At 40.9% G+C, this 108219-nt stretch overlaps 2 protein-coding genes across 2 annotated transcripts; one reads left to right on the top strand and one right to left on the bottom strand.

Annotated features, from left to right (window-relative positions):
• Positions 1–10658: 10658 nt before the first annotated feature.
• Positions 10659–43448, top strand: LOC310633081 (two pore channel protein 1-like; the record flags this gene model as incomplete). The annotated part of the gene is made up of 19 exons (XM_083350694.1): positions 10659–10793; positions 17873–17955; positions 19188–19302; positions 19777–19905; positions 24189–24305; positions 27827–27945; positions 28109–28210; positions 29017–29143; positions 29784–29985; positions 31211–31355; positions 34034–34219; positions 34528–34592; positions 35895–35982; positions 36407–36476; positions 38512–38731; positions 39249–39369; positions 40621–40734; positions 42044–42168; positions 43221–43448. 19 exons carry the CDS (start codon positions 10659–10661, stop codon positions 43364–43366), a joined length of 2409 nt encoding a protein of 802 aa, XP_083206820.1. The 3' UTR covers positions 43367–43448.
• Positions 43449–46781: 3333 nt separating this feature from the next.
• On the bottom strand, positions 46782–92749 carry BUB1 (BUB1 mitotic checkpoint serine/threonine kinase; the record flags this gene model as incomplete). The annotated part of the gene is made up of 23 exons (XM_083350699.1): positions 46782–47395; positions 48273–48379; positions 48777–48954; positions 49051–49208; positions 49773–49934; positions 50459–50574; positions 54152–54289; positions 55768–55948; positions 58224–58308; positions 59111–59192; positions 61225–61323; positions 63278–63400; positions 64356–64408; positions 65513–65922; positions 67168–67325; positions 69616–69812; positions 70435–70487; positions 71517–71599; positions 74780–74823; positions 77266–77459; positions 78177–78321; positions 82472–82531; positions 92700–92749. 23 exons carry the CDS (start codon positions 92747–92749, stop codon positions 47200–47202), a joined length of 3072 nt encoding a protein of 1023 aa, XP_083206825.1. The 3' UTR covers positions 46782–47199.
• Positions 92750–108219: the final 15470 nt, after the last annotated feature.

The raw sequence follows: 108219 nt of genomic DNA, 5'->3' as shown, positions 1-108219 counted from the left end.
TAGAAAATCAGTTTGTAAGAATTTGTAGCAAATTAAGGGTGCATGATGTACTGCACAGGTGTCAAACTCACTGCATCACATGATGTGTCATGACATCATAGGGTTTCCTGCCTGAGCAGGGGGTTGGACTAGATGACCTCCAAGGTCCCTTCCAACTTATTATATCATGATTTTTCCCCGCATTGCTGGAGCTGGACTGGGCGTGATGCAACCTACCTCCTGGCCGGCAGTTTGACACCCCTGATGTACTGCATCTCAACTCCCATACATAAGTACCATTTCTAGTCCCTTGTTCCTTTATATAGTTGATTAGGCAGGTTGTTTCTTATAAAATATCACACCAAAATAAATAGTTCAGATTTAAAATCACATTCTATATAAGGTTTAGCTTATACATTGTTCTAGGTTTCAATATGATTTATTAAATAAGCCATGTGTGGCTTCACATAATACAGTAAACCCAAACCATACTATGTCTATGGAGATTCTGTCATCCAGGTCACAGCTGTCCCAAACGAGCTTTTTCAAGAGGCAACTGGACTTACTTGTTTTTCTATGAAGATGTTTGGTTCTCATCCAAGAAGCTTCAACTCTGACTGGATGGTGAGAAATGGTCCATTTTAGGCAGAGAGGACCACTGGTTTGAAATAGGGGCCAAAGAGACCATCTATGCCAAAACTGAACAGCCCTCTCTAAATAGAAAGGGAGGGATAAGAATTCATCTATCTCCATTCTACAACACAGTCTTTTCAACAGTTCCAAGAAGGCTCCACACCCATTTGCACTACTCAGGTGACCTTGAGGACACAGATAAACTTCCATGTGGCCTCAATTACTCTCTAAAAGAATGTAAATGACCAGTTGTCTGCAAGAAATATAAATCCTTCCATTCCCTACCATCCAGTCAGAATTTAAGAAGTTTCTTGGATGAGAAGTGAAACATCTTCAAAGAAAAACAAGAAAGTCCAGTTGCCTCTTGAAAAAGCACCTTTGGGGAAACCACATTATGGTTTAGCATGTTGCGTGAATCAGGCCAATAAATTTAGGACCAACCTTTAATGTTTATAAATGACATTAGGATATAAAATAAGCTTGTTTTCATTTTCACACTCAAAATAAAGAACTTTTTAAAAAACTAACAGAATATATTGTATTGCACTTGGTGTTTATTATATTTAAACTATGTTAGGAAGATCCACTTCATAAAACATCCTTAAGTTATTAGCCATCCAAGTAGGGCATGTTAAGCTGTTCATACAGATACGTTTCAACAAATAGATGACATCTTTCTGCAGATGTTAAACTTTTTTGTAAATATCAGTCCCCTGGAATAGATGGTAATTCCATAGATATCTCCAAATCAAGTTTATGCATGAGGATTTTTTTTTAAAAGTCCATTAATATCCATCAAATAAGGAAACTTTTGATTGTAGTTCTTTTTGAGGCTTCTATTTGTATTCAGCTGTTGAAAGGTAGAAAAAAATGAAAATCAGTTCCATATAATTGTTAGTTTTCTCAAAATTTAAAATATAAAACAGAAAAAGTACAAGTTAAAATAAAATATATAGCAAAGGATGCAATTTTAGTATTTGAGTGGGAACAGCATTAAGGAAATCAGGCACAGTTCCATCCACTGAGAAGTTTGTTGACTTTGGTACAACTGTCAACTGAAATGTTGCAGGAACCCTGACAAAAAGTATTTAAACTGAGCAAAAAATCCCTGAATTTAAAAATCAGCATATTTTCAATAGAAACAAAAAGTATTGTTTAATTAAAAATAGGCCTGTAATATGTTCATCTGTTCTGAAAAAACTATGTCACCCAATAAAGAAGATTGAAACTTATAACACAAAGTAATTTCAATCACTTTTGAAAACACTATGAATTTCCAAACTGCTGTTAAATTATTGCAAAATGTGAGATAACTACCTTTTTCCTTTCCCAAAGGTCTCCCAGAACACTAACATTCAGTAAGCAAAAATTCTACGGAAACCAGTCTTCTTCTCCTCCCTAAAATAAGGTGTGCTTGAATTCCTCAGGATCTACAACCAGTATTAAAACACAAAAGCCCTTCAAGGAAAAGGGTACAAAGTTAAACATTAAGGCTTTGTGCCTTTATTTTGATACAAAGAGTCATAAATGGTTAGTTGGTTGTTTTGGTGTTTTTTTTTTAAAAAAAAAGCCAAGTAAAACAGAATAAAATTTAAGCGTGCTAATTTTGTGGCCTACTTCTCATTATATCAGCTTTGAAAAACGCAGGAATCGCCGCTTGATCTTTTCACTATCCCAGTCCAGGGTTAAAAGGCCAGAGGCAAACGAGCGTTTTGTCATAAAAGAGCGCTGCCAGTCAGTACGAGCCCTCACAGTCAGCATATCCCCCTGCCGACCACCATTCTTGGGCTATTGCAGCCGCTTCCTCACCGCTTCACGCGAGTTCCAATTTATTCTGAGTTGCGGCTAGCTGGTCCTGCAGCCGTCGCTTCCGCCACTTGAGGTAATACCTCCGCGCTCTGTTCGCCTGCCATCCCACCACCACTCCCGAAGCGAAGGCTAGCAACACCGCTAGCTTTACAGAGCGATCTGACAGGGTCTCCGAGCTCAGCGCCATTCTCATTCTCCTTCAATCTGGTATGGCGCCCACTAGAGGACAATCTACTTTTATCTCGCTCTCGCCGAGTGAAAAAAGGAGCTAAGAGTGTTCTTGGCGCAGCAACTAGCGGCTATTAGGCTGCAGTGATCCTTGACGCGGACAATTCCTAGCGAAATCAGTGAGGTTTCCCTTTGAGTAAGCAAAATTACGCGCATAAATTACGCGTACTGTATACAACTCAGCAACAGACGGCTTTAAATCGGTAGTTTTCAAACTTGGCAACTTAAAAGATATGTGGACTTTTAACTCCCAGAGTTCTCCAATTAGCCTGCTGATTAGGGAATTCTGGGAGTTGAAGTCCACACATCTTAATCTTGTTGAGTTTGAAAAGCACTAATTTAAATATAGCATGATTGCTTCAGCATATTGTAGCTTGAAATGTGAATCCAAATAGTGATTTATAAACCACAATTTGATAAACTGTTGTTGGCCACCAATGCATGTGCTGTTTGGTGCCAACTGTCTGATCCCTCTTAATTTTTTTTCAAAATAAATATTACATTACATTAGAAATCAGCCAGCTGCAAAACAAAGTACCAGCCTATAGCCTACTTATGAAAATACTTTCAAACTTATAAAGATTCCTATGTGATGATAGAAAAAAATCTGGTAGCTACATGTGTTGGACTGACTGTGGCAGCTATCTTGCAAATAAACAAGTCACAATATATTATATTGCAATTATATTATGAATATGCCCACCATGTACTTTCAAAATCCCAAATGTATCCACAATTCAAAACAGTTACTGCCTGGCTCATCATTTTATGTGAATCCAGTATTTGGGAGTTGTCAACAAACCAGAATTTGTTAATTATGGCTTAGCACAATGTCTCAAAGAAGAGGAATTTGAAAAATTGATCGAATGGGCTGATTAAGTTTGTTGGAATTTATATCTGAGAAAATATGTCCAAGCTGCATCACTTCATAGCAAGAATGTATTGGTGTAAAAGTTTTCTTGATTTCAAGAACATGTTTTTGCAATTTATTTGCAATAATATAGAAGTGGTCTCTCTTTGCTTTCTTTCAGAATATCTTTTAGAGTCCCCAATGTAACCTATGACTCTATTTTTCTCTGATATTTTCCCCACCAAATCTTAACCCAAACCTACCCTGCTTAACAAGGCCAGCCTGGCGCTGCTATCTTTTGAACTATGAACCTGATTTAAACCCTGTTTGAATATGTTTAACATAACTGCAGTGAGTGTGAACTATAAAAAATGAATTTTTTTCTAAAGCAGATCTGAAAAGTTTTGAAACTGTTTCAAGCCAGTTCCAATTTACTTCCAGTGAAAAAACTCTCCAACAGCATGAGACTTTACTGAAAACTTTTTCATATACTTGCCATGTTCTAGAAGAGATGAAAGACAAATGAATAAAGCAGAACTCAGAGGCTTGCTAATTCCTCAAAGAACATGTTTATTAGTTACAAAGTACTGACAGTCAGAAGTGAAACCAAGTCTGGAGACACACTTAACAATTCCCCAATACAAAGTTTAAAAATCCCACCCCTAAAACTATGCAAGCAACTATGTTCCCCAATACATCTTCTTGGCAGGCTTTTTACACAATGCCCAGCCTGCAGTTTCTGGAGCAGCTGATAACCTTGGTTCCCACAGGACAAAAGATTATTTTGACTAGCAAAGCACCTGGGCAACCCCCCCCCCCATTCTATGTGGCAACCAAAAATGAGTAGGAAAAATGACTGCAGCCATGCTCATTTGTAGAATTGACAAAGGGATTGGAATTGTTTCTACAGTCAGAGCTGTTTTATACTGCTGACATGTGCACCCTTTTCCTACAAATTGTTATGACGATCAACTTTCCTCAGTCTGATGACATGCAGATGTTTTGTGTCAATCTAACATTTCTAAATAGACCCAAGTTGGATAAGACCAGTATACCATTCAAACTGGCCATGCTCATTATGACTATTTATTTCTTTTCCCCTAAATCTTATTTGCAGTATTATAGATAAATCTAATCCTATGCAATTTACTTTAATTTGATGAGACTTAATAGAAATCCTGAATACACAAATAGACTAAATTCAGATTGTGAGTCCTCATTGAGTTTAGAGACTAGTCAACCATATTTTGCCTAATGTGTTGTGCAAATCCAATCCATATGGTTAATTTATGGTTCAATGTGACATGCAAACTCAGAAAATTAGATTTACAATTTATTATGTAAGATGTGGGTAAATGGCCCTGTAACCACAGCTGTTCAATTTTTCTAAACATTTTGGTGCGCTGGGATACTTGGCCTCACCTTGCAATAATAGTTTTTCTCCCTACCACAATAGATAACTTAGCTAAATGCATTTAATAGTATTAATTTTTAGCCTTCAACCCTATAATTCTTAGATCAGCTGAATAAGATCAGGAATAATCTACAGTAATGGGGAGAGCGGGGTCTACTCTCCTAAAATGCAACTGAGTAACATTTTGGTATTATTCCTATGTATCTCCTGTGTTCTGGTCTCATGTGGCTAAAATGCTTCCTCAGAATTCCCAAAGTACTCCATGGAGAATTAACATTATACTCACTGCAAGTCAAACTTCCGTTTTTTGGAAAGCCAAGTCACACCAATGGCAAAGAAATAAAACAGGGAACTGCAGTCAAGTACTAACCACAGCCTCCAAAAATTGCCAACTCTGCAGCTATCTTATGTCTTTGAGAACAGCCAACCACCTATGCATGCAACCATGTGTAAGGAAGCTATAAATGTATATGGGTTTAAAAAATAAAAAAAAATAAACATCGCTGTCCTGAAATAATTTCCTGGGATAACATCCCAAAGTAGGGCTCACATGTAAGAAAACTACATATGTAAGGTTGGCAAAAGCAACCTCTAATATTTCTGCCCCTGTATACATAACACCAGTTTTGCTCACTTGCTGTTAGAGATGGCATCAGCATTAGTAGGAAAATATTAAATAGCAAGTTCTGGAAAATATAAAGGTAAATTCATAAAGATCAGTAGTAAAAACTATTACATCTTATAATGATGAAATTGTACAGTACTTGCTTATTGTTTGGCATATGAATTTAGGTTACTTTGCATTAGATCAGGGGTGTCAAACTGCTGGCCTGTGGGCTGGATGTGTCATGGTGAAACCGCACCCACCCCATTGCCGGCAATGGAAAAAAGTCACAATACGCTGCAACACGTCACATGACGTTGTGAGTTTGACAGCCCTGCATTAGATGCTCTTCACATAACCTGTTTGCTGTGAGGCATTAAGGTAAAGGTAAAGGTTCCCCCGCACATGTGTGCTAGTCGTTTCCGACTCTAGGGGCCGGTGCTCATCTCCGTTTCAAAGCCGAAGAGCCAGCGCTTGTCCTCGGACATCTCCGTGGTCATGTGGCCGGCATGACTAGACGCCAAAGGCGCACGGAACGCTGTTACCTTCCCACCTGAGTGGTCCCTATTTTTCTACTTGCATTTTTTACGTGCTTTCGAACTGCTAGGTTGGCAGAAGCTGGGACGAGTAACAGGCGCTCACTCTGTTACGCGGCACTCGGGATTTGACCCGCCAAACTGCCGACCTTCCGATCGACAAGCTCAGCGTCCTAACCCACTGAGCCACCGCGTCCCTTTTTGTGAGGCATTACATTTGCTCAAATGTTATTGTTTGCAAACAAAAAAATACTAATTGTTTTCCTACTTGTGTATGGTTAATGGGAGCAGCTATTAGACAATAAGTATTTGGAAATTGTTATTTCTATGACACTGCACATTAAAATATAGCCTAGTTGGTTAGTTTAAGAAATTTAAAGAAAAGACTGCATCTCCTACTTTCTCTTCCCTGAATGCCTAAGCTGACTCTCTAATGCAGACATGTCAAACTCACTACATCACGTGACGTCGCGCAACATATCGGGACGGTTTTGCCATTGTCGGCAATGGGGTGAGCACGGCTTCCGGATGATGCCTCGGGCCCATGGGCCGGTAGTTTGACACCCCTGCTCTAATGCACGCTCAGTGCAACATCTGAAACATGTTAGCCATATTAATGGAGCACTTAAAATGCATGGATTTGAATGTAGTAGAGAATTGCACATAATCCAAGTACCAGAATGCATGGGGAATTGAGAGGCTGAGAGAGGACAAAGTGGTTAGATATTTTTTCTACTGAACACAAACATGAGCTTACAAAAATTCAGAGACCAAGTTAGTGCCAGATATTCCTGACAAAACAATGTCCTTCAAGCAACAAAGAAGTGGAAGTAACTGAACCACAAAGAGACCATCTATAGCAGGGCTGTACATAGAGGGGTGGGGTCAAAAAAGTCAAGGTGACAGTCTCATCTCCATGATCATAGCCATACTCTTCTGCCTTTTAAAATAGGGGCAAGGGTTCAATCCAGAAACTGATTGCCCTCTTGACTTTTTAACCTCTCTGCCAGATGACCCTGCCTTACAGAATTATCTTTGCTTTTCATACTTGTACATAAACATGTTGTCAACACTGCTAACATCGGATGTTTTTGCATTGACAACAGATGGAGATGCAGCCATTTTCTTCTTTTTCCTTTTAGAGTTAGATAATGCTGGGGGGGGGATGTGCATGAGAGTCTAGCTAGACATAATAACACTGAATCTAGTGTAAGAACCAAGGTTGTTGAAATAAGAGATGATAAGAATTGGCGGGCTGGAGAACTGGAGAAGCCCACACTTCAAACCAATTGGGGAATGTGATTTATGACTGTTAACTGGAGGAGGGAATTGTACTTTGATACTATGTGCTCAGGGGAGGGGAAGTCACTTTTTCCGCTTCGATTGTGTTAGTGCCGGTGCTATGCTACTCAAGTAAAGATTCTTTAAGGTACACAATGCCTCGAAGTTCTTTGAAGAGTTTCATCTGTCGGAACCATGACACAGGTAGAATAGAGTCTGTCTCAATTAATTTTTTTTTATTTTAATTCCATTTATATCCCGCCCTTCTCCGAAGACTCAGGGCGGCTTACAAGCTTAGCAGTAGCCTTCATTCTATGTATATGCCTGCTTATTAGGGCTTTCACACACACACCCCAAGCGGCATTATTACAAAGTCAGCTTAATTGCCCCCAACAATCTGGGTCCTCATTTTACCTACCTCGGAAGGATGGAAGGCTGAGTCAACCTTGAGCCTGGTGGGATGCGAACCTGCACTAATTATCTCTTCACATACACAACATAATATACATTCAGGCTTTTTGTTCTAATGCTATCCATGCTTTTCATAGTACTGAATGCTCTTTTCATTCTTGTAGATAGATAAAAAGATGCACCTTTTTAACATGATGTTTTTCATCTCTACTTTTTATCTCTCTGCCTATTACTTCTTCAAAGAGAATATATTGGTAAATTGCTCTAAGTCTTTGCTGTAGCCTTAGAAAGAGGAATCGGGGTCATTCCCATCAGCTCTACTGAGAAGGCAGCTCTTTTACCAGAGGAATAGACTAAAGTAGAACCAGCAGCAAAGGGTTCAGCAGCTTTTGACTCTTCTCCTTTAGAGTATTCCCATCTGGTTATTACAAGGAATTTGTATAAAGCCTTAGTTACTGAATTTCTTTTATCTCTTGTTGTTCCCAATCCTTTTTCCTTTTCTGTCACTTCATTTAGATTAATTATATCAAATGACATAAAAGCAGAGAGCCTTATTACAGGATTTTGCAAGCCTTTTGAAGAACCTTTTTATCTGAAGACTGAGTTAAAAGTAAAATAACTCTGATAACATTTTCACCCAAGCGGCCCAGAGTTGCTTTTCAGTGTAAGATGGGCAGCATATATATTTAATAAATAAAATTTCTGAAGCAGGAATCTTTTCCTTTAAGTGGTAGGATGCTCAAAATAGGAAATAAATTATTCATAGCTGAATAATTAATATTCATTTTTAAAAGACCTGAGCCTATGGGGAATGGTAAGCACAATTATGTCCAGTATTACAGGGTACATAAACTGAGAATGTTGCTATAATGCAGCATCTAGCGTGTTAAAACAAATACATGCATACATTCCTAGCAGCTAGTAGTCATCCCTTTATCCTACAACCAACTTCTGTAGTTGTTCTCAGGCAGTCTTTTATGCCATTAATGGCTCCATATTAAGTAGAAATTCAACAGGTAATGCTAAATCCCTTTCACATCTATGGAAAGAGAACTTGCAAACCCTGCATTTCAATCATGCCTTGGCTCTTAGATACAAGGGAAATGTAGTCATTTGGAAAGAAATACAGAAAGCTGTGTCATTGATTAGTATAATTAATGCTAGATATTGGAATTCCTCTTTCTGGGCCCTCTTAAAATAGAAGACAACAAAAATGTAATGTGTGGCCTTCTGCCAAGTATGCCTGTGCTGTATATCTATCGCTTTTAAACAGACTATAACTTATTTGTTCATGGTTTAACTCTAATGCAAACACACTCGTGATGGTTTGTAACTATTTACGACTGCTTACTACCATATAAACATAGATTACATTAGTTTATTCAAACATTTTTTTTTAAATTGAGGTTTAATGCAATAAGCAAAACAAACTGAGGCTAAGTAGCTAAAGGGGGGGGGATATTGCCTGCAAAATGTGTCTGTTGCTTTGCCAGAAGTATGTCAGTTAGGCAGACCACTAACTATCCAGCAGAATCCACAACAATATCATGCATCTAATAACATATCACCACATGACGCAAATTGGTGTGATGGCATAACAAGTCACCATCTCTACTGAGAACACTGATGCTGATCCCACTTTTGGGATCAGGATGTTGAATGAATGGATCTCTTGAGCTGATCCATCAGAACTCTCCTTTGAAGCAGTTTTACTGTAATGCCATAAAAATAAAAAAGCAAGAGGTGATACTTGACACTTTTTTTTCATTTGCATGAAGAAGCTCATCCTTTCATATTCCAGGAAAGAATGAAAGGTACATATCTTCTGGTTAGTCCTCACTTCCTAAGTGAGTTGGGCTTAATGTAGGAAACAACGAAGGGAAATTAGGAGAGATCCATATATTTATTTATTTATTTTATTTTAATCCCATTTATATCCCGCCCTTCTCCGAAGACTCAGGGCGGCTTACAAGCTTAGCAGTAGCCTTCATTCTATGTATATGCCTGCTTATTAGGGCTTTCACACACACACACCCAAACAGCATTATTACAAAGTCAGCTTATTGCCCCCAACAATCTGGGTCCTCATATAGCTGAAAGGCTGCAGCTTGAGGAAGGCTGTCAACTGTTACACTGAAACATACAACCACATTTTTTTAAAAAAATCTGTTTAATTGCCTACAGTGATTTGACACTTCCCTTTTTCACTTCCCTTTCTCAAATTCCCTTGCAGTTCAATCCCCACAAGCCGTTCTATGTGATCGGCTCTATTATCTCAACCTCATGTTACAATTTCTGGTCCCCTCGGAGTCCTTTTGGCGAAAGGTAGGAGAAAGAGCGCTCAAGTACGGTTTACATACATGAAGTCTGGAATCAATTGTCCCCACTGTCGGGTTTCCCCCCCCCCCCGAGTAGTTGACTACCCGCCAACTTTTCCTCTGAAGAAGAGAAAACGAATCCACTATCGATGATGGCTTAGAGGAGGCAAAACAATCCTAATCCCGCGCCTCGGAGATCAAGACGATAAGAAATCCAGTCGCCTGATCTAAAGAATGTCTGGTTTGGAATAGCAATTTTTGCCTTAGGGTTTACACCAGGGGTAGGCAACCTCGGCTCTTTTATGACTCACGGACTTCAACTCCCAGAATTCCTGAGCCAGCCAAGCTGGCTCAGGAATTCTGGGAGTTGAAGTCCGTGAGTCATAAAAGAGCCGAGGTTGCCTACCCCTGGTTTACACGAACACACTCACAAGTTGCACGGAGTACAACGTTCCCTCACCCGCGCTCTCCTTTCCCCCCCCCTTCCCGCCATCCCGCCCCCCCCCCCCCAGCAACAGGCTCTGAGCTTGTTTCCGCCGTCCCGAGTCACGTGCGCCCGGGGAAATTAAAGCTCCTCGGCTCGGGCTGCTCCGCGATGGAGCCTTTGGGTCGAAGTCAAGCGGGGGCTCCTCCGACGCAGGCGACGCCGCTGCCGTCTGCTGCCTTGCCGTCGGGGAGGCCGGGCGCGGCCCCGCCTAAAGCAGCCATGGGCGACGCGGCGAAGGAGGAGGTAGCCCACCTCGGAGTGCCTGTTAACGGGGGGGAGAGGGGGCACAGCTTCGAGGGGCTCCAGCTTCTGCGTCGCTCGGCTAGCCCGACTTTACGCCGAAGGTTCTCGTCAACCCTTTCCTCCCCGCCCCGGGGCTGTGCTATTTTAGCGTCTGTAAATGCCTTGTAAGCTACTTTCCTCTCCTAGGCAGCGTCCTTTTTTTTTTTTTTTTTTTGCACAGAGCAGCTCAGGCAGGGGTCTTCAAACTTGGCCCTTTTATGACTTGTGGACTTCAACTCCCAGAATTCCTCAGCCAGGCTTGCCTGGCTGAGGAATTCTGGGAGTTGAAGTCCACAAGTCATAAAAGGGCCAAGTTTGAAGACCCCTGAAATAGTACCGTTTCTTTGGCATCCCCCGGGCCGCCTTTGAAGAGGATTCGCACTTGGGATGGGATTGTGTCGGTTGCCCGGCCGTCCTCCGCTTCGGTTGTCAGGCGAGCAAAACTTAGCTTTTGTTCGTTGGGGGATGCCGCGAAAAGTTTGCCCTTAACGGACGACGAAAAGTTTGTCCTTAAGTGGGGGTGAAGGGGGAGGCCTGTGTCGGATTGGAGGGCTCCGTTGTTGCTCTGTATTTTCGATGCTACTTTTCTGCAGCCGTAGTACTAGAGTTCCGACAAGCCGAAGGAGAGATTTGCTCCGCATTCCTTGGGTCGCGTTGTTGGCTCAAGTAGAGACACTGCCGGAGCCCTTGGTTGGGTGGGCCGAAGATTGATTGATTGATTGATTGATTGATTGATTGTATTCCATTTATATCCCGCCCTTCTCCGAAGACTCAGGGCGGCTTACAAGCTTAGCAGTAAAAGGAACGCTGAAAGCGAGGCTCCTCGCCGGGCAGCCTCCTCATATTATTCCTTACGGTCGGTTTGTTTGCCCTTTCTCAGCCAGTTTACAAAGGATGGGAACTGAGGTCTGGCATAGGTAAAGAAAGCTATCGGCCTGCCTTTGGTGCCTCTTTTGACAGTCCATTCTTCTAAGGCTTGTAATAGATCCTGCCCCATCATAGACTTCCAGGGGTGTGTGGGATCCAATCTGGGTTGCTCGCCGGGACCAGAGGTTTAGTCTTTCGAGCTTTTGGACTTGTTCTGGAGCCCATCCTCTGGGAACTTCCCTCTAGCACAGACATGTCAAACACAAGGCCCGGGGGCCAGATCCGGCCCGCGAAGTGGTTTCTTGTGGCCCGCGAAGCCATCCTGGAAACAGGGAGGGAACCGCCCCCACTGCCTTGGCCCTGGCCCAGAGACCCTCCTTCTGCCAGAGACCCTCAGATCTGTCCCACTCCTGCCCAGGCCCCCATAGGCACCCTTGATGCGAACGATGTAGAGCTGGCCATGCCCACCCAGTCGGCCATACACACTCTAGCCACGCCCCACCCATCAGGCCACGCCCACCCTGGCCCTACCCACCCGGCCCCTTGAGGGCAACCGCAATGCTTATGCGGCCCTCAATGAAATTGAGTTTGACACCCCTGCTCTAGCAGAATGCGTCTAGCACAGGGGTAGGCAACCTTGGCTCTTCCATGACTCGTGGACTTCAACTCCCAGAATTCCTGAGCCAGCATGAGCTGGCTCAGGAATTCTGGGAGTTGAAGTCCACGGGTCATGAAAGAGCCAAGGTTGCCTACCCCTGGTCTAGCAGAATGTACCTATCCCAAGATGTGAGACACATTTTGGTAGAAAGAAATTCCCTGAAGATGGGCTTCAGCATGAGTCCGAAGGCCTCGGTGACCGACCCAGATTGCGTCCTGCAGCATTATCCTAGGATATATGTATATTCACCTTCATTTCAGGGGTGTGTGCTGCAGACTGAAGATGGCCCAAAAAGGAACATCTCTAATGAATTCAGAAACACCCATAGCCTTATGCGTTTTTGACTAGTTGAAATGAGTTGCTGGCTTTTTTCTCCCCTGTAAGCCAACACAGCTATTTATTTATTTACTTACTTAAAAAATACTTTAAGATTCTTTTATTGTTTTGCTGGTTGTTTTGCAAAGGTCTTAACTGAAAGCAGAAACTGCCACAAAGGCCAAAAATGCCTTCTCCATCACAGGAATGCTTCCTTCTTACAATAAACTGGATTTTGTCAAACGTTTCTTCAGCAGTTTGATTTGTTTACACCACAGAAAATAACTTTCTTTTCCAGATTCCTTTTTTTTTTAAAAGGGTGATCTTTTTCAAACTATAAAACAGCAAATAGGCATTTGACTACCTTTAATCGCAGAAAAGACTGATGAGACCGGTGTGATTCTTTTGCCCTAGGCATTTGCCTGAGCTTGTTGAATGTGAATGGGTTGCACTGTTTCATGTTGCAGGTGGGATGCTGTTATTGGTTTAATTCATGCAGTACTGTAAGCTCTGTCTTGAGTTCTCAGATAGTTCTTTGTGATACCTCTTCAGAATGTTATATACCTTCTGGCTGCCTTATTTCAAAATCACACACAGTTCTTCTATGTCTATATCACCTTTCAGGACATGGTTTTTCAATCCCTTGCACATTCTCATTGCCTTTCTCTGAACTTAGTGTTTTTATTCATTTTTAAAGAGTGGCGTTCAGATGCAATTCTCAAAGTGGGGTTCCACCAACTCTTATAAAATGCATGTTAGATTCAGTGATTGGGAAACTACACTTCTCTTGATAAGAGTCAAAACCCAATTGCACTTGGCTTTTTTTTCTTGTCACGTTGTTATGCAGGCCATTTGAAGCCCCATATCCAGACCTGGACATTTACATCACTTTCAAGACTGTTCAATCAATTGTAACTAGTGGAGTATTATTGTTATTATAGCAAAATATAATAGTAACATTTTTTATTTTTTTTCTAGGGGTGCCTTTAAATCTGTGTTGACTCCTAGTGACTGCCTGAACAAATCCCTGCAGTTTTCTTGGCAAGGTTTTTCAGAAGTGATTTTCTATTACCTCTTTCCAAAGGCTGAGAGAGAATGACTGGCCAGCTGTCTTTTGTACCTAGGGCAGAAATAGAACTCGTGGTCTTCAGGTTTCTACCCTGATGTCTTAACCCCCATACCAAACTGACTCTAATCAGAACATAGAATGGACAAATAAATCAGATTGTTGCTGGCTCACCATTGTCTTGCTTGGTTAGGCAAGGGCCATAGGTTGAAGCATGTGTTTTGGTCCTGGGTTGAATCCTATATTGTTCCAGTGGGGAAAAAGCCACATATACATGGGCATCGTTGTGACAGCTACCTACTGAATTATTGGAAACTCACAAAGGAGGCAATATTAGTTCACTTAATAAGACAGTTGTATGTGATAAATTAATATTTCTGGGTTTTTTTCAAATTAAATAGTAACTATTGTAAAGGGGAGGGAGAAAAGACAATGCGGAATGGGACAATTCGCCACAGCCAACTTGCTGCGGGACAGTTTAACAATTCAATTTAATTATTTAAAATAAACATTTATTTTAATTTTTGTCATTCACATTTTGTTCTGTCCCTCTTTTTGCATCCTTTTTTAAAAGATTCTATCCCACCATTTCTTTGATATTAGTGTAACTTTTGTCCCACAGCAAGTTGGCCACAGTAAATTGATAGTGGCAAACTGGCCATGGTGAGATGGCCATGGCGAATTGTCATAGACCCAAGACAGTGCATAGACAGTGTTAATTGTGTTCCCTTGCTTCTGACTATAGTGAAATTTACCACCCAAATACTAATATCTGCAATTTTCTCAAACTGAAGTGCTTCCAAAGGAACAACTGAAATGGTTTGTATTCTGGCAGCTTCAATAAATGGGATATTTTAAAAAGTAAACGGATAATATGCATGATATACTATGGTACAATACATTTCCACAATACAGTAAAGTTTGAAATCTGATCAGAGCATAAAGTTTCACAGAAGCTAATATATATTCATTCTGAGGTCCATCATTGATGAAAATATAATTTGTTCTTGACAATGAGGCTGTAAATGAAAAGAGGCCAATAAAGCAAAAGTATGAGCAAATATTTTACATATACTGGATTTCCAAAAAAATGTTGCTTTAATCAAGGAGCAAGCCAACCTAGAACTAAGGAGAAATTTCCTGATAGTTAGAACAATTAATCAGTGGATTGACTTGGATACTCAAGCTGGATGTTGACAGACTTGCCTCCAGAAGTTGTAGGTGCTCCAACACTGGAAGTTTTTAAAAAGAGATTGGACAACCATTCATCTGAAATGGTATAGGGTTTCCTGCTTGAGCAGAGCAGAGGATTGGACTATTAAGACTTCCCAAGGTCTCTTCCAACTCTTTTATTCTGTTACTTTGTTCCTTATTTTAAAGGTTTTTGTCAGTTTGGTAAAAGGTAAAGGTTCCCCCGCATATGCATGCTAGTCATTTCCAACTCTAGGGGCCGGTGCTCATCTCTGTTTCAAAGCTGAAGAGCCAGCGCTTGTCCAAGGACGTCTCCGTGGTCATGTGGCCGGCATGACTAGACGCCAAAGGCGCAGGGAACGCTGTTACCTTCCCACCATAGTGGTCCCTATTTTTCTACTTGCATTTTTACGTGCTTTTGAACTGCTAGGTTGGCAAAAACTAGGACAAGTAACAGGCGCTCACTCTGTTATGCGGCACTCGGGATTCGACCCGCCAAACTGCCGACCTTCTGATCGACAAGCTCAGCATCCTAACCCACTGAGCCACTGCGTCCCTAGTTTAGTAGTGTTTAAATCAGACATACAATTTGAGATTACTTTGGAGTTTAAGATATGGGTTTTATCAATAGTTCTGAATTTCACAGGTATTACAAGCACTTGACTGCTGGTAAGACTGCTGGTCTTACACATCACATGTATGCTCTGTTCCCTGTCATCAAGCTTGAGATATAGCATGAATGTTTGCTTGTCTTAACGTAGTCTTGGGTGCTTGGGTAGCTTCAGGTACACATCCAAATGTGGGAATGATGTCTGAGCAGAAGGTCGCTACAAAGTTGGGGGAGAATTCAGTCTGATGAGTTAAGCTGCAGGCCTTTGACATTTTAAACGAGAATCAAAATAGGGTAGAAAGAGTGGATGGGAGTTTTCCAACTCTGCTCTAAAAGAAGGGTATTTTTTTTTAAAAAAAATACTTGTGCAATAATAGCTGTCTTTGTAATCTAAAGAAGCCAGATGTGGCATTCATTTGATTTTTCCTCCCGGTTCTTATTTCTGGACATCTGAAATGGGGCTTTGCTGGAATAGCTTTGGAATCTTTCTCAGAGACTGTAGCTATAGAAGAACTGGGGGTTGACCTCTACAGTATTGCATGCTCATAGAAAGATGCTACATCATTCTGCAGTGACAAGGGCTCATCTAGAAGGGAATCCATATGCTTCCATTAAGGATGCCAAGTGACTAATGAGTGTGATTAGTTAATGAACAAGATACCTTTATTCCTCTAAGACAGGAGTATCAAACTGCCGGCCTGTGGGCCAGTTGCATCATGTGGAGGCTGCGTCCACCCTAGCTCCGGCAATGTAAAAAAAGTCGCGATACATCACCTGACGTGGCGAGTTTGACACCCATGCTCTAAAATGCGTATTCCTTTGGTTGAAAAAAAAAATCAGGGTTTTTACACCCACAGTAGATGAGAACATTATCTGCAGCTCCTGTTTCAAACTTTCTTCACTGCATTCAAGAGAGACCTCTTTCTTCAGAAACTAATAAGTTAAGCTGTAATAGCAATAGCACTTAGACTTATATACTGCTTCATAGTGCTTTACCTCCCACTCTAAGCAGTTTACAGAGTCAGCATATTGCCCCCAACAATCTGGGGTCCTTGTTTTACTGACCTTGGAAGAATGGAAGGCTGAGTCAATCTTTAGCTGGTCAGGATGAAACTCCTGGTAGTGAGCAGATTCAGCCTGCAATACTCCACCACAGCTCTATAATGAACTGGATGCTGCTGAATTCTGATTCCCAGCATTCTTCACATTGGTTCATGCTGAGTGAAGCAACAGAGAGTTAAAGTACAGCCAAATTTGGAGGGTCACAGATTGTCCACTCTTCTCTGGGAGTTGCTGGTTCAAGGAGTTTCTGAGTATGACAGTGAGGCTGAAACAGCAGCTGGACTAAATTCCAATTTTTAGTTTAAAGTCCCCCAGGTTGCTAAAACCAGGTGTCTCTGGAATGGTTGCATTGTCCAATATATTTCAGATACACACACTCACACCCACCCACACATATTGCATTGATGAAAAAAGCACAAAACAAAATTATGCTCAGTTCCATCTTCTGCTTTGTACTCTCATTCTAAATAGGATGACCTCTTTGAACAGTCAGAACTTTTGTGCCAGACTTTTTTTCCCCAAGACCACTACTTAGGTAATAAAAAAGTTAATCATTACATTTTAATAACTAAACCATGCAGGTAAAGCAATCTCTACTATTATTGTCTTGCATAGTGCTTGCTGATATATAGGACTGTAAATCATCAGTAAATGTTTTGCTGTGATCCCTCTGAATTAGGACAGGATGTCAGTCTTAAATGTTCAGACTGATTTCCAAGAGACATCACAAAGGGCTCTAAATCCTGTGTATTTTTATGCTGTAAACTTTAGACGACATAGGTAAAGTTAGTTTATCATGCAGTCCTGTGAATGTTGAATTATGAATCTGATCTGTTGAATTTAATGAAGTTTACTACTCATGATGTGGACGCAGGATTAATGTCACATATTCAGCAAACTCTTTCTTATAGAAAATAAACTCTGCCATCACTCATACATAGCCACCACATTTATATTGTGAATAAATGTTTCCATCACTGAGTCATATCATTAACTATAGCAAGGCTGGGGCTGAAATATACTATGCTGTAATCGTACTACCTTCTAGTAACAAAAGAATGAAATGCTATTGTAGGATAGACGTGACGAACTTACAGCTTTACAGAAATTGCTGAATTACAACTTGCATTTCATAGAGTAGCCAGTAATAAGCAATGCTGAGTTTAGCAGGTTCTGAAGGGACAAAAAATGCATAGAAGATTGTTAAGAAGCTAATCTACCTCAAAATTCACCCACACTGAATATACTTTATTTCTTCATTTTATCGATAGAGCCTTCTCTTGGCAGCAGCATATGTCTATGACGCCCAATATAATAGGAACATCCCATTTGAGACTTCATCAAAGGCGATCAGGTAAAACCAGGGCTATAACAATGCTGAAGTGTAGTGTAAAGATATATATTATTAAGCATAAGCATCCTAAGACTCAGTCATCACTAAAGATGTTTTTAAACTGAATAAGCATTACTCATATTGAATGAAATTAACTTTTGGTGCTTGATTTGTCTCAGTCCAGTTTCCTTCACATTTGGGTTCAAATGTAGTTAAACGTAATTGCTACTCTTTTAAAGTAAAGTTAAAGTAATAATCACTCAAAGTACTTGCTCGCTTTTTTTCTGAGTCTCTCTGTGTGTTTGTATACAGTATAGTTTGATTGAGTAATGTGAAGGTCTACGATTCTGAGGTTTGAGATTCTCAAGTGTTTGAGAAAGGCCAGAAATTAAATATGCCCCATGTACTTGGTAGCATAGCTAAGTCACTGTTCAAGGCCTAACTGCACCCCTCTTTGTAAGTCAGAGGGATGAATAACTAACAGGGCTGCTGCAGCTTTAGATATCCTTCCCAAGGACACTTGCTTAATGTCTATTTTGTTGTGTTTTGCCAGAGCAAGTTCTCCATAGCTTGTCCTGTGTTTTATTGCAAGTTTAGATCTAGTGGGTTTCAGCTACAGTGGATAAGATATTAATAGGTAATTGGGCCCTGTTATTTTCAATTATTCACAATCAAGGTCTTTGTGGAGGTCTTAAGCTAAGGCTGGTGCCATATTCTACTGAAGATACTCTATACTTTGCTGTTATGTGCAGGGTCAGAGAAGACCTCCTCCATCCAGACCTTTCCAGACCTTTAAATGTGCAGTTTGATTCTTTTTTAATCATGGTTTGTGGTGGTGTTTTATTCTGAGTATTGGAATAATAGGATCTTTTCATTTCATTTCATTCATTTATTTGATTTATTTGACTTAAGAATCCTTCAGAAGTAACATGAAATCGGGGACAGAAATTACGTAATATTTCTTATAGGTATCTTTTACATATGCAATCTCAGCTTTTCTTGTAGTTTTTCTCCTAAATTTGGAAAGGACATGTTTTTATTTACCTAGAAACGACTTCAGAGTAATATCAAGGAGTCACTTTTATGACATGTTGAGAGCAATGTTTCATATTTTGTTGCAGAACAAGTTCATAGTCTTTGCAATATCTACAGTTACAGTTTTTTAATGGTTAGAACAAGCTAAGGATTCTTATTTGAACCTACTTGGGTTTTTTTTTACCAATGTTCCAATTTCCATATGTTTTTTTACTCAGGCTTTATTATCTCTATAACCATTGGGCCATGCAAGTAGGTACTTATTTCTTCATTTTTGTAGACCTGGCACTTGCACTATTTGAAGAGCCAGCTGTATACCTACTTCCTTTCTTGGTAAGTATGTGATTACATATAACAGGCAACACTTGAAAGTTAGAAGGTGTAACAGTGTGTGTAGAGATAGAGATAAACAATGTTTACACATCATTCAAAAAACAATAACAAATTTAGGAAGCAAACAAGGCTAGAGTGCCTTCCCTTTAGCAGCCAGTAGATAAGTAGAGATCAGCATCAGACAAATAATCAAAAGAAAACAATTCTCTAATCAAGGCACTAAAGAGGAAACCACACTCCACCAAAACTGGCAGAACAAGCTATTCTATGCAAACACTCACTTGCACTGATGATGTTACCAAGTGAGGTAATAAAATGTTTGCAACCAACAACAAAGCTCAAAGAGCACCAAGAACTTCAGAGAAGTGTGTGTGTTAAAGCAATCTTAAGCATGGTCATTATGATAATCAATTTTCCTCCTTTAACTTGGATTTAGTATTTGTTTATTTCTGAATTTATTTTTCTTTTCAATAGATGACATCACTGATTGAAGTCTTATGTCTTTTTGTCTTCTTTGGAAGACTCATCCATTTTGCACACGTTACACATCGTAATACATTCTGGAAAGATACAAAGAACATCTGCATCATGATGACAGTCTTGGTGGGTTTTAGCTTGTACAGCATTTGCCTTCTGCAAATAGTTGGTTGTCTCAGTTTTAGATGAAATCATTTTTTGAAATCAATAGAAATTAAGGTACTATGTTGGAATTTGGAAGCTTAGAAATAATACAAAATGAACAAATAATGTTATTGACTTAAATTTGTTTTAAACATGTCTACATTTGGATCCACTGGTTGACACTGAAAGATCTATAGCAGACATGTCAAACACAAGGCCCGGGGGCCAGATCCGGCCCGCAAAGTGGTTTCATGTGGCCCGCAAAGCCATCCTAGAAACAGTGAGGGAACGGCCCCCACTGCCTTGGCCCTGGCCCAGAGACCCTCAGATCTGTCCCACTCCTGCTCAGACCCCCATAGGCACCCTTGATGCGAACAATGTAGAGCTGGCCATGCCTGGCCAATAGTCCATATGCACTTTAGCCACGCCCACCCAGTAGGCCATGCCCACCCAGTAGGCCATGCCCACCCAGTAGGCCATGCCCACCCAGTAGGCCATGCCCACCCAGTAGGCCACACCCACCCAGGCCACACCCACCCGGCCCCCTGAGGGCAACCACAATGCTGATGCGGCCCTCAATGAAATTGAGTTTGACACCCCTGATCTATAGCATCATATAGTGGTTCTCTGCTTGGATGCTGATGGTGCTGCAGTCAGTTTTGGATGAGTTAAGTCCCCTCTTGACCCATATTTGTAATTGCTATGCGATTGAAATGAGAGAAGAACATGCCACCACCCCCTCCCATGTGCTGTTTTGAGCTCCTTAAAGAAAAATGGGATATAAATTTAATCATAACATAATAATGGAAAATGGATGAAAATTCATGCTGTTTTACGATATTTTGCATCACCGTGGAGAAATGGTGGGCAGCCTATTTTGGTTTGAGATTTTGGGAAGTTAATATATATAAGCTTGTCATTCAGTATACAATGACTCAGATCATACTGTTGAATTTTAATCACACAATTCTACCAGACGATCTGCTGTGACCCGACTAAAATTTGATTTTCAGATGGGTGGTCATATAAATGTTTTAAATAAATAAAAATAGATCTAGGACCTGCCTGTAGTAGCTGGGTTGACCACCACATCTTTTGATTGTATTGGCATGTTGCTTATACTAAAGGCATGCTGGTGTCACTAGTATTATTTATTTATTTATAATGAGACTTGTATGCCGCCCTATGTCCCGAAGGACTCAGGGCGGCTAACAACAATAAAATACAAAAGAATTAAATATTAAAAAAGAATTAAATTGTATCAAAGTCCCACTAAAACCAATAAAAACATTTAAAATCATAATTAAAAACCCCATTATCATCAGTCCAGGTCGGCCTGTTGGAAAAGATATGTCTTAAGGTCACGGCGAAAGGACCGAATGTCTGGGGCCATCCGGAGCTCCCGGGGGAGTTGATTTCACCAAGCAGGTGCCCCAACAGAGAAGGCCTTCGCCCTGGGGGTCGCCAGCTGACATTGTCTGGCCGACGGCACCCTGAGGAGGCCCTCTCTGTGTGAGCGCACAGGGTGATGGGAATACGTTCCTGGCAGCAGACGGTCCTGCAAATATCCCGGGCCTAAGTCATGTAGGGCTTTATAGGTAAGAACCAGCACCTTGAATCTCACCCGGAGGGCAACTGGTAGCCAATGCAGCTCACGCAGAAGGGGTATAATATGGGAGTATCGGGATGCTCCCATCACAACCCGCGCGGCTGCATTCTGCACCAGCTGAAGCCTCTGGGTGGTCTTCAAGGGCAGCCCCATGTAGAGAGCATTGCAGTAATCTACCCGGGAGGTGACGAGTGCATGAGTGACCGTACATAAACCATCTCGGTCCAGATAGGGTCGCAACTGGCGTACCAGGCGAACCTGTGCAAATGCCTCCCTGGCCATGACTCCAATATGATCTTCTAAACTGAGTTGTGCATCCAGGACGATGCCTAAGTTGCGCGCCCTATCAACAGGAGGCAACACCTCTCCCCCCATAACCAAAGATGGAAGATCTTGGACTACACGAGATGCCGATATGTAAAGCCACTCGGTCTTGGCTGGGTTGAGCTGGAGCCTGTTCTTCCCCATCCAGATTTGTACCACTTCCAGGCACCGGGACATCACGTCAAGGGCATCACTGGGTTGGTTCGGGGTGGAGATGAAAAGCTGGGTATCATCCGCATATTGATGATACCTCACCCCGAAACCACGGATGATCTTGCCCAGTGGCTTCATATAGATGTTGAACAGGAGGGGAGAGAGGACCGACCCCTGAGGCACCCCACAATGAAGGGGCTTTGGGGTTGACCTCTGTCCTCCTGCCAACACCGTCTGCGAACGGCCCGAGAGGTAGGAGGAGAACCACCATAAAACGGTGCCTCCCACTTCCAACCCCCGGAGATGTCACAGCAGGATACCATGGTCGATGGTATCAAAAGCCGCTGAGAGATCTAATAGGACTAGGACAGAGGAATAACCCCTATCCCGAGCCCGCCAGAGATCATCCACCAGCGCGACCAATGCCGTCTCCGTGCTGTACCTGGGCCTGAAACCCGATTGGTATGGATCCAGATACTCAGTTTCCTCCAGGACCAACGTGCCACCACACTCTCAACAACCTTTGCAAGAAAGCAAAGGTTGGAGACAGGACGAAAGTTATTCAAAATGGCCGGGTCCAGGGCAGGTTTCTTGAGGAGGGGCCTTACCACCGCCTCCTTCAAGGCGGCAGGGAAGCACCCCTCACTCAGAGAAGCATTAATCATTGCCTGGAGCCAGCCTCGTGTGACCTCCCGAGCCGCATAAACTAGCCAGGAGGGACACGGGTCCAACAAACATGTGGCGGCACTCAATCTATTATACATATATTGTGAATTGATCCATATCAGTTCCAAACATTGCCTATGGACTATGGAGGCTTAGTGATGGATAACTAGACCAACTACTTAAAATTATTGGATAACAGCCAAAAAAGAGCTATTTTGCTATAGTTTTTGATGCAATGTTTGTACACCAGTTCTTGTTTGCTTAAACTGCTGCAATTCAGCACATATAACTACTGTTTATATAGTACATGCATATAGTACGGTGCATAATACTGTGTATTGTACTAGCATGATTAGGCATGTGTAACTACTGTGCTTTGGGATAAGAGAGAAGTGTGTTAATCTAACAAACACTGTACTTGCAAATGTTACATTTCAAAAGAAGTTTCTGTTAATGGCAATGAAAGCAATAGTGATAATTTCAGTAGTGGATTGAAGCTGGATTGACCTTGGTTGCATAAAGGTGCTTACTCAAAGGTGCTTATCACTTTTCATTATCTGGAACTCAAATTTTTCTAAAATATCTAGGCTGGATTCATGCATGTGCAAGGAGACTGCTTTATAAGGTCTCAAGTGAACCTCTCATGCATTTTGTTGTAATCTTTATACAAACCCTTGTTTTAAACTGTAGACCTGGTACAATAATAGTGAAAGGTTTTTAATCTAGTCATGTAGAGAATCATTGGTGCAACCTGCTCATTCTGGATTCCAGAATCTGCATGTAAACTAAGTTACAGTCCTTATCTCATTCTATTTCTGCACATTTTTGAAAGGAGAAGACATGAAGAATGACAATACAGCTTTGAGTCTAAATAGGTAAAAAGTAAAGGTTCCCCCGCACATGCATGCTAGTCATTTCCAACTCTAGGGGCCGGTGCTCATCTCCATTTCAAAGCCGAAGAGCCAGCACTTGTCCAAGGACGTCTCTGTGGTCATGTGGCCGGCATGACTAGACGCCAAAGGCACACGGAACGCTGTTACCTTCCCACCATAGTGGTCCCTATTTTTCTACTTGCATTTTTACGTGCTTTCGAACTGCTAGGTTGGCAGAAGCTGGGACGAGTAACAGGCGCTCACTCTGTTACGTGGCACTCAGGATTCGACCCGCCAAACTGCCGATCTTCTGATCGACAAGCTCAGCGTCCTAACCCACTGAGCCACCGCATCCCTCTGAGTCTAAATACCCAGCAACTAAACATTAACGCTTTTGGCCTATACTTTGCTCCCTTTGTGGATACCAGCACAAATCTCTGGCATATAAGACCCAAATTTACCATTTTATGAGGTCAAATTCTCACTCTTACACAGTGATATCTTGTGTATGAAATCTAAATGCACAAGCATGATTTTATTTTCAGCTTATTGGAAAAGAGACTCCTACCTGTCATTAAGTGTTTGTTTAAATTTAATTGCTTAAATGTAAGTCACTTTTTCCTCTTCTTTCCAAATCTTAGGTGACATTGATTGACCTAATTATCTATGGCACTCTTAGAGCCTTGAACATTCGTGGTGTTAGGTGGTCCAGGCCATTGAGACCCATCTTCTTAATAAACTTTGCAGAGAGTCGTCAGGTAAGAAACTAGAGGGTGTATTTTCTTATTTGACAGTCTTAAATACAGTTAATATTAACTGTACAGTTAGTAAATAATGTTGCTGTTATGTGTATTGTGTGCTTTAGAGGCTATTTTCATCTTTCTTTTTGAAATTGTTTTTCTTCCTCTCTCTCTCTCTCTCTCTCCTGTGCAAATAGGCAGGCTTAACCTGGCCTACCTTTGGGAAAGCTGAAGCATTAAATAAGGTATTGTTGAGCCCCTGAAATTCAGGGAACATGCTGGAGTGACCTGTGAGGGTTTTGAGAATTTTGCATGTGGAGGTGGGAGCAGCTGGACGCTGAGCTTGTCGATCACAAGGTCGGCAGTTTGGAGGGTCGAATCCTGAGTGCTGCGTAACAGAGTGAGCACCTGTTACTTGTCCCAGCTTCTGCCAACCTAGCAGTTCAAAAGCACATAAAAATGCAAGTAGAAAAATAGGGACCACTATGGTGGGAAGGTAACAGCGTTCCGTGCGCCTTTGGCATCTAGTCATGCTGGCCACATGACCACGGAGACATCCTCGGACAAGCGCTGGCTCTTCGGCTTTGAAACGGAGATGAGCACCGGCCCCTAGAGTCGGAAACAATTAGCACGCATGTGCGGGGGGGAACCTTTACCTTTACTTTTTAGAGCATTATTGAGGTGGCAGCTGCAGAAAGTGCAGGTCCTATTCCCTATGCATCATTCTGTGTTTCTTTTACTAAAAACATAGATTTTTAAAAGTTGTACTTTTCCCAGGAAGGACAAGTGGGGAAAAAATGCATGTCAGCTATACCTGACAGATAATGAATGGAACAGGAAGTGTGATTTCTCTGTGTTGTTTGTTCCTTTTGTATTTGAAGCTGCTCTGAGCATGAAGCTTAGTTGTTGGAGCACCTGAGATGTGATGCCCAAAATGCCCATCTCCATGGCAACATCATCCTTTCTAGTTTAATGAAAAACTGAAGTCTGCCTTAAAAAGCTGCATCCATATTTTCAGTTGACATATGAGCAGGCTAGATTTCACCAAATAATCCTGCCTCCTAGTGTCTATGCAAATGCCTATAGCAGATAACTCTGTGTGTTTATAATTGCTGCATGTATGAAGGCTCTCCTCTATGGGCAGAATAATTGTAAGAGAGCAATTTTTTGTAGAAAATTTGAAAACTGAATAAGCTTCATTGTTGTGTACTACAGAACACTGAAAAGGGCACAAGGCTTGTCGTTTGCTACTTCCAAAAAAGTTCTACTTAATGCATGTATGTGTGCAATCAGGACCAAATTAATTAAGCTGCAGTTAATAACCATTACGGCTGCTTTGAGTTTCAAGTATGTAAACAAAACATGGATCCAAAATTGCTCTGTCCTCTGCCAGTAGGTACGAAGATTTGACTTGTACTGAAGAAACTTCTGTTTTGATAGATGGTAGCCTCCTTTGCATGCATAGAGTGAATGTGACCCACTAAACTAGTCTTGAAGGTGGATCAATTTTTGTGATATAGCTCTAGTAATCCTTTAGGAAAAAACATTCCCAAGGATGTAGGGAATGGTACTTCATCTCATTTGTTTCCTGGAATATAGAACCTGTCAATTATCTGGGAGGAGTTTGATTCTGTGACCCCTGATGAAGTGGACAGGATTATGGGGAAGCTGAGTTCCACCACATGCTTATTGGACCCGTGCCCTTCTTGGCTGGTTTACGCAGCTAGGGAGAGGACACGAGGCTGGCTCCAGGCGGTTATATCTGCTTCTTTGAGTGAGGGTTATTTCCCCACCGTCTTGAAGGAGGCGGTGGTGAGACCTCTCCTCAAGAAGCCTGCCTTGGACCCAGCTGTATTGAACAACTTCCGTCCAGTCTCCAACCTTCGCTTTCTTGCGAAGGTTGTTGAGAGTGTGGTGGCGCATCAGCTCCCTCTAGTCCTGGATGAAGCGGATTATCTGGACCCTTACCAATCGGGTTTCAGGCCCGGGCACAGCACGGAGACGGCATTGGTCGCTCTGGTGAATGATCTCTGGAGGGCTCGGGATAGGGGATATTCCTCTGTCCTAGTCCTATTAGACCTCTCGGCAGCTTTTGATACCATCGACCATGGTATCCTGCTGTGACATCTCCGGGGGTTGGAAGTGGGAGGCACCGTTTTTCAGTGGTTCTCCTCCTATCTCCTGGGACGCTCGCAGTCGGTGTTGGCAGGGGGGCAGAGGTCGACCCCTAGGACTCTCGCTTGTGGAGTTCCTCAGGGGTCGGTCCTCTCGCCTCTCCTGTTCAACATCTATATGAAACCGCTGGGTGAGATCATTCGTGGTTTTGGAGTTGGGTATCATCAATATGCTGATGATACCCAACTTTTTATTTCGACCCCAAACCACCCCAGTGATGCCCTCGCTGTGATGTCCCGTTGCCTGGAGGCGGTTCGGGTCTGGATGGGGAGGAACAGACTTCAACTCAACCCTGACAAGACTGAGTGGCTGTACATTCCGGCTTCCCGAGACACCTGGGATGTTCCACCTCTTTCTATGGGGGGTGAGCTTTTACCCCCTGTGGATAGGGCTCGCAACTTGGGAGTCCTCCTAGATTCACGACTCACTTTGGAGGATCACATAGTGGCCGTGACTAGGGGGGCTTTTGCCCAGGATCGCCTGGTGCGCCAGTTGCGGCCCTATCTGGACCGGGAGGCCTTGTGTACGGTCACTCATGCGCTCGTGACCTCTCGCCTAGACTACTGTAACGCTCTCTACATGGGACTTCCCTTGAAGACTACTCGGAGGCTCCAACTGGTACAGAATGCGGCCGCGAGAGTTGTCTTGGGAGTTTCCCGGTACTCCCATGTTACACCTTTGCTCCGTGAGCTGCATTGGTTGCCAGTTGTCTTCCGGGTGAGGTTCAAGGTTTTGGTTATGATCTTTAAGTCCCTACATGGCATGGGTCCACGATACCTCGAGGACCACCTGCTGCCAGCGTCGACTCCCCTCCGCCCTGTGCGCGCCCACAGAGAGGGCCTCCTCAGGGTGCCTCCTGTCAAGGAATGTCGACTGGTGGCCCCCAGGGGGAGGGCCTTCTCTGTGGGTGCTCCGGCGTTATGGAACCAACTGCCGGTCGAGCTCCGGATGGCATCAGACCTCCGATCCTTCCGTCGCGGGTTGAAGACCCATTTATTTGAACTAGCGGGTCTGGCCTGATGGGGGTACTTGGGTTTTTTATTGGTTTGTTTTATTATTCTGGTTTTAACTTGGGCATTAATTTAATTATTTTTTAATGTTTGTATTGGTGTTTATATTTATGCCCTGTGAACCGCCCTGAGTCCCTTTGGGAGAAGGGCGGTATAAAAATCTCAATAAATCTAAATCTAAATCTGAAAAATCTCAACTTTGGAGATTGGTTCCAAGATTTTTTTCCCCAGATTTTGGGGGGGGGGGATCCAGTTGCAAAATATGTGTTACTGGATATCTTGCAGCTGGATCTAATTCTTTAGGAAAAGGTAATCACACAAGTAATAGAAAAACACGGATGTTCTTTTTGGCAGATCCGGCGAGCCTTTCGAAGCATCCGGAACACTCTGCCTGAGATCACTTATGTCTTTCTGCTGTTCATGTTCAGCGTCCTCATGTTTTCTCTCATGGCTCTGAAGCTGTTTGGAGACAGGTAGGGGGGCTCAGGTTAGCATTACTGCCATTGCTTTGGGGCAGGGGTGAGTGGGTGGGAAGTAATGTCTTATAATAAATAATACTCAAACAGTTGGTTTTAATTTCTTCTGTTTGATTGCTAGCCCTCATTTTTCTAAATGCATGCTTGTTTTTGTTTGAAGGAATTTGAAGACCTTGGAAGGCTTGCCCTATTTTACAAATTATCTTGAAGTCGTATTTGATATGTACGTGCTGGTGACCACAGCAAATAGCCCAGACATCATGTAGGTAATTCTCTTTTCTTCAGACCAGAAGTAATTGTTAAGTTGAGGTGATATAATGTGCAGGAATTCATTGTCCTTCCCCTGCCATTTTCACAGTGGAACAGTCTAAAATAACCAGCCCTAATCTGAATCCTCAGCTTATATTGGAGGATGGGGAAATGAGATAAGTACGTAATAAATGTGAATTGCTGTTTCCAGGCTCCCTGTATTTCATTTGGAAATTAGATATAGAAAGATTTTGCTTTAGAAGGGGTGGCCATTGGGAAGAAGTAGTAGTTACCTAGGCAACTTTTGGAAGTGTATTGTAGGTATTTATCCGTGGAGAGCAGATACATGACTATTGCTTCAATTTTGTGCAACCGTTATGATTATAGATGGAACTCTTTTCAGATCAGAACCATGCATCAAAAACCATGGATACATGAAATTGTTCATCACAGACAACAATTTCTCAGCTATATTTATCAACTAGATACACAAAATTGTGGATAATGAAATGTGGAAAAAGACATTCACCTGTATAGAGCTATGTGACTGATTGGGTGCAAACATGGTTTACCTCTTATCTTAAATCAGCCAAAATTGCCTGGGTTCGTTTATCCCAGTAAGCAATGAATTACAACGGCTAGATGTCATGGTATAAAACTAAATAAATCCCATTAAAAAGCCTGAGATTAGGTGATTCTGTTATGGGGAAAATGTTTTCACCATTCTCATCTATTACCAAATATCTGCTTTTTTTCTCTGGAAATCACTAGGGCCTTCTCTTTAGTATATTTAATGCAAATTTTCTTTCTTCCTTATAGGATGCCGGCTTATGACTACAGCTGGTGGTACAGTTTATTTTTCATAATATATGTAATAATCAACACCTACATTTTCATGTCAGTCTTTTTAGCAGTTGTGTACAACAACTACAGGAAACACTTAAAGGTAAACTCTACATCTAGGTAGCCCCTGCCCTTAAGCCTGTTTACTGAGCTTACACCTGAACGACTCCAGTTTATACCCCTGAAATGTGGCTGTATCTGGCAATGTGACTTAGAGATGGGGCAGGGAAATAAGCCACAAAATAGGTATATGAAGGCTGTGATAAATTTAATGCCTCAATTTTACCCTCTCAAAATTCCACAAAAAGGAACTGAACAGCGTTTTCCCTACCACTGCAATTGCTATACCACAACTATGGAACTTGAAAACCATTTTTGAAAGCATTATTCCAGCCACAAAAATGTTGTCCACTTCACCTAAGCTGTGGATTTAGAATTTTGGTCTGTTTCAGAGTTTTCCCTAATTTAAAAGTAAATGGTATTTTTGCAAATCTTTGGTGCTCCAAGTCTGTTGATATTTTCCCCTTATGTATGAGAGATCTTGTTTAGGAACTGGAGTGAATATTCACGGCTTGCATATCTGAAATAGAGACAGACAGAAAACAGTCTTTGTTACAGAGACTTTGAGAGATATGGTGGATTTCCTATAGATTATTGTCCCTGAGTTTCAAAACTGTCTTCTGAGCTTCCCTATAAGCTTATATGATAACTTTTCTTCTTTAACAGCTGTTCATGTTTTCCAGAATGAGATCCGCAAGCTTGCTTACATGAAACATCACAAAATGATAGAAGCCTTCAACCTCCTGAAGGTCAAAGAAAGAGATGAATTTGTTATCCAAGAAGATCAGTGGAAAATTCTGGTAAAATTGGTGGCACCTCAAATCAGTGCATCCCATCGAGAACTCCTTTTAAGGCTATCTGATGAAGAACAGAAGGGCTACGTGGGTGAGTATCAGTTAAAGATGCTTTGCATATATTAATTGCTTCATATTCTGATGCAAGCTGATCAAATATGCCCCTTGAGTCCATGTGACTCTAAAGATTATGGAGAAAGCAAAAGAAATATCAGCATTATTGAGGATACTTACCCCAAGAATTTGGTGAATTTTTTTAAAAGGAAGAACCAGTTGTAGATTGCTTTTAATATACATCTTTAATTCTACTGAAACAAAGCCCTACTTAACCCATATATATTGAAGAAGAAAAAAGACTACCCATATTTGGACACAACTTTAGTTATCATTTGTTTATGGTTTGATGAGAATAAATGTCAAGATGTGATCAAGTTCTATCCTGAATTCTCTCTTGCACACTTGTGTCAGAAAATGATTGAATGTATAGATAAAGTCTGATCTACCTATTCTGAGATCACCTTTCCCCATTGAGTTGTTTCCCACAAAAGAAAAATGGGTGACAAGTTGAGAGTCTCTTACACAGTAAACTAGTGAAAGGTTTACATTCTGATTCTAATACTCCTTTCTGACACTGTCTTCTGGTTTAAAAGTTAAACATAGAAATAGCTAATACCAGTGCTTTTCTTGTAAAAGAAAAAGGTGCCGGAACTCACGTCATACAACCCTCCTTGCCTACCCTTCAAGGTTCCGTCCAAAAAAGGTGCCAGAACTCCATTCTGAGCGTTCTATGACAAAAAAAGCCCTGGCTAATACACATTTTTAATACAGATCAGGATTATCTTCATAGAATCTGGCTGATTCATTCCATGCACATTCTGCAAAACACATAGCTAAACTATTGCAAACTATTATTGTCTCTCATGAACATAGCAAGCATGCTCATCAATCTCTCTGTCAAACTATAATGATGTCAAACTGATGATATCATGGTGCAAATACCACAGGGGCATATTGATGTGGTGATATGAGATGCAAATGTGTAGGTTGTGGGATTGCCTGATGATGTCATCAGAAACCAGTTGTCCTTTTCCCCTTGTTCCACCTGTGGATGCATATCCTATGCTGACAGGGGAATTCTGGGAGTTGAAGTTTATGCCTCTTAAAAGCTGTCAAGGTTGAGAAACACTGCCCTATTGTGTATGAGCAATGAGCAAAGATTGTTGCTATTCTTTGTAACACATTATGATCATTTTAATAAAAAGTTTTGATTAGGGCTGCTTCTTAATTGGATTCTTTCATCCTTTTGTGTATGACAGACAAAAAATCCTTTGTACGTCTGGCTGATCTTTTGAATATAGAGGTGATCACATTGAAGGCCCACATCCACCCTTTAGACATCTGGTTTCCACAGGTATATAACTCCACTCCCAGCCTGGTTTTACGCAGTATGGTCCAGCACAGGTATGTCTATAATCAGGAAATGACTTGCAACAGTCCCAGTATATTATTTCTTTTTTTAAAAAAATATGTTTTATTAATTTTTTAACATAATCACCTTAATATTTGGTAAACAGTGTGTTGTCTGAGTTTACATTTAAGAAAGATTCGCTAACAGTTGATTTCTATAATCTATAATCCACATAACTTTACTTGATTTCCTTTTTTCCCCATAATGCTCTCTTTTACCAACCTTAAGTTAATACAATTCTTGTTATTTTAGTGAATGACGATTGAGTATAAAAATTTCCTAATATTTCTACAAATAATAATCACATCAATATAATATTCCTTTCTATCTAGTCGTTCTGGTTGTCTCATCGTAGATCCTGTTTACAGTTCTTGTTTATATTTGTTTTTCCCACAATGTTCAAAACATTCTTACTGGCTAAGATTTTCTCAAAGTTAATTACATTTAAATATTTAAGTCTGTTTTTTCTCATGTAAGCCAACCCAATACTTTTACCTTTCTTAAGGAATAAATAACACTAAAAAAGAAAAAAGAAAAAGAATAAAAAAGGATAGTATGCTATTAAAATTCCTATTTCCTATAAGCTAATACATATTTATTTTCAAAAAAATTGTTCTTTACCATAATTAAAAATATATAATCTTTAAATATTCCATTTAATAAATCTAGTCCTCTAGTCTTTTAACTCTTATTCAAAACTTTTTTTTAATCCATTGTAATTTTCTTAAAGTCAATCATCTTTAAATATCTAAAACATTTCCTTTATATAAGCCATTCCAACTCTTTTATATTACTCATATCAAGAAATAAAATAAAAAGAAAGAAGAAAAAGAAAGTACTATGTTACTTGAGGGACTAAAAAGTCCAATAAATTCCAACTTTGCAAGATCTTAATTTTTTTCCCCCTGCAAGAAGTTGAAATTGATTGATTGATTGAACCTTTTTTTTTTGGAGGCCTAAAGTGAAAAGGTTTTATAAAACCCATATGAAGGCCTAGGATTGGGGTGATGGCGCGCGTGCCCACAGAGAGGGCTCTGTGTGCCACCTGTGCCATAGGGGCTAGACTCTGAAGCTAGGCTAGACTCTGAAGCTAGGCTAGCCTTTCTCCTGTTGGTTTCTGGAAGGCTTCTCCTGAACCAGTCGGGTCGACCACCATCTCTCCGTGGTCCCCTTGACTTCCTTCCTTCTTTGTTGCCTCTTCAGGGTGGCTTCTGGCCCATTTAGGGTCCCCTAACAGGAAGAAACTCACGGAGCCCCGAACCCCTCAACTGCTGCGCTGCTGCGCAGGACCGGAAGTTCCCTCCCCAGTATATTATTTCTATTTGTCCATGTGGGTGGCACATTTAGCAGCTGCTTTAATATTCAAAATGTACCGTATTTTTCGGACCATAAGATGCACTTTTTTCCCCCCAAAAGTGGGGGGGGAACGAGGGTGTGTCTTATGGTCCGAAGGTGATCCGTATGGCCTGCCCCAACCTCCGCAAGTGGAAAGCAAGGGAGATTGCCTGGAGCACAAATCGGCACGTGCTGAGAAACGCCGATCTCACGCTCCTACAATGTCCCTCACTCGGTTTCAGCTTCCTTTGCTATAAGAGAAAGCAGGCTGAAACGGAGCAAGGGAGATTGTCAGGAACGCGAGATCGGCCGATTCGCATTCTTGGCAATTTCCCTCGCTCCACTTCAGCTTGCTTTCTGCTAGAGAAAGCCGGGTCCCAGGGCCGCCTCTGCAGGTACTGCTCTAACGTGGAGAGGGAAGGACAAAGAGGGAGGGAAGGAAGAAAGGAAGGAAGGAAAGAAGTATGGGACAATGGGAGAGGGAGGGAGAGAGAGAAAGAGAGAGAGAGAAAGAGAGGGAGAGAGAGAAGGAGAAAGAAGTAGGGAGGGAGAGAGAAGGAGAAAGAAAGGGAGAGGGAGAGGGAAAGAGAGAGGGAGAGAAAGAAAGGGAGAGAGAGAGAGAGAGAAGGAGAAAGAAAGGGAGGGAAATAGAGGGAGAGAAAGGGAGAAATAGAGGGAAAGAGAAAAATAGGGAGAGGGAGAGAGAGGAGAGAGAAAGAAAGAGGGAAGGGGAGAGAGGGAGAGAAAAAGAAGGAGAGAGAGAAATTAAATTAGTAACATGATTGTTAGGTGAATCTGGTTTCCCCACTAACTTTGCTTGTCAGAAGGTTGCAAAAGGCGATCACATGACCCTGGAACAATGTGACATTATAAATATGAATCAGTTGCCAAGTATCCAAATATAAATCACATGACCCTGGGGATGCTGCAACGGTCATAAGTGTGAAAAATGGTCATAAGTCACTTTTTTCAGTGCCATCATAACTTTGAACAGTCACTAAGTGAATCGTTGTAAGTCGAGGACTACCTGTACTTTATCATTTTTTTTCCTTTTTTTGGGGGGTGTCAAGTTTTTGACACCTTGCTGGGCGACTGGTGGTACTCGGACACTGCCTTGTCCTAAAAGTGGTACAATGGATGAAAAGGTTGAAAAGCCCTGTTTTAGTATACCGGTACTATTTGGTTCAGAATATTTTTTTTCTTGTTTTCCTGCTCTAAAAACTGGGTGCATCTTATGGTCAGGTGCGTCTTATGGTCCGAAAAATACGGTATTTTATGAAATGTAAACTCCTGGTAGACAATATACCAAATTGATCTGTATTTCATTTTTCTGCAGAGCATTCATTTGGATATATGATATTATCATACTAATTAATGCAATCTTCATTGCACTGGATGAGAAGAATCCCTATATTTCCTATGCAGAGTGGGTGTTTCTATGTTTGTATATAATTGAAATACTCCTGAAATTATATGTCTTTGAACCCAGGACTTTTTTTGCAAGAAACCAATTTTGGAACTGGTAAGTAATCCTCAGTCTTGGTCTTTTTATGATGAGCAAACCAGTTCCACCTACTTTACATCCATTCACTGGAGAACATATCACATGAAGGCTCTTAGACATATGCTAGAAAACATATGTTAAAATGCCTATTAAAAATCAACAACTGCTCTCTTATGATTAACGAAAGATCTGACTGGCACTTAATGCTTGTCTCACATTAAAGATTTCAAAATATGGACAGATTTTTTTAAAAAAATAGATCAGCATTAGGGAGGTGAAAGAGGAAGAACAGACTATTTGATAAGCCACCTTTCCATCTTTCCTAGGTTTGATACTTCTATCATTATTGCTGCTTTGATTGCAACAGTATTGAACACTGCACTTAAATCAGGTACTATATATATATATATATACTATATATATATACCTATAACTTTGTATCTCTTCTATAGAAAAATGAGAATAATACTGTCAAGCAATAACATTAGATGTTAGCAGCAGGTAAACAATGCCTCAGAGTCACTTGAAAAGCCCATACGTCGGAAACTTGACAAATACACTTTCTCCATTTTAGTAGAGAGCTGTGGGGATTTTTAATCAAATAAGAATCAGATTTGTTTTTTTAAAAAAAAACAGTGCAACTCCAAAACTGCAGAGTTTGGGGAAAACTCACATGGGTTACATTCAGTCACAGTGCAGACCAGATTCTGGTACAACAGGAACAAGTGTAATTTCTACTGTCTGTACATTAAATGCTGTCCTCTTTCTCTCTGTTCAGGCCCTTCCTAGAAGCATAATGAGGAGGAATTTGGAAAGTCCCTGTTTTGTTGCAAATTCTTCCCATTGTACTTGTTTCAAATTTTGTGGCTCAGTGGGTTAGGATGCTGAGCTTGTTGATCAGAAGGTCGGCAGTTTGGTGGGTCGAATCCTGAGTGCCGCGTAACAGAGTGAGCGCCTGTTACTCGTCCCAGCTTCTGCCAACCTAGCAGTTCGAAAGCACGTAAAAATGCAAGTAGAAAAATAGGGACCACTACGGTGGGAAGGTAACAGCGTTCCGTGAGCCTTTGGCATCTAGTCATGCCAGCCACTTGACCACGGAGACGTCCTCGGACAAGCGCTGGCTCTTCGGCTTTGAAATGGAGATGAGCACCAGCCCCTAGAGTCGAAAATGACTAGCACGCATGTGCGGGGGAACCTTTACCTTTACCTTTTTATCCTTAATTACCATTATCTAGTTTCATTGAATTAAATGAGGTTAATCACAGGTGATTAATTTCAGACCACACTGAAGCTATAGTTAAAAAAAATAGTTCAAGCTGTTCACAGCTGAAGAGCAAGAGTAGAGGCTCTCATTCTTATGATTTTCAACTGTGATATAATTATTACATCTAAACTGAGTTCAGGCCTAGTGCCTGGTTTAGTTTAACATGGTTAGATAGTTTAACATCTTAGGATGATTTTCTACTAGTTAATTTAAGCAGAGTATCCAGAAATGAATTTCACTGATACTTACCTACAGCCTAACTACAAGTAATGTCAAAATCAGTGGTTCATTCAGGAAAATACAGAAATTTTAATGGAAGATGGAGTGCTGCTGTTGTCCGTGAAGTAGATGGCTACAGCTAGTGATGAGGATCAGGGCACCATTTTTATTACTGTGTAAACTACTTGGCATATTTCTTTTTTTCCTTAGTGACTGCATATAATAGCCAGCAAATACTGGACATTGTGTTTGTCTTACGAGTTCTTAGGCTTATAAGAATTATCGACAGCATCCAAAGGTAAGTGCTTTTTAAAAGAACACATGTATTGTAGGTTTGCAGATTAGAACAGGTAGGGTGCAGTTGAGGATAAATAATCTGAATTGGCCTTCTCCATCCTGATTACTTGCAGATGTGTTGGATTGTGACTCCTAGCCATCAATTGGCATCATGGCTGGGAATAAGGGAGTTCCAGTCAAATGCAGCTATATGAGGAAAGAGAAGGATAGTTCAGTTATTGACCTGTTGATTGAACACAGCTGAATGATGAAGGGCAACAGATGGCACAAGCTGTAGTAAAGGAATGAAAGCAATTACATGGATAAAAAGTTTGAAAAAGTGATGTCCTCAACTGAGTGAGAGTTTTCACTGAATTGGTTAATAGTTGTTTTAAAAAAATCTTACCTCTTCTTCCATGGTGTTTTTATGCAGTATTTCCTTCCAGGTTCCGTGTTATTATGAATACACTAATAAATATTGTGCCTACGATGCTAACCTTTGGAGCATTAGTTCTGGTAAGCAGTACATAGTTTTGTACTTTTCCTTGTTTCTTCCATATAAGTCAGACATGTCAAACACAAGGCCCGGGGGCCAGATCCGGCCCGCAAAGTGGTTTCATGCGGCCCGCGAAGCCATCCTGGAAACAGTGAGGAAATGGCCCCCATTGCCTTGGCCCTGGCCCAGAGACCCTCCTTCTGCCAGAGACCCTCAGATCTGTCCCACTCCTGCCCAGGCACCCATAGGCACCCTTGATGCAAACGATGTAGAGCTGGCCACGCCCACCCAGTAGGCCATACGCATTCTAGCCATGCCCACCCAGTAGGCCACGCCCACCCTGGCCATACCCACCCGGCCCCCTGAGGGCAACCACAATGCTGATGCGGCCCTCAATGAAATTGAGTTTGACACCCCTGATATAAGTAAACGCATTGGGAACTGAAAAAGAACCTTGTTTTAATGGCAGAGTTCATTCAATCCATTCAGCAGGTCCTAGGTTCAATCCCCAATGTTTCCCATTTAAAGGAAGATCCACAGCAAATGATGGAGAAAGATCTTTGACTTCCTAGATAGCATTGCCAGCCAAAGTAATTGATTAGACACAAAGATATTCTCAATAATAGATAATCGCTGTGCATCATTATTGCTTGCTTGATTATGTCAGATGTTGCCAGATAAAAACTGTGACAAGTGTTGGCTTATGTATCTGCTTGAATCAACCATAGCTCCATCTGCAGTATGACTCATTTTTAATAAGACTGGCTCATGGCATATAGACTACAGGTCAAGATTTTTAAATGTTATGTATTGTCCTTATAGCTTTTCAGTATCCTTCTGGATACTGTTGCTGTTCTTGGCTCTATTTAAAGATCTGGAGATTAAACCTAATGTCTCCTGCTTGCCAGTAGTATGTTCTGCCATGATTGTGTTTGCTTTACAGGAAATTGTGATGAACAACTTTCTTTTTAGAGATAGAGATAGGGAATACAAGATGCTGCACTTTTGAGTTAAAATTGAGCAAGTATTTATAATTACCTAGGAGTGCTTGATCATGTAGAGATTGATTGCTGAGTAGATATGCATAGCATCATACTGTATCAAGAGTAGTTCCCCTTTTAAATTAAAATCAATTATTTTAATGCCATTATAATATGCCAGAAGAAAATGGTAAAGACTGTGACATCTCTTGTACTCAGGAGTAATTCATAATTATGGCTGAAAATTATACTTCATTTATCATGGATGTAAGAACTTCATCTGGAATAAATCTTCTGAGACTTATTGGTGGAAAGGAAGATGAACTATATTGAATGAGTTCATAGTCATTGTAACCATGGTTTGCTTATAGCTTGCTGAATAAAAATTGGTTGAGTTCATAAAGCATATTAAGCCATGATATAAGCCATGACTGATAAACAGGTTTGGACCACAACATACTAAGTCAAAACTAAACTCACTGTATTGTGTGATAGTGTTGTGTGAAACCAGAAACCAGTTTAATCACCATTTTAAGTGATATCCTCATGTCCCACCAAAATTGTATTTGGAGGATCCTTAAATCTACTAGAACAATGGAAGCAGAAATGCTAGAATCAGAGAGGGTGCACCCAGCATAAGATCACAGTTTTAACATACACAAATTCCTTTTCATTTTTTGAAGAAACCTATCCACAGTAAATGGAGTGAATGGCATTTTCATTAGAAAACTAAATGTGGTGTCAGGCTGTTTTGTTTGGGAATCTGCCTACTCAAGGAAAAAACAACAGCAGCAAAAATGGAGGGAGCATTCTGAATGGATAATTAGAAGGGGTGATTTAGGACATTGTAATACAGTGGTCTCTGTGACTATTTATAACCAAGTTCTGGTTGTGAATTCTTGTTTTGCAAGAGTGCCAATGGTATGCGCTCTCAAAATTCTAAATCCTGCTCTAAAATTTTAGTGATAGTTAGTGACAATAAGAACTACCTCTCCTGCTCAGTGCACTTTGCCTTTAATATAAACTTAAAAGCTAATATAAGAAACAAACAAGTAGATATCTTATTTTTTGTTAGGTAGTATATTATGTATTTTCCATTATTGGGATGGAAATCTTTCATGGGAAAATCCAATTCTTTGCTGGAAACACCACCTCACCGCAAGCCATGTACTGTGGAAATCCTGCTTTGAGTGGAACTACATTTGCACGAGCCAAATATTGCAGGAATAACTTCAACGACATTGTGTCTTCTTTTGTTGTCCTTATGGAACTAACTGTTGTCAACCAGTGGCATGATATCCTTTTCTGACCATCATTGCAAACTACAGAGATAAATATACAGCTTTGAGAAAAAGCAACATTACCATCAAGGCTTGAATTGCCAAACATAGTAGTTACATCTGTGAAAGAAGCTTCCAAAAGAAGTACTTTGATGTTTTCATCAAATCAGTTTATGCGGTCTTTATTCCCTGAACTAGAATGTTTGGCAAAAAGTGTGTGTGTGTGTGTGTGTTATATATCTGTACATGTAGGTGCACATGTATCTTTTCTTTTAAGCTCTCCCTGGAATTCCCAGCTTTTTTATTATAAAGCAGCTTTTGAAGATAGTGAGCAGAAGTTTGTGATAAAGCTCAGAGGGCTGCTTTCACAAAAGGGGTCTGAAAGTTGTTGTTAGAGAACAGGATAATGAAAGGCATTCAGAATCATTGTTTGATCATCCCTTGTCCTGTGAGAATGTAGTTTCTCTAGAATTAGGCTTTTGATCAAAAGAAGTTTTGATAGATTTATATAACTATGAAATGCACATACTAGCTACTTTCCTTGTTCTCCTTAATATTGTACTTATTGCCAATGGATTTGCCCTTGTGACTCATGAGAGTGCAAAGCTGTTTTTCATCATCTTTCACATTGTTGTGGTGATTATGATTATTAAGTAAGTCTACCTCTTTATAGTCATAACATTGGAAAGTTTTATTTCTGCATGCATATTTTTCAGAAATTTTAAATTGTATTCATTTATGGAATTTATAGACCACCCAAATTTGTCACAGTTATATGCTAAGTGGACAATATAACTTTTATATATTTAGCATATACAACTATATGCTAAATGGGAGACTACCTATCCTCTCTTAAAGACAGGCTATTGTTTTTTGGGGGAGATTCTTATTCATTTTCACAGTGTACTCCAAGTATTGAAGTTCTGGACCTATGTTTATGGCTACTTGGGAGTAAATATGTTGTCTGGTTTATTTGCAAGCAGGGGTAAGGGAGTGTGGTCATGAGAATATTACCGTAGTTAGTAGTTTGATATTTGGAGAAGAGTAGCCAATATTTCTGAGAGGTCACAGAGTCTTGATCTGGTTTTCTGTCTTCCAAATTCAGATACAACCATAAGCGAATGTTGTGTTGTCTGCTATAGTCATCAGCATATTTCCTTCCATATTAGGTCATGAACCTTTGATACAAAAATTATTCCCAAACTCTGATTGATTAGCATAATGGAGGAAACAACATCCTTTTTGTGATATACCATGGAGTTAGTACAGGAGAAGTATTTCTTTCCACGTATTATCTGCCAGGTTTATTGTTTGCCAAAATAGGATAAATCTGTATGTAAAATTTAACCCATTTACATAAATTTTTATTTTCCATATTTTGGAACTACATTCTTGTAAAGAATTGAAGGATTATATAATGTATTGAGGTTGCAATACAGTGACTAATCCTTTAAAAAAACTAAGTAAATATAGTAAAACCTCTTGCTGAGTAAGCAGAGATAAAGGCTTTGCAAACCTATTCTCCTATTCTCATCCACTGTGAGGGCTGTTCAGATTTCAGTAAATCATGCTAATAGCAGATTATAAGAAGCTATCTTTTACTTCATACTATTTTTGCTCATTCTAGTACTAAATTAGGGTTGGTCCCACAATCAATCCTATGTTTACACTGGACCTGGCATTTTACCAACCAATGGAGTCCTTCCCAAGGGTGTGGGATAGGCAGGTGTTGCTTGATGGGGTTTCACATATCCAAAAATAGTAGGTTGGAGAAACCTACCTTTTTGTCCAATGATAATTCATGTCTGTGCGAATTCCCTCAGAAAGAAACTGTATCAAACCAGGAAGATACTGATTTGTGGCATTTGAAATGCAGTGTGCCATGTGACATGTTTGATTTCCAGCATCTTTGTAGCATTCATTCTGGAAGCTTTCTTTGTGGAGTATTCTATTGAGAAGAGTGAAGTTGAAACTGCCATTGAGAAGAAGATTCAAGAACTTGGTATAGGGGTACAAGAGTAAGTAAATAAAAATACTTTTTATTGCCCAAAGCAGATGATTTATGAAGTGGTTTTGGTAGAATGTTTACTCTGGGCCCAACCATTTGTCCCATCTCATTATCTAAAATGTTCTGTTATAATCTGTAATAATTAAAACAACTTTTTTAAAATGTTATGAAACTAAGACTTTTCTATCTGACATTCTGTTCCCAGAATGGGCAGCTAGTTTTTGAAGAGAAGTTCACTAGCTAGACATCAGTACAATAGCAATATTATTCTGCACTAGTATTATAAGAGCAAGCCTGCTGCAAAATATAGGGCTACCAGATTTTGGCTGCAAAAATTACAACTGATCACTGGATGGCAAAAGAAGACACAACAGTCCTTGCTGTTTCTTAATGGCTTCTTTGAATTGTAGCTACCAAGAACTGGTAGCCTTAGCAAAATGGCTAGTAGAGATTGTCAAGGCTATATCATGTTATGGAAATCTTTGAGTTTGGGTAATCTATCTGCAATGTGACATGTAACTGGCTTTGGGCAGAGCAACAGTCTCCCTGCAAGGCCAGTTATACTGCTTAAGTATTGCTGGATATAGTGCTTTCTATGAAATTATAGATGTCACTAGAGTAGATAGTCATAAACCTTCCTTTTTAAAAACCAGCTTCAGGCAGTTTACCAGCTGAGGCTTTACCTAGAAAAAGCAGTCCTCCAACAAATAAAACACCTGCTTAGGATTAGTCTAGATGAGTCAGTATTATCAATTCTATTGGGTGGCTTTTTTAGACTATGTGGGAACCTAAGTTAGTACAGAACAAGGCAGCAAAATTACTTCTAAGTTCTGCATATTTACTTCTTCTTAAATGGACCCTGGTTCACATATCATTCTAAAGTGTGGTACATTTGGCTATTGTTTTATGGAATAAACATCAACTGTTGTATTCATAACATGCTTGTAGTCATAAACTATGATGTATTTTTAAAATGACTAGATTTACGTAATATATTTAACCAAATCAAAGAAACAACATTAAGGTTTAGCACTTTTTGTGAGCATAGCCTTATTTTATGCTATTTGGGTTAGCTGCTAAATGATTCTTGGCATAAGATTTCAGTAGACGCTATGATGATGTCACATGCATGACATCACACAAATTATATCATTTGTCAGCATGACAGATATAGCTTTCCCCCCTTCTTCACTTGTTTGCCCCCTGCAGAGGTATCCATGATACATGCAGATGAAAGAACTTGAAATCAAAGAGACGCTTTTAAAAAGGTCATTTTTAAAAATGTATATGTATATTAAATAGATGGGTTCTATTTTTAGGGATGACCTTTTTGATGGTAGATTGATAGACAACCTTGAAACCACTGAAAATGATCTTGGAAGTGAAGAGGGAATGGCAGTGAAGAAGAAAGCCAAGGGGCTGATGTTTAAAATTGCCTCCAGAAGTAAGTGCACTGTCAGAGAACTTGCGTTTATTGTGTTTATTGGTGGGCATGGAGAAATAATAACTACTGTTAGGAGCAAATCATCATGCTGTGCATATTGTAATATATTATGAGCCTAAGTGGAAAACATAAATCTATTTCCTTAATTACATTGCTCCAGACAATTTGGAAAATTCCTATAATTCTTAGTTCAGCCAAGAGTCTTGATTGTTGAAAACTCAGGGAATTTCTAGATGAGAGTAAGCTGGAAAAACCTATGTAAGTAATGTCAAATGTGTTCTGTATAACTTCTCAATTTGCTACTTTTCAAGATATAGGAAAAGATAGTGTTTTTGTTATGTTGACTTACAACTCTCTCTTCCTTGCTTTATGGTAAATTTCTTAGACTTAGATAGTAAATTTTAATACAGCCATGACCAACCCATACTATCTGAAAAGTGCAATTTCACTTACATATAGGTCAATGGGGTTTTTGTGGCTACTGTCTTTTACACTTTCTACACTCTTGCTCTTCCTTTTTTTTACCCCTTTTTATTTGATGTACTTTATTAATACTAAGGATTCAAACTTTAAAACCTAGGTTTAGTGCGGGGGTAGGGAACCTTGGCTCTTTTATGCCTTGTGGACTTCAGTATCCAGAATTCCTGAACCAGCCATGCTGACTCAGGAATCCTGGGAGTTGGTCCACAAGTCATAAAAGAGCCAGGGTTCCCTACCCCTGGTTTAGTGTAAGTGGGAATGTAAGTTGCAGTGTCCACCCTCTTCACAAAAGGAAGAGATCAGAAAGGCTGATCCAGCCAAAGCCAAATGGTAGATATCCCCTATCCTCTCTGATACTGTGTGGTTGTATTTAAGACTTCTAGTGTTGGGTACAAAGAACAGTCATCCTATTGATAGCATAGGCTGTCCTACTCCACAATGTAGCTTTGCACAAACCCCAAAAAATGCATTCCATGCTCATATTTGTGGGTCAAGTGGGAATCAGTAGCTTGTGTTTAAATATACATCTGTACCTGCCAAGGTTCAGCTAATTGATTTGTTTTTGGCCCCAGGATACAGGACTGTGGATGCCTTACTCCAACGCATGTTTGAATCAGAGATAGCTCCAGAAGAAGAAGGCCCTTCTCTTGATGAGATCTTAAATCTGTCCCCAGACGAGATGTATCCAGGGAACCCAGCTTTTGACCGGGTTGCATAACATGGAGAACGAGTGGAAATAACTGGAATCTTTTTGAAGCAAGTCTCCTATTTTAATTGTTCTCTAGCTCACTAGGTACCAGCTTTAAGCCATCACCGCTCCCTTCTGTTACTTGCAACTGAAAGATTATTGGTGCTGTGTTCAAGTTCTTCCCTCCAATGAATCAAGTACTCAAAGCTTTAATATATACAGTATATAATAGATGAAATGCAGTATTTCTTATAAATGGAAAGCATATTGGATATGCTCAAAATACTTTGAATTCTCCTACATGCTTAACATATTGCTTGGATATGTAATATTGAAAGTTATATTACTGAATGCAGCTCTGTTCACTACAATCCGGGGTGGGGATCCAATGCTACTATTATTCCTCATTCATCCACCTCCATCGAAAGTTGTGGTGGGCTAACCCTTTGCCTTTACTTAACACTGTAGACCTTATCTCTTTTCTGAAAGCAGGGTGCATGGATGCACTTGACTGATGAAAGTGGATCCATGTCTGGATTACTTTACCATGGTCAGTTTAAATATAGTAGTATCTGAGTCCTAAATATCAAGCACTCATTCACATAGTTAAGGGGCTGATTCTGCCTCACTGGTCCTGCTCTTTCCATTCTCTGATGTATAGTGTTGTTTCTTACATTTCATCCATCCAGAGATGGAAATAAAAAAAAGGGAAGTGACTTGATCAGATTTTTTTTAAGCAGATCAGTCTTGAACTTTCCACAGTATCTGAATGTTACAGTGTAATTCCTGATTCAAATTGTGTACAGTATCAAATTTTAAATATATGAAAAGATTAAATGTTAGGTTGAAAAATAAGTATTTGTATGCTTGACTTTAAAAGAATCAGATTGGGGTGGAAATTAAATGGAGATACTTAAGATATGTTCAAATGAACTAAATGAGTCATTATTTTTTGCATAGAGTTGAAGTATAAGCCATTTTAAGAATGATTCAATTGAAAGTTGGGATATAATGATATCTATTGTCAGGAATGTTTCTGGCCTTCTGCATCTGAAGTTTCTGGGTATAGTACTTATTGGAAAGTAGTTTATCACATTACTGTATGTGTTGTACTGTACTCTATGTTCTGGGAGAGGGAGAAGTAATTAGCGATTTAATGGCTGAGAAAGAAATTCCAAATAAATTCTTTATACAAGAAGCTCCAGAGTCTGAGGTTGAGCTCAGCTCTGAGATCAGAATGGAACTAAATTTGCCGCTCTTCAAAATTCAGATCTGGTGTTCTTCAAAAATGGCTTCAAGAAAAAGAATCTACCAGTGACTCTGTATGAGGGATGACTCACACCCTGGACGGTATCTCTTTACTCTCCTACCATCCGGTAGGAGATATAGGAATATAGCCAGCCGTACCAACAGGCTGAAAAATAGCTTTTATCCGTGGGCTGTTAGGCTTTTAAATGGGACATAATCTTATGCAGAATTGACTTGGGAGGCCGGTGTGTGGTGGTTGGTTCACATGGTGTGGTAGGATGGAGGGTTGTTGTCACTGTGTGTTGGGGGGAGAGAGCACGGGGGGGGGAGGCTCAGCTAATCTCAAAGTACACATGTTGTACTTTGACAATAAAGGTTTATTATGAGAGAGAGAGAAGGAACTGTTGGCTTAAACCCACTTCTCTCTTTTCACCTAGATGGAACAGCTTTTAAGATGTTGGAAATAATTCTAGAAGCCATACTCTGCATGCTTTCTCTAGAATGAAGCTCATTTCCATTCTAGAAAATCCTTGCCAATTATTTATTTATTTATTGATGGGATTTATATCCCGCCCTATCTCCCGAAGGACTCAGGGCGGCTAACAACCAAACATATAAGTACAGAAATTAAGATAAAAATAAAATTAAAATCATCTGTGCAATATATTAAAATTAAAAACTAAAAATAAATTAAAAATTCTAAATATAATTAATTAAAATGCCTGTCAGTCCAGGTCAGCCTGGTGGAAAAGGAGTGTTTTGAGGCCGTGGCGAAATGATTGGAGATTTTGGGCCATCCGAAGCTCAGAGGGGAACTGATTCCATAGGGCCCTCCCCCTGGGGGTCGCCAGCCGACATTGCCTAGCTGACGGTACCCTGAGGAGGCCTTCTCTGTGTGAGCGTACTGGGTGATGGGAATTTGTTCCCGGCAGCAGATGGTCCTGCAAGTATCCTGGGCCTAAGCCATGTAGGGCTTTAAAGGTAAGTACCAGCACCTTAAATCTAATTAGAGGGAAACAATTTTAATCTAAACAGTTACTGATTTGAGCAAATCAAGTCTTTCTTCCCCATCGCTAGTTTGGGGGTTTGCCCTCAACTGATGTATTCTATACCCCTCCATATAGCAATGTACTGTCAGATGTTTTAGATCAGGGGTGTCAAACTACCAGCCCGTGGGCCGGACACGTCATGTGGAAGTCACGCCCGCCCCATTGCCGGCAATGGCAAAACTCCCGATACGTTGCATGTCGTGTGACATAACAAGTCTGACATGTTTTAGATGAACTACTTTCACCTCAAGTCATTGTTTGCTTGCTGACGGAAGCTTTTAAAACTACGCAGTGGATAATAGTTTGTTCCCCTGCTATAATTCTCAAAATCTTGATTTTTTTCCCTTCAGCTTATAAGTATACAGATATTTATCACTTTAACTGCAGTTGGGACCATCAACTATCACTAAACAACACGTGCTTAGTGACCATCTTATGTCAGTTGCAGCTGTGGTTAGATAAATCTTCCAGTCAATAAGCTCAAGGTCACATGACGACAGCTTGCCAACTTCATCGATTTAGCTTCTCAGAAGCCACTGTGAAGGTTGCAAATGGCAATCATGTGACCACACGGACACAGTCACAAGTTGAAAGGCCAGTTGTAAATCTCCTTTTCAGCACTATCTTAAGTTCAGAAAGTTGCTGAATGAACAATCAATAAGCGAGGACTACCTGTCTATTACTGAACCTCTTAAAACATACAAGATACATACATATTTTTGTTTGGAGGTTTGGGTGGGCTTAGTTTGCTGTCTGAGATAGCAATGGCAAAGGGACCAGCGGTAGTGTTTTTACTTTTGGGAATAAGGAATTGTGATAAAAGGGTATGGTTGTAACTATAAGACAGTTTGGTTTTGGCTTTTATATATTTATATAAGAAACTGTCCGGTGACTACAATGCCCATCATAGTCTTATTGGAAACCTACTATAGTAGAAGAGCTTCAAATATAGGAAACTTGATCCATGATCAGTACTTAATAGCTAAGTACTAGCTTTAATTACAATATAATTGTACTTTTAACTCAAGATATGGTGTCAATATTACATTTGTCTATTACACTTGATGCCTTCTGTTATTTACTATTATTCTATTCTTTTACCTGAAAAATTAAAATGAATGGATTTGACCGGACAATTTTCCTTTGAAAGCACATTTTATTGTTTATAATATACCCATAGGAAAAAAAATACCAGAGCATTTAGATATTTAGATGTGAGTTCCACAAATGCCGATTTCCTCATCCATCTCAATATTTGTTCTCAAGCTTCGGATCTCCATGTCAATTTTTTTTCTCAAGCGGTCCACTCCCTCTTCCCTATTTTTCTTCTGTCCAGTTCCAAAAAGAGGGTTCATCTCCCATGTCAATATTTTTGAGGTGTTAACAAATGGAAGCTGTTTGTGAAATCAAATCATTAACAGTGCACTATTTAAACACCAGCAGTGCAGTGCCAACCTTTGTAAGTCAAGCCAAAATTAAACTGCCGCTTGACGAAACAAATTGAAACTTCATGAAGACTTGATCAAACAATCTTAAAACCTTTTATTTGATTCAAGAGTCCAGCATTTACTTCCGTGATCGTTTGTTTTCAACAAGCAATACCGCAAGCCTGTTACGCAGAGCTATTATTTTATTGGAGTAAGTTTTTAAAAATAAGTCTCTCAGTGATGTCCGTAAAGCTCCCAAAGAAGGCAAGTGGCTGCAGTCTTGTATGTTCAGCAAAGTGACAAAAAAATCAATCCAGACGTCTCCATTGGGCATCCTAAGGAAAAAGGGGGGGGAAAGTAAAAACTAAATCAACCTTCTGCAGATGTAGCCAGATGTTTCTCAGAACCAGCATCAAAAGTGGAAAGCTTTGTTAACTATTTTGGAAGATGGACTAGAGCTTTATCCAAAACAGGCTGTACAACAAATCTCAAATCAGATTTCCTACTGGTCAATACCAGCTCTGAGATTTTGTATCAACAATAAAACCTTTCAGTTTGTCTTCAGATTTTTTTTTTCTAGGTTTCAGAAACAGATACATTCTATACTTTCAGACTTCCATCCCTTTTTGTAATTTCAATGACATTCTGCATTGGATGGCTATAGAATATGATTTTTTTTAAAAAAAAAAACCCACTGTATTTCTAACCTTGAGACCTTTACATGAAAAATAAATGCCCCAATCAACTTTTTTGCATTTATTCCATTAATAACTTGTCATAACTTCAGCTATAATGCAATTAAAAATCCTAATAATGTTACTTTCTTTAAAGTATTTTTACAAGCGTAATCAGGTTTTATTAAAAGTGCCTTAAAGTCTCTGTAGAACAGTTTTTAATGTAACACAGAAATAATTATATATCTGGGGGATATAATATTAGTGGTATCTAAGGAACATATTTATATTTTGCACTGGCTGTCTCCGTTTATTGGAGAATATCCTTAGACCAAATTCACTCTTCATTTCAAAAATAAATTGCATATTCTTACACAAGATTTGAAGAATACAAATAAAAATTGTCCACATATCTTGTGTTTTCCAACTCTGATTATGACAAAGGTTGATAGCATCTTCTGTAACATGCAAGGAACAATTCTAAAGTAGAGAAAAGCTCTGGAACATTATTATTGAAATAAAGTAATTATGGACCAACCTCCTAAAGGTACCATCAGGTTTCCAGATTCCTTGCTCATTTTTTACTTTCATATATGTGCCAAATAACATGCAGTACACTGTTGCAGCAATTCCAAAATAATCAGTCTAAGAAATAAAAACATTATAAAAATATTTAGTTTTCAGTTGTTTAAAAATATCTGCTTTTAATCCCATCCTCCTACGAGTAGAATCCGATTGCAAACAGTCTCCTTTCCCAGCTTTATTCTTGATGCTCTTCTGGAATAGATTAGATTGAGCCAGGTTTCTGGGCCAAATCAAGCAGGGAGCTTCAAGCCTGAACAGGATCTGAATGCAGAATCTTAGATACATTGATAATCACACTATTAACTTCTGTGTAACAGGTGTACTAAAGAAAAATTAGTAACATCTGAATCAAAACTTATATCTCTGAATTAAATTTCCCTCCACGATCAACAAAGTCTGTAATTACTAGTAAAGGGCTACATAGCATAATATGAAAATCATACATGTAAGTCCATACCTGGTAATTCCATGGCTTGCCTGTAATCATTTCAATACACTGAAACCCAGATGTTTCACACTTTCCTATGAAAGCGGTTCCTTCAGGAAATAGGGTCATGTCTATGCTTTGGCCAAGGTCAATAATTGTCAGACCATGAGATGTACCATCAATATCACATGTGTCATTGTCCAAAAACCTTGTTTAAAAGCAATTAACAATGATTATTATTAAGCAATGCACCAGGTCAGATTAACAGGAAAAGATCTCAAACATTCACAAGTGAGATACTTGCCTTTCACCAAATATAAAGTTGTCAGGTTTAATGTCACCATGAATTATTCCACATTTGTGAAGCTCTTCTACCATGTGCAGGATTTTTATGGTGAAGTAGATAACCAGAGCTTGGGGCATCACCTTCTCTGTTAGTTTTTTGTATATATTTATGCTGTTCTACAGAGGAAACAGATGAGAAGCAGATGATCATGTGGACAAATGAATATGCCTGAAATCCTGCGTATAATGGATATAAAAAGTCTATACACCCCAGTTAAAATGCCAGGTTTTTGAGATGTAAAAAAAATCAGAACATCAGCTGTATGGTTATCAAATAGCAAATTCCACTTAGACCTTGGAGGAAAAAATGCACCTAGCTGGTTTACAAAATTATACCCTGCTAGAAAGATTTCACACATAAATTCGGCAAAACAATGCTTTCTACACAATTTTAATCTGGCCAAATATCTTCTGTTAAGGACAACTAATTCTACTTGCAAGTCGTAACACATTCATCTGCTGGGGGCGGGATCTAAAAGGTCAACATGGTTGCAATGCAGGTAAAAAAGGGGGTGGTCCTTCAATTGTGTGGTCACAGCTCCCTTTTCTTGACTTGTTTCTAACCCTTCCTGCCCCCCACCCAACAGATGTCTGTAACTACAACCCCATCTCACTTTCTAGTCTTTCAGACTGTGATGACATTTGTACAAGAATATACATACTGATCAAAGCCACATTTACCAGTAAAGTTCCATAACTGTAAAGCTCCCCTATTAGAATACTTCCATTTTGAAAGAAGTGAGCACCATAGAATTGGATGCAAAGGTGATGCATACTTGGCTTCAGCCTTTCAATCAGCTGAGCTGCTATATAGAATTCCCAGGGGCTTGCAGGTTTCTGTACCTATAAAAGACAATAAACAGTTCTGCTTTGCTTAAATGCACAGGAGCCACTAACCATATAGAATTTTTTTTAATGTTAATAGTTTAAACCAAATTCTGACATTTTCTATTGGCCATAACACTACCTGGAATTTGAAGGGCACTACAAAATATCAAGAGGATACACTGACTGCCTCTCCCAAACTATGTTAGAACATGTTTTTAAATCTATATAATTGTTGATCCAGAAATACACCAACCCCCACACTGCATAAAAAGTAGTGTGTGTCAATGCTATATAGTATGTTTCTAAGGTACATATAGAACATCTCTGGCTCTATAGATTAGATACAGTATGCAGGGTCATACATATCCAGCTTCTCCAGGCACCCATTTCCCCACTGCTAAATTCTAATCTGACATCAACTAAGCAATAGACAGGAGAGATTATGGGGATCAGAGATTCAAAAAAACATTGTTTTTACTGGTAAAGCAGATGGATTAATTAATTTTAAACAAGATTCTGGAAGTTAGAGTCAAATATACCTTCAGTATTACTTTCTGATTATTCTTACAATTGTCCATATCAAGGGCAGAAGCTTGATACACATGTGCAAAAGCTCCTTCTCCAAGTAAGCAATCAACGTGGAAGGATGTGGATGCTGAATGAGGACAAGGAAGAGATAAGCATGTAGAACAATCTTGGGATTATATAGCCCAAATTACCCATTTCCAATTAAATAGGGTTTGTCTAAAATCGATCTGCAATCGCAGCTCTAAAATTTTCAGTGAAAAACGAGTGCTGAAGCACATCAGACAGAAAAGCATGAAGTGCAGAAGCAGGATCCAACCATTGGCGAAGAATGGTCTTTTTTTCAAGATCACCAACAACTAGTGTTGACAAGTATGTTGCCTCTAATTCTGTAAATTCAGCCAAATACACATAGAGCTTATACCAGGGGTCGGCAACCTGAAGCAGCAAAAGAGCCACTCGGAACCGGTTCCGTCACACACAAAAAAGTGGGAGTGGCAAAATGTGTGCACGCATGCGTGCACGCACGCGCATAACAAGGCAAAACGTGCCCCAGCCCTGCCCCCGTCCACCTCTAGTATGAACGGTCGGGGGCGGGGGGGAGGTTGAGGACGTATGCTTGTCAGGTTTGAAAGCCTCCGTTTAAGTCTGTGCGTGTGCACAGACATAGGCTGACTCCTCGTCTCCTGCCCTTGCTGCCTCTCTTGTCTCTCTCTGCCACTTAAAGCCATCCTGCACTTAAAACCAGGCACCCTCCTACTTTTCCCTTTTCTCTCTCTCTGTGTTTGTGTGTGTGTGTGTGAGAGAGAGAGAGAGAGAGAGAGGAAAAGAGAGACCAAGTCCGTTGGTTTACCAGCGAGCCACCTCCTCTTTGTCTCCTGCCCTTGCTGCCTTTCCTGCAGCTCAATCCGAGGGTTGCCTCCGGCTTAACATCTTCTGAGACTTCACACACGCAACCACTTGCTCTTTCACACTCTGCCACCACCCAGCGAACGGGGCAACCAAGGTGGGAATCTCCCTGGTGTTCTGGTGCTCGCCTGCCTCCCCTCCCTCGCCGGCAAACTCCTGCCACCCCCACCTCTCCGCCAGGCAACACCCGCCTGCTCCCAGACGCCTTGTGAGTTGCCCTCCAGACTTGGTCAGCTCAGGAACGGCGCAAACCCACCGCCCCTCCCTCGGTCCCCTTTTCGCTGCAATCCTCCCCGCCATCGCTTCGGCACATGCCCAGCCCGCCCGGCAGTTGAGAGAAGGGGGCGGCAGAGGCTGGATGCCCCAAAAGCAAAGCAGCTGAAGGTAGTAGCTCTGCACGCCTCCTCCGCCCCATTCCCATTGAGAGAAAGCAGTGTGACCACACTGTAGCTCGGGGCTAAAAGTCATGGGCGCAGTGGGCAGACCGCTTACAGCAGTCTCTTGGGAGTCTCTTTCTCTCCACTGTGGTTTTGCGTGATGGAAATGGAAAGGATCAGGAGAGAATGCCTACAAAAATCAATTGCTTTTTTCTCTCCCCACCACCAGACCAGCGGGTGCAAAGACCTCACTGAAGGGAGGGCGGTTCCCCGGCGCGCCGGCCCGGAGGTGGATGAGGCTCAAGCCCCCCCACTGGACCCCCAAGGCAGCCCCGCTTCGGGATCAGCTCCTGCCCTGGATCGCTTGCACTGCGCCGATCCTCGGGAGCCCCGCAGTCGGCCGATGCCTGCGCCACATCCTGAGCCGCGCGCACCTGTCACCGCCCGGTGCTGCCAGCTTACTGGGGGGGAGAGACTCGCAAGCCAAGACAACCGCGGAGGGCCGTGCGAAGACGAGGAAGGAAACGGCCTTTCAGAGGATCCCGCCCGGCCCCCCCTCGGAGGCAACGGGCCCTTCCCAAGCCGAAGGAAGCCGAGCGTCTCCCGCAGCGCAGCTCCGAGCCGGGAGGCACCTGCACGGCGGCGGGTCTCCCTGGCGACGGGCGCTGGGTCGCAGCGCCGCCTTCAACCCGGGCGCCACCGGAGCCACCCAAGGCCTCCAAACTTCTGCCACCCCATTCTCAATGGGAATGGGGTGGTGGAGGTTTGGAGAGCTGCTACATTCGGCCACTTTTCTTTCGGGACCGAAAGAAAAGCAGCCAAAGGCAGCAGCTCTCCAAACCTCTGCCGCCCCATTCTCTCAATGGAGAGGCGGAGGCTTGCAGAGCGGCGGATCCAGCCTCTGCTGGTGGCGGAGGCTTGCAGAGCGGCGGATCCAGCCTCTGCCGGTGGTGGAGGCTTGCAGAGCGGCGGATCCAGCGTCTGCCAGCAGCGGAGGCTGGATCCGCCGCTCTGCAAGCCTCCGCTGCCCCATTCTCTCAATGGGGCGGTGGAGGCTTGCTTCAGCTGCTTTTCTTTCGGGGCATCCAGCCTTTGCTGCCCCCTTCTCTCAGCTGCCTGGCCCGAACGAAGCAGCAGCTCTGCAAGCCTCCTTCTCACCCCCTTCGTTCAGAATGGGGTGGCGGAGGCTTGCAGAGCTGCTGCTTCGTTCGGGCAAACCAGCTGAGAGAAGGAGACGGCCAAAAGGCGGGGACCAACAGGGGAAGCTTCTGAGACTCCCGGTGGGACCCCCCCGAGTCTAGCAGAGGTGGCATCGGAGCAGGGCAAGGGGAGACCTGCCAGGCAGGGAAAAGGCAGGCCCGGGGCACCCCAAGACTGGCTGCCCCCAACCGTGCAGTAGGTAGAAAAAGAGCCCACTCACCTTTCCAGTCCTCCCGTCTCTTCCTCCGCTGCTGCCCTTTGCAGTCCGAAGAAGCAAAGAAGTTTGTGGGTAGTCCCACAAACGGCTTGAGAAGTTCAACTAATCAATTCAAACTTCGGGAGGGTTTTTTTCCTTTGTGAGCATTTTGAATTGATTGATTGAACTTGTTTACTTCCACTTTTTTCACAACTGCACATGGCGGAGGAGGACTGGGAGCCGCAGGAGATGGCTTAAAGAGCCGCATGCGGCTCTGGAGCTGCGGGTTGCCGACCCGTGGCTTATACTATGAGAACAGAATGAGTGGGTTATCAATAGTTATCCTTCCCACAAAGGAGCACAATAGAATTTAATTCCTAATATTTCTTTAAGCATGTCAGTTGCCCTACAAACAACTGTATGTACTCAGCTTGCATGTAATGGAAAATCATATAAAGATCATGCAATAAAGTTAGACCCCTTCTTCTAACTTTTCCTCCCTCAAGTGGAAAAATGAATTGGAACATATTTCCATTTTAGCAGATTCTTCCCTTGGACTGATAGTTTAAGTAATTTCTAGTCAGTTTTTAAATGAGATGAAACTCTGGACTACTTTTATAGTTTATCAGTTCTCTAGAGTAATCTGCTGTCTTTTGCCTTCTATAATTTCCAACCACTATAGTCACTATACTCCATTGAAAAAAGAAAAAGTATCATTTTCAATTACATAATTTTCTTCTTTATATTTCACAATTTAAATTCTTTTGCTTTGGCAAGAATTTTTACCATTATTAAAACAAATTTTATCTTAGAATCATGGATGAACACAACCAAAACAGTTGGCATGTTGACGTAATGGTAATAAAACACTTCCATAAAACTGTATTGCTTTAATGAACAGAAATACAATGCATGGTCCCAGTTTCTCTTTTATACTGAAATATGCCCAATAAAACCATAAGTAAAACTTTTTTAAAGTTTCAAAGCTCTGAAAAGAGTAACACCAAACATGTAATGGGACCTACCTAATTTGACAACGGTTTTTGGTCTGACAACTGGAAGATTCGTTGCCCACTGGAAAGTATTGGGATAAGCACTTATTGGTTTTGACACCCTGGACAGAAGCTGGAAGATTAAACTCTCATCCCAAGGATTCTCAATGACTTTGTAAGAGAATAAAAATAGTCACGTTACGAACACGAATCGGGAACATACAAAAAAATCCTTAATGATAGGCATTATTAAAATTTAGAGAGCTAAACCAAAACAAGAGAAAACAGAAAAGAGTACCACCCTTCAGATATCTGAGTTTCAATTCCCAAAAAAATTCAGCAATGGCCATACTGATTTGGGAATTCTTTGGAGTTGTCCATACATCTGGAGAGGGACCAGACTGGAGACAACCAACATAAACTTCCAGAGCCAATGAAATACATATTCCTAGGTACTGAGATGCAAGAAGGCCCACTCCTTGCTAAGAAGCAAGAAATAATTATTTAAGTATTTTCTACCTTGATCTTTCCTCTCTAAAATATTTGAGATGACATGCAAATACAATATAGAAAGTCCTCAGTAAACAACCATATTCAACAACTGTTCTAAGTTACAATGGCATTGAACAAGTGATTCTTAATGACCAGATTTCAAAGTTCTGGCCATCCCAGCACCCCCATAGTCACATGATCGTAATCCAGGCAGTTGACAACTGGCCTGCACTTAAGAATGGTTACAGTGTCTCAGTTACTTGATCACCATTTGCAACCTTTCCTACTGGCTTTCCACAAGCCAAGTCAATGGGGAAGCCAGCAGGGAAGGATACATGTCGCTCTTGCAAATCACTTCCACTTCTGCCACTTTTTGTCCTTAGGAGCTTGGGTATGGAGTATGAGACCCGAATAATCACAAACTTTATAGCATGTATCTGCCTGGTTGCATTTATGCAGTGCCACAATAGCCACCTGCATACCCTCCCACCATTAGCAACAACCACTTGCAGGTCCTCCCACTCCTAGAAGTTGTGCTTTATGACCACATTGTTTAGCAATGAAAAATCCAGTCCCATTTACTTTTCTTAACCAAGGATTACTTGTACAAAACAATAATCTTAACAATTAAAAAAAAGAAAAACTTGGCTACTGCTAAATTTAAAAACAAGTCAAACAGTACTATAATTACTAGTAGAAACAGAGACGTTCCATTACTCAGTGGTCATTAAGTGAGTCACATCCGATTTTGCCTTTTTGGTCATTAAGCAAATTACATGGCCATTAAGTGAATCCAGCTCCCCTCATTGACTGTCCTTGCCAGATGCCAGCTGGAAAAGTGGCAAATTACCATCATGTGACCCCGGGACGCTCAACTGTTGTAAATGCATGCCATTGCCAAATGCCCCAATTTTGATCCCATGACTTCAAGGATGCCATGACACTCATAAGTGCAAGGACTGGTCACAAGTCACTGTTTTCAGTATTGTTGTAACTTCAAACAGTTGCTAAATGAATGGTTGTAAGTCAAGGACTACCCGTAAACTATTCTCAGACACTATGTGGATTACCTCTTCATCCACTTTATCTAAGAAAAACATTACAATTATTTATTCTCCCCCATCACAGCAAATGTACTTCCTGATGCAACATTTTACCTTTAGCTTGCATCTCTTGGACTAAAGGCCCTGAAATGGTATTGAATGGTGTAGAGGAGGCAAGGTGAGCAGCTTGAACGAAATCTTCTGGGCTTTTCAGACTTGGAGCAAAAGTTTGGTTACATGGGTTAGCCCATACTGTATAGTCACTGGTCAGGCCCTCTGCTGGCTGGCTTTCATCCTAAAGGGGAAAACCAAAATCATCATTTCCCCCCCCCTTTTCTTTAAACACTAAATATGGCTTATTTTATAGTGTGTGTGTGTGTGTGTGTGTGTGTGTGTGTGTGTGTGTGTGCATGCAGCAAGACTACTATATGGTCAGAAGTGGAAAACTTTGATAGAGCAGAGGAATGAATGGTTGGTGAAGATGGTGGAACTTGCAGAGATGGCTAAATTAATTTCTTTGCTTAAAGACAAAACAATATCTGACTAGAAACCCCTTGTAGACTTTTTGCATTAACTCTAAAAAAAAAATTTATGATTTGCAGTTTTGGTGATCAGGAAAAAAAAACTGGATAATATAAGAGTGTGAGTTTTCTTCTGTAATCATAAAAGGTAATTTTATAAGCGTGCTTATATTTGCTGCAAAAGAAATCAAAAGTATCTATTTCTTTTTTCTTTTTGAATGTTTTGTCACTGGCTGGGGAATTCTAGAGTTGAAGTCAACTTATCTTAATATGGCTACTAAGACTGAGAAACACTGGAATACGAAATTGGGAGACCTCAGTTCTGTCAGAACAATGGAGTAAGATTTTCACCTTAATATCAAAAACCAGGCTAAATCTCAGATTATGGCTTATATAATGTAGCATAATACTGCCGTACATCAAAACATCTGAGAAACAACCACAGACCATTACAACCACACGGCATCACTGTAGCACACAAACCAACTAAAGCCCTTCAAACCATCCTAAGTAAACCAAAAAAGCCAGCAGCCCCAGAAGGAAAAGCAGGAGTCATGTACAACATAAAATGTTAGGATTATAGCAACCACTATGTAAGACAAACAGGCAGAAGACTAACAGAGCACAACCACGAACATCAATTAGCAGTCAACAGATACGATGAAAATTCCTTAATTTCACAATACATGGAGAGACTTAACCTTAATTTCAACTGGGAAACTGTAACCATCCTAAGTGCAAAAGCACTGGAAAATTTCTGGAAGTCTGGCAAACAAATCAGCCATCAATAGGCACATAGAAATAAACAACATCTACACATCATTCAAAAGACAATCGAACAGTCAAAAAATAAACAAAAAAATCAAGACACCTCCTTGCCAACAAACAACAGCTACATATGCAGTGATCAAACAGAGAGGAAATTACTCCTTTTGAGCACTGATGTTATCTCGTTGGGAAATGAAACATCTGCAAGAAAACAACCAAACTCCCAAGGACTCTATTTGATATAACATTTTGGACTTATTGAACTGTATTGTTTATATAAAAAATGAATGAGATGCACCAGAGTGCTTCATTAAAATATATTTTTTGTAATATCCTAAAATGATCATGTCCTAGAAAGAAGTACTACTTATACTGACCTGATTTGGAGTTTAATATTTACAAATGCACACATTTCTTTTGAACTATATACTTACTACATGGTAACTGGAGATTAGAATGACCCCCCAATGCTGTTGGCTTTTCACAAAGCTTTAAAAACCTGGCTATGTATCTCAGCCTGGGGTTCAGAATGTATTAAGAACTCTTGTTACTTGGCTTTACCAGTAGTTAATTACTCATCATAGCAGAAGTTTGTACTTCTTTTGTGAAAGTTTTTATTGTTTTAATGCTTTTAAATTGTTTTAGTTGTTTTATAATTTTAAAGTGTAAGCTGCCCAGAATCACTTGGTTGAGTTGGGTGGGCTATAGAAATGAACGAATGAATTACTGGACTTGGAAATGGATTCTCCATGTTTTTTTATTGCCACAGGATTAGTTCTTCAAACTGGAAAGACAGATTTATGACCCTAATTAGCCCATGACCAGATGATTACAATTTGGGCATTTGGCAACCAGTTCACATTTGCAACTGGTTGCATCACCCCAGTCATGTGACTGCTATCTGTGACATTCTTTGCTGGTTCTGGGATTTTTTGCTGGTTTCCATTCAAGAGAATGGATTTGGAATATAAACAAGTGATTTGCTTAACAAATAGTAATAAATAGTAATAAATTGTGCCCCGCTACGGAGGTACCTCAACTGATGACTATCATGACAAACAACCAATATATCAATTCCAATTACAGTTGTAAGTTGAAGGCTACCTGGATATGTGTTTGTGTGTTTATAGGTGTATATGTATACTTAAACACATACATACAAAAATGTATGTTTTGCATTTTTTTCCCTTTTTGTTATTCTTTTCAATATTTTATTTTTCTAATTCTGATTTGTTTGATTAAATATATAAGCCAAAAAAAATTAAAATGCGATTTGCTTACTCTTGGTTTAGAAACAGTCAGAGTGCCTGTGGGACGTTCACCAAATACTCTGATAGATGTTGACTTTGGGACTGACTGCACGACCCTAAAAATTACAGGAAGAACATTCAGAGTCTTTCTTCAAATGAAACATTTTACATACAGTAGATTTAACTGTCCATGAGCGCAATTATTTTCTGGATATCAGATCTGCTATAACAAAATCTAATAAGGTCAAGAATAAGTAATACTGTATGCAAGTCCTCAAGGTGTTTTGGATTCTCATGTACCAACACAAGCCAAAGATAAGAGATTTCAAGAGCTGCCCAAAACATCTGGAGGGCTCCCCAGGTTGCCCAAAATTCCCGTGCAAATAACTGGTGATTACAGGGAAATTCTAATCAAAATTCTTGATTACAAGAATATTGTTTTCTTCACAATAACATGGTAAGTTGCCATTGCCACCTTTCAAGATTTTCTTTTTTAGCTTCTTAGTCTAGTCTACATTCTCACAGTTTCCTAAGTAGTATAGGTGAGATTTCCCATCCAATCACTGTTTGTCCTTCCATAGGTTTTTCAAGATCAGCCAAAATCAGCTAGCTGTAACAATACACACTATAGGACAAGTACACATTAGCTCTTTCAAGAATCAAAAGATGACTTTTTCCGTAGCTTGTGATGCAAGAACGTGAAGAAAAAGGGGACTGGTAAAAATGATTAATGAGAAACGGAAATCTTCATTCAACAACAAGGATACTAGATGTGCTCGTAACAGTTTTCATTGCAGAATTTACAAACAGGCTTACAGGGCAATCTGATACAAACTAATCTCAATTGCAAAGAGTATTCTTTGTGGTAATTGCATACTGACTTTTTTTTACAAGGCTATCTGACAATTTTCAACTTACTCCATATTCTCATCTTCAAAAATTGCAAAAGCAGGTAATGCAGCAGGAACATTAGGCTTAATGCTGACAGCCTCACCTGGATCTAAAAGGAGAACAGAAAAGGAAAGATGTGATAGGCTTACATTTTCCCTGCCTATGGCTGAAGTGTTACACAAGCAGAATGTATATATCCTGTAACTGCTGGAGCTATTGCCTGCTGAACCCACTGAAGCTTCCAAGTGGTCTACAAGCTGTAAACCAAGCTGCAGTTGAAGTCACATAGGTAACTGAGAATCTCCTGATACAAGAATTATCCGAACTGGTACACAAGTTCTAATGGTGTAAAACTCCCTGACCTCAGCTGCTCTCTGTTATTCAAACAATAGCGGTGGATCCAAATGTTTGTTGTGATCTTTAAAGCCCTATATCAAGCATGTCCAACCCGCAGCCCAAGGGCTGCATGGGTCCTAGACAGCTAGTAACATGACTCCACAAGATATAATAAAAAAAATTAAAGGAAGTTTATTATTCATATACATTAACTATATATTTTATATGTGACCCAGGATAATTCCTCTTCACTCAGTGCAACCCAGGCAAGCAAAATGGTTGGATATCCATGCCCCGCATGATATACCAGGGCCTGGTATATTCAAGACCACCTTCTTCCATTAGTAACTGCATGCTCCCTAAGATCTGGAATGAAGGACGTCCACCAGAACTCTACTCCTAAGAACTGCTTCTATCAAGTACCATGAAGGATGACCTTCCCTGTTGCTGTTTCCTCCTCTACATTTTTCATTGTTTTTAATTTTGGTAGAGCATGAAGGAATGTTAGCTAATCCATTGCATATGAATGGAATGGCATATAAGCACAAGAAATCAGCAACTAAATAAATATCCTTCATGGGGCTGCCCTTGAAGACCACTCGGAGGCTCCAACTGGTACAGAATGCAGCCGCGAGAGTTGTGTTGGGAGTTTCCCGACACTCCCATGTTACACCTCTGCTCCGCGAGCTGCATTGGCTTCCAGTTGTCTTCCGGGTGAGATTCAAGGTGTTGGTAATGACCTACAAAGCCCTACATGGCATGGGTCCGGAATACCTTGGGGAGCACCTGCGGCCGGCGTCAACTTCCCTCCGCCCAGTACGCTCCCACAGAGAGGGCCTCCTCAGGGTGCCACCGGTCAAAGAATGTCGATTGGTGGCCCCCAGGGGGAGGGCGTTCTCTGTGGGCGCGCCGGATTTATGGAACCATCTTCCGGTTGAGCTCCAGATGGCGCCTAACCTCCGCTCCTTCCGGCGCGATCTAAAAACTTACCTCTTCGAACAAGCTGGCCTGGCCTGATGGGATGGGGTTGGGTTTTATTAATGTGTTTTAACCTACTTTTTTAATGTGTTTTAACTTATTGTAAGAGTTGTGGGCATTTTGTTTAATCTCTTTTAATTTTTGTATTTTGTCTTTTAACATGTACTGCCCTGTTCACCGCCCTGAGTCCTTCGGGAGAAGGGCGGTATACAAATAAAATTATTATTATTATTATTATTATTATTATTATTATTATTATTATTATTATTATTATTATTATTAATAATAATAATAATGTCAAAATATAAACCTAAACAGATATTCTGATTAAGTGAGGTTTGTCACTACAAGAAACTAAACAGACAATAACATACCTTTGGTAATATTATGGTATCTGACTGCTACTTATTAAAAAATCCTCAGCTATACCTAAAATTAATCCTCACTTTTGCTAATATAACGAATATGAGATGTATCTTTATTGGATCTGTTCTGTAGCTCACAAGGGAGCTCCTTAAACAGCTCAGAATAAATTTAACAATAATGAGGCAGGAAAAAAAAGAACTCCCATCTATTGTTTAGCTTTAGCATCTTGAAATCACTTTGGCAGAGATTAGTTCAGTTATGTCTGCCTAATAAATCTTATAATCCAAGACAAATTCCTGAGCATTTGCAGAACTTGGGGCTCCAACTTAATGTTGAGGACTCTCCAATGTCACGTTGTAGCATAATGAAAGCTACAGTCCCAACCCATCTGGAGATTCCCAAACTGAGGAAGACAAAGGAGAAGATAAACCTATTTATCATTTGTAGGCAATGACATTTACCTTTGTTTCTGAAGAAAGCCTCAACATCGTCTTCCTCATTTTCTGAAAGTATAGTGGTATCTTTTAGAGAGGTCACTTGAAACATATCCATGATGAAACCTTGGTAAGTCAAAGAAAAAATCAAAGTAAAGGACAGGTAAAGTAAAAAAAAAAAAGAATATCTAAGAACACTTAGGAAGGCAAAACCATTGGTGGTATTTTGACCTATTGGTTTCAATTCATAAAATCCCAAGTCCAAGCTTGCGTTTTAATCAGAGTAGTTCTCAGGAGGTTTACATGCAGGCTGAGCTCATATGCTGCCCTAAACTATAATGTGATTGTGATCACATGAATCTGGGGTGCTTGGCAGCCTGTTGTAAGTGTGAACAGGCTGCCAAACACCCGGAGTGCAATCACGTTGGGATGTTGGTGCAATGTTTTGCGACAGTCTGAGCCCATTGTAATTCTGCACCATTGTTAAATAGATAGTTGTGAGTACTGCCAGTACTAAAATAAAGTGCAGTAAGAGATAAGAGAAATGACGAGACAAATGATTACATATAAATCATGTAACTCCAGATTTTCCTGCATAATATAGATTATTATTGTGATTCAAGGAGTTAACATAAAATTGTAATTAATTGCTTCTACTCGGTGGAACGTATTCTTGTCAGCCCCTCTTTTCCCTTTCAGGAAACAAGGTCTTCCTCTTTAGCCACACCATTTCACTTTATAGTGACATTTTCTATTTAAGGAGATTTTAACTGTCTTAACTGCAATCAGGGGAAGTAATGTGCAAGGTAAAAATAGGTTACCAGCTAAACCTATTTTTCCTGCTGAAAAATACAGACCATATTTTTCATGTAGTAAATATATGGTTACTGTTTTATAAAAACTGCTTAATTAACCCACATTTTTATTGAAATTTTGTCATGGTTATTTAAATGTATTTATGGACTGTGGGTGTGCTTTTTATTACTTGGATAATCAGTTTCCTTGTTCAATCAAGATATATTTTGAAACTATATGTATATACATAGATATTGTCATCTTTAGTAAATTTACTTGGCATGTTAGCTATGGAACACTAACAAAGCGCACACAAAATTATCATTTCCAATCTACCCTTTCTTTTGCAACTCAGTACTGGCTAACAGATGTTAGTAAATACGAAGTAGGAGAACAAAATGCTTAGCTACATTTTCTGATAAGAGGAAGAAAGAAAGAAAGAAAGAAAGAAAGAAAGAAAGAAAGAAAGAAAGAAAGAAAGAAAGAAAGAAAGAAAGAAAGAATGAAAGAAAGAGAGAGAGAGAGAGAGAGAGAGAGAGAGAGAGAGAGAGAGAGAGAGAGAGAGAGAAAGAAAGAAAGAAAGAAAGAAAGAAAGAAAGAAAGAAAGAAAGAAAGAAAGAAAGAAAGAAAGAAAGAAAGAAAAAGCTTTTGGGGTTAAAGAAATTGCATTTCTAATTATTTTTAATGTTTTGCTTTTAATTAAACAGAAGAAAAGTAAATCACATATGTATATTCTAATATTGTTAAATTCTGTGAAGAATTGTTTATATTAGACTTTGAGATAAGGTTTAATGTTTTTGGACATTCCTTTTCTTTTGAAATATATACATTAGATGGACATGCTAGTAATATTAGGAAACTGCTGGATAGCAAAAGTGGGTTCTCCGTGTCATTTTATTGCTATGAGTCTAGTGAGTCTAGTCCTTCAACATTGGGAAGATAAATTTATGGCCCAATTATTCTGTAAATTGAAGACTTGATATTAGTTGTGAATTATGAATGAGTTGCTCGCAGGCACAAATTGTATTTATGGATATTGCAATGAAGTACGGCCATCTTTTACTGAAGCTATTGTATAAAAATTTATAAACGTATGTGCCCTTTCTAATCTACCTAATCACCACTTCCAGAATTCTTTTCCTGGATATCCCATTGTGTACACTGTAAAGCAGCTACATATTTACCTGAAAGGGTCTCTTCAAGTATACTTATCAATGTTAAAGAGTCTATAAAACTAAATATAAGTCTATAAAAATAAATGTTCCTCAGTTGGCTTTATACTTACCCAAGGCTTCTTTTGTGTGAACAGTAGGAGAAGGCTGTACTTTAGATGGGGTTGCTTGTATTATGCTTGATGCATTTAGAGTCGTATGACGTTGGTCAAAAAAGCCTGACGTATTTCTGTTATCTAGTACCAAAAAGGCAGTATGAGAATTTGACAGAAGCACACAAGAGGTTTAAAATTATAGGAACTGTTACAGATTATTATTATAATAGCTAATGCATATTTAATGCAATAGTAACAAAGGGAAAAAGAGTTTTTTTTTAAAAAAATGAATTTTAGATTGATACCTCATCTCCTTTTTAAAAAAGATAGCTCCCAAAACTGATGAAGTATTTAAGTTGTACAAATAGTCCTCAACTTACAACCATAATGGTGACCAGAATTTCCATCATAATTCGACATAGTGGTTATCATCTTTGAAGCCCTACATCCCAAAGGTCTGAGTTATTCATCTTCCTATCCCACTGCGTCACATAGGGTAGGTGGGCACTTCCCTTAAATGCCATCATCTCTTGGGACCTTGAAGATATGCCTTTTCTGTAACTGCCTCAGCACATTAGAATAGGCTCTTACCTGAGATCCATGGGGTTCCTAGCCTTTTAGTTTTCCAGACCTGGCTCTTGTCCTTCAGGTGCTGGGTTAGAATGGAGACTGATTCAGGAGACTAATAGAATTATTGGTCTGGGGCCTTGTTTTTATTGGTCGCTTTAAACTGCTTAGAATATGAGATTTGGTCATGTATGTTTCTTAAATAAATAAAAAGCAAGACAGCCTGCTTTCTGGAATCCAGGTTTCATCCTTGATGTGCATCCTCAGACAAAGGTTGGGTAGTTTTTTGCCTGAGATGTTATAAAGATTTCTGCTTTTGCGCAGAGGTTTGGACTGTAAGTTTTGTAAGAATCCTTCTAACCCCATGACACTGTGCTTCAAAGATCTTGACCGTTTTTAGATCTCAGACTACAGGCTGCAGAAGACTAATGTAGAGACAATTATACCTTGTACAATCTCCTTACGTATGGATTAGTAACCCATTAGAGCACTCACAGAATATTAAGAAGACAGCCAGAAAATATATTACCGTCTCTCATTTCCAGGGAATGCCGCTCTTTCCAATTTGAAGGATCTATGCGCCTGCCCAGAAAAATCATATAAATTTTCCCACATTAATCTGCTTCTAATTATTATAAGAACAAAAATTGTACTGACCTATATATATATACATACATACATGGAGAGGGAGAGGGAGAGGGAGAGGGAGAGGGAGAGGGAGAGGGAGAGGGAGAGAGAGAGAGAGAGAGAGAGAGAACACACATGCTTAAAGAATGTGTAATGGCTGTCCACAAATAAGATACTATTATGGATGGTGGGAGTGGTTGTAGTTCTGCATTACATAAAATCCAATCCCACTACACAGATTGACTTTTATCAAGAATGCACCTTGGGATACAAGCTCCAGAAGACCTGTTAATCATCTGCTGACACCAAAAGAATCTTTGGCCCTAGGGACTTTTTGTTTTGCTTGTTTTATTTTGACCCAATTGGTTTTGGAGGTTTTGTTGTTTGGTATTGTACTCTTCTAGTTGGCTGCTTTTCTTTTAGTTTTAGTTAGTTGCAAGCTACCCAAAATTGTTTAGGAGTCAGGTGGCCTATAGTTTAAACAAGCAAATGTCTACATGCCAGCTCGGAAGTCTTAAATTTTAATATTTCAATATTATAACACTGTGCTTAAAATTGGATTTCAAATATCCTCATAATTATTCAAAGAGTAAATCATACATTTCTCCTAGCGCATATACGTAGTGGCATATAGTGCAGAACAGGTTCACGTGCATCAGACTGATTGTTGCTAATACTAATTTTGACTAATTAAGATCTTAGGAATACAAACATCAGAGATCAACAGTTCATTCCTATCCCAGCTCATTAATATATGTTTATCGAAACATCCCCAGTAGCAGCACTGCACATATTAAATTATGGCTTGTTTAACCATGGTTTGTTGAACAAGTTATGGTGATTTGGTTCACCAGTAACCTAAGTTATAAACTACAAATTCCAATAGCTAGATTTATATATAACAAAAATTAATCAAACCATATATGTTCAAATGATATATGAATTCAACCAATACATCAACCATAAGATGTAATAAATCTGGTTCCCATTTATCCACAGGGTTCATTCTTGGATTAAAAAAAAAACAGCTGAACCTGAGAAATCTAAACTTTTACTTACATTTCTCCATCATGGCAATTATGGAAGATAGCATACTTCTGAGGTGGCTGGACAGAATCATTACTGCTGACTTGAAGTCTACGCAGACTATCTGCATGCTCTTCAAAATCAGGGTGAGTTTCATATGCAGCTTTCTCACTTACAGCTGTCATTGGAGGATTAAATACTGAGTGTTGCCCGAGAGTTTCATCAGTATTGGCCACATAGTTCATCATTGCCAAAGAAGTTGAAGACACTCCAATCTCCTCAAAAGCAGATCTTTGTGGGTGATTTCCAATAGGCTGTGAAGTTAAAGCATCTCCTGATAAACTTTGATGTTTTGTTCCCAAGTTTGGAGCACTCTGAGTTACAGAAGAAGCTATCCATTCTGGCCAACACTGTGCAGTTCTCATTTGTACACATTGGTCACCCTTATTAAATGAAGAACAAAATATAAATTTGTATACTTGTATTTTTAAGTGATTTCTTGTCATCTGTATACTTAATCATTTACTGGTTTCCATGCTCTAATGCAGGGGTCCCCAACCTTTTTGATTCTATGGATCAGTGGTGGCAGCAGCTTCGGCGGCAGGGGAATGGTTTCGCAATTGCAACCTAAATCCCGTGCATACATAAATGAAGCTTCAAGTGCTCGCCCATCTCTTCGGCAGCCTGGTTCCCAACAGTCTATGGCCCAGTAGCCGTCCACAGCCCAGAGGTTGGAGATCCCTGCTCTAATATACTCATAGAGAAATGTTGGTAACTTATCTGCAACACCTTTATTTTTTAGAAACACTAACTATACTTGCATGCATAACATACTTTATCAATATTTTAAAACTTACTTGCTATATTGTACTATAACTCCAGCCCATTCTAGTTTCACAACAGTCAAACAGATCTGTAGGCCTCCAGATTGAGGAAAGTTGCATTAAAATTGAAAGGGATTGAAAAAAGGTTTTACTAATTCAAATGTGAATTCCTTCCTATAGTGAAGGTGTAGTTCAGAAAAGTGTTTCATTATATTATAAAAATAATAAATTTTGGCGCACATTTTAATTAAATTACGCTTCAAATAGAAAACCCTACTGATTTTATTGAATTAAAGGAACAGCCTTATTTCATTCATAAAAAGAACTATTTGATAAAGAAGATCCAAGATTCTAACCCAGCTTTTCTACTTAAACAGTTAGGAATACCTTGGGAAGGTAGTATTATTCAGTTAAGAGTATTTTACCTAGAGGAACTACTGTAGTTGCATATGTTCACTAAATAGCAGGAAAATTACTTTGTACAGGTAAAGTACATATATAGATTTGGAGTTAGATAGTTCTAGAAGAGCTTCTGAAACCCCTACAGTTAAAATTCTGCTTATGAGTGGATATTATGAAGTAGACATTCTTGATCATTCTTCATAGAGGGATATAGGTAGATACTAGGGCAAGGTCTTTTTTCAATCCAAGTATTCCAGGAGCATTTTGTCCAGATGTTGCTGGATTGCATCTCACAGCAGCCTTAGCCACTATGGCCAATGATGAGAAGAGCTGGGAGCTTTTGTTCATCCATGTTATCTCTGGATGATAAGAACCGTAGTTCCAACCTGGGAAGTACCAGCTGGAGAAGACCAATTTATAGCACCCCCACATGCATACTAATAAATCATATTGCAAATATACCCCTGTCGAGCTTAGCAAGGAGTGGTGAACAATTGGCTGTAATGTATCTTTCTGGCATGAAGATGAGGATTGAGAGAGCTGGTCCAATTTCTGCTGCAGTTTCTGTAGCTCAAGGAGGTCACGTTCTTTCTTTTTCATTAACTCATTGTCTTCATTCTCTGAAAGTATCAAAACCCATGCATTAACTATATTGTTAAAATAATTCTCTCCTCTCCTTTGACATTAAAAGCTGGTATATTTTTAGTAACTCTGACCCTCACCACCCCATCAAGGCAGGAAAATACAACAGAATGTCAAATAACATTTTTCAATACCCTGAAATGTGTCGGTTTATTAATTTTCACCCATTTGTCCATCAGCAGCAACATATTTATCCGTGGGTAAAGCAATAAAAACAGGTTTTAGGAATGACAAAATACATGACCAATGCCTTCAACATAATTAATCTACACTGCACTGCATTTGGAGCAGTAATCCTGATTGCTGTGTTACTATGACAGCACAGAACATTCTCCTATATAAAGAAAAGACTTCAACAAGGAAAAATATAGGATACAGATTCTCTGAGAAACATAGTTGATAGTTTAACTAAAAGCTAGATTTTTTTCCCTAATTACAAAAAGGAAATAGTTCCATTTCCTTACTTATTTTGTGTACAAGAATAGGGGCAAAATATTGTTTAACTTTACTGTGGAATTCAGTAAAAATTCCACTGCACTATGCTGACCAAGCTATCTCCAACTATAGCATTCAGATGCAGTTTTTGAATATGCGTTTATTCTAACAAAGTTGAATGCAGAAAACTTTTGAGCACTGATCATTGGCAGTGCCAAATTCAGGAATGTAGCAGATTATAAGGTAGCTGTTGCAGACTGCCATATCTGGCATATTTGGGAGACAAGTATGTATGGTCTTATATTTGTGCTACCTTTCACAGACCAGAATGTCATCTCCCTTGTGTGTGGCATGAGATCTTAGCCTACCACAGTTAAAAGGGTATGAATGCATGTAGGATGGATTTGGGCTAATTTACTCGCATTTACACCCTACTGAAATCAGTTATGATGACTTGATTTTCACTGGAATACGTAAGACTTGGCTGCAGATAACCTAAGTCATAATGTTATTTATGAGTGTCTTGAGTAAGGGAGAAATGAACAGTCTGAGAAATTTCCATGGCTTGTTTTTAGGAACAAAGCTATGATGCGTTACTCTACTGATTTCGTCACTTGTTTTCCAATGCATCTTCACTTATTCCTGGTTTATATTCATATCTTAAGTTGCTCAACAGGCATAGAAAACAAAAGCAGTGAAAAAGGAAACCAAATCAGGAAATGCTTTGCTCATCTACAGGTATTCCTCGACTTTCTATCACAATTGAGCCCAAAATTGTTATTGCTAAGCAAGAAATTTGTTCAATGAATTTGCTCCATTTTACAACCTCTTTTGCTTGCCACACTGGTTAAGTGAATTATTGCAGTTGATAAGTGAATCATGTGGCCAATTAAGCGAATCTGGTTTCCCCCATTGACTTTGCTTCTTGGAAGCTGGCTGGGAAGGTTACAAATGGTGATCACATGATCACCTATAAAACCCCTAAATGGCTTGGGTCCGGGATATCTGAGGGAACACCTGCTGCCGGCATCAAGTTCCCTTCGTCCAGTGCGCTCCCACTTGGAGGGTCTTCTCAGGGCGCCGCCGGTAAAAGATTGCCGGCGGGTAACACCCAGGGGGAGGGCCTTCTCTGTGGGTGCGCCTGCCCTCTGGAACCAGCTGCCCGTGGAGCTTAGGACTGCCCCCGACCTCCGTTCATTCCACCGGGACCTGAAGACCTGGCTCTTCGAGCTCTCTGGCCCAGGCTGAGAATTTTAATTTTAATTTGAGTTTTTTTACTTTTTCAGGGATTGATGTAATTTTTTAAATTGTTTTTAACTTTTGTATTTCTTGTTTTAAATACCCTGTAAACTGCCCTGAGTCCTTCGGGAAAGGGCGGTATATAAATCCAATTAAATAAATAAATAAAATATACACATTTCGGTTGCTAGGTGCCCTAATTTTGATCATGTAACCATGGCAATGCTACAACAATCATAAGTGTGAAAAACAGTTATAAGTCACTTTTTTCAGTGCCGCTGTAACTTTGAATGGTTACTAAACAAAGGCCTATACCAGGGGTCGGCAACCTTGGCTCTTTTATGACTCGTGGACTTCAACTCTCAGAATTCCTGAGCCAGCGTAGCTGGCTCACGAATTCTGGGAGTTGAAGTCCACGAGTCATAAAAGAGCCGAGGTTGCCTACCCCTGGCCTATACCTATACAGCACTGACTGAAACCTTATTTCCACAAAAACCATTTAAATCCAATCTTGGCTTAGCACATGTAGAAGCATTAAAAGTATTATGTTCCATGTTTTGATCTCATGAAGCTAGGTTAAACTGAAGTAATTACCCAATTCCTTTTGCCTTTTCAAACATTCTGCCTTCTTCAAATATGCTTTGGCTCTCACTTCTTCAAAACACAGCTCAGAACCTTCACAATCAAGAAGTGTTTTGACATACATTGACTTCTGCTCAAAGGCAGCATGACTTGATGGTATCGGTACAACTTCTGACTTGGAAATGGTGGTGATGTACTTGGGTTTTTCCCTAGGGACAAAAAAGAATTTAGGGCCTTTTATAGAAGAACCAGAAACAACACACCAAGCAATTATGCTTAAGCCCAAGCAATGTTCTATCCAATCAATAAAGTAATACAAATATTTTGAAAAATGCTTCTTGCTATTAAAAGATTCAGTAGTTAGATCACAGGACATAAGCCTTGGGAAATCAAGGCCCCAAACCCCATTCACATAATAAATTTATTGATTTGGACCAGTAATTTTCTCATGATTAAAAATGGTACAGGCAATATGCTTAGTATGCTTCTTAGGGAAGATTAAAAACTTGAGCAGGTATAAGATTTTTTTTTGGGGGGGGGGGATAATTCAAAGTGGGTGCAATAACGAATAAAATAACTCTTATTCAGAGGTGTCTATAAGAGGGGTTAGAGTTAAAAAAGAACCTTAATTTCTTTGGACCTCTTTGTTTTCTTCAGCTAAAAGTCAGTGAAAACATTGGGACTGTTCTCCTAGATTCAAAGAATAAATACATATGGGCAAAATGTCCTCCCACACATACCAGATCTGGATTAGACAAATGAACTAATGGTGAAATTATGAATTTACCTATAATCACTGAACACTGTATTCCTAAAACACCGATTACTTACAAATTCTCTTGTCCCCCACAAGTGGTGGGTTGTAATTCAGAACTGTTTGGATTCTAAAAAATAAGATAAAAGTTCAAAGTGAGTACTTTCTAAATCTAAGTGAATGAAGCATCTTGTAGAAAGCTATACTTGCATATCATCTCTAAGAGACATCTGATATATAGATGTTTGTTATTGTTATACAGGTGTTCATTTAAACGAGAGTTGGGGAGGTGTGGCTTCCCAAAAAATCAAGAAGTGAAGTGCTACCAAATAGCTTGCCCTAAATGATAGAGAAATGTGGCAGGCAGGTAGAATTTACCGAAAGATGATCCCAGTATGCCGAAATATCAATGTATTTGCAAGGGTTTCATCACAAAAAAACCCAGAAACCATATTGGTCATATTCAAGCATAACACAAGTCAGAGTCCCTGTGGCCGTCCTGAATTTGTAAGCCCCCAGCATTCTTTAGCCTTGTCTTACTCTCTGGCAGGGCAATTTTAGCTCAGAAAAGGATTGCAATGTGTCTTAAAATGAAGTCTAAAGGAATGTTGCTGAAGTCTTTTGACTTGCAATTCTTCTCCCCTTCCTCTTAAATGACTGCAGTTTCTTTTGAAGAGCCATGGTTTTTCAGCATTTTCAAACTTAGAAAAACATTGTTAATGAAGTTTTAGGCCAGGGGTGGGCAATTGCTACTTGCGTGGGGCCAAAACATAGCATCACAACCTGCTTGCAGGCTTCAAAGGGCCATCTTGTGATGTGGTGAGGACATTGGAAAGCGCAGAGCTATAAATGTTCAGCCAATATTTTTTCCTTGATGTGGACATTTTTAAACATGCAAGTGGGAAGTTATATTTGGCAATGCTTTGGCAAGCTGGATCTTAACAGCATCTGAGAATTCCAAGCAGTAGTTATTTGAATAATGGCATATTTTAATGCCATTAAAATGTAAAAAGAAAACATCACAATCATAACTGTTTAAACATAAAACTTATCACATATTGATCTATTGCTGTACAATTAACAAAGAAAAATGCATGTATAAATTGGATTTTTTTAAAATATCATGGTATATTTAATAACAGATTATATTTTTAGTTACCTGACTCTGGTAGGGGCAGGCCGAATCGTTTCTAGAAGCCAACTGATTAGCCAGCTGAGGATTACGTTGCTGCAAAACACCGACTACAGAAAAATATACTGTTAGTTGTGTAAAGTTGGGCACCAATTATCGGAAGTAACACTGTACTAAAACACTGGAAATTTCAAAACCAGTTTTACCCTATGCAAGGCCTTCCAGATGTTCTAACTACAATTCCCATCATCTACACTTGACATGCCTGCTTGTTATTTTGGTTGAAGATGTTGGCAGTCCTTATCCAATGCATCCAGAGAGCCAGGTTAGGGCCTATTCCCCAAGGAAGATTACAGAGAGCTAAACTAGATTTTAGAGAAGAATCTATTTTTCTTTATGTTCACATTTTCAAGTTAGACCAACACAAGAGAGATTTTTTTAAACCTTTTAAACAAGGAGAGATTGCAATCTCTAAGTTTGTAAAGCCGCCCTGAGTCTTCGGAGAAGGGCGGGCTATAAATGGAATTAAAATAAATAAAAATAAAATCTCATTACATCTATACACAGGTAGTCCTCGACTTACAACCACAATTGAGCCCAAAATTTGTTGTTAAATGAGACATTTGTTAAGTGAATTTTGCCCTATTTTACAACCTGTCTTGCCACAGTTGTTAATTGAATCACTGCACTTGATAAGTTAGTAAGATGGTTATTAAGTGAATCTGGCTTCCCCATTGATTTTGCTTGTCAAATGTTTGCAAAAGGTGATCACGTGACCTTGGGACACAACAATGTTCATAAGTATGAACCAGTTGCCAAGCATCTTAATGATGATCACATGATCATGGGGATGCTACAAAGGTCATAAGTTTGAAAAATGGTAACAAGCCACTTTTTTCAGTGCTGTTGTAACTTAGAATGGTCACTAAGTAAACTGTTGTAAGTCAAAGACTACCTGTATTATATGGTGGAGTAAGAAGCAGTCAAGAACAGGCAGAAACAGCTGTTTAGCAGGCACAATGAAGAATCCGCTTGGTCTAGAAACCAGGAGACTTTGAGTTCTAGTCCCACTTTAGATACAATGCATGATCTTGGGCCAGTCACTTCCTCTCTAGAAAAGAGGCAATGGCAAACCACCTCTGTGCCCAAGTAGGCAAAACTTGATCTAATAGCATGAAATTAATAGAATAACTTCATGCTATTACGCTAACTCCACGCTCTATGCTAATAGAATAAGATATTTCAGTACAATGTTAGGAAAAAAGTCTTGGTCATTATTATTTTGCTCTGTTGTTGAGATCTATAAATGAAGAAGCCAGATAATACTTCAAGATGCTTTACTATGGATTTCAGACATTGAGCTAAGTGAACGAAATCTCCTGCAAGGTCAACACTCTGATGATAGGGATTAAAATTAGGTGTGAGAACTGGACAGAAACCAATATTTTGAGCTGATAGGAAAGTATATATCTAAATAAGAGTATGCCAAAGAAAAGAAAGGGGAACGAATGGTAGTTGGACAGAAAGAAAAAATCAATTTTGAGAAGTACAATGTATGAAATAATGTATAATGTATGCCAAGAAAATTGCAGACAGAATCTAAGAATTGGATACAATTGAATAGAACAGGGGTCCCCAACCTCTGGGTCCTGGGCTCTTGGCCAGTGGGCCACACACACACGTGGGCGTGCATTCCCCCCCCCCCACTCATGCTAGCAGCTGTGGCCCCATTTGCACATGCGCGTGGGCACGAACTGGGCTGCTAGCATGGGGCAGGTGTCCACGGCCCATTTCTGCATGCACAAACGGGGCAGCTACCCCGGGTGGGTTGCGTAGCCGATTTACGCATGTGCAAATGGGACCACTAGCCACTGTGGTTGAAAACCTCTAGAATAGAAGATAAAGTGGACACAATATAATGTCTCTCTATATACAATTCCTGCATTATAATAATGAGTGGAATGAGGCAAAAGGATACTGTCCCATAGGCAAGTCTACCAGTCTAAAAAGTCTGCCTAGCCCTAAAGCCTTTCTTAAACACTCTCCCACTTTCCCAGGCAGCCTGCTCTGCACTGCATTGCAATACTGAAGGAAGAAGAGTTACCTTCTATGAACATAATGCATCTATGTTAAATCTCATCTCTAATCTCATACATTAAACTTCCACAAAATTGGGTTTTTTTTTTCTTTCTGTCCAACTCCCACTTGTTTCCCTTTCTTTTGGCATACTCTTATTTAGATATACTTTCCTATCAACTCAAAATATATGGTCCTGGTCCAGTTTTCATACTTGGTTTTAATCTCCAACATCAGAATGGTGACCTTGCAAGGGATTTAGCTCACTTAGCTCAATGTCTGAAATCCATAGTAAAACACCTTGAAGTATTATCAGGCTTCTTCATTTATAGATCTCAATAAGAGGGCAAAATAAATAATTATCAAGACCTTTTTTCCCTAACATTGAAATATCTTATTCTGTTAACTTCATGCTACTGTATTAGGTCAGGTTTTGCCTTCTTGGACACAGAAACAAATCTTGTTTTGTTCTTTATGACAATCCTTCAGGTATCTGGCCAGTGCATTCCCCACCTCCACCTCCACGGCTACCATGCTAATCCCCAGTCTAATGCTCATAAACTCCTTCCACCTTTTCTCTTATCTCTTGTTTTCTATAATCCTTGTTGGCCTTCAAAGCCTATCAGCAATGCTGTGCACAGCCCTACCTACTTCACGCTTAGCAATCTCACTTTATACATACAAATGCTGGATTCGACCAACATGCAAACATAATGCTTAACTGTAACGTTCACCTGTCAATTAAAAAGCTAATTGACTTCTATGATTTCTGAGTGCACACACAATCCACATGAAAGCAGATGCATTTGATAATATTTTTCAGATGTAGTGTTTCAAAAACAGAGTCGAACTGTTATAAAGTAATCAGAGTGGATTTTTGGAGAAGGAAGCAGCCATATGTTGAAGTATCTGTATATATCAAGTTTTTGATATCATTATACAAACATTTTCTTCCCTTACAAGAGATCACCCAAGGCCTCTGAATGCAATACTCCATTTTTAGAAATCTCAAAGTCCAAGGAAAGCTGGGGAGCACACACACACACACACACACACACACACACACACACACACACACACTTTTTAAAATAACACAATTTGGTACCACTCTTGAAGGAAGTATGGTTTCCTGAATGATGAAGAAATATCAAGTGTTTTTTTTTAAAAATCAAGTTATTACATTACATGGAATATATTTATGGAATCAGACCTACCTGGAGTTGAAATTTCATTCTGGGGCAAGCTATTCTGTAACAACCTAGAATTAATGTGAAAATGTATTAACCAATGCTAGAAATCTAAGAGAAGAAACTCATTTTTTCTGTATTAAACAAGATTTAATTTAAGAACTAGAAGAGTGTTAAAAGGCAGTTTACAAGTACAGGTAACTTGACTTATGACCACAGTTAGGACTCAGATTTTGGTTATAAGTCATCGTGGTCATCGTGGTCATGGACCAACATGACCAGACCTGATTTACTGTTTTTATGATAGTCATTAAGTGAATCATAGAGCTGTTAAGCAAATCCATTCCCCCAAGTAGGCATTTTTACCCCCAGAAACCACCCAAAACTATCACATTGTAGTTTTGTGACTATGGGACATTGCAACAAGTCATAAATTTAACCAGTTGCCAAGTGCCTGGAATGTGGTCATGTGACTGCAGGGAGAGGGGAGCGCAACATATTATGATGGTCAGAAATGCTTTCCAAGGTCATCATAAATTTGGACAGTTGTTAAACAATCAGTCATAGTTTCCGACGCTATTCACATTGAAAATGCTGGCTAATCTCCTACGTTTTTCAATAAAGGAAATCAACATAATGAACAGAAAATGTACTCAATACACCAATCATTCTGAGATGTTGAATTATTTTAAGCCTTCCCATAAGATGAACACTAAAAGAACAGTATCTAAGCTTCTTCTATTTGTAATTCTGTTTTGTAGCATGCTTACCAGGTAACACAGTGGTTTGAACTCACAGTACACACCTATTTTTTGTCTCCTGGGTCAAAGATATTTACTCATTAATCATGTTCTCTCCTTTTTAGTTTAAAATTTCTATTTAACCTTCCAATTCCTGGATCCTACTGACAGGATCTGCAGCAGGCCTCTTCTGCTAGCATGACTCGGGTGGGCTTGGGGCACCCAAACCGAAGCTGTGCAAAGACTCTCCTAGCTATGACAGCCCCTTGTTCTTCGAGAGGGAGTTGCAACTCCTGGACTTGCGACTCCTAATCGAAGAGCAAGTGGCAGAGGGGAAAAAAAAAAAGAAAAACTCACAAGTAAAGCACAGCGTAAGTATTGACTGTAATGGCAATCACATGATTGAGGGACAGGGTAAAGGTTGCAAATGGGCCTTAAAGTTATTTTTTCAGCAGTGTCATAACTGAACGGTGGCTGAACAATTGGTTGATAGGATAGGAGAGGATACCTTTACCTCTAAGCCGCTAAATGGAGCCTTGGTGGAGCCTTGGTGGAGCAGTGGGCTAATGCCTCCTTAAGTAACACCAGCTGCCTGCAGTTAGTGCAGGTTCGCATCCCACCAGGCTCAAGGTTGACTCAGCCTTCCATCCTTCCGAGGTAGGTAAAATGAGGACCCAGATTGTTGGGGGCAATAAGCTGACTTTGTAATAATGCCGCTTGGAGGGTGTATGAAAGCCCTAATAAGCAGGTATATACATAGAATGAAGGCTACTGCTAAGCTTGTAAGCCGCCCTGAGTCTTCGGAGAAGGGCGGGATATAAATGGAATTAAAATAAAAAAATAAAAATAAATGCCCTAGCCTCTTCTAGTCTATTTTATCTAAGATAGTGTCATCCAATTTGGACTTCTCCAAATAATAATGGCTAACAAGTCTGTCTGGCTCTTGTTGTTGTTAGCTGCGAAGTCGTGTCCGACCCATCGCGACCCCATGGATAACGTTCCTCCAGGCCTTCCTGTCCTTCAAGGGCTATATGTTATGATGGTGCTTTTCAATCATTGTCTCCCAGAGCCACTGCTCTTTAAATATTTTAAATAAATGAATGAATAAACTGTTGTTGTTGTTAGTTGCGAAGTCGTGTCCGACCCATCGCGACCCCATGGACAATGTTCCTCCAGGCCTTCCTGTCCTCTACCATCTTCTGGAGTCCATTTAAGCTCATGCCTACTGCTTCAGTGACTCCATCCAGCCACCTCATTTTCTGTCCCCTTCTTCTCTTGCCCTCAATCTTTCCCAGCATTAGGCTCTTCTCCAGTGAGTCCTTCCTTCTCATTAGGTGGCCAAAGTATTTGAGTTTCAGCTTCAGGATCTGGCCTTCTAAAGAGCAGTCAGGGTTGCTCTCCTCTAGGACTGACTGGTTTGATCGCCTTGCAGTCCAAGGGACTTGCAGGAGTCTTCTCCAGCACCACAGTTCAAAGGCCTCTGGCTCTAGCTAACTACAATTACATGACAATAATGTTTGCTAACATCTCTAAGATATGTTCTAAATAGATTTAGCAAAGACAGTGTTGTTGGCTGGCTATAACACACTGTTTCCTTGCTGGACCACTTACATTTTGCCTTCAATTTTATGGAGCAAGAAATCATAGCTCAGGAGAAAATTAAAGCAAGTAATGGCAACTCAGTTTTTTTAAAAAGACATAATATCCTTTGATTAGATCCTGTAGATAAAATAGTCATTGCTATCAAACACAGGCCATACAACAGAAACGTACTGAAACTGCTGATGTAATTTCTCAATTGGCTGGGCTTCATTTTGGATACCTCTCTGAATAACAGCACATGCCTGATGTACATTTCCTTGTCCAAGTTGTTGTGCCCAAGAAATATACAGAATAGATGATTTGTTACCAACTCCTTGGCTGTACATGTAATTAAAAAACTGGCTTGGATTATCAATGAAGTCAGCCTAGGGGGAAAAACAAGACAACCTCATTAGCACACTATTTTTTAAGGCGGTTATCTCAAATATGGTAAACACGTGTAATAAAACAGAAGAAAAAATAGTCACCAGTTTGCAAAATACCATTCCATAAATGTTATGAAGTAATTTTTCATAACTGGACTTTAGAGTCAGAATTAGTTACTTCCACAAATTCAATAGAATTTAGTTTAATCATGACTAAGTAGTCCTATGGATTTCAGTCCATCTACTCGGAGTAGAATAAATTGAAAATTCAGTAATGTTGATTATGTTTAGCTATCCCACTAAATTAGAATTTCCTGAAATTTTCTTAATGAGAAAGAAACATGTTCCTATGCCTCTCCCTGATCTTGTCTGCTTTATCTTGCCTACTAAACAAACATTTTTTATAGGATGGGACTTGTCCCTGATTTAACATAGAGGTGGAAAAAATGTCTTCATAAATGGTCAAATAAGTATTCTCCTGTATCTCAGTTCACACAAGAGAAGGCAGCCAAGATGTATAAAAACAATGCATGAGCTTGATAAGCTAAAATAGAAACTTGTGGAGATCACCAAAGATGATCAAAACAAAAACGGAAAGTTTAAGAAAGCTTAATTCCAGAATTGTAAAAATCTACTTCTAACATCAACAATACCACTACTTTATTCATCACTATTTGGTAAAGTTTTAAGAATATTGTTTGCAACCTATATACCTACAAATTTGACACAGCAGTCGATGAACCTCATGTCATGACGATACCTCTTATCACTTAGAAATGTTTTCACAAGCCTCTCCAGTAAAGATGACAGGCAATTTTGCTTTCCTTCTGCTTCTGACATTCCTTCTACCCACTGAAAATATCTAAAACCAAAGTGAGTTAATTAGTATCTTATAGTAATTTAAGGATCTATAAAGGTAAAGGTAAAGGTTCCCCCGCACATGCGTGCTAGTCGTTTCCAACTCTAGGGGCCGGTGCTCATCTCTGTTTCAAAGCCGAAGAGCCAGCGCTTCTCCGAGGATGTCTCTGTGGTCATGTGGCCGGCATGACTAGACGCCAAAGGCGCACGGAACGCTGTTACCTTCCCACCGGAGTGGTCCCTATTTTTCTACTTGCATTTTTACGTGCTTTCAAACTGCTAGGTTGGCAGAAGCTGGGACGAGTAACAGGCGCTCACTCTGTTACGCGGCACTCGGGATTTGACCCGCCAAACTGCCGACCTTCTGATTGGCAAGCTCAGCGTCCTAACCCACTGAGCCACCGCGTCCCTTAAGGATCTATATTTATTTATTTATTTATTTGTTTTTATAAACCGCCCTTCTCCCGAGGGACTCGGGGCGGTGTACAGAATAAGGTGGGCATACAGAATGAACAATAGTGAAAAAACAATAGTAAAATACAAACTGGGACCCCAATTAGAGCTATCAGGCCAGGCCGGACTGCTGGAACAGGTAAGTTTTTAATTCGCGTCGGAAGGTGCGGAGGTCGGGGGCCATCCGGATTTCGGTTGGTAAGCTGTTCCAGAGGGCTGGCGCACCCACTGAGAATGCCCTCCCCCTGGGGGCCACCAGCCGACATTCCTTGAGCGGTGGCACCCTGAGGAGGCCCTCTCTGTGGGAGCGCACAGGACGGTGGGGTGCTGACATTGGCAGAAGGTGCTCCCGTAGGTAGTCCGGACCCATGCCATGTAGGGCTTTGTATGTCATTGTTAGCACCTTGAACTTCACACGGAAGGCAACCGGAAGCCAGTGCAGCGCACGGAGGAGAGGTGTGATATGGGAGTATCGGGAGGCTCCCAAGAGTGTCCGTGCCGCTGCACTTTGCACCAGTTGAAGCTTCCGAGTGGATCTCAAGGGCAGCCCCATGTAGAGAGCGTTACAATAGTCTAGGCGAGAGGTCACAAGAGCATGGGTGACTGTACGTAAGGCATCCAGGTCCAGATAAGGCCGTAATTGGCGAACTAGTCGAACCCGGGAGAAGGCCCCCTTGGTCACAGCTCCTATGTGATCTTCCAGGGAGAGCTGCGAGTCAAGGAGGACACCCAGGTTGCGGGCCCTATCAACAGGGGGTAGTAACTTGTCCCCGATGTTAAGGGATGGGATGTTCTGAGTATCCTGGCTTGCCGGTACGTACAGCCATTCAGTCTTGTCTGGGTTCAGTTGAAGCCTGTTCCTCCCCATCCATTCCCGGACCGCTTTCAGGCAGCTGGACATCACGTCGAGGGCATCACTGATGTTGTTTGGAGTTGAGATGAAAAGCTGGGTGTCATCAGCATACTGATGGTACCCTACTCCAAAGCTGCGAATGATCTCGCCCAGCGGTTTCATGTAGATGTTGAACAGGAGAGGCGAGAGGACCGACCCCTGAGGGACTCCGCAAGTGAGAGGCCTCGGGGTCGACCTCTGTCCCCCTGCCAACACCGACTGCGAGCGACCCTGGAGAAAGGAGGAGAACCAGCGCAGAACCGTGCCTCCCACTCCCAGTCCCCTGAGGCGTCGCAGCAAGATACCATGGTCGATGGTATCGAAAGCCGCCGAGAGGTCTAATAAGACTAGGACAGAGGAATGGCCCCTGTCCCGGGCTCTCCAGAGATCATTTATCAGAGCGACCAATGCCGTCTCCGTGCTGTAGCCCGGCCTGAAGCCCGATTGGTACGGGTCTAGATAAACCGCTTCATCCAGGATCTGAGGGAGTTGGTGCGCCACCACGCTTTCAACAACCTTCGCAAGGAAGCGAAGATTGGAGACTGGACGAAAGTTATTCAATGAGGATGGGTCCAAGGTGGGCTTCTTGAGGAGAGGTCTCACCACCGCCTCCTTCAAGGCGGTGGGGAAGTGACCCTCACTCAAAGAAGCGGAGATGACCGCCAGGAACCAGCCTCGTGTCCCCTCTCGAGCTGCATATGCCAGCCAGGAAGGGCACGGGTCCAGTAAGCATGTGGAGGAGCTCAACCTCCTCATAATCCTGTCCACTTCCTTAGGAGTCACAGGATCAAATTCCTCCCAGATGACGTCGACAAGACTGTCCATGCCTTGTTCTTCCAGCTCAGCCCAGTTGGAGTCCAGGCCGGTTCGGATCCGAGCAATTTTATCCAGCAGATATTGACCGAATTCCTCGGCTCGACCCTGCAAGGGTTCCTCCCTCACCTCTTGGTTCAGTAGGGAGCGAGTCACCCTGAACAAGGCAGCCGGGCGATTATCTGCGGACGCGATGAGGGTGGAAAAGTAGTTGGATTTTGCCACCCTTATCGCAGCGAGATAAGACCTGGTGAGGATTCTTAATCACAATCGGTCGGATTCGGATCGACTGGATCTCCAACGGCTCTCTAGGCCCCGTCTCCGACGCTTCATCTCCCGGAGCTCCGCGGTGAACCATGGGGCTCGCTGGGATCTGCGCCGGGTCAGAGGCCGCAAGGGTACAACTCGGTCCAGAGCCTCCGTGGCTGCCTTTTCCCAGGCTTCCACTAAGGCATCCGCCGAGCTGTGAGCAGGGAGTGCATGTGCGTCCCCAAGCGCTGCCTGGAACCTATCAGGGTCCATTAGGCGCCTAGGGCGGTACCATCTGGTTGGCACCGCGCACCCACGGCGGGGGGTGGCAAAGGGGAAGTCTAGCCGCACGAGGTGATGATCGGTCCATGACAGGGGCATAACAGTCGTGGCACTCCCACCGATATCATCACACCACCGTCCAAACAAGAACACCAAGTCTGGGGTGTGGCCTCTCTCATGAGTCGGTCCAGAAATTATTTGCGACAGGTCCATGGCCGCCATGGAAGCCATGAACTCCCGAGCCAGATCGGACGATCCTCCCAGGGACGGTAGGTTAAAGTCGCCCAAGACCATGAGTCTTGGGAATTCAACCACCAACCCTGAGAGGACATCGAGTAGCTCGGGCAGGGCTGCCGCTGCACGATTAGGTGGTAGGTATGCCAGCAGCAGGCCCAACTGCGCCCCCGGGCCGTATCTCAGTAGGAGAGACTCACACCCGACCATCTGAGGGACGGTGATCTCTCGCGGGCTAAGGGATTCCCTGATGATAACTGCCACTCCCCCGCCCCTCCCATGGGTCCGAGGCTGGTGCAGCACCTGGAAACCTGGCGGGCAGAGGTCAACCAGAGGGACACCACCCTCTTGGCCCAGCCAGGTTTCCATGATGCAAGCCAGGTCCACGTGCTCGCTCTCCACTAGGTCACGAACAAGGTGTGCCTTGTTAGCTATGGACCTGGCATTCAGGTAGACCAGCCTTAGCATAGGAGGCTGCACACCTTCGCTCCCGGGTCCTCCGGGGAAGTACAGAGGGTCGGAGCGTCTCACCACTTGTACAGAGTGGAGATGACACTCCCGGTAACGATACGGCCCTCTGTTTGTGCACCTTCTGCCGTTCCCCACCATCCTGGGAATAGGATGTTCGTCAGTACGCCATTGGTTATTGTCGGCGACTGGTCCTCGTTTCTCACCATCGCGAATGGTCGTAGGCCTGGCCTGCGTTATGGTACCCGGAAGGCCTGCCTTCCCCGAGCAGCCATACTCTTTTCCCGCCCCCTCCCTAACCCGACAAAAAACTTAACAAGAAACTTAACCAGGGGCCTCTTGTTGGTCTTGTGATGGAGGCCCCTGACCCTGCCTGGCCATCTCTCAGAGGCCCAATGGTCGGGCCCGTCATCGAGGTTTGATGTATTGAAGGCAGGACGAACCCAGGAGAGGGGGGAACTCCTGAGGGCGAGTAGATCTATGCAAGAGTATTGAAGACACATAGGGTGCATTGGGGAGCATTGTGAAGGCGGTCCCCTGGGTGGAGCATTAGAAGGAGGGTCTAGTCGGGTAGGTGGGTATCTGGACCGTCACCCAGCCACTGCCACTTGGTTGGGTGAACCCCAGAAGCAGGCCACTCCCCATCCTCTCACGATGGGCTTGTGATTCTGCTTCTGGGGGTGGTCCAGGACCCACTCTGGGTGAAGCATACCCCATAGAGCTCTCACCTTTATTAAAGAGTAAAGACAAAGAAAAGACCAACCTGTACCAGGGATCAAGTGGATCATTGCCAGTGTAGTTCTGTATATGAGCTTCAAACATTCTGTGAAAAAAAACGATGTCATATCAGCTTTTGTAATTACAGTATAGAAGTTTAAAAATATTAGAAAAAAACAACTTTCCCTAAAATCAGTAAGATGTGGTTCCCGATATGCTGAACTACAGCCCCCATAATGCTTATTCATTCTGTCAATGAGAAAGAGAAACCTGCTAACTGATGACTATAAGTTTTATTTTTTTAAGATGGCATTGTTATAATATTCCTAAGGCTGAAGACATTTTATTTATTTGTCTGATACCGGTATATATACCACCAGATTACATCTCGATTAAAATGTATTTAATCAAAATGTGATTTGAATGTGTCACGCGATAAATACAAGAGCCTTGGTGGAGCAGTGGGCTAATGCCTGCAATTATTGCAGGTTCGCATCCCACCAGGCTCAAGGTTGACTCAGCCTTCCATCCTTCCGAGGTAGGTAAAATGAGGACCCAGACTGTTGGGGGCAATTAAGCTGACTTTGTAATAATGCCACTTGGGTGTGTGTGTGAAAGCCCTAATAAGCAGGCATATACATAGAATGAAGGCTACTGCTAAGCTTGTAAGCCGCCCTGAGTCTTCGGAGAAGGGCGGGATATAAATGGAATTAAAATAAAAAAAAATACATAAAATATACCACCAGAATCCAAAGACGGTTTACTATCAGAAAAATATAAAAATATTGACAAATGCAAGATAAAAATAATAAAAATCACACTCAGAAATGAAAAGCAACTCTGTAAAAATCTTGCTGAATTACCTCCTGAAAACATGGAATCTGTTGAAGCATGAATCAGTATTTGCCATCACATTAGTGTTATTTCTGAGTGACAATCTGTCCTTAACCTGGTCCTTCAAGTCTTCCAAAAGTGCATGCATCATCACTGTAACTGAGTTCATCCACCACGCTGTTGATCAGCTTCTCTTTCCTTTCACCTTTTACAACATTATAGACGTCTTCAGAGAGATAGGTTTTCATATATGCATCCAAAATAGGATAATTTGGTCATTTGTTTCTTGAGTGAGAACTCTGGATTGCTTTGTTCTATGATCCGTTTCTGGTTTTGTTGTTTTGACTAGCCATGGTGTTTTCTCCAACACAAAATTTCAGAACTGTCAATACTATTTCTATCCTGCTATTTTGAACTCCAACTTTTGCTTCCGTAGACCCATTGTAGGAGAAACTACTGACTGTATGATTTAGCCTTTATGGCATCTGAATATCTTTTCCAAGGTCTTCACTGCTATTCTACCAAGTGCTATCTCTTGTATACAGATGAGGCCAAAAGTATTGGTGCCCCTTCCCTTTTTCCTAAGCAATCCCAATTTGCCTAAAATTCAACACAAATATTTATTTATTTATTTATTTATTTATTTATTTATTTATTTATTTATTTGATTTATATACCGCCCTTCTCCTGAAGGACTCAGGGCGGTGTACAGGGCAATAAAATAAGAATACATTAGTTAAATAATTTTAAAACCCAAATCCATCAGGCCAGGCCGGCTTGTTTGAATAGATAAGTTTTTAGATCACACCGGAAGGAGCGAAGGTCGGGGGCCATCCGGAGTTCAGCTGGTAAGCGGTTCCAAAGGATTGGTGCACCCACAGAGAATGCTCTCCCCCTGGAGGTCACCAGCCGACATTCTCTGACCGGAGGTACCCTGAGGAGGCCCTCTCTGTGGGAACGTACAGGACGGAGGGACGTTGACGCCGGCAGTAGGTGCTCCCGTAGGTAATCCGGACCCATGCCATGTAGGGCTTTGTATGTCATTACCAGCACCTTGAATTTCACTCGGAAGGCAACTGGAAGCCAGTGCAGCTCACGGAGCAGAGATGTAATATGGGAGTATCGGGAGACCCCCAAAAGAACCCATGCAGCTGCACTCTGTACCAGCTGAAGCTTCCGAGTGGTTCTCAAGGGCAGTCCCATGTAAAGAGCATTGCAGTAGTCTAGACGAGAGGTCACAAGTGCATGGGTGACTGTACGCAAGGCATCCAGGTCCAGATAGGGTCGCAACTAGCGCACCAGACGAACCTGGGCGAACATGGCATCCACCATTTTCATCACATAGTCCATAGAGCAGATACCTTGCTTTTGAAGTATGATTCAATATATTTATCTAAATAATAAAGCAAATGAAACTAGCATGACCCTAATTGTTGGTACCCTACCTGAATATTTCATCGTTTTGAATCAAATATTGCAATCATAAGAGCTTTCTGTAGCTCTGCATAAGAATTCTACTCTTCTCAACTAGCAGTTTGTCCTGCTCTTGTTCAAGCTGCTTCAGAAATTTTAGATTTAATGGGTTCTTCTCTCAACTAGGGTTTCAGCTCTTTCCACTGTACTTCCATTGGATTCAGATCTAAACTCATAGCAGGCCACTTGAAAACAAAATAATGCTCTTTGCTTTTAATCATTCTTGGGTTCCCTTAGATATTTTGACTCATTATTGTGCTAGAGCAGGGGTCCCCAACCCGCGGTCCTTGGACCAGTACCGAGCCGCAGCATGCCAGCAACCGGTCTGCTCAAACAAGCAAAGCCCCAATCCACGGGATGCAGGCAGTACACAAAAACACACACACTCTAGTCCGTGGAAAAACCTCCCTCCACGGAACCGGTCCCTGGCACACAAAAGGTTGGTGACCTCTGTGCTAGAGGGCCTAGGACTTGCAACCAGAAAGAGCTTCTCTCATGTCATGGCCAGCAGACATTCAAGGCACCCATTGCAGGAGGCAAAAAAGAACTCTCATAACTTTATGAAATGTCCTACATGTTTCACAGTAGGGATGGTGTTCTTTTCTTTAAAAGCATCATTTTTCTTCTGTGAACGCAGAGCTATGATTTACCCAAAAACTCTTAATTTAATTTCACCTATCCTCTTCCTTCTCCTCGACTCAGTTTAAATCCTTAACCTAGCTCAGACATGTCAAACACAAGGCCCGGGGGCCAGATCCGGCCCACAAAGTGGTTTCATGCGGCCCGCGAAGCCATCCTGGAAACAGTGAGGAAACAGCCCCCATTGCCTTGGCCCTGGCCCAGAGACCCTCCTTCTGCCAGAGACCCTCAGATCTGTCCCACTCCTACCCAGGCCCCCATAGGCACCCTTGATGCGAACGATGTAGAGCTGGCAACGCCCACCCAGTAGGCCATACGCACTCTAGCCATGCCCACCCAGTAGGCCACGCCCACCCTGGCCATACCCACCCGGCCCCCTGAGGGCAACCACAATGCTGATGCGGCCCTCAATGAAATTGAGTTTGACACCCCTGACCTAGCTGAAGTGAAATACAACTCACAATAGCTTATATTTTTAAACAAAATTGGATAATTGGAAAAGATGCAACAACAGCAGTCCCCAACCTTTCTGGCTCTGTGGACAGGCAAAGGCAGTGGTGGTGGGGAGGGGATGGTTTCCCACACACAATCTAATCCCATACATGCACAAATAAAGCTTTGCATGCTCGCCCGCTGCTTACGCAGCTCAGTTCCCAATGGACCCTGGACCGGTAGCACTCCACAGACCAGGACGTTGGGTACCCTTGTATTACAAGACTCCTGATTATCTGCCTGTTGCATTCTTTAGCATACCAAATTGAGGTTGGAACCTCCTTCAGAATTCAGAGATTATTTGGAAATCTTTTCTGATTTTTTCCATGTCTGTTTTCATCCCTGATGTCTTTTCAGATGCTGTTGTAATACTGCTTGTGTCTTCTAAAAGCTCTAATTCTTTTGTTAAATTCCTTTCTAGATCTTTGTCTCCATTGGCTTTGCCTTCTCTTTTCTTGGTGATTTCCATCTTTTGTTCTGACAGTTTATGATGTTCCACCTGGACACGACTTTGCTATTATAACTGAGCTGTTCTATCACCTTGTAGAATCACACCCAAGTATTGTCCTTGCTATATCCTTCCTGACTATAAAAGCATCACCGTTCCTTTTTTTTCATGTCCTGAATGATAAACACTATGATATTCTGCTTGAAAATCCATTTCAGTTCACTGATGTCTAAGATGTTAACTAGTAGTTGACTCATCTTTCACTGTATTGAGTTAATGCCTCTTGCATTTCATGTCTCCATTGTAATTCTTTCTTTGTGGCTTCAATTTTCTCTTCCTACACGGCAACATCAGGAACTAAACTCCTCAAAAGCTTTCATGTAGCTGCATCATAAACACCATTAGTATTCCAAAAGAACCTCAGTAACATGTCAAGAGTGATCCAAGTTAGAGGCCCATTATTCAGTACATCATCAATCACTTTATCTTATCTATATGGTTTTCTTGATAAAATATAAAAGTGGTTTATCTCTCTTCCAGGCAGTAAGAGGTGACCCCTTTGCCCTTGCTACCAAAATGATCATCCACTTCTAGGATCTCCCCCACGTCCCTGCTTCCCTTAACTAGGCAGCTGGAATGACCTTCATACTTTGGGTGACCTTGCTGGGATTACATTTTCCCAACACTCCTGACATTCTTCACTCATTCCTCCCAGGAAAACTCTACAGTAAAACAAATCTTTATTTATGTGGTCCAGGACAAAAATAAGACAAAATTAAAACTTCAATACAGCAAGACCAATGTGGAGTGAGTACATCGCTTAAGTCAGACATGTCAAACACAAGGCCCGGGGGCCAGATCCGGCCCGCGAAGTGGTTTCATGTGGCCCACGAAGCCATCCTGGAAACAGTGAGGGAACGGCCCCCACTGCCTTGGCCCTGGCCCAGAGACCCTCCTTCTGCCAGAGACCCTCAGATCTGTCCCACTCCTGCCCAGGCCCCCATAGGCACCCTTGATGCGAACGATGTAGAGCTGGCCACGCCCACCCAGTAGGCCACACGCACTCTAGCCACGCCCACCCAGTAGGCCACGCCCACCCAGGCCATACCCACCCGGCCCCCTGAGGGCAACTGCAATGCTGATACGGCCCTCAATGAAATGTGAGTTTGACACCCCTGGCTTAAGTACTAAAAGTGAACAATATAAAGATATATAAAATAGAAAATTACAAAGCAACTATAAACAGCTAAAAACAAATAAGAATATAAAATCCTGAGCAATAAAATAACTGAATGAATGAATTTTATTTAGGGGAGTGAGTAACTAATAAACACTAAGAGCTATTTGAAAATAAGACACCAGGATTTGAGGGGGTTAGGTTTTTGCACCTCTGTATATATTTTTATATGTACAGTATTAACTTTCTTTGTGTTTGTATGTGTGTGCTTTTCTTTATGCTTTAATTATTTCTATTTTTCTTTTTTTATGCGTATATTTATTGATTTATGCAGGTCAAGAAGCAACAGTGAGAACTGGACACGGAACCACTGATTGGTTCAAAATTGGGAAAGGAGTCCAGCAAGGCTATATTCTGTCGCCCTACCTATTTAACTTATATGCAGAGCACATCATGAGAAACGCAGGGCTAGATAAATCAAAAGTTGGAATTAAGATTGCCAGGGGAAATATCAACAGCCTAAGATATGCAGATGATACTACTCTAATGGCAGAAAGTGAAGAGGAACTAAAGAGCCTCTTGTTGCAGGTGAATAAGGAGAGTGCAAAAGTTGGCTTGAAACTCAACATTAAGAAAACCAAGATCATGGCATCTGGCCATCTCAATTCCTGGCAAATAGATGGGGAAGAAATAGAGGTAATGAGAAATTTTATTTTCCTGGGCAGATAGGGACTGCAGACAAGAAATTAAGACAGCTTTTGTATCGTTGATTCCAAAGGAGGATCAAGACCTTACTCAACCTAAAAATTATAGACCTATATCGCTTTTAAATACAGATTATAAGATGTTTGCTAAAGTATTGGCCAATAGATTAATGCAAGTTTTGAAACAAATGATTCATAGTGATCAATCAGGATTTATATCTGGGAGGTATATGAAATATAATGTAAGACAAATTGTTAACCTGCTTGAATACTTGGATAAGAACAACCAAGTCCCCGCAGCATTGATATTTTTGGATGCAGAGAAAGCCTTTGACCAATTGAATTGGCAATTTTTATTAAGAGTTGTTGAGGAGATGAATTTTGGAGAAGGTTTTCTACATGCTATTAAAGTTATATATCAACAACAAACTGCACAAATTATAGTTAACGGGGGATTAACAGAGACCTTTAAAATTGAAAAAGGTACAAGACAGAGTTGCCCCCTATCACCATTATTGTTTGTTTTAACATTAGAGATTTTATTAATCAAAAATCGAGAGTCCTCTATGATAAAGGGAATTAAAATAAAACAGAATGATTATAGATTGAGAGCTTTTGCTGATGACTTGGTTGTGACAGTATCCCAACCGTTACAGTTGGTTATAGATTTGATGGAAATTATAACTCAGTATGGTAAGGTTTCTGGGTTTAAGGTGAATAGTAATAAGACTAAGTTATTATTTAAGAACTTATCTATGAGTGAAAGGGATATGTTATCTAAATTAACAGGTTTTGAAATAGTGAAGATTAAATATTTAGGAGTATATATTGCAGCCTCAAATGTAAAATTGTATAAGAATAATTATGAAACACTATAGTCGAAGGTACAAAGGGACTTAAATAATTGGAAAAAATTACAATTATCATTACTGGGAAGAATTGCAGTTGTTAAAATGAATGTTCTACCAAAGTTTCTCTTTTTGTTTCAAATGATACCTATATTGAAAAAGGATGCCAACCTTGATCAATGGCAGAAGAGTATTAATAAATTTATTTGGGCGGGGAAAAAACCAAGAGTTAAATTTAAGATTTTACAAGATGCCAGGGAAAGAGGGGGACTCAAGGCGCCGAATTTGAAATTGTATTATGATGCGGTTGCCTTGACGTGGGTTAGTGATTGGCTTAATTTAACTAACAAGAGAATACTTCATCTTGAGGGATGGGATTTGGTATATGGATGGCATGCATATTTGCTTTACGATAAGAAGGTGGACAGGGCTTTTAAATCCCATATTCTTAGAAGTGCTTTATTGCGTGTCTGGAAAAAGTATTATTATAAGTTAAATTATAAAATACCAATTTGGGGAATTCCTGGACACGCGATAGAGGGCGTACCTATGGGAGTGAGTATGGATATGGTTTCTTATAAGGAACTACTTAGATTGCAAGGGACTGATTGGCAACTTAAATCATTAGAGGAGTTAAGACAAGAAAACATAAGTTACTCTTGGTTTCAATATACCCAATTGAAAGTTAGGTGGAAGTCAGATCAAAAGGTTGGCATCACAATTATAGATCAAAATTTAGTAAAACAAATTAGAGAATTAAATTTTGCGCATATAAAGAGGATATATAATGCTTTAATTGAATTGGATTCGGAAACGGAACTGGTTAAAGACTGTATGATAAAGTGGTCACAAAATATTCAGGAACCAATTTCGTTGGACACCTGGGAGATAATTTGGGTTAGAAATGTTAAATTTACTCAGGCTCAAAATTTAAGAGAAAATTTTTATAAAATGTTTTATAGATGGCATCTGGATCCCAAGAAGTTGTCCAACATGTATCCTAATTTACAGTCTAAATGTTGGAGATGTGGTAGTTTAGAAGCTACCTATTTTCACATGTGGTGGACTTGTAGAAATATAAAAGCTTTTTGGATCAAAATTTGGTGGAACATTCAAAAGATTTTTAAGAGAAAGATAAAGTTTTCTCCGCAATTGTTTTTATTGGGTATTGTTGTAGATTGTGATGTTAAAGAAACTAACTTGATGTTGAACATGATAACAGCAGCACGGTTACTGGTGGGACAATATTGGAAGAAGGATAGTTTGCCCACTATAGAAGAATGGGTGTTTAAAGTTTCGAATCTTGCAGAAATGTCTAAGATTTCTGCTTATTTGAAAGATCATTCACAGGAAAGATATATTTAAGTTTGGAGGAGATGGATAAATTATATTTAGAACAAATATGGGACTAAAAAGTTCCATTTAGCTTGTGAGTAGATTTTAGTGGGATATTGTTATTGGTACTTTGTTTGTAGTTATGTTAAAGGGGAGTTAAAGCACATTATGAATTTGGTTAATTGTATATTATGCATAATTTTTATTTAGAATATGATTATTGTAACTATAATCCTGTATTTAGCTCTGGGAAGTGGGGGGGAAGTGGGTGGGTTTGGGGTGGGAGGGATTTGGGGATATATTGTAAAATTTTGTTTTTGTAAAACTCTTTAATAAAATAAAATAAAAAAAAGAAATTAAGACGCTTGCTCCTGGGGAGGAATGCTATGGAAAATCTAGACAGCATACTAAAAAGCAGAGACAGCACCCTGCCAACAAAAGTACGTATAGTCAAGGCTTGTATGGCTGTGAAAGTTGGACCATAAGAAAGGCTGAGCGCCAAAGAATTGAAGCATTTGAACTGTGGTGCTGAAGAAGACTCCTGCGAGTCCCTTGGACTGCAAGGCGATCAAACCGGTCAGTCCTAGAGGAGATCAACCCTGACTGCTCTTTAGAAGGCCAGATCCTGAAGTTCAAACTCAAATACGTTGGCCACCTAATGACAAGGAAGGACTCGCTGGAGAAGAGCCTAATGCTGGGAAAGATTGAAGGCAATAGAAGGGGCCGACAGAGAATGAGGTGGCTGGATGGAATCACTGAAGCAGTAGGGGTGAGCTTAAATGGACTCCAGAAGATGGTAGAGGACAGGAAGGCCTGGAGGAAAGTTGTCCATAGGGTTACAATGGGTCGGACACGACTTCACAACTAACAACATTTATTGATTATACCTGCTTGTTTTCTTTTTCCTTTTATTATGAATTAAAAAGTAATAAAATACATGTAAAAGTTTTGCTGATAGGAAAAACATGTTTTAGGATGAATGGCTGCATATGTGAAAATTTAAGTGTAGTCTCCATAAAGCACTTTTTAAAGCCTTCTCTATACCCCACTAGTTTCATAAGATTTATTTACAATTTAAGTAAACTTAAGGTTGTCTCCATCACCAAGCCTTTTCACAGAATAATTAAACCTAATTATTTTCACCCTTCTAAAAAAGAGAGGAAACTAAAGTGATAGTTAGCTAATCTGCAGTGAGTAGCTCTTCTAAAACAAATTTCCTGTAGAGTGGGATGTTGCATTTATTATCAGGGCCAATGTCAGAATGTACCAACCAAAATCTAATAGTCTTTCTATGCTGTACAATATGCTGCACAGTGCACAGCTGACTTGAAGTACATATAAGATTGCAGCCCCTTAAATTTGTTTTAGATCATAACTGCTGTATTAAAGAAACCCTGCATAGCAGTCTGTTAAATACAAAAGTCGGAAAAAGACACAATCCTGGTCAATGATAATAATTATGTATAAATAACAGACATCCAGCTCCAATTATGATTTCCTAAAATATTTCTGACTACAAAACAGTACACTTCCTTTGAAAGTAATGAAGACCAAAGCAAAAAAAAAAAAGAAACCTCAAATGAGGGAGTTGAAAAAAGAAGCTGATTAATCAACTTCCACTAGTGAAATCTATTTCCACATCAGAATCCTCCCATATAGAATCAAATAGCAACTATATCGTCAAGGTTGCTATTGAAATGAAATTACATATTACTTCTTAAAATAACCTTTTGGCTCAATAGGACAATATTAACATAATGTTAACAAGCAAACAATTATTATATGCCATAATGTTGGGTGTGTGTGCACTGCAGGAAAAGAAACTACAGACAACAGTAAGAAAAAAAAAGCCAAAGCCCAGGTAAACAAAACCCAAACTATTACAGGCTTCCTTTTCCCCCAAATAAACTAACCCCAGTTATCTCACAACTAAGAGCAAAGCACTACTATCCCCAGGGATGATCAAAAACTTGGTACCTCAGCTAAAAATGTGTTCAGGGTTGCTCTCCCAGCACTGCTTATCATACCGAAACAAAGAACGGTATGAAATTGCTGATATCCCCCCTGTGCTTCAGTACTTCCTTTCACTTGCATGCTACATTTAATAGCAGCACGTTTGAACCTGCACAGGGCAATTCCCATGAGAAAGATAAGTCCCTCGCCGCCATCATAATTATAACCCGCCTCTTGAGTCTGCGTAAAATACTAGGGAAGCAAAATATTGCTAGTCTGGCTGACCGTCGCAGGAGTATGAAACGAGTATGGAAGAGATTCGGCCAAAAATCCGCGGGAGGCGAGTTCGCTTCGCCCTTCCAGTTACTCACCGTGCGCGAATTGAGAGGTCCATGGTGGCCTCCGAGCGGACGGCATCCATCGTAACTGACAGGAAGCATTCAGAAAAATTCAAATCGTCCCGCGCAGACGCACAGGCGCTCTAGTCTTATTATGATTGGCCGTTGTCCCAGGAAGAGCAGCCAATCAGGAGGACAGCTTGAGCCTTTCGTTTATTAAAAGCTCCGAATACCTTCGTAAGACAGCAGGAAAAAAGGTGGTCACTGTTAAAAAAGGAACTGTGCCACTCTGCAATCGATGTTTGATCTTTGCAAATGTTTACATCAGTACGCACGTTTGTGTAGATGTAAGTGTTTAGTCTTGCACTTTTTCCAGTTCTTTCCCTAGTTCCTATGTGAACGTAATTATATGTGGATATAGAAAGTCATCGTCCTTGTCATTACTACTTACAGATTTGCACTAAATGAACTCTAGCTATTAAGCTATGCCACGGGATATTTCTTTGTTGCTAAGGTCCCCTGGTATTTTTTACTATTGCTTCATTAATGTTATCTTAAATAAATTTGAATTTATTAAACTATTGCAGAAGAAAGTAGCAAATAGTATTTTTTTTTATACACAGACACACACAGACAGGTAAAATGCCATGCCTGTTTCTTAACAAATTAAAAAAAAAACTTCACCCTCTGGGTGAAATAGCCTGTTTAAAATTAGAAGTAGTTCTTCCATTAGCAGCAAAAAAAATCAATCCTTTGTATTAAATATAAGATGCTTGCTGACATTGTGCAATGCACTTTTTTCCCATTCATGTTCAATCTTTGAAGAGGGCCTGGCTAAGTCCCTGCAGTTTTCTTGGCAAGGTTTTTCAGAAGTGGGTTGCCACTTTGTCCTTCCTAGAGCTAAAAGAAACTGACTAGTCAGAGGACACCCAGCTGGCTTTGTATCTAAGGTAGGACTAGAACTCAGTACCCTGATTTCTAGTCTTATGCCTTAGCCACTACATCAGACTGGCACTCACTGAGGAAAACAGCCCATAAATAGGCAATATAAAAATAATAAGAAAATGTTATGGTGTTTCAAGCTTAAAACCAATACATTTATTATTGCAGAATGACATCCATCAAAAGATACAGTATACAGTTTGTGTTCCAACGCTTTACCTGTTTGTTCAAAGGGAGTCTCACTGCATTCGGTGAATTTACTGTCAACAAAGGACTTTACAACATAACCTTACATTTTTAGTCAATTATACGGATAGTAATTGTTCAGTGACCACAGTTGGGACCACATCAACTCAATGGTTAACTGAAATTGTTTCTTAATGCAAACGGGACTATGCTTTCGTGACTTGGCTTTCCTTTGTTTTAGAGACCTGTAAAGGTCAGGAATATAAAGACTGATCATAAAGTAATTTTTTTCACCAGTACTGTAACTGAATAGTTGCTAAATGAGGCAATCACAAAACAACGACTACCTGTAATAGCAATTTTGTGGGAGAGGTGCCTCATTGTTGACTCCTAAAGATTGGCTGGACAAGTCCCTGCAGTTTTCTTGGCAAGATTTCAGTATAGTTTGTCAGTGTCTACTTCATAGGGCTAAGAAGGAATGTTTGGCCCAGGATTACCAAACTGGCTTCATGCCTGTGCTTGGACCGATTTCTAACCTGGTACCTTAACCTGTACGCCAACTGACTGTCATAATAGCAATAGTTTTATATATATATATATTAAGGATGCAATTCTGTAATTCCTAGGGGCTCTCACAAGGGCCACAGGTATTTTTAGATCTCCTTAAGGGAAACGTTGACTGTGCTTTTAAAAAGCACACTGTCCTAAACCTATAGAGATTCAAGCTTCTCTAATTGAGTGGTATAAAAGAGACCAGAAAGGCAATCTGGGAGCATTCTATGGATGTGCTGGGAGAGGTTATGGATCTACAGATTTGGTATGTCCAGAGTCATTATGGAAACAGGGGGAAAATGATGTCAGTTCTGAAACAGGCATAGGGGTTTTTTTCTTTCTCATAAGAATCAATGAGGAGAAAAGGTAAAATAAAGGGAAAGATGTCTAATAAAAGCAAGGGAGAAATCTCGTGTCCTGATTGCCTGCTTTATTTTGGTCACTCTCCCACTTTGCCTGTTCTGTGTCTTTAGTATAATTTAAATTCTTGCTTTTTTCCTTTAAGATGTTATAGACTTATAGAGCATATTTCTCTATAGCTCAAAAAATAGAAAACACTTAGAATGCTACATGTTGATAGATTTAAATCAATATTACTATGTTTTACCTTTTTATATTGAAGTATTTATTTATTTATTTATTTTTGGGACTTATATGCCGCCCTATCTCCCGAAGGACTCAGGGCGGCTAACAACAATAAAAAACAACAATACAAAAATTAAAAAAGAATTAAATAACAGCCCCAAAATAAATTAACTACACAGTTAAAAATTAAAACATATTTAAAAACCCATCATCAATCCAGGTCAGCCTGATGGAAGAAAAAAGTTTTGAGGTCGCAGCGAAAGGACCGAAGGTCCGGGGCCATCCGAAGCTCAAGGGGGAGTTGGTTCCAAAGGACTGGTGCTCCCACAGAGAAGGCCCTCCCTCTGGGGGTCGCCAGCTGACATTGTCTGGCCGACGGCACCCTCAGGAGGCCCTCTCTGTGTGAGCGCACTGGGCGATGGGAAGTCGTCCCCGGTAGCAGACAGTCCTGCAAATATCCCGGGCCTAAGCCATGTAGGGCTTTAAAGGTAAGTACCAGCACCTTAAATCTCGCCCGGAAGACAACTGGTAGCCAATGCAGCTCACGCAGGAGGGGTGTAATATGGGAGTATCGGGATGCTCCCATCACTACCCGCGCGGCCGCATTCTGCACCAGCTGAAGCCTCCGGGTGGTCTTCAAGGGCAGCCCCATGTAGAGAGCATTGCAGTAATCTATCCGAGAGGTAACGAGTGCATGAGTGACTGTACGTAGGGCATCTCGGTCCAGATAGGGGCGCAACTGGCGCACCAGGCGAACCTGGGCAAATGCCCCCCTGGCCACGACTCCAATCTGATCTTCAAAACTGAGTCGTGAGTCCAGGAGGACGCCTAAATTGCGCACCCTATCAACGGGAGGCAACACCTCTCCTCCCATAACCAAAGATGGAACCTCTTGGACAAGTCGAGATGCCGGTACGTAAAGCCACTCAGTCTTGGCCGGGTTGAGCTGGAGCCTGTTCTTCCCCATCCAAATCCGTACCGCTTCCAGGCAACGGGACATCACATCGAGGGCATCACTGGCTTGGTTCTGGGTGGAGATAAAGAGCTGGGTATCATCGGCATATTGATGATACCTCACCCCAAAACCACGGATAATCTCACCCAGCGGCTTCATATAGATGTTGAACAGGAGGGGCGAGAGCACCGACCCCTGAGGCACCCCACAACCAAGGGGCCTAGGGGTTGATCTCTGCCCTCCTGCCAACACCGTCTGCGAACGGCCTGAGAGGTAGGAGGAGAACCACTGTAAAACGGTGCCTCCCACTCCCAACCCCTCAAGAAGTCGCAGCAAGATACCATGGTCGATGGTATCAAAAGCCGCCGAGAGGTCTAATAGGACCAGGACAGAGGAATAACCCCTATCTCGGGCCCGCCAGAGATCATCCACCAGCGCGACCAATGCCGTCTCCTGGGCCTGAAACCCGATTGGTATGGATCCAGATACTCAGTTTCCTCCAGGACCAAAGGGAGCTGCCGTGCCACCACGCTCTCAACAACCTTCGCAAGAAAGCGAAGGTTGGAGAGAGGACAAAAGTTGTTTAAAATAGCTGGATCCAAGGCAGGTTTCTTGAGGAGGGGCCTTACCACCGCCTCCTTCAAGGCGGCAGGGAAGCACCCCTCACTCAAGGAAGCATTTATAACTGCCAGGAGCCAGCCTCGTGTAACCTCCCAGGCTGCATAAACCAGCCAGAAGGGACACGGGTCCAACAAACACGTGGCGGCACTTAATTTCCCCATGATCCTGTCCACTTCATCCGGAGTCACAGGATCAAACTCTTCCCAGATATTATCGGCCAAACCCGTTGTTTCCCCTTCGTCAGACACTGCCCAGTCGGAGTCCAAGCCAGCCCGAATCTGAGCGATTTTATCCACCAGATACTCACTAAACTCCTTGGCCTGTCCCTGCAAGGGGTCCTCTCCCGTCCCCTGATTTAAAAGGGAACGGGTCACCCTAAACAGGGCGGCCGGGCAGTTATCTGTGGATGCAATGAGGGTGGCAAAGTGAGCACGCTTCGCCACCTCCATTGCCACAAGATAAGATCTAGAAAAGGATCTTAACTGTGTTCGGTCAGACTCAGACCGACTGGACCTCCAAATGCTCTCTAGGCCCCTTCTCTGGCGCTTCATCTCCCGCAGGTCCACGGAGAACCAAGGAGCGAGCCGGGATCTGCGCCGGGTCAGAGGCCGCAAAGGCACAACACGGTCGAGAGCCTCCAAAGCCGCCCGTTGCCAGGCATCAACTAAGGTCTCGACCGGGCTGTGGGAAAGGGAGGAAGGAATAAGTCCAAGCGCCGTCTGGAACCTATCTGGGTCCATCAGGCGCCTGGGGCAGAACCACCTGGTCGGTTCCACCTCCCAGCAGCGGGGAGTGGCATGATGGAGGCTCAGCCACAGGAGATAATGGTCTGTCCATGAAAGGGGTTGAGATGTTGGAGTAACCCCACCCAGACCATTAAACCACTGCCCAGAGATGAAAATGAGGTCGGGCGTGTTTCCCCCCTCGTGAGTTGGACCCTGAATAATCTGGGTCAGGTCCATGGCTATCATGGAAGCCATGAACTCTCGGGCCACCCCCGACACACCACCCAGGGAAGGCAGATTAAAATCTCCCAGAACCATAAGCCTGGGAAACTCAACCGCCAACCCTGAGAGAGCGTCGAGTAGCCCGGGCAGGGCTGTTGCCACGCAGCTGGGAGAAAGGTACGTGAGCAACAGGCCCAACTGACCCCCAGGACCCCACCTCAGGAGAAGGGACTCACATCCGCCAATCTGCGGGGCAGTGGTCTCCCGCGGACAGTAGCATTTTTTAATGAAACTGTGATTTGTAGAAGTTGTTGAGTGCCTTTGGTACTTTTCCACACATTATCAGACCAAAATCTCAGTCTTTAATGCAGTCAGGTGTGTATAGTTGTAGCCGAGGCTTTTGTTTTGTATAAATGTTTTTTTCCCAAATTTAATAAGAAACATCTGGGTGCCAAGTGAGCCATGCCAAGACTGACCATAAATCTGATTGGCTAGAATATATCTTCTTGGTAGCTGGCAAAAACACATTATATTCTTTTTCCATACATTATTCTCAACTTCATCTGACCAAGTTCCTAGCAAGCATGCGTCAATTCCCATATCATAAAATCATGTGTTGGATCTTCAGCTTTTGTTTGGCTTTGGCCTAGGGAAGCATATGAATAATAAGTATATGTTGCAGCTATCTACTGTACATATAAGGAATATGAATATAAGGGAAAACTTCCTGATGGTAAAATCTGTAGAACAGTAGAACATTCTACCTCTGGTTTTTAAGACTAAACAAACTACCTCTCAAGGATGGTTTAATTGATTTTCCTGCGTATTACAGAGAATTGAGCTACCCAACAAGTGGTCCCTCCCAGCTCCACCCAATTCCATGATTTCATAAGCTGAGACATTGTGGTTAGTAAAACATGGTTTATTTATTTATTTATTTATTATTGGGACTTATATGCCGCCCTATCTCCCGAAGGACTCAGGGTGGCTAACAACAATAACGTACAATATGTTTTACCCTCCAGTCCCCTGAGTTTGTTTAGTGACGTCCGAAGTTAACAACAACACCAAAAAAAAAAGGGACTGACGACCATTCTTCACGCTTATTACCGTTGCAGCCTTCCTTCCCCCCGGCCACATAATTTACATTCAGATGCTTGACCACCGAGTCAAGAACTAGGACGGTCACAGCATCCCCCGGGCTCACGTGATTCCCCTCTGCGACTTCCCGACATGTATATGTGAAATGTATACAGTAAACTGTGGTTGGGAAAACCAATAGTCCAATGACATTCTCTTTGGTCATATTCTACCTCATAAAGTATCTGAGAAGGTCTCATGTTTATCAAACTGAGCTTCTTAGAGAAAATTTGGGCTAAAACAGAGTGAGCCAAAACAATTATCAACAAACTCTTCATTATTAACTGATTTTTATATAACCAAAGTTGCACTACAGATTACAAGGGTAATTATCAGCAAATGTGAAGGATCTCCAGTGTTTAGGAGGCTTCCCTGAAAATAGCTGCATGCAGCCTATTTCAAGGTGGGATGGAATGGAGTACTTTGGGAAAAGGCATGGCCAGCTGGTTCTATCTGTGTGCTTTTCATCTTAAAAGTTAGCAAAACTCAGCTGATGCAGAGGCCTGCCTAAGAATCTTGTGGCAGCTAATAAGAGTTGGGGAGGTCTGAGCTTAATAAATAAATTCCTGGTGATGCAGCTCTTGTCTGGAAGTGATCATGCAGAAAAGCTCTTAAACAAAGGGTGGATGTCTTCTGGAGCTTGCTTTATGATTTACATTTTCCTGTGTGAACATTCATCATTGTAGAGGAAAAGACATGTGAAGTATGAATGGTGGCCCAAGTCTACTTTTCACTACAGGTACATACATCAGATAGATTGAAAAAGCTGCTAACTGGGAAGAGACCCTAAAATGTAGCTTGGTTATGTCCTACAGGGCTTTGAACTAGTCTGACTTGATTAAGTTGTAAACAAGACTAGATGTATGACAAAGTGTCCAAGTAGTTCAAATATATTTTTTTAAAAATACAACAGGAACAGCTGGTGAATGATAAAATATCATTGACTAGAACAGTGATGGCGAACCTTTTAGAGACCAAGTGCCCCAAAACTGGCCCATTCCCCCGGTCCACCCCCACCCTGCTCCACCCCCACCCCGCCTGCCCGCAGGTCCACCCACCACCTCCATGGCCCGCCGCAGATTGCCCAGGTGGGCCTGCAGCACTATGGTGGCCACGCCCTCTGCCCGCACCCCGCAGCATCATCTGCATGCAACGGGGCATGAGGGTGGAGTCTTGTCCCTGCTGCCCAACTGCCATGTGATTGGCTACGTTGTTCCATGCAGGCCACACCTGGGGGCGACTTGTCTGAGGGGGCTGCTGGTGAGGAGGGGTCTGCAGGGGGGAGACGGGGCTGGGGCGATGGCACGCATGCCCACAGAGCGGCTCTGAGTGCCACCTCTGGCGCTTGTGCCATAGATTTGCCTCCACTGGATTAGAATAAAAGTTCAATTTGGTCTTTGGCTTGCACTGGAAACATGAATTGATCATTTGGTCTGCTTTGGTTAACCCACTTTCAATCTGAGAGCTTGGAAGAGCAGGCAGTCCTTTCCTTTTTCTATAAAACAAGGGACTTTGAAGGATTGAAGCAACCTTAGCCATTGTCTTTGCTGATTTCGTTTCCCTTCTTTTGTTATTATCTTCATGATAAAAGGTATCCCCAGAACCATCCTTTAGACAAGACTCATTTCAGAACTTCCACCTACACAGCAAAGATTTCTTAAAGTGTAGGTGGTGTCTTTCTCTAACAAGTTTCCAAATCATCTCTCTCTCCCCCCTCCCCCACCTTAGCCTTTCTCCTTCACTAATATACACCTCTACTCTTGTATCATGTATTTGTCATGTGTTTCTCAGCCCCAGCAACTTTATTAAGTATGGACCTCAACTCCCAGAATTCGCCATCCAGTGTGCTGGATGGGGAATCTTAGGAAAGGAAGTCCACATATCTTAAACTTGAGGTTGAGAAACACTGATGTATCCTAGTGAACATGTATTTCGGCATTAAATTTCAAAACAGGTCTTGCTTTCTGTCTTTGGTCAAATCAGTTCAGCGCTCTCTTAAGTGCATTAAACTATCAGTTTCATCATCTCCTGGCAGGGTGAAAGGACAGGTACATGCTATTTGGTCTCCTGATCATACGAGATATGATTCACCGGACAAAATTATTTTGCTTCCTGAAAACATTTGGATGTATCTTACATATTCTTCACCATCAAAGCTGACACCAACCAGAGCATAGAACAACTCGAAACAAGTATTGCTCCGTGTATTCTTTTTTTTTTTTTTTATTAAATTTATTATTTAAAAACATTGGACACAGTACCAGCGAGCTGACAAACCTTTTTGTCTACAATGTTTAAATATATATATATACATGTATATATGTACATCAAAAATACACTTAAATACACTTAGATTACAAATCGGTGAAATACCACAATATTTAAAACAGTGAGCTCCGTGTATTCTAAAGAACCAGTCGTGCCACAGTGTTCAGTTGAAAATGATTTGAGCATGGCAATTTTGCAGGGCTGTGAGTATGTGAACGAGTGAATGAAGGTGAATATTTGTTTCCCAAGAGAATGAGTGACCATAAGCCGAACCTGGGAGCATGTGTGTAATATTGGAGGGTTAATGCATAACAGGAAATTACAAGAAATTAAGAATGGCAGAAAGTGAAGAGGAACTGAAGAGTCTCTTGTTGCGAGTGAAGAAGGAGAGTGCAAAAGTTGGGTTGAAACTAAACATTAAGAAAACCAAGATCATGGCATCCGGCCCTCTCAATTCCTGGCAAATAGATGGGGAAGAAATGGAGGTAGTGACAGATTTTATTTTCCTGGGCTCCAAGATCACTGCAGATGGGGACTGTAGTCAAGAAATTAAAAGACGCTTGCTCCTGGGGAGGAAAGCCATGGCAAATCTAGACAGCACACTAAAAAGCAGAGACATCACCCTGTCAACAAAAGTGCGTATAGTCAAGGCTATGGTCTTCCCAGTTGCAATGTATGGCAGTGAAAGTTGGACCATAAGAAAGGCTGACCGCAAAAGAATTGAGGCCTTTGAACTCTGGTGCTGGAGAAGACTCCTGCGAGTCCCTTGGACTGCAAGGCGATCAAACCGGTCAGTCCTAGAGGAGATCAACCCTGACTGCTCTTTAGAAGGCCAGATCCTGAAGCTAAAACTCAAATACTTTGGCCACCTAATGAGGAGGAAGGACTCACTGGAGAAGAGCCTAATGCTGGGAAAGATTGAGGGCAATAGAAGAAGGGGACGACAGAGAATGAGGTGGCTGGATGGAGTCACTGAAGCAGTAGGCGTGAGCTTAAATGGACTCCAGAAGATGGTAGAGGACAGGAAAGCCTGGAGGAACATTGTCCATAGGGTCGCGATGGGTCGGACACGACTTCGCAACTAACAACAACAAGAATATAACCCATTAGAAAATATATGGAATGATTTTAAATTGGGATTTTAATACTTGGGGCCATATTTAATTTAATTTTATTTTAACTTAATTTTATACTGTATTGTTTTTAAATTTTGCCCTGTAAACTGCCCTGAGTCCTTCGGGAATAGGGCGGTATACAAATTGAATAATAAATAAATAAATAGATAGATAGATAGATAGATAAATAAATAAATAAATAAATAAATAAATAAATAAATAAATAAATAAATACTGAACTTTAGGAAGTAGGATAGGAAGGATATTGACACTGTTGGATTTTGGTGTTGGAAAAGACTTCTGAGAATATTGTGAACAGCCAAGAAAACAAATCAACCCAGCATTGTCATTAAAGGCACAAATGACCAGGCTCAAATTAACTTACTTTGGACATATGCAAAGACCCAGGTATCTGAAAAGGCTGTAATACTGGGAAAGGTAGAAGGATGACCAGCAACAAAGTGTATGGGCTTAGTTATAGTGATGATGAGTGCACTAGATTAGGGATGGATCATTTGGAACAAAATCTGTCATTGTGGTCACTAGCTGTTAAAAACAACTTGTTAGCATATAATCAAATCAATGATTACTTGAGAGAATACAGTTTTATTTGCCAGATAAAACAATTCCTGACTATCCTCTTTCCTAAAATTAAACTCAAAAAGGGATTGTAAAGCTCTTAGTGAGCTTTAAAAGTTTTACTTCCTATAATGAAGTGAAGTTTACCTACCTCACTAGTAGTAACTGGAAATGCAATACACCATTATACTCATATAGCCCTCAAAGATTACATCACCCAGTCCCTTTCAAAATACTAGTCTCACCTACACAATCCTTCTTTCAGTATCACTGAAGCATTTAGGCAAACCTTCAAGGACATGGGAGCTTGAGGTACACTAAGGATTCCTAATCCAAAAATGTTTCTTCTGGTTGTCTTCAGTATTCACTTTCCTTGTTTGCACTATAATTGACAGCTCCATAGGAATGCAAAAACTTTGTTTAAAAAACATTAAAAACATTTAAAGTGCCATTTTAAGAAAAGTTTAAAATTTAGTATTGTATATTCCAATTCAGTGAACTTCCAGAGTTTGGCAAAATACAGCATTTTTTTTAAATAAAAAAGGGGTGTCACTTCCAATCACAGGAATCATTCCTCTATATAGGGGTATTCATTAGATTTTCTCCCCCCTCAAATATTGTGCCTAGTTTGGGTACCCCCTTTAAGAAAGGATCAGAACAATGGAACTTTTGATGTTGAGGATGATCAGGAGACCGGAACCCGAGACAGAAGGAGCTTAGCATATTCAGCATTGAAAAAAGAGAAGCAAGGACATGGTAGAGCAGGGGTGTCAAACTCAATTTCATTGAGGGCTGTATCAGCACTGCAGTTGCCCTCAAGGGGCCGGGTGGGTGTGGCCTGGGTGGGCGTGGCCTACTGGGTGGGCATGGCTAGAGTGCGTATGGCCTACTGGGTGGGCGTGGCCAGCTCTACATCGTTCGCATCAAGGGTGCCTATGGGGGCCTGGGCAGGAGTGGGACAGATCTGAGGGTCTCTGGCAGAAGGAGGGTCTCTGGGCCAGGGCCAAGGCAGTGGGGGCCGTTCCCTCACTGTTTCCAGGATGGCTTCGCGGGCCACATGAAACCACTTCGTGGGCCGGATCCGGCCCCCGGGCCTTGTGTTTGACATGTCTGTGGTAGAGCATTTCAACACCTGGACTACAGAAGAAAGTCAAGACCTGTTTTTATTGTTTCAGAGTGCAAAACATGGATAAACAGACTTCAGTTACAAGAAGATAGGTTCCAATTTAACATCGGGGGAAAATCCCTACTATTAAGAGTCAGTTACCAAAAGAAGTGATAGCGTTGTGTTCAAGTGAATCCAAACACATCTCCCAGGAATGTCTTAATTTGAATCCCTATCCTGAGCAGGGATTGAACTCAGTGATCTATATGATCCATTCCAGTTCTTGATTCTGTGAAGTGGCTCTGAAATTTTAAATGATCAAAAGAATACAGACAGCAGTAACATCAAAACTAAAAAGCCTTGAGTAAAGAAAAAAAGGTCATAGAATTCAGCAGCAGGTGAGCTTTCTTGGAAGAGCAGCCAGCAAAGGGAGCAGTGTAATCTATAAGATCTTTTCTTTGGTCAGCTGCCAAAAGATCTCTGATGGCAGCCTTGCTTATTTTATAGTATCTACCCATAGCCAACTTTTGAATCAAATGATTGAAGTAACTCAGAACAACTTAAAAGCTTGCAGACTGAAAGAAAACAAACAGACTGGTCACAGATACAGTACACATATACACATTCAATGAAACCATCACTCTTCAAACCGCTGGTTGCCAAAAGATCCAAAATGTGCTAACAGAATAACAGAGTTGGAAGGGACCTTGGAAATCTTCTAGTCCAACCCCCTACTCAGGCAGGAGACCCTATACAGACATGTCAAACTTGCGATGTCATGTGACATCGTGCAACATATCGGAGCTTTTTCGCCATTGCTGGCAATGGGGTAGGCGTGGCTTCCTGATGATGTGTCTGGCCCGCAGGCCGGCAGTTTGACATCCCTGCTCTATACCATTTCAGACGAGTTGTTGTCCAATCTCTTCTTAAAAACCTCCAGTAGTGGAGCACCTACAACCTCTGAAGGCAAGCCAGTCCATTGATTAAATGTTCTGTCAGGAAATTTCTCCTTAGTTCTAGGTTAGTTCTCTCCTTGGTTAGTTTTAAACCATTGCTTCTTGTTCTGCCTTCAGGTGCTTTGAAAAATAGGTTGACCCCAGTGGTGGGATTCAAATATGTAAACAACCGGTTCTCTGTGTGGATACCACTTCTGGAAGTCCATTCTGGGCCTGGGCAACAAAAAATTAGCTACTGGTTCTGCCAAACTGGTGCAAACTGGCTGAATCCCACCTCTGGTTGATCCCTTCTTCTTTGTGGCAGCCCCTCAAGTATTGGAACACTGTCATCATGTCATCCCTAGTCCTTCTTTTCATTAAAATAGATATACTCAACTCCAGCAACTGTTCTTTATATGTTTTAGCCTAGAGTCTCAACATCTTCTTTATATTGTTTTGAGCAAAACCGGATGCAGTATTCCAAGTGTTGTCTTACTCAAGGCATTATAAAGTAGTACCAACACTTCACATGATCTTGATTCTATCACTCTGTTAATGCAGCCTAGGATTGCGTTGGCTTTTTTGACAGCTGAAGCACACTGCTGGTTCATATTTAAGTAATTGTCCACTAGGACTCCATGATCCTTATCATAGTTACTACTATTGACCCAGGTACCACCTGTTCTATATCTGTGCATTTGTTTTTTCTTGCCTAAATTTTTTCAATTCTCTAGTCCCAGAGAATTGGTAGTTACATAGTCTTTCAAATAGCAATGAAGCAAGGCAAGTATCCTGCAAATGCCTCTTCTTTGTCCAGTTGATCTTCCTCTTCTCATTGTGTTCTTCCTGGCAAAAAGGGCAGTTCTTCAGAGGCCCTTCATTTCAGGTTGGTTGCAACGGTCAGCATGTGCCTCACTTCATTTCTGCAGTCCAAGGGTGATGATGACCTCAGCAGTTCATGTGGTGAGATCTCTTAGAAAAATGAAGCTCAAGTTGTGGGTCATTGTATTCCTTTTTTGATCCATCTGTGAAATTCCCATTGGACTTTGTAATCATGAGAGATCAGTATGGAAAGATCAGGGCATGGAAATGTGCAAAAAGCAAATTTCCAAAAGTCCATAGACTAAAATCTGAAACGTTAGGGGGATGAAAACAAATCTGAGCCCCTTTTCATTCATAAGTTTTTTCTTCCTAACTGTAATGGAATTTGATCTTTCTTTTTATTATTAAAAAATCAAACTTTCCAGAAAACTGCAGGCAGCATGCCAGTCTGCCTTACAATAACACAGCAGTAGCCTGTATGAAATCATTTTTCTATACTGATAACACATTGTCAATGTACCCAGCAGTGGCATTAAATTATTGCAGACATAAACACTCACCAACAGTAGCATGAAACGATCATGCAAATGAACTCAGCAAGCTAGAGAATCAAAGCAACAGGGAAAACCCATCCACCCACTCCATGCACACCAGCCGTTCTTCCTCAAAATACTGTATTTGCAGTGCCAAAAGGTCCCCTCACTGGGAACAGTGGTTTTCTTTATTATGATGGATGGGCTAACTCCTAGATTGCAAGTGTCAAAGTAATCCTATCTTTGCAGCAAGTCCAGATAGTGTATTTTCAAGGAACTGCAAGTGGTAGGGGAGCAATCTATCTTTACAATATAAACATTTTTTGTTTCCTACACAGTTCCTGGTGGGATAACTTTTGCAATCTCCTAGCATCATTTAAGTTGTATTGTAGAAGAGTCATGGTAAATCCAATCCTACGCAGAAATAAAACTAGTGTGATTATTGAGAAGTCTACCCTCCTGGATATTGCTAACACATCATTTTCCATGCTCTTTGGAGCTGCAGAGAGCTGTAGTTCAACAGCTTTAGCCAAACTTAACATTCTGCTTTTCATAATTTTAGAGAAGAGATCCAATGACACCCATTTCAAGGACATCCTTGATCTTATCCAGAAGAGAGGGAGTCAGTGTTTCATAATTCACAAAACCTCTGCTAGTCTGGGTGGATCAAGTCAGAACTTATCCTTTCTATTTGTGGACCTGTCAACAGAAATCGGCAAAAGGGTTAACCACATTTTGCTCACCTGCTATTCCTGCAAGGTGGCTGGGAGTTTAGTTCTAATTTGTTAACAAGGAGTGTTTATTTTTGTTGTTGTTTGGTCTTAGAACAATTATTCATAGCCTACCACGTTGTTAGAGTAATCCATTTTAATATTACTTTTACTTTTTATCTTGAATGAATTGTGCCTGATACAATTGGTCCTTGGTCATAAATAAAATTAAAATTAAAAAACCGAACAGCACCTGGAGAACCGCCAATTCCCCATTTGTGACTATAGGTCAGTACCAGAGAAGAACATGGTTTGTCTATTATTCCTGCTTTTAAAATATTCCTTTTCCAAGTTGTTTTAAACAGCTTTTCAATATCTAAGAGGAAACACTGCCTTTTTTGCCCTGCTTCATCCACACTGGTTTGCGAATTTTGGGAGCTGTAGTCCCTTCCTCTCTACAGGTTGCTAAATAAAGGAAGGCTGCTGTAAAATCACCTCTATGAAATGCTTTATTTGTCCTTTTATCTTCTTTCATACACATTAAGGCTATTCCTGAGATAATCGCCATCTTCTATCTATACAATTCTACAGTTAAGCAGCTAATGCTATATTGTGACTAGTGCTATGAAGAGGAAGTTACTCCCAGAGTTCATAGAAAGTACTTCCGGAACATTACAATCTTACATACCAAATCTCAATCCAAAGAGATCCTTGCTTTACCTTCTATTTAGTTCCTTCAGTCTGAATTTGAATGAATAGGTGCTATCCAGTTCTTGTTGATTCTTAGTGACCACATAGATATATTTTCTCTATAAAGTTCCTTCAGAATGGGACAGTAATTCATTACTAATTCATCATTATGATCTGAGGCAAATCAACGAATCAAGCAATATCCCCTTTTATTTCTCCATCACTCTGTTTCTCATATCTTATAGCATTTTTATTTTAATATTTGTTAAAATAAAATTTGAAGTAAATTATATTAAATACAAGCAATTTTAGATGTAACTGATGTTGACATCCATTCAGGTTCATCGGGGCTTATGAACAATGGCAACTAAAAGGCACATGGTACAATATAGAAATATAAAGCAATAAAATTACTGCAGTAGAAAATTAAAACAATATAATATTCATAGCATACAACACAAACAGTAAAGCACCAATGTCTTGATAGTGAAGCTCAAAAGAGATTTTGATGCCAGCCAACCCTAAAACAATTGACAGGATGCCATTAACTATGGAACATGTGCAAATTTCCATCACATATGGCTAGATAACTACTGTATTTTATACTGTATTATTATAATACCAACTATAACAACATTTCTATAAGTGATATCATACACAATAAACTATTCATTTTTCTAGGGAAATCTTTTTAAAAAAATATGTTGTAACTGAGATCTAAATAAAAAATATTATAGTGATTTTTTTAAGGATTCATCCCCAAGGGGAACATGGAATTGAAATCATGTGAGACAGTGATTAAAGTATTGGGCTACGATTCTTAAGATCTAGGTTCAAATTCACCTTCAACCTTAGAAGCCCATTGGGT

Source organism: Vipera ursinii (genome assembly GCF_947247035.1).
Source record: "Vipera ursinii genome assembly, chromosome: 1".
Classification (NCBI taxonomy): domain Eukaryota; kingdom Metazoa; phylum Chordata; class Lepidosauria; order Squamata; family Viperidae; genus Vipera; species Vipera ursinii.
This window is presented reverse-complemented; position numbering and strand designations above follow the sequence as displayed.